At 40.8% G+C, this 144179-nt stretch overlaps 1 protein-coding gene and 1 pseudogene across 1 annotated transcript; both read right to left on the reverse strand.

Annotated features, from left to right (window-relative positions):
• Positions 1–29716: 29716 nt before the first annotated feature.
• Positions 29717–103432, reverse strand: LOC124601935 (dihydrolipoyllysine-residue succinyltransferase component of 2-oxoglutarate dehydrogenase complex, mitochondrial). Its single transcript, XM_047136283.1, has 10 exons — positions 103279–103432; positions 98037–98128; positions 90725–90795; positions 73327–73401; positions 73153–73208; positions 56518–56626; positions 47239–47641; positions 46911–47109; positions 40582–40833; positions 29717–30657 (listed from the first exon to the last, which is right to left on the reverse strand). Exons 1-10 carry the CDS (start codon positions 103366–103368, stop codon positions 30523–30525), a joined length of 1482 nt encoding a protein of 493 aa, XP_046992239.1. The 5' UTR covers positions 103369–103432; the 3' UTR covers positions 29717–30522.
• Positions 103433–138086: 34654 nt separating this feature from the next.
• LOC124557757 lies at positions 138087–138204 on the reverse strand (annotated as a pseudogene).
• Between the last annotated feature and the right edge of the window lie 5975 nt (positions 138205–144179).

The raw sequence follows: 144179 nt of genomic DNA on the forward strand, positions 1-144179 counted from the left end.
CAAACACACACACCCATGCCCGAGGGAGGACTCGAACCTCCGCCGGGACCAGCCGCACAGTCCATGACTGCAGCGCCCTAGACCGCTCGGCTAATCCCGCGCGGCAACATGGAATACTCTCTCTCTCTAATTCTGAAGGTGGCAGGGGTAAAATACAGGGAGCGAAAGGCTATTTACAGTTTATACAGAAACTAGATGGCAGTTATAAGAGTCGAGGGGCATGAAAGGGAAGCAGTGGTTGGGAAGGGAGTGAGACAGGGTTGTAGCCTGTCCCCGATGTTATTCAATCTGTATACTGAGCAAGCAGTAAAGGACACAAAAGAAAAATTCGGAGTATGAATCAAAATCCATGGAGAAGAAATAAAAACTTTGAGGTTCGCCGTTGACATTGTAATTCTGTCAGAGACAGCAAAGGACCTGGAAGAGCAGCTGAACGGAATGGACAGTGTCTTGAAAGGAGGATATAAAATGAACATCAACAAAAGCAAAACGAGGATAATGGAATGTAGTCGAATTAAATCGGGTGATGTTGAGGGTATTAGATTAGGAAATGAGACACTTACAGTAGTAAATGAGTTTTGCTATTTGGGGAGCAAAATAACTGATGATAGTCGAAATAGAGAGTATATAAAATGTAGACTGGCAATTTCAAGGAAAGCGTTTCTGAAGAAGAGAAATTTGTTAACATCGAGTATAGATTTAAGTGTCAGGAAGTCGTTTCTGAAAGTATTTTTATGGAGTGTGGCCATGTATGGAAGTGAAACGTCGACGATAAATAGTTTGGACAAGAAGAGAATAGAAGCTTTCGAAATGTGGTGCTACAGAAGTATGCTGAAGATTAGATGGGTAGATCACATAACTAATGAGGAGGTATTGAGTAAAAATGGGGAGAAGAGAAATTTGTTGCACACCTTGAGTAGAGGAAGGGATCGCTTGGTAGGACATGTTCTGAGGCATCAGGGGATTGAGAAGGTATTGAATAGAACTGGGGAGGAGTTTATGGCACAACTTGACTAGAAGAAGGGATCGGTTGGTAGGACGTGTTCTGAGGCATCAAGCGATCACCAATTTAGTATTGGAGGGCAGCGTGTAGGGTAAAAATCGTAGAGGGAGACCAATAGAAGCATACACTAAATAGATTCAGAAGGATGTAGGTTGCAGTAGGTACTGGGAGATGAAGAAGCTTGCACAGGATGTAGTAGCATGGACAGCTGCATCAAACCAGTCTCTGGGCTGAAGACCACAACAACAAGAACATATAAGTGTTACAATGAAGTTAGAGAAATACATTTTTCTTCATCCAGGAGATTGTTGGGTTGGGATGTGTTCTTTGGGCTAAGAAACGAAACAGCGAGGTCATCGGTCTAATCGGAGTAGGGAAGGACGGGGAAGGAAGTCGGCCGTGCCCATTCAAAGGAACCATCCCGGCATTTGCCTGGAGTGATTTAGGGAAATCACGGAAAACCTAAATCAGGATGATCGGACGCGGGATTGAACCGTCGTCCTCCCGAATGCGAGTCCAGTGAGCTAACCATCGCGCCACCTCGCTCGGTCAGGAGATTCTTCTCCACAATAATGTCAAATACAGATATTGTCAAATTTTGATTGGTTCCCATGAATAATAAATTTTAATTAAAAGAAACAGGGCATCCACAGACTTAAATCATTCCCTATTACAGAAACTGCTCCTTTAATTGCAGTTAGCGTGTAATGTGCACACAAAAGAAAACTGGAAATGGAGAGATCAAAGCGGAAGAAAACATTTGCCACGAAAGAAGAATATAATCTGCTAATGAAAAAAACAAGCCATTGCAGATGTGCAAGCAAGGCCTACAAACCACTTTAAACGTATCATATGGAAAATTCTGGATATGACTGGGGAATAAAAGATTTCAGCACTTATTGTAAATACCAACGGGAAGTGGCCATATGTAGGAGTACTTGCAGAACCGAATGAACCCAAGGACATTTACTACATACGAAGATATACAGAAAACGTGATGACTGGGTGTTGCGTGATGTCCTTAGGTTAGTTAGGTTTAAGTAGTTCTAAGTTCTAGGGGACTGATGACCATAGATGTTAAGTCCCATAGCGCTCAGAGCCATTTGAACCATATACAGAAAATTTATAAAAAAAAAACTCCATTTCCGTTTGGATCTGCTAAAAGAGGATGGCTACATTGTATACAAATGTGTTGGTCTCATAGTTGTACGTCTGGCAACAGAAAAGCCACCTCAGAGTTTAAAACTGATGGCATAACAATACTTCACGACCACTGGTTTGCTAAACTGGTAAACTTTCTGTGCGCACATTTTTCTAGAATATGGTGAAGAACTGATGACGTACACTCAAACGAATGTAGAATGTCTCAACAATATTACTAGGCAGAAAATAAAACGCAAGACTAAAATTCCTGAATGCTCTCAGCTACAAGAAGTCTTGTACGGGGGGTGGGGGGATTGGGGGTGGGGAAAGGGGGGGGGGCTACACGTCCAATACGAGCATTGTGTCAGTCGTTGAGTCGATTCCAGTACTTGAATGGGAGAGAGGGGTCAGTCTCCAATTGGCCTGATCATCAGACTCTGGGAGAAGGTGTATCGGTTACAGCAGAACTAAAACGACTTTCGGACAATACAGACAATTTATGCCTGTCAATAACATTGTGGCACTTGATTTGAGGGTCAATTGTACCCTGCACCAAGCGTGTACAAAGATCTAACAACAGATGTTTGGCGACAAGTGGGGTACAGAGGACAAGCTCTGAGGTACATACTGGTCTGCTATTCTATTTCTAATAGCCGTAAAATACTGGATAATGACTGGGTGATCTAAATATTTGTGTTTTGGCTTAGAATCTCGAAAGATGCTGAAAAATGTGGGTGGGAGAGCAATATGTATAAAGCCGCCATTCCATTCCCACTAACTTGTACTCATTCTTCAATATTTCGACTGCTTCACTGACTTTCTTCTACAAATATTACTTTCTATGGCTAGTACATGTATGTTCTTAAAATTCATAAACTGGGCACATTCTTCTTGGTATTCTGCCACCACTGATTTTACTTTTTGTCTTAAACGTGTTTAGTGTTTGTGCTCTTTTAACACGTTATTTTATTGTCCATACAGTTCCGCTAACACGTTCTTTATCACAACCATACATAATTTCATGCGTTCCTGCAGTATGGAGGCTGTCAGGCAGATCCGTTGTAGGTCTGAAGAAGTCTTTTATGTTTGCTGACTGGAAAATGTAGTCCCCATACCTTTCCTTCCGAAGGATTCTGCCTATGACGTCAGTTACTCTAGTCACAAACGCAACCTTACGGAATGTGCTATAGGTTCTTCGTTTTTCTTGTCTGCATTATCATTACCGCTTCGTTTGAAAGCATTGTTTATGAAAAGGTGATCACAGCCATTGCCCATCAACGTTTCCTTAAGAAAATCGAGCACTGATCACAATGCACACAAAGACAATGTTCAGAGCAGCTTGCTTCTGGCCTCGGTGATGGGGCTAAGTGGCGCCTACGTAATTAGGTTTAGAATACGTGTTCTAGGGTATTATCAGTCAGATCTTCTCTAGATCAACACATCTCAAAACAGAAGACCGACATCACTCTGCATCTCCATGGTGAAGATGGTTTCTAGATGAATGTTGTTCCGAAAATCGTGTAATATATGTAGCTGCTACTCGTTGTTCATCCATATAAAAACATGTATCGACAAAGCGGAGGCAGCAAGATGTTTCTAGTTCTACATTACTTAATGATTTTATTCGGAATGCTCCATACCATTGTCACCTGCTACAGGTGACAAACGCGAGCCTATAGCAACTACATCCCACTGTTCATAACATTCTGCCTTGTGTTTAAAATAACTCGACTGCACCGCAAGCATAATTACACCAGGATACGTATATCTGGAGCAATTTTCCCTCCATGATTTCCATACTATTTACTTATGGGGGTTATAGGAAAGTGTAAGTGGCCACCTCTTTGGAGGGAATCGAGATAGTGTATTAATTTTTTTTAAATTACTTTCTTCGGTTAAGAGTGCTGGTACCTGGGAAACCGCTACGGTTCGGTCACAGCACCAGCCCGCATTGCTGGGTTAGCATCGTTCTCACTTTTGAGGATTACTGGCGAACGGAAATGGACGTGGCTAAAATCGCCCCCAATCCTCGACCAATTGTAGCGTAGGGAATTTCTCACCTGAGCCCCCGGTAGGTGGAAAGAAAGTGCCGGGCCCAGACGAGCACGATCTTTCTGCTGTTGGCTTCCTGAAACTTCCTGGTAGTTTAAAACTGTGTGCCGGACCAAGACTCGAACTCGGGACCTTTGCCTATCGCGGGAAAGTGCTCTACAAGTGCAGAAGTGTAGCTGTGAGGACGTAGAGCACTTGCCCACGAAAGGCAAAGGTCCCGAGTTCGAGTCTCGGTCCGGTCCACAGTTTTAATCTGCCAGGAAGTTTCTTATCAGCGCACACTCCGTTGCAGAGTGGAAATCTCATTCTGGAAACGTCTCTTCCTGCTCTCGTATGAATCACCTGGCACTTTGGCCGTAAAGGCCCCTGCAGACGTTTGGCGTCTTCCCTGGATGCACTCTATCTGTTCCTGACTATGCAGTACACCTGAAAGATTGTTCAACAGATTTTTTTGTTAATTATTAAGAAACTACACTGAACAGCCAAGACACTGGTACACCTGCCTAATATTGTGAATATTGTGTAGGGCCCCCGCGAGCATGCAGAAGTGCTGCAACACGACGTAGCATGGTCTCAACTAATGTCTGAAGGGGAATCGACACGATGAATCCTGCAGGGCTGTCTCTAAATGCGTAAGAGTACGAGGGGGTGGAGATCTCTTCTGAACGGTACGTTGCAAGGCATCCCAGATATGCTCAATAACGTTCATGCCTGGAGAGTTTGGTGGCCAGCGGGAGTGTTTACACTCAGAAGAGTGTTCCTGGAGCCACTCTGTAGTAATTCTGGACGTGTGGGGTGTCGTAATGGCCTGCTGGAATTACCCAAGTCAGTCGTAATGCACAATGGCCATGAATGGATGTAGGTGATCAGTTAGGATGCTTACGTACGTGTCAGCTATCGGACTCGTATCTAGACGTATCAGGGATCCCATATCACTCCATCACTCCAACTTTTGCACACGCCCCACACCATTACAGAGCCTCCATCAGCTTAAACAGTCCCCTTGTGACATGCATGATCCATGGATTCATGAGGTTGTCTCAATACCCGTACACGTCCATCCGCTCGATACAATTTGAAACGAGACTCGTCCGGCCAGGCAACATGTTTCCGGTCATCAACAATACAACGTCGCCCAGGCGAGGCGTAAAGCTTTATGTCGTGCAGTCATCAAGGGTACACGAGTGAGCCTTCGGCTCCGAAAGCCCATATCGATGACGTTTCGGTGAAAGGTTCGCACGTTGACACTTTTTGATGGCCCGGCGTTGAAATTTGCAGCAATTTTCGGAAGGGTTGCACTTCTATCACGTTGAACGACCCTGTTCAGTCGTCGTTGGTCGCGTTCTTTTTCCGGCCGCAGCGATGTCGGAGATCTGATGTTTTACAGAATTTCTGATATTCACGGTACATTCTTGAAATGGTCTCGGGAAAATCCTCATTTCATCGCTACTTCGTAGATGCTGTGCTCCATCGCTCGTGCGCTGACTATGACCACGTTCAAACTCACTTAAATTCCAGCCGGCCAGAGTGGCCGTGTGGTTCTAGGCGCTACAGTCTGGAACCGAGCGACCGCTACGGTCGCAGGTTCGAATCCTGCCTCGGGCGTGGATGTGTGTGATGTCCTTAGGTTAGTTAGGTTTAATTAGTTCTAAGTTCTAGGCGACTGATGACCTCAGAAGTTAAGTCGCATAGTGCTCAGAGCCATTTAAACCATTTCACTTAAATTCCCTAAAATCTTGGTAACCTGCCATTTTAGCAGGAATGACCGATCTAACAACTGCGCCAGACACTTATTGTCTTACACAGGCGTTGCCGACGGCAGCACCGTATTCTGCCTGTTTACATATCCCTGTATTTGAATACGCATGCCTATATCAGTTTCTTTGGCGTTTCAGTGTAGGTTGCAAGTGCTACTCCGAGACGAAGAGACTGGGGTGGGATTCGTGGCTGGCTGCATCAAACCAGTCAGGAGACTGATGACTCAAAAACAAAAAATAAGAAAATACTCACTGTATACCCAGTAACGGGTTTGACCCCTCCCATTCTGCACAGGTAATAAAGATTTGTCATTGAAAACCTGTACTCATATGTCAGTTGCGGATATTTTTACTGTGTGTAATATATATTACAAAAATGTTTTTAATCCTTCACCAAAGAACAAGTTTTTTTCCGACAAGATGCTTTTACTTTTCCGACAAATGACTAGCTAAAAAGTACAATGCGATTTGTCCCATCCACTGTCGGTCTCAGCCGACATCCCTCTTTGTGACCGTACGGTAAACCGTATATTTTAGGTGGGACAGGTGAAAGTGGCATCAGTCTGTTGGAGTCCAATAACAGATTTTTCAGTTTTCTTGATATCTTGTTCGTTGGTTCACATTTGAGCCTACTGTACACCGGCTCCTCCAGTAGTGTCCAGCTCCTTGTGATATTCAAGTGTGACCAAAACAAGAGTTGTCTTTTCTTTACCTACTTTGGCAACCACAATACGTTCATTTTTCTCGAGTACATTAAGAACTTTCCTTTCCTCCGTTGGTATGTTGTTCTCAGCTGGTTTCGCTTTCTGCAGAATTTTCTGTGTGGCCTCTGAATGCTTTTCCTGTTGTTGTTGTGGACGGTTTCCTGTATACAAGGGGATGGTGATATTTATTTGGCCTGGGGATGCAAGGCTATTCTTTCCACAATTCTTCTGAATGGGCTGTGGTCAAGGCCTGGATGTTTTCCCGTACCCACTGAAAACAAATTTACGAAAGATCTAGCAGGCAGTGGCATTTTACAGAACAGCACGATTAGTGGGACCGGCAATGACGGATTGAAATGTCTGATTTCTATTCGTGAGGATGACTGGCTGAAAGGATTAAATGTTAAAAAAATTCATAGAGCGTTTCGGAGCTGTCGAAGTCGAGGTGTGGGCGGGCAGCCGTCGTGCGGTTACGAGAAGTCTTATGCCTTCTGAAGCGGAGTTGGTGTTTCTAAAGCCGACAATTGCTGATCCTTCGTTATCAACAAAGTTCGTCTTCAGATACGGTAAGACTACAAGAATGGGGTATGTGTTGCTGTAACCAGGTGTACCCTTCTGCATAGTCATTTTCAGATCTCTAGGAAAGCTTTGCGTTTTACTGAGAACGCACGGCCTAAGTAGCCAGAAGCCTTATTGGTCTATAGCTAGCTGAAAGTGGTGTTAAATGTACGAAGTAGGCCAAGATGAGATTTAATTAAATCTAATAAATTCTATTTGTTGCCATGGAAATTTTAGTGTAGCGTTTTTGTGAGACTTTTTCCCCTATCAACTTTGACGTGTATTTGTGTTTTATTGCCATCGAGATTGTCAGCGTAAGTTAGTAGGAACCAGCTGGGGGCGATGTATGAACTGTCAGTGGTATGCATATTCCAATCTAGTGGCTTGGTCTCGGAATCTTCCTGAGAATAGTTACAGGACTTTTAATTATTGGCTTTAGAGTAATGAGAAGTTTAACCATGTCTCGCGGGTCAAAGCAAGGCTGGTGATGCCTAAATAAAGTGATTTTACAAGTGTTACAGTGCAGAATATTTATCCGATTCCGCCAATAAACGATTCTCAGTAAATCTATGGAGCTAAGATTGCGCGGATTCTGGCTGCGGTCGCGATGAGATTTCGCGCGACCCCGATGCAGCTCTGACGACGGACGTAAGGAACATTTCACAGGAAGCACTGAGTCACCACACGTTACTGGTCGTTTCATGACTGCGTTTTTAGCAACACTAAACACACTCATTATCTTATCACTATCTCGAACAGGACGCTTGAAATTTTTACACAAACTCTAGATACACTCGAAGTCAGTCCCACAATGTCAATTACTTTAAATCCACATTTAGGTGTACTTTGCAATCATATCCCTCTCCTGCTCCTTTTTCCTATTCTATTCGTGATCGGTACGACGGAAGACTTGACTTTCGGTACTCCACTGTAAAAGCCCGAATTTCTCTAATTCATCTCATTACACGAGATGTATGTCAAATAGAATAGTAATGCTTCTTGACTCATATTGCGAAGAGGACTCTGAATTTCGAGAGTAAAGTTCTGGTGATGCAAAACGCCTTTCTTACGCAGTCTGCCATATGCAACTAAAATGAACTGAATCCGAATTTATTGGCCTTTAGCTTACACCATACAGCTAGCTCATATTACATAAAATATACAAGTATTAACACGAAAGTGTTGTTAAAATGTATGTTTGTTTGTACGCGTGCACACACACACACACACACACACACACATGCGCGCTGTAAACAGAACATACGTAGTTGCAGGCCACTAGTCACAGAAGACCTTTGTGCAGTCCACTGTCAGTGTTGTGTTGGCCTTAGATGCGGATATCTCCAACGACAGTGAATCTGTACATCACGTAGAAAAGTCTGTGATTCTGTGTTAGTAACAGAGACGTCATGCAGACTGGGAACCATTGACCAAGCTGCACATGTTCTTGTGAAATGATTGTAGAACTTCCACGCTGTCTGGGGCACCCAAAGGAAAGGTGATCTGCGTCCTCTCCTTCTCCACCAGAGCAAAATGGTTTCTCTACGAAGTGCAGTCTGTGAAGATCTTTACACAAACATCAATTCTTAAATGTGAATCTGGTTATTAGGGAGACGAGTTGCCTAGGCTTTGTAATTATATGACATTTCGTGGAAAAAGGGATCGATATTGTTGTGTAACTCTCGCCCCTGAGTCTTGTGGTTTCCTCCAGTTCCCGGTGGTGGTCTTCTATCACGCGTCTGTGTTACTCCAGGAGGCTGTATCTCCTGTCACACCATCTACTTTGGCGAATCAGTCGATATCTTCATTTTCAGTTGTCTCACAGTCTGATTTCACCCGAGCGGCCGGCCGGAGTGGCCGTGCGGTTCTAGGCGCTACAGTCTGGAACCGAGCGACCGCCACGGTCGCAGGTTCGAATCCTGCCTCGGGCATGGATGTGTGTGATGTCCTTAGGTTAGTTAGGTTTAATTAGTTCTAAGTTCTAGGCGATTGATGACCTCAGAAGTTAAGTCGCATAGTGCTCAGAGCCATTTGAACCAATCACCCGAGCGAAGTTAACGGTTTCGCCAGTGGTGCTACTGACAAATGACTGCGAGTATACGACGGTTCCCGCTTTCAGTGACTGGCCACCATCCATATCGTACCTGTGATGAGTTAACAGTTCACATTAGGAGATGCACACGCGAGAGACGGCTAACACACTCTTAAGTATATCATCAGAAAACCGAAATAATATCTTAAAATAAGTTGAATCCTGTAGAGTGCATTTCGATTCCGACTTCTGTGGAACGGTCGTTGTTTGGCAACTCGAACTGTAGGAGACTCGAGCATCTCAGTGACGCTCTTGTGCTAACTGTACAAATGCGTGATGAATCGTGCAACTGTCCTACGAATCTTCGACATATTTTCGATTAACCCAACATTATAAGGGTCCTGGGCTAGTAAAAGTACTCAAGAAGTGGTCAAAAGAGGGTTCTGGAAGCGATTTTATACAATAATATTGTAAAATCTTGGAAGAGTGCTGCATCTGTAGATGGTATTTTCAAGCCAGCTGTTAGTTTGCTTGTCATAGCCGACAGCATTTTCTCTTCCAGTACCATTTCTTTCATAACTGTTTCTTGAGCCCGATTTTTTCCTCTCATGAACTATGGCGCACTTCAATTGTTTGTTTGTGTGTGTGTGTGTGTGTGTGTGTGTGTGTGTGTGAAAGCGGATTACAGAAAGCAGCAAACAGCCAGTGTCCAGTCCACCGACGTTTGACTCAGTATTGCCATCGCCATCAGGAAATTTGCTTCTGTAAAAATTCTGAAGCAAATTTCTTGGACAACTTTAGTTGTTACATAGAAGAGTTCTAAAGATAGCCATATAACGCCGAAACTGATTGTGCTAGGTACAGAGAGTATTATGTTAGCGACCACTCTCCCGCCGGAGGTTCGAGTCCTCCCTCGGGCATAGGTGTGCGTATTGTTCTTAGCAGAAGTAGTGTGTAAGTCTAGGGACCGATGACCTAAGCAGTTTGGTCCCTTAGAAATTCATACACATTTGAACCTTTTAGTGATCACTGGAAGAAAATTATATTGTTTACTTACCTTACATTTTGTCAGGCTAAATTTGTTTTCCTTTATTCATTTTAATTAGTCAAGGGCAAGCGTCCATATTGCTTAGTGCGTTCATTAAACAGCAGCAATTTAGTTCGAGCTGCAACAAACTGTAACAGCTGCCTGGAGAAAAAACTATGTTTCAGCCTTGGCACTTCTGTTCGTAGTAGAGAGCCTTATTTCAGTTAAAGACTAGTTCTATAATGATGTCAATGATGTCATCATAAAGTTCACTCATCGCGAAATACGATGACTTTTACAAGCGCGCAGGCTGCAGATGTAAAATGTGACTGACTGGGACATGGTAATATCGGTGAGTGACGTAAGTATATTACTATTCGTGTATATTGCAACTCGTAGAAGGAATGTTCTGAATCATTCCAAAATCTAAGAACGTGTAGAACAGTGGCAAGTTCTTAAGATTGCGGAGAGGTGGCGTGCACGAAGGCAGGCATAGCAGCGTCCTCTTTTATGTGACCAGGCAGGTCGGCGTTACGCCACGCTCAGTCGGAACGATAAAGGCATAACAAGGGCAGATGGAACTACAGACACGCTGTACCTTGCTTTGAAGCCGCGCATCCACGTCAAATGCCCTAGAATATTAGCACTACCGTTTATGATTGCTTCTTGTTCTTAATTTCTGTCCTGCGCACGCAACACTTGTTTTAAATGGTAAATATTGCTGCGCTTTCGTAAATGACATATTGTCAGGAACACAAAAAAATGGTTCAAATGGCTCCAAGCACTATGGGACTTTACGTCGGAGGTCATCAGTCCTCTAGACTTAGAACTACTTAAACCTAACTAACCTAAGGACATCACACACGTCCATGCCCGAGGCAGGATTCGAAACTGCGACCGTAGCAGCAGTGCGGTTCCGGACTGAAGCGCCTAGAACCGCTCGGCCACAGCGGTCGGCTCAGGAATGTATTTCTCCGACGGTTTTAGGTCCAAATGCGTTTTCATCCAGTAATATGGTGCATTTGGCCTCGTTAATCGTATTTTATTATACTTTTAGAATAATCAAGAAGAGAAGTATAAGATGTAAAAAGGTTGCTTTCGTAATCCAGTATTTCCCTTAATATCGAAAAACGGCACTAATGTTCAGTCTATGTCCTCTTCTCGGAAATACTGAGAACTTATTTTGCTACGTTTGGTCGCTTTCCAGTCTTTCCTTCTCATAGATTTCATGCAGAGAGCTTTTCGAGTTGGACTGATAGGAAATCTTAAGCCAAGTTACAGAAATAAAACCATTACAATAAAAAGTGAACAACCAACCAAAATTCGTGCATTTAAACGAAAATATCTCTCGAATGTGTCGTGGTCGTGCGGTAGCGTTCTCGCTTCCCGCGCCCGGGTTCCCGGGTTCGATTCCCAGCGGGGTCAGGGATTTTCTGTGCCTCGTGATGACTGGGTGTTGTGTGATGTCCTTAGGTTAGTTAGGTTTAAGTAGTTCCAAGTTCTAGGGGACTGATGACCATAGATGTTAAGTCCCATAGTGCTCAGGGCCATTTGAACCATTTTTTCTTGAATGTGTCCAGTTCCAAATGAAATCTGATTCCTTTACATGTTAGACTGTTATTGGGACGATTAGTACAATCATAAACGATGAAAGCTGGCGTTATTGATCAAAACGCTTCCACCATAAAAATGGTTCAAATGGCTCTGAGCACTATGGGACTCAACTTCTGAGGTCATCAGTCCCCTAGAACTTAGAACTACTTAAACCTAACTAACCTAAGGACATCACACACATCCATGCCCGAGACAGAATTCGAACCTGCGACAGTAGCGGCCACGCGGTTCCAGACTGAAGCGCCTAGAACCGCACGGCCACGCCGGCCGCCGCTTCCACCATACTGTAATGTTTCTGAGGCATTAAACATGGCGGGCGTCAGCTTGAAGTTTGTGGCGTCAAGACAACTTCCCTTACTATACCTCCACGGTCGACACATAGCCGACAAAGGGCGCAATACCAGCAGCTGAGTGAGTTCGAACGGAGCAGAATAATTGGTCCCTTGTAATCAGTTTTGTCCTTCCATGACATTGCGACTCGTAGAGGGCTCGCTACTTCAAAAGTGATGCGCGTATGGAATCAGTGGATAGAAGAGAACCGTATACATTGACGAGCGTTTAACTGGACCACATATGCAACCACAGTGCGGGATGAGCGCCATCTTGTCCACGTGGTCGGAACCAACAAAATAGCTACGTCCACTGTGTTCCTTCGACGTGGAGCACTGCAACGGGTGCGGACATGTCTGCGTCGACAGTTCATTGCCCTCTGTTGAGTACTGAACTGATGGTACGAATGCTATTTGGTCGATATCCGCAGGTCCTTTACCCCCGTCAATCAATCAATCGGTTTCCACTGACCAGAAACTACTGATGTTTCACTACGTAGTGGGCACGTGGACGGCGTCACAGGCGTGCTGAGTGCCAAAATATAGTGTTTCCGAACGAGTCCTGCTTCAGCTTGTCCTACCTTCACGACCGAGTACGTGTTAGGCACTATCGTGGCGAACGAGGTCGGACAGACTGCATTGTTGAGCGGCGTAGCGGAAAAATGGCAAGAGTGATGCCTTGGGCGCCATTGGCTTCAACAGGCAATCTCGCCTCCAGCGTATTGAGGGCAATCTGCACAGTAACCACTACATCAGCAAGCTTTAAGAGCACGAGGCACTGGCCCTGCTGCAGGCGGCCTCACATTCCATGTTTCAGCAGGACAGTGCTTGGCCACATGTGATGGAGAATGAACACAACTTCTTCGGAGAACAATGGTTACAACGGCTTCCTTGGCTTCCTTGGCCGGCACTTTGTCTGACGTGTCACCCATCGAACATGTCTGAAATGTGGTCATTCAGCAGCTTAGTTCTGGTCCTCCTGCAACCACTTTCGATGGTTTGTGACGCGCCTACAAACCGCGTGCTAGCGTTTTGCCCAGCAAAATACCCAAGCCCTCGTTGGTGCGATAGTAGTCTAGAGGCTGCGATTGTAGTCTAGAGGCTGCGATTGTAGCACGAGGGGGATTCACACCAAACAGAATTCACATAGTCAGAGTGCATGAACATTCTGCGATTCTAATCATTTGTGTAATGTCATATTCCTAATTTGTGGAATAAATTTCATTGTAATCATATGTCTCCGTCCCGATGTTGAAGTTATCACGGACAGTAGTAAAGTTACTTGTTCGTAGCTTGGATATTTTTTTAATTTCTTCTTTGGTTGGTTTTCTCCTTTTTAGGCTTTCTAAACTGTAAATAATGTGCTAAATTACTTACGTATTCAATTCTATAAGTTCCAATACTACGCCTCTCCCATCCTCATTTCTATAGCAACGAACAGTAGGCACAGAGCCATACAGCGCCGTACGCCACAGCGCCATAACGAGAGCTGAATCTGCCGTGAGCTCTTGGACGCCGGCGAAAGACGGGCGCCCCAACTACTGCTGCCGCAGACTTCTTGGAAGCAAGAGTCCCGCGACGCGATATGCGCCGCAGAGGGACGCCGAAAAATCGATGCGACTCCAGTCGGCTGTGGTCTGGTCAGGTCCAGTCCGCGTGCTTAATTACGGCCATGAATTATACATGCAATTAATGTCGGCCGCATTAGCCGCCGGACGGTTACAAAGGCCGCGCTTGTGCGCGCTCGCCGCAACAGACGGGCCGCGTCCGAGGAGGCAGCTTCTTATTTCACCCTCCCCCCTCCATCCCTCCGTCCCACAAGCTGAGACAAACCCGTGAGCCCTCAGCGACACGTTTCCCTCACCATATTGGTTACAGATCTGACCAGCAAACAGCAATAGCGATAGCTGTACGGAGGAGCACAAACACGACAGAGAAATTGAATAACAACATCGATTTCGTCACTTCCATGGCGTCAGAGCTTCGCAGTCGTCCACGGGGAACGACCGTGACTGCCCGGTTTGACGTTCGTATGTAATATGGAGACTTCGGTTGTAAACAATGCTATGGGACAAGTTGTTTGTTTTGAGACATTTAACAGTAAAGTTTCAATAAAACCTCATAAATGAGATATCTCAAGCACATCCAATGTGACTTTTTATTCAGATAAGTTATTGTTTGACGAAGTGATCAGGCAGTGGAGAGCAATAAACGAGGAAACGGGATCCAAAGAGCCATGTGGGGGACAAAAAGGACAACAGGGCTCAATTGGACTGCCTAGCCTTTGCAGATGACATAGCAATAGTAAGTGAGATGGAAGAAGACGCAAAGGCACAACTCGACAACTTAAGTAAGGTAGCCTGAAAGGTGGGACTGAGGATCACCTATAACAAGACAAAGACATTAAATACCACTGCAGACTGGGAAACACCGGAAGGCACTGTGCAAATGGTGGACAAATTTAAATACCTGGGAGAATTTATAAAGGAAGGAACAGGAGCAAGGAGGGAATAACAGAGAGGATAAAGAAGATGAGGTCAGCCTTCTGCGTGACGAGAGAGATATACAATAAAAAGAATAGATCCACAGAGGCAAAGATAAGCCACTACAAGGAATGCAGTATTATATGAACGAAGAGAGAAAACTACGGAGGAAAATACTAGGTCCCAAAAGAGGTGGAGAGAGGTGGATGCGAGGACCTAGGGAAGAATTGTAACGGAACATGAAAACAATATGCGGGGAAATCAGGCTCAAAAGGGCAAGGTTTGCTGGACATGTAGTTAGGATGAGTATGGACAGAATGACGAAGAGAGTATGGGAAACAACAGGGAGGACAAGGGGAAAGACAGGAACCAAGTGGGTTGTTGAACTTCGGAAGGACTGGTTGGAATTGGGGATCAAGGTCGAAGGAAAGGAAAATTGGAGGAACAAATATACACCGACCAATATGCCGGAGATCAATGACAGAGAAGAATACAGGAAAAGATTGGAGTGTCACCAGTGGGGTCGACAGGAGAAATGGAAACTGAAGATCTCGGAAGAAGAGCGGGAGAGAAGAAGAGAAAGAATGAAGAGGTTCTGGGAGAAGAAGAGGAAAATGCAGTCCACGAAGGGGCTACCCGTGGTCCTACAGAGGCCGTAACGCAAGAAGAAGAAGAAGAAGTTATTGTTTTCAAATATTTCTAGAGTAGCACGACATAGTTCTTAAAACTTATATTCTGTTCAGAATTTTATTCTTAACTATACACCAAAGAGCACTTGCAAACTGAGTGCACTTAACGTGGGTTAGCACTGACTTACCAGTGTTTACTTGCTGGGAGAGTTCACGAAACATTGCTGTGAAACCTCTCAAAAATCCAGAATTGTGAAATTCGAACTGTTGCAGTTTATGACGTTGAGATTTTCATTGCTAGTTTTTGCAATAATAAAGTATAACAACCTCAAAAATTAATCTACGATTCAGCAAACACAAAATTAATTTTATGGTCCCCATACTACAGGACATCAACGATGTTAAGGACAGCCCTTAAATTTCTACCTTCACTCTGTCGCGAAAAAAATGGTAAGGGACACAACATTGTTTACTTGCTCAAATAATTGCTCACGTACTCATGATTATCGACTACTTTTGAAGGGCATTTTCGTCCAGGAATGTATCCAGATCTTTGTCTAACTCGTCGTTATCCCCAATATCCTTTTACCACAAATCGTCCCTGAAAAACATTTCCCTGGCCCAAACACCACACGCATTACTACTACTGGCAGCCATGTTTTTGGCACTTACCACTGTTTGCACCGACACATCCTGACAATGTTGCCATTAGTGAAAATCTAATACTAGAGATAGAGCTGTCTCTTCTCGGTTTATCGTGCCACTATCAACTAATACGAGTAAAACCGTCACGTAACATCTTCTCCATGCAACAATTGTTTCTCGTCGACTGTCGCATACCACTGATTACGACCAAGGTCTTCATACACTGGGTTATCCAGAAAGATGTTACCATTCACATAGCACTCCATAATTTCAAATTTTCTTTCGTTGCATATTAGAGAGGGTCACCCGCCTTACTTTGAAAGAGAGAAGGACGGTAACAGCTTGGATGGAAGAGACTGCAACACTCACAACTGTAAGGGGAAAAAAATCGGCAGCGATTTCATAGGGATCGTCCAAGCCGTTTAACTATCCATCGTGTGCGCCGCGTCTGTGACCAATGATTGTAAGCGTTAAGAGTGGACATCCAAAAAGTGTGAGAGCAGACGTCAGCATATTAAATATTCAAGTCACAACTATTAGGAGCCCATGAATGTCAAGTATGAGATTGGCATTGGAAACTGGAAGCGCACGGACGAGTGTCTTACGAATTCTCCACCTCGACCTGGGAATGATACCGTACCACATTCAAACGATACAGACCCTATATGACGCTGACAAAATTGCGCATGTACTAACTGCTTTATTATTATTAGAAATGACGCACATAGATCCTTAAGTTGTGTTCTGTATGTTGGATGAAGCCACATTTCATGTCAGCGACAACAAGAATAAGAACAGTTACCTCATTAGAAGTACAGACAATCCCCATGAACTAAGAGAGCATTCTGGATCCCCTGCAAACTGTATGGTGTGGTGCGGTATGTTTGAAGTACTTAGTCCATTTTTTTTAATGATCAAACTGTAACGGAAAATTCCTACCTAGATATACACTGCATAATTTTATTGGTGATAATCTTCCCCTAAGTATGGCAACGTCAGGTTGCTTCCAGCAAGATGGTGTACTATTCTTTCAAGATTCAACCTTACCTAGATGAAACAGGTGGTAGGCTCTGGACTGGAAGAGGTGGACCTTTGACGAGACCACCAAGGTCACCCAATTTGACTCCATGTGACTTCTAGCTTTGGGAAATAGTGAAAGAATGTGTGTGTGCTACAAGGTCGACTGACATTAATGACCTCAAGGAACGCATAACCCAAGCTGTCCACTGTATACCTACGGAAATCTGTGAACAAGCTATGTCCAGTATAGTGAAAAGACTGTGCACATGCTTGAAAACCTAGGAGTACACTTCAAAGATGTGCACTAGCTTCATGTAGACTTGTGTACAAAGTGTATGATTTTATATTAAAATGAATAAAATAAAATAAGAATAAAATAGTAATAAATAATAACATAAAAACAGTCCCACATAAGAAGTAACATCTTTTTGGACAACCCCATATTACTGTTAATTCAGCGCCATCCTTTTCCATAGTAGTCCAGGAAGAGTCTCGGCGTGGCGGCTGATGGGGACTGAATACATACAAATCAAATGACATCACCAGTACTCATTTACATCTAGTCGCTGTCAACGTTAACTAGCAGACATTATGTTTAACGCAAAAAGCACACAACACCAGAAATGAGACACTGCGGACTTAAAGACCGCTAAACTCTTGTGTGTATTAGTGTTTGAAATCATCTTACAACAGATGTGATCCAAGGGGGTCGTTAGGGAGGAGGGTGGAGATAATGATTGGAGATCAAAGTGGTATGGAAAGGAATTCTAGAATTTACAAACTACGCTTAATACAAGAAGTTTCTCATTTGCTTGCGTGATCTCCTGCCGACTTGAATGGTGTTGCGGCCTATGAGTTATGTTTCAGCCAGGTAAAGGCGCACATAGCCACAGTAACCATATGAACAACACATCTGACACGCTCATGACTCAACAGGTAGAACTGGCCACCGCAGCTGAGTAAGAGGAAACAGAAATGGAAAAGGCCTTCCACTAAGGAAAAAATCGGACAAGTGTTGAGTAGGACTCGCACTCTGAGCATTCCGTACAAACTTTATTATATATATAAATAACAATAATAATTTCGCATGGCTCAATCGTCTGGCACAAGTCTTTCTACTGGATGCCAATTCGACGACTTGCGTGTTCCTAACCTATCCCAGTTATCCAATCGAGGAAATGGGACCAACAGTGCAACGTGGAATCCAAACCACATATTGTTTCCGGCAACTCCTCGTCATTGAGAAATAGTGATCTGACCTTCCCATTCCCAGGATGACAGTTTGCCGCTAGACAACAAGGTCTGACACACACACAGTACAAATCAAAATGGTTCAAATGGCTCTGAGCACTATGGGACTCAACTTCTGAGGTCATTAGACCCTAGAACTTAGAACTAGTTAAACCTAACTAACCTAAGTACATCACACACATCCATGCCCGAGGCAGGATTCGAACCTGCGGCCGTAGCGGTCTATAAAAAAAAGGCAGTTTTTTATTTGATGTAACAAAGACTGAAATTAAATATAAATCAGTTAGTTACGACAATTGGTACTAGATGCCACTTATATTCCTGGAAATTTTATTACACTCCCCCTGATACCTAGCTTGTCTTCCCTCCATTTCGTGTTATCTGTTCACTAAGGAAATTGTATGCATTTTGTGAAGAATTGTGGGAAAAAATAATTAAGTAAGTATCCAGATAGTTTTTATATTTATCTATTATGCTATAATACCATAAATAAACAAAATCTTTGTGTTATCATAGTTAATTGTATAAATATTTGGTGTTACACGTTATGAGAAAGAGAAAAAAAACGTTTCTCCAATGAGGCAAGGAATGATTTTGAGACTCAAAGCTGACAGACTCTCGAACAGAGAAGATGCTAGGAAATTATCAATTGATCATAAAACTGTGGTAAATGTACCGGAGAGACAAGCTGAAACTGTAAAGTCAAGTAAGAAGTATAAATATAGTTAGAAGAAAATCTGCAGTCCCAGATTGCGCAGGGCAATGAAAATTATAGCAAAATAAGACAGAGAACTGTATTGAAGGGAGATTGTTTTTAAGAGTGAGCGAGAGTCTGCAGTCTCAACTCCCCATCAAAAGAAGCCTTCCTGATTTCAACCTTATGAAGAAAAAACCTGCAAAGAAAGCTAACCTAAAAGCCCACCTAACAAAACAGTATGTAGATGGAAGAAAAAGGTTTCTCAGTCTTTATCAACACTGGACATCCATGGACTGAAACGGAGTGATGTTTTCGGGTGAAAAGGAATTTAATGTGTACAGCAATGACAGTGGTTCGAAACTATAAATGGAATCAAGAGAGGAACTGACGAAAGATTGTGTTGTGGAAACAAAGTAGTTCAGTGAAAGTGTAATTCTGTGGGCAGCAATGTGTTCTAAAGGAGGGGGAAGAATCAAGGTTTGCATAGCTTCAATTACAGAGTTAAAATACTGTGATATCCTTACAAATGAAATATTAAGTACTGCAATGAATAATGTCAATGGAGAGAACTTCTGGCCATTCATTTTCCAGAATGACAATGCCAGGGTTCTCCAGGAGTGTTGTACATATTTGGGTATTCAGCACTTATGGTGGCCTCCAAATTCTCCAGGCCTAGGCCCTATTGAGAATTTGTGGGCAATTATCCCTAAACAACTAAATAAATTTTGTTATATCAGTAGAGTTATCTGAGAAAATTGTTCACGTCTGGTACCATGAAAACGTCTGGTACCATGAAATTGAACCTGGTGCATGTGCAAAACTTGTCGAGTCAATGACAGATTGAGAGCAAGCCCTTAAAAAGGTTTGAGGTGGGACCAGTAGCGGATTAAAAAATTTTGAGTCCCTAGGCACACCATATTACATGCGCCCCCCTCCCCCCCAAAAAAACATGTTTTAAATAATAACTATTAACAGAACACTTCATACCTGCCATTCTGAGTGGGAGCGCTGTGAGCTGTTTCCGTACTCTGTTATTCATGGTTTTGAAGGACACGTCAGCGGTCTAGTCGCGCTCAATTAAAATGTAATATGGTTCCTGAACCGTACTTGGTGTACGGCAGCGGATAAAACAAACTTAAAATGCATTGTGTTAACACATTCTTCTGTCGAAAGCTAACAGAAACGAACACAAGGAAAATAACTTTTCTTTTACGGCCTAAAAATTCAGCAGACAACGGATTTTTGTTATACATTCACTTTTAATATGTTCTTTTACATGAAACCGTTGAAAATGAAAATAAAAAAGTTGTGTTATGATCTAAAAATTGAAGCGAACGTATCATACATTATAAATTAATACGTACTTTTACAGAGATGCGTTCAAAATTAAAATTAAACTGTCGTTTTACGATCTAATACTTGAATGTGTAGCAGATAAAAAAAACCACATTCGGTATTAATACGCGAATCTATAGGAAAACGTAAGAAATGAAAATGTAATAGAGATTTCGGTGCACGAGCTAATAACTAAATACAGACGAACAAACACAGAACTGGATTTGCTATTACATAATTTTACAGACTAGTGTGGAAAAACCAAATTCGTTTTATAATCTAATAGTTAAAGTGTAAAGCTTTAGGGTCTGTGTAGCTAGATGCTGCATAATAAGTGTACACAATACCTTTAACCAATGTAAGGGCTGAGCAGTTTTGTACTGCAGCTACTGCTATCGCCATAGCTATTTCTAACAGTATTAGCCAAGCTTTTACGTATTTGTCGACAGAACTGAACTACCGTTATTTTTAACACTTTTTCATCTGAGCGTACCGTCCGATAACGTATATTTCCGCGATAACTATACATTTCAACAGACGCCAAGAATACGCTTCAGCTGTAATATTCTACAGTATCAGCATGACATGGCTGTACAGCAACGAGCGGCCTGGGTCATTCGGGTATTGTTTAGTATCGTCGGGCGCCTTCGGTCACGTCTGCACGTGAACGAGGTTTAGTTCCGCATTCTGCCATCGGCAATTGTAAAATAAACAGGTAATACGTCGTTTGTAAATCCAAAGAATGTGCTCTAAGTTATAACAATAATCACATTATAATCTTAAATATTTGAAACTAATATGAATAAATAAATAAACTCACCAGTCAGCAAAGTTTGCGTCTAGCTTTGACAGCAGCAAACTCGTTGATCGTATCTTCGTAGTTCAGCCGGTTGTCAGTTAGGAGGTAGAAGAATGGACAAGGCGTTCAATCTCTCTTCAGATAACGTAGAACGTAGGTACGATTTCAGTCTTTTAAGAGCCGAAAACGAGCGTTCTACTGAACAATTTGTAACTGCCGTACATAGAAATATTCTAAGAGCAATGTCAACATTCTGAAACACGGACTGTAACCTCTCTTTTCGTTAAATTTTACTCATTTTGACTGGTATATCACTAATCTCAGAAGATTTCAAAATTTCCGCGAAATCTACACATTCACTAGGGAAGGAAAGCTCTAAATCTGTCACACATGACACTTGGAGTTTTAGTGCACGTTCAGTAATATCGTCAGGTGAACTGTTCTTAAGGTTACTGAAAACTGAAGGAGTCCAACAGTGTTCTATAGCTTTCCTTCCTCTTCACTAATTAGGCGTGCAAGTAGTTGAGTTCTAGGATAAATGTTTCGACTCTTAAATTTTTCACTTCCAGTCAGAAAAACTTCTTCAGAGTCCACTTCTTCGTCATCATGAAATTTGCTTTTACGTGATTTTTTTATCGGTGCGTTCATAGTCTATATCAGTCACAATCTCCATGGATTTATTTTCATAACAGTCGAACATGCCACGAATAGATGCAATAAATCCTACAAGTGATTCATATAATTCATGCACTGTTTTAGTATCAACATTTACGCGTTGCAATCTCAGATTTACAATATTAAATCTCCGGAGTATGTCCTTCCAAACTGTCATCATGAATACTGTTTCTAGTTTGCTGAGTTGATTCAATAAATCTGAAGCCTCATTTCGCACAAGTGCTTTTTCAAACGTATTATTGGCATATAGACTAACACACGCTTCTTCTCTTGCTGACAACGTGTTTTTGATAAACTTTTTACCGTTTTGCTTCCTGGTTTCATGAAAGCTAGCGCTGTGTAGAAGCAGAGAAAAAATTATAAAGGTTTTGCACTACACAGAAAAACGAACATGCTTCCCGACAACAGCTTGCAGGACTAGTGCCGACCAAATTCAAACAATGTGCTGCACAAGGCATATAATGCGCTTTCGGATTTCGTTTAATGCGTGCCTGCAAACCAGTGTAGGTTCCTGACATATTGCTCGCATTGTCATATGACTGGCCTCTACAGTCAGTAATACCAATGGAATTTGTGGGCAGGACTTTTAGTACGGCCTCAGCTAAGTTTTCGGTCTTGTGTCCCGGGTTTGGTAAAAACAGAAGAAAACGTTCAACAGGTTCACCATTCTCGTTCACATATCTTAATATGAAAGATAATTGATGAATATGTGAAATGTCTGCAGTAGAATCTACTATTACAAAGAAATATTTGGCTTGTTTTATTTCAGTTATAATAATTTTTTTCATTCTTTCAGAAAGAAGCTCTATTATTTCATCACAGATTGTTGAGGAAAAATAACTTGTATGTCCCTGGCCTGGATTTCCGTATCGTTCAATGTGCTCTGCGAGAAAAGGGTCATACTCGGCTATAAGTTCATGAGACATCATAAATTGACCACTGTGTAATGAATGGAATCTTTCAACGTGTCCACACATGGAAAGTCCACGACTTCTTAGCTTCTTCACTACTGCAAACACCGTTTTCAACACACCGCGCCAGTACATTTTTTCTGTCTCAACATATGACTCGAAATGGTTATCTATTGTTCCAAGTGACTTTTTTCTTGTTAAGAGTGATAACTCAGAATTTTTGCGTTCAAGTGAATTCTCACGATGAGATAAAATATTAGAAATATTTTTCCAATCTGCAATACCATACTAGCAATCGTGGCCTTACCTCCTGACAATGTACATGGTGCACAGAAAACAGCACCGGTGCCACAGGAGTATACTAGAAAATCACGCAAGTTGATTCACCATTTAAAGGTAAGATACATTTCTGTTCAAATATCTGATTTTATCACCTATTGATCTTCTTGAATTAGATAAATCAACGTTACAATTTTGATTAATGCCACGTTGTAAGAGAATGTCGATTGTTGATTCATGACACACCATTCTGCGGGATCATCACTAACGAGGTTATTTCTTTTAGTGATGTCTGACTCGACACTTAGTTTTTCGTGAAACTCGAAATCAGGAACAATTTGCTTTTCTTCATTTTTAACTTTTGTTTCGTCTTTATTCACTTCTTTTACAACAGCTGCGGTGCCAGAAATATCATCCGTACCACTTGAAGTCGAACCAGCAACGTTTTTTGTGACAAAACTTATCTACTCTGCCAAGCGCTCTTAGAACATTTCCTTTATTTAGGTCCTCCGAATAATAGGATTTTCACAGTGTTCGAGTTGGTAGAGCTTGCTAACCCACTATACTAAACAATCTATAACACTCACAGGTTGTCTTGCCTAGCTAATGAGGAGGTTCTTGTGAGCATTCTGACAACAGGGACAATCTACAGAAAATATCCACACTATCTCATTTCCATGTCCTGTCAAACTTTTCCTTCTGAATTCCTGAAACCCCAGAGTCTTCATCTTTCATGTAAGACAATCATAGTATTACAAACTGAGGTATCATCAAAGTTACCTGATGGATACTAACAGTTGCACAGAGTGAACATCTGGATTTGACACTGAGGTCTACCCTCATCGGTTCCCTTACTCTTCATTAAGATGTTATGAGGGACCTTCCCTCAAAATTCTTAACAGAGCCATCCTTTGCAGCTTACATATATTTGTAATTCCTCAAAGGGAGATCTTCAATCCAATATTACATACCATATGTTGTTGTCATTGGTCTTGGTGGTGGTGGTGGTGGTGGTGGTGGTGCTGCTGCTGTGGTCTTTAGTACGAGAACTGATTTGATGCAGCTCTCCATGCTAGTTTGTACTGTGCTTAATTATTGCAGTCTATATCCACTTGAATATTTTTACCACAACCAAGCATTGATTTCCCTCTAGAACTTTTAGCATCCACATCGACTATTCCTTGATGCCTCAGGATGTGACGTATTAACTGACCCATTCTTTTCATCAGTTTGTGCCATAACACTCTTTTCTCCCAGATTTGATTCAGTACCTCTTCATTAGTTATCAATCCACCCAACTAATCTTCAGCATGCTTCTGTAGCATCACATTTAGAAAGTTTCTAGCCTCTTCTTGCCTATACTGCTTGTAACTCACCTTACACTTTCATGTAAGGTTAACCTCCAGACAATTTCAGGAAAGACTCCCTGACACTCGAATTTAAGTTGAATTTTAAAAATTTCTCTGTTTCAGAAGCAATTTTTCTTACTATTGCCAGTTTGAATTTTATAACCTCTTTATTTTGTAGATCTTATTTATCTCTGTGCCAGAATATCAAAACTCATCTAGTACACTGCTCTCATTTCCGAATCTAATTACAGTGTCAACTATGGGAAAGACAGATGACCCTGCAGGAAGATTGAAGAAAAGAAAAGCACCTGCTTGAACATCAAGAGCTCAGATGGCCGGCCAGTAAAGTAAAGAAAGGGCTGAAAGGTGGAGGAAATATATAGAAGGGTTATAGAAAAGAACTTGAAGACAGTATTATGTAAAGGGAAGAGGAAGTAAATGAAGATGAGATGGGAGATGACATGGCATTTATGCCCCACTTTAGGTCATTTTATTTCAGTACAAAGTAACATTCACTGCTGTAGCTATGTGTGTCAGAAGGGCTAGGCATGAAGTGGATCTCGAGTGTGGGAAAGTTTCAATTGGCAGGAGGCTATGTTCTTGAGATAAAGTAGACCACAGAAACTTCTGAACAAAACTGGCAAGAATAGGCATTACTTAATAAACAACTTATTAAAAAGCTAAGTTGATCACATTGGAATCATACTGACCTTTCATATTTGCAACGTATTTATCAAAAAGAACACTCAGAACACATGAACAGAATTAATGTGACAAATGTCAGCAGGAATAGCTGATCTTTGACAAACTGCCTTGTGCAAACAAGTGAGATATGGTTGGAAATACTCAATGAGCAGTTTAGCTTAATGATGTCGACATTTAATCTGTTATTGAATGAAGAAATTATAATCTTGTGATGAAATTGTTTGAAAGTCGATGAGAAAATGTTTCATGCAATACCAAACAAGTAAAGGCACTAATTCAAGTATAACAGATATGGTGCTCAACACCGTGACTAGATGCCATGATTGTAGTGCAGACATAATGATTTTTACTGGTTCTCCTGTGGCTTGACCTTTATCATATTGCCACATATAAATGTTTTCCTTGTTTAACACAAATGAATAAATAAATAAGGTAGCAACCATTGTCTTAAATCCAAATTCCATGATTATTCTTTTAGTGGCAACCAGTATTCCATCACCAAGTCTTTACAAGTGTGTCAAATATTTGATTTTAAGCATGTGAAACATTTATAGTTGGAGACACATACCTTCATTGAGTTGGTTTATTAGTTTTGGATCATTCATTCATAGACTAATGAAAAAAATGCTCTCATTACCAAATAAAGGATGATTATACTCCGTATAATTTGTGCTCCATTTTAAGAAAGTAGAGGTTTTCAGTGGTGTATGTGGATACTGTCTAAAAAATGAGTTAGTGGTAAAGACTTAATAAATTTAAATGTCATCCCTGATGTCTAAGTTCTACTGCATGAACAGTGAAAATGTAGTAAACAAGAATTTTTTTCCTTTCATTATTTTGTCAGATGTATCGACAAGAAAAGCTTTCGAAAAGGTCTGAAAGTATATGTAAAGTTAATTGTTAGTCACAAAGGTCTCTCCGTATCAACAATGGATGAATAAAGTCTGTTTAATTTGCATGCCATGATTTATGCTGCCTGAAAACACACACAGTTTCTACCTTCATTACTTGACTTACTGTGTTAAACCTTCAACTTAAGATTATACTTTGTGCCTCTTAAAGCCATTAGATAGGCAACTTGCAGCTGGAGTAGGCAATCATTTAGTAACATAGATATAATAGTGACCTTTATGACCACTCTCATTTTCACTGTTGAAATTAGCTAAGTCAGAAGTTCAACCTACAGAGAAGAATTCCAGTGAGACATTGGGTAGATCTTTAGAAGACAAGAGGTAAACAGACCTCTGTTCCAACTATCAGTGTCTACCGAGTGCAGGTTTTTAGGATTTAACCAATGTAGCCGTCCATGTGCAACTTTGCAGAGGGAACAACTTATGAAGTTAACAAACACAGATGCAAAAAAATGTCACAGTAGGGAACTTCCTTTTCACAAACAACAGAAAAAGTTGCCTTGTGATATCACAAGAATAATTTGCACAGCACTGAAAGACCAAATCTGAAGAAAGCCTCCTTAATAGACATATTTCTACGAGAATCATCCTTTGCAGAATTAGCCACAACAAAACTATTTCCTCTGGTATGCAAAATATTACAACACTGGCATAATAGCCTCAGATTTAAAACAGAATGTAATATTCCCAATTCCACAGAAGGGAGGTGCTGAGAACTGTGAACAAGTCACTTTTGCACAATACTTATACAAATTATTTATAGAAGAATGAAACAACTGGTGCAAGCTGACCTCAGGGAAGTTCAGTTCGTGGTTTAGAGTACTATAGGAATACACAAGTGACTACTGACCTATGACTTATCTTAGAAGATAGGCAAACCTTTGTTTAGAGCACTTGTACACTGGTGATAAAAGTAATGGGATAGTGATCTGCACATATATAGCTGATGGTGGTATCACATACATAAGGTATAAAAGGGCAGTGCAGTCATTTTTACTTGGGTGATTCATGTGAAAAGGTTTCAGGAATGTTTATGGATGCACTATGGGGATTAATAGCCCATGAACATGGAATAGATGTTCAAGCTACAAGCATGGGCCATTCTATTTCGAAATCATTAAGCAATTCAGTATTCCAAGATCCTGTGTCAAGAGTGTGCCGAGAATACCAAATTTCAGGCAATACCACGCACCACAGAAATCAGCACCAACATTTGTGTAGAGTTGTCAGTGCTAACAGAGAAGCAATACTGCATAAAATAACTGCAGAAATCAATATCCGATGTATGAGGAATGTATCCATTGGGACAGTGCAATGAAATTTAGCATTAATGGGCTATGCTAGCAGACAACTGACACAATTGCCTTTGCTAACAGTAAGACATCACCTGCAGATCTTCTCCCAGGCTCATGACCATTTTATTTTGAGCCTAGAAACCGGAAAACCGCAGCGTTGTCAGAGTTGATGGTAGGGTTAAAGTGTGACGCAGACCCCATTAACCCATTGACCCAGGCTGCCAAAGAGCATTGTGCAAGCTGGTGGTGGCTCCGTAATGGTGTGGGCTGTGTTTACATTGAATGGACTGGGTCCTCTGGTCCAACTGAATCAATCATTGACTTGGAATGACTGTGTTGGCTACTTGGCGATCATTTGCAGCCAAACAACAATGGAATTTTTATGGATGACAAATCTGTTATGTCAGTAAGCCACAACTGGTCGCGATTGATTTAAAGAACATTCTGCACATTTCAAGAGAATGATTTTGCCACCCAGATTGCCAGACATGAATTCCATCAAACATTTATGGGACATAATTGAGAAGTCAGTGTGTGCACAAAATCCTGCACCGGAAACACTTTCACAATTATGGCTGGCTGTAAGGGTGGCATGGCTTGTATTTCTGCAGAGGACTTCCAACAATTTGTCGATTCTGTACCGTGTCGAGCTGCTGCACTATGCCAAGCAAAAGGAGGTCTGACATGATACTGAGAGGGATCCATGACTTTTGTCACCTTAGTGTAGATTTAGAGAAAGCTTTTGACAATGCCTACAGGAAAAAAACTGTTCGAAATTGTGAACATAGCTAGAATAAAATACAAGGAGTGAAATGCGGTATATAATTTGTACAAAAACCAGATTGCAGTTACAAGTCATAAGAAAATGAAAGAGCAGCAGTAACTGTTATTCAGTCTGTACACTGAGCAAGCAGTAAAGGAAACAAAAGAGAACTTTTGAAATGGAATTACAGTTCAGGGAGAAGAAATAAAAGCACTGAGTTTTGCCAGTGACTCTGTAACTCTGTCAGAGACAGCAAATGATTTTGGAGAACAGTTGAATGGAAAGGATAGTGTCTTGCAAAGAGGTTATAAGACAAACATCTACAAAAGAAAAGAATGGCAATGCAATGTAAGTGAATTAAAACAAAAACAGGCACTGAGGGAAGTAGATCAGGAAATAAGGCACTAAAGTAATAGATGGGTTTTGTCATCTGGGCAACATAATTTATGATGGTCACAGTAGATGGTATATGGAATGCAGACTGGCAACAGCAAGAAAAGAATTTCTGTAAAAGAGAAATTTCTTGAAACTGAATATAAATTTAAATGTTAGGAAGTCTTTTCTTGTGGCATTTGTCTGAAGAATTTTTTTTTTTTTTTTTTTTGGAAATGAATTGTGGATGATGAACAGTTCACAAAAGAAGAGAAGAAAAGGTTTCGAAATGCTGAAAATTAGATGAGTAGATCGCATATCTAGCAAGGAAGTACTGCATGGAACCAGGAAGAAAAGAATTGTATAGTAAAACATTGACTAAAATAAGGGATTGGGTTATAACACACACCCTGCAGCACCAAGAGATGATCAGTTTGATAATGGAGGTAAGTGGGGAGGGGGAAGATAAAAATACCACCACCACCACCACCACCACTACAGTGGATGGATGGACGCCTCATTTTTAAAAATATTGTAGGGGCAAACACAGCAGTTGCATTAAGATACCATATGAACACACTATTTGGAACCTGTTACCGTCTATAGTATGTTTTTCAGTACATATGGTCTTAATTTCTTTGTATTGTGTGTACTTATGACAGTTTATGAGTACATCTTTTCTCTTCTACCTTTTTTTTTTTTTTTTTTTTTTTTTGTGTGTGGCAATGATGACTATATTTACAACTGTTAATTTCATTTGGTGTACATACCATGCAGCCAACACCATAATATGTACTTAGCACATCTAATTATTAAAGCAAATTTGTATAAGTACATACACAGTACAGATGTTATATTTGTCAATTTCAATAACCTAAAATAATTGCCCGCTCTGTATGTATTTACACAAATTTGCTTTAATCATGAGATATACTAACTACATAATATGGTGCTGGCTTCATGGTATGTACACCAAATGCCAATTACAACAGTTGTAAATACCTTCATCTGTTCTTGAATTATTTATTGAAATTATTTCAGACTAATGTTAGTACACAGTAACAATTTTCCACAAATGTAGTTAGATTTAGTTCTACACTCAATGCTAAACATCTGGTTACAGTGTGCAACTTGCATGATTTTTTTTTTTTTTTTTTTTTTTTTTTTTTTTTTGGAGGTTTACTAGCATCTTCTACCCCACATAATGATCAGGACTCCTCGTTCAGGTGGTGGAGACAAGTTTCATACTCCCATCTGGTCAACAAACTCAACAGTGTGATATGCCTTCTGCATTCGTAAATGTCTCCTCCTGCATTCGTAAAGGTCTGCTGTTATTTTACCAACTGCACAATAATTACTGAAAAACAAATGCCAGAGCTTTCTCAAAACCAACTTTAATTAAATTTTTATATACAAATAGAGCACAATCTGATGTTTGTAACAGGTTGCTTCCAGAAAATTTGCACTTGCATGTTACATTCCTTCAGTAATGCGAATCATAGTATATCAACTCAGAAAAGGAAAGTATCACAAGAACAGCATATTTTTCATCTTTTGTTTACTGGGTGTACGCTATATAGTCTAAACATGTGACATGGGTAGAAAAGTGCATGTTGAGAGTTAAAAAATTATTTATCTTCCTCAGATACATGTGATGAAACAAAAAAATGTCAAAAAATTTGTAAGTAGATTTTAATTTTGTTGACTTCTTTTATACATGTTTGTCTGCTCTAATTGCTCTCCCAACATCTCTCAACCAACACACACACACACACACACACACACACACACACACACACACACACACACTTGCTTTAATGTACAATAAATACAGATTCATTATTACAAAAGCGTGATTGGCATTTGAAAATAAAGTGCAGTAATACAAAGTAATAAATACAATGGTTCATCTTCACTTTTGCTTGAGTGTCGCAGAGTTGAATAATTCAGCACCACATCAGCACAACAATTATATAAATAATAAAATAGGGATACAGGAATTGTATGTTAGCAAAACAAATTCAGATATAAGTTTTGCTAACAAATGTGAAAAGTCTGCTACACCATTCTAAAACACTAGTTGTGGGGGTACTGGTAGCTGAGCAGACCAAGAGTCACTCTAGGCTTAGCTGCCTATTACTTTTTGTTCAAATATTTATGAACAAAACAGAAAGTGCCACTAATTTACACATTAAGTAACATAATTCTTGGATCTTCAACAGCTGCCTTTATCTTCCGTAGAAACAAAACAGCTTCACGACCATCTATGAGACGATGGTCATATGTCAAAGCAACATACATCATGGGTCGAATAACAACCTAGAATGCAAGAACAAATTGTTTAGTTGGTACAAGATTTCAGGTACAGGAACAGAAAGAAGTTAAATATTTGCACTCCACATCAATAATTTTCGTATTTAAAATGCAAAACTACATTACAGCTAGCTGTAACAAAGGCTATGACACAGATTAGTTGGAAGTAAAACATTTAGCAGTGAAATAAAGAAATGAATTGTCAATGCACTAAGTTTTAATGGCTTCTTCCAGTGCACACACGTCACTGGATGTAACCGATAAGGGAAGGGACAAATGGAGCATGTGTGACAAAACAGGAATGTTTCATTTTGTGGCTAGTGGAATATGAATCCAGGTACTTTCCTTCCAGTCATTTTGGAACAGTTTAGTGAGTTTCTGAACCTAGTAACATGTTGAAAATAGTGCTTGCTATTCCCATGATGTAATGTGTGGCAATTTTATATCATCTCTTCCTTCTCATATTTACATTCTCTTATTTGTCTGTCAATAACTAAAGCTAGGCATTTAATGACCTAACTTTTCCTTGTCCCCCATTTTGATCTTATTTTCTTCTCCCTCTTTTATTTTCATTTTTATCTGCACTTGCATCTCATACTTTTCCTCATTCTCATTATCACTTAATGGCAAGGAACCATTATTCCTTCTCACGTCCACCTAGCTAATTTATAACACAAATGACACATGCTAAGAAGCAGCTTTTTTCCTTCCATCAACATCTTTACTAAACTTTTTTTTTCTTTTGCTGTCTTGTCTGTTTAACACAAATAACAATATCACAAGTTTTTGAGCCTCGAGATTCTCTTGTTGCCAGCTGCTTTATATTTAACCAGACTTGCAAAATGTATAAGGTCTAGGCCAGGGCTGTTACAAATCTACTCCCCTGGGTTACGTGTACCCATGAGCATCCACATCTCACCACACCAGGCCAGCATATGTGGTAGGCTACCTGTCAGAGGGATTTACTGCACTTCACCATGCCCAGTTTGAATGAGTGTGGGAGCCATTTGCTCACCCAACCTGCTGGCACTTGGCGCATCATATGGTGGATGGCAAAAGGTAACTTGTACCACTATTAGTCAAATGGGGAGAGAGAGAAATAACTGTTTATATGCCTCAGTATGCATTCTGAATCCTGTCTCTGTGGTCCCTAACCAAGGTGTGCACTGGCAGCAGTAAAGTCGTTTTGGAATCTGTTGCAAATGTCAGTTCTCTACATTTTCTCAATAGTGTCTTCTTCCCTCCAGGAATTCCCATTTCACGGAGTATTTCTGTAATACTTATGTGTTGATTGAGCATACTGATAATAAATGTACCAGCACACCTCGGAATTGCTTCAATGTCTCCTTTAATGCAACCTGGTATGGAGTCTAAACACTCAAGCAGTACTCAAGAATGGGTCACACAAGTGTTCTACACACTGTTTCCTTTATAGATGGGGTACACTGTCGTAGAATTCACCTAATAAACTGAAGTCAACTAACTGTCTTCCCTACAACTGACCTCATTCCATTTCCCCTGCTCTTTAGTGTTATGCACAGATATTTAACCAATGTGACTGTGTCAAACAGCACGCCACTCATACTATCTATATCCAAACATTGCAGAATAGCTTTTCTTATTCTAGTCCAAGTGTTTTCCACATTTAGAGACAGCTGTCATTCATCACAGGAAACAGAATTTCTACCTAAGTCATCCTGTATCTTCCTACAGTCACTCATTGACAAACTTTACCATAAACTAAGTGTCATCAGCAAATGGTCACAGATTGCTGTTCACCCCTACACATCAGATGGTGTTTATATTTATTTAACCAAGGTACGAGCATACGAAGTAGGCTCTGAGATATGTGAGTGGCTCGCAGACTTAAGACTTCTTAAGTATACTTAAGAAGTGTTAAGTCTTCGAGCCACTCACATATCTCAGAGCCTACTTCGTATGCTCGTACCTTGATTAAAAGTCTGCAGTGTGAGAATGTGTCATATATTATATGGGAATCCAGGAATATGGAATCTGCCTGTTGCCCTTCATCCATTGTTGGCAGGGCAACCTGCTAGAAAAGGGCAAGCTGAGCTTTGCACAAGTGATGCTTTCTAAAACCCTGCTGTCTTGTGGACAGAAGTTTTCCTCCCTCAAGGAAATTTAGTACATCCAAATTTAGAACATGCTCACGAATTTGCAGCACAGGATATTGGTCTATAATTTATGGGTTCATTCTTTTATCCTTCTTTTATGCAGGAATCATCTGCGCCTTTTCCAGTCACTTGGGAATTTGCACTGGGCAAGAGATTCACGAAAAACACAACCTAAATGGCCAGTGCTGAAGAGTACTCTCTGTAAAACCAAATTGGGATTCCATCCAGACATCAAGATTTGTTTGTTTCCAACTCTTTCAGAAGCTTCTCAACACCAGTGCTACCTATTTTTATGTCATTTTGAGATTTATAAAAAGCCAGCCATAAAAATACACAAAGCACAGCAGACTAACTACGTAAGTTTAATGATAAAATACCAGTACAGAAAGTTAAAAGTGGACAACAACAATGCTATACTGAACAAGGAGTCCTCGGTCATTACATGTTATGGAGGGCACTGGTAAACTGCCCAAAACAATTGTGTGATTTTATTTATTTATGTGTTTAGGGTGCTCAACTACTAAGGTCATTAGTGCCCAGTCACAAACGTTAGTGCACTAATAGCGTAGAAAAACGCAAGGGGGCAACATCAGAAAATACTTACAAAGACACAGAGAAACAAAATAAAAGAGTTAGATCTCTTTCGACAAGTCTGTCAGTGTAATAAAACGAAGGACATGAGCAGCTGCTCGAGCGTCATCAGCTAAAAGTTCCTGTAAGGTAGATGGCAGACATAGGACAACACGAGAGAGAATAAAACAGGGACAGGACAATAAAACGTGGCACACCGTCAATGGATGACCACAGGGGCAGTGCGGGGCGGGGTCACCGGACGACAGATAGTGGTGGCTAAAGCGGCAATGCCCAATCCTCAACCTAGCCAAAATGACCTCCTCTCGCCGGGAAGGGTGCGAGGAGGTCGTCCAAGCCGTCAGGATCGGTTTGAGGGCCCTAAGCTTATTTTCATGGAGAGATGACCAAGCCTCATGCCACAATGATGAAACGCGCCGACAAAGAACCCCACTAACATCAGTTGATGGGACACAAAAGGGAGCTGTCCGAGGCAGGAGGCCAGCAGCCTTGGCCGCAGCATCAGCAGCTTCGTTCCCATGCACACCAACATGGCCAGGAACTCGCACAAAAAGGACACGAGCACCGGTATCAGCTAGCAACTGAAGGGACCATTGAATTTGTTGCACGAGAGGGCGGTCTGAATATGGGTCATAGAGACTGTGAATGGCGCTCAAGGAATCAGAGCAGATGGCATAGGGACAATGACGATGGCGGCAGATATACTGAACAGCTTGATAGAGAGCAAAAAGCTCAGCTGTAAAGCTTGAGCACTGGTCAAGGAGCCAGTATTGAAAGGTATCATCTCCAACGACAAAGGCACATCCGACGCCAGCAGTAGTCTTGGAACCATCTGTGTAAATAAGGACGTTATGAGCAAACCTCAAACGAAATTCAACAAACCCCGAGCGGTATATCGAATTCGTGGTCCTCTCCTTTGGGAGCGAGCTGAGTTCAAGGTGAACGCGGACCTGACCCTCTAGCCAAGGTGGCGTCGGGCTCTCACCCACTCGAAAAGTCGTAGGGAGGGTAAAATCTAGTTGCTGAAGCAGGCGATGAAAGCGAACTCCAGGAGGTAACAGGGCAGAGACATACAGCCTGTATTGGTGGTCAAGAGAGTTGTCAAAGAAAAATAAATATGACGGGTGGTCAGGCACTGACATCAGCCAACAGGCGTACCGACAAAGCAACATATCGTGCCAGTAGTTTAGCGGTAATTCGGCAGCTTCGGCATACAGACTCTCAACAGGGCTGGTGTAGGATGCTCCAGTCGCCAGACAGAACCCCCGATCGTGGATAGAGTTTAGACGGCATAAGATGGACGGCCTGGCAGAAGAGTAGACAAAGCTCCCATAATCCAGCTTTGATCGGACAATGGACCAATATAAGCGAAGCAGGACCATTCGATCTGCTCCCCATGACGTACCGCTGAGAACACGGAGGACATTTAGGGAACGGGTACAACAAGCAGCCAAGTAAGACACATGTGGAGACCAGCAAAGTTTCCTTTCAATGTAAGACCTAACAATTTTGTTGTCTCCACAAATGGGAGAGCAACGGAACCGAGATGTAAGGATGGTGGAAGAAACTGTTTGTAACGCCAGAAGTTCATACAGACCGTTTTCTCACCAGAAAAACGGAAACCCTTAGCGACACTCCAGGAATATAGACGGTCTAGACAACGCTGAAGACAGCGCTCCCGGAGACATGTTCTCTGAGCACTGTAGTAGATCGTAAAGTTGTCCACGAAAAGGGAGCCTGAAACGTCAGCTGGAAGGCAATTCATTATTGGATTGATAGCTATTGCAAAAAGGGCCACACTCAAAACGGAGTCCTAGGGCACCCCATTCTCCTGGTGAAAGGCATCTGACAAAACAGGACCTACATGTACCCTGAACATTCGGTCCATTAAAAATGCATTAATAAAAAGAAGGAGGCAACCGTGAAGGCCCCAAGTGTGCATGGTGCGGAGAATGCCCACCCTCCAACAGGTGTCGTAAGCCTTCTCCAAATCTAAGAACACAGCCACCGTCTGGCACTTACGCAAAATGTTGTACATAATGTAGGTCAACAAGGTAACTAGGTGGTCAATTGCAGAGCGGCGCCTACAAAAGCCACATTGTACATTGGTAAGTAGGTATCGAGATTCAAGGAGCCAAACCAATCGAGAATTTACCATGCACTCCATCACCTTGCAGACGCAGCTGGTAAGGGAGATGGGGCGATAACTGGAAGGAAGGTGTTTGTTCTTTCCTGGTTTTGGTATGGGAACAACAATTGCTTCACGCCAGCGTGTGGGAACATGACCTTCAGTCCAGATGCGATTATAGGCGCGAAGAAGAAAGCCTTTACCTGCAGGAGAAAGGTTCTTCAGCACCTGAATATGGATACCATATGGCCCCGGAGCAGAGGATCGGGACTGGGCGAGTGCACTTTCGAGTTCCCACGTGGTGAAGGTGGCATTGTAACTTTCACGATTCAAAGACTGGAAAGAAGGTGGCCGTGCCTCCTCTGCTTGTTTTCGGGGGAGGAAGGCAGGGTGGTAATGGGAAGAGCTCAAGACCTCCGCAAAAAAGCGGCCGAAGGCATTTGATACATCCTCAGGATCCACAAGGACTTCATGCGCTACAGTCAGGGCAGACATCGGGGAGTGGACCTTGGTGCCAGATAGCCAGCGCAGGCCACCCCAGACAACCGAAGAAGGAGTAAAACTGTTGAATAAGCTGGTGAAAGCCACCCAGCAAGCCTTTTTGTTCTTTGATAACACGACGACATTGTGCACAGAGTCGTTTGTAACTGATACAGTTCGCCATCGTAGGGCGGCGTTGGAAGGTGCGTAAAGCACATCGCCGAGCACGAATAGCATCGCTGCACGCCGTAGTCCACCAGGGGACTGGGACTCGACGGGGAGAAGAGGAAGTACGAGGGATGGAATATCAGGGTGTCTATATGGACAAGGAAAAATAATTCCTCCCGGATTTCCCGGTTGAAAATACACTTTTTCCCGGGTGAAAATACACTTTTTTCCTGTTAAGTGACAGTATTCATTTTCTCGGCACTTATCAATCCTTTTATGGTTTATGTTTTTATACACAGGCGTAGAATTTCCTGGCACTTTAGAAAATGAAACTCAGGAGAAAAAAACATGTTTTGGAAAGATCTTTCATGTGCAGCAACATATACACTGCATAGGGCTTTAGGAAGACTGTGCAGTGCTTCTTAACAACAAAGGTATAAATTCGAATTCCACCTAACACCGCATGTTACTTTCCGAAGTATTAAAATAGAGATTGCGACAGGAAAGAGTAACCTCGATGGCTGCTGAGGGCCTGGCTTGGGGAACACTGCTGCTACAATTGATAGGTGGTGAGTCATGGTCCATCAACTCAACAGTTGCATCTGCCACCTTCCTGAGCTAGTCAGGAGGGGCAGCTTCCTCTGCCGGTGAAAGGCCAGATGAACGGCTACCAGCGGTGCGGCCAGGCGAAACTGAAGACGGCCGCGGATGGTAACCGCTGGGTGGCGCAGGAGAAGAAACGCGCCTTGGTGGAGATGGAGAACTCTTTTTACTATGAGCCTCCTTTGAAGAATTACGTTTTGTCGAAAGAACAGTTGATGGCTGTGTGTCGGTTCTTTTTTGAAGGTCCGAGCATCTGATTTAGAGGTTCTCATCTTAGCAGCAGCAGATGATGATGTTTGAGCCTTAGGGTTGGTGGGAGGAAGAGGAGACGTTGATTGGGCGATCTTAGCACTGGCCGATCTGACGAGCGAATCGCTAAATGTTAGAGCGCATGTCTGTGTAGTTACCTCCCTGGTAGGCGGAGGAGAGGCGAGAACGGTACTGTATTTCCCTGCCGGAAGGACAGTGGGTTTTCTGCTATTGAATAACTTGTGAGCAGCCGAGGTCGACACCTTCTCTTTCAATCGAATTTCCTGTATACTTTTCTCATCTTTGTACACAGGGCAGTCACGAGAGGAGGCAGCGTGGTCACCCATGCAGTTGATGCAATGAGGGGACAGAGTTGGACAGTCACCCTCATGGGCGTCCCTTCCACAGGTAACGAATTTAGCCCCACTTGAACAAGACTGCCATGTATGGTTAAACCACTGACACTGGTAACACCTTGTAGGGCTGGGTATATACAGCCGAACAGAAGTGATCTCATAACCCGCTTTAATCCGTGAAGGCAATTGCACATTACTAAATGTCAGGAATATGGTTCGGGTCGGTATGAGGTCCTTGTCGACCCTTTTCATGACCCGATGTACGGCCGTCACTCCCTGATCAGAGAGGAAAGACAGAATCTCCTCATCAGTTAGCCCACCGAGTGACCTGGTATACACCACACCACGCAACGAATTTAACGTGCGGTGGGTCTCCACCCGTACAGGAAATGTGTGTAAGAGAGTGGCTCAAAGTAATTTTTGGGCCTGGAAGACACACTCTGTCTCCAACAGCAAGGTACCGTTGCGCGACCGAGTACAAGATTTCACTGGTACTGCAATCGCATCTACACCCTTCTGAATGACAAAACGGTTGACTGGTGAAAAATCACGACCGTCAGATCTTGTGACAACAAGAAACTACAGTGCTGGTGGTAGAATTTTCGGAACAGGAGTTTCATCTAGCTTTCTTTTTTGGGCAGAAGACAGGGAAGAAGAAGAAGAGGAGAAATCCATTGCGGATGAATCCCCCATGATTGCCAGCGTCTCCAATGGCGCGCTCCTTCCTTGTAGGGGCCCCCTCGAAGGGCACTACCAGCTTAGGTGATTGTCCACACCTCAGGTCACACCTCCCGAGAAACGGATGGAGGGACCAATCGGCACATTCGGAAGGTAACAGATCAGGGAATCACCCCTCCCTGGGCCCGGCCTTTACCAGGGGGTACGTGCGTGCCTTACTTGTCTACCCAGGGCGGGGAATTACGCGTTACCCCGTCACCGGCTATGCGTGCGAACGCATGGGTCAGCCTTCAGACACGCACAGGGAGGATAGAAGAGAGGAAAGAGAGAGAGGGACAGAAGAAAGAATCTCAAACGCCGAAACGGAAAAGAAGACAAGGAGAATGAGGCAGAGATAGAAGTAAGGGCATGAAAGCAAGGAGAAGAGTGAACGTAGGGACAGACCCACAGAGGAAGAAAGTGTGAGAATGGAAAAAAAAAAAAAAAAAAAAAAAAAAAACAAAGGAAACAGGATCCTGGAGTGTTCAGATGTCGGTCTCCGGACGAAGGCTTGATACATTACTCCCGAGAAGAGGGAGCGTGAAGGGGAGGTGGGGGTGTGGGGGAATTGGGGACGAGGAGGGATGGGGAAAGGGGGTAGGGCAGCCCGGAAAGGAAGGAGAACTGCACTAGCTCGGGGCCCCGTACTCACCACAGACGTATCCACAAAAGAGTTGTGGACCCCCTGGGGGGACATTCATGCGAGATTCACACCATAACCAGATGTTTAGTATTGACTGTATGATTAAACCTGTCTGACTATATTTGTTGAAAATTTTTACTGTGTACCAACATTAGTCTGAAATAAGTTTAAGTGATAATTCAAGAACTGATGAACATATTTACTGTAGGTTGGTGAATACTTGGGAATAATGGCTGACCACGCCACTCTGCAACAGTTAAAATCTCACACGCAAAATTTTGTGAAGGAGTCCTAACAAAATACAAAACCTTCTTACGACACACTCAATTAAAATTTGTTATATCGTCTGCTGTGTGTCAATGGGCAATATCCCACTCTAAGCCGTGTAAGGGCTGCTACTTCTTCAGCTCGTTGTGGCAGGAGGTAAGCTTTGGTTGCACTGAATGTTTCGCTGAACACAGCTAATTACCATGCACTTTCACTTAATTAGCCTCTCACCAATACAAGGTCTTCCAGTTCACATATGGTAAGAGCTAGCAGTGGGTTTGAACACTGAGCAGGAGATGGAAGAGAGCAAGGCTCTTTGGTAGTAACATTAGCGAGTTCATTTCCCTGTAACTCTGTGTGTCCTGGAACCCAGCAGAAAATTATTCCCTTTGCACTTTGGAAATCTGAGCAGATGAGGAACTTTTTGCCACAATGTCATGTCATCTGCTTCAGTGCCCTCAGCATAGAAAACAATTCTGCACAGCAGTCCTGGGATATCTGTACTAATCACAAATTCGGGGAACATGACGGAGCAATCGATAAAGTTCACATGCTTAGATCCACCACTGTAAACAATAAAAATATGCAGGTGGTGATTTAAAATCTCATAAAATTTAGTTTTAAAAATGTAATTTGATGTAAAATTATCCCTGTACCCAGTCAGTTGACATCCTTAGTAGCCATGGACATCCACCCCTGGCATTGGATGTTAATGCCCTCTACCTACAATACTCAAGACGCTCACTTACATGGACTCAAATGGCCTCGTTGCCCATGGATGGTTACATAACGGACATTCCAGTCGCAGCTGGGCAACATAGATGGATGCTTGTAATGTGGGAACAGGCAGAACCCTCTATGGTTGGCATCCCATGAGGAGAAGAGACTGAATAGATAGTGGAGACTAACCAGACTCCGCACACAAGCTGGAAACTGGACTAGTCCATAAGTCCAGGAAATTAGTGGAAAGGCTACTGATCACAAATTTCACAACACCAGTTCATCTACTCTTACTAGACAAACACTGGTGATGAAAACTTCATCCACCACCACAATTTGAACCGGCTATCTATGGATTAAGAGCAGCTGCACTAGGGTGCATTAGTGACCTCGGGTATAGATGCAGGTAACAGTTTGTATCAATCTTTAATGGATTTCCACATGAAATGTCAGCTCCATTGGCATGAGATGAAAATACAGTGATCACTGAAGGTTTCAAGTCCTACCTATAAATTAGAGCAATGTTCTGAATGTGTGCAATATAAAAACAGGTCACAGACAATAGTCCAAACAAAGTTTTTATCTTGATTTGTATGTCAACTGATGATGAATCTAAAATACACATGCGACTGCTGTGTAAAATTAACAGTAATCCTTTCAAGAGTTAATGATGTTCATGTTTGACAGTGTACATATTAATTTACTTAACGAATGGATTCAGCTTCATGGAGGCTTCATGAAACTTCAGTTATTGCAACAATTAACAGTAGAGTTACTTGTATTATAAGAGGAATATACTCGCAAAGCTTAGACACAAATTTCATTTACAAGAGTGGAAATGTTTCAGAACCAAACACCCGTAACAACACTTACCTGTCCTTTGATGGCAACAGGTCGTTCCACAATAGCATGCATACCCAAAATAGCAGACTGGGGTGGATTTATAATAGGTGTACCCATCAGAGAACCGAAGATACCTCCATTACTAATAGTGAAGGTCCCCCCATCCATATCCTCCACTGCAAGCGCTCCTTTTCGAGCTTTCTCGCCAAGTGCAGCTATCCCCAGCTCAATGTCAGCATAGCTCATTGATTCAACATTTCGCAGAACTGGTACTACCAGCCCCTGAGAAAAAAGTAAATGTTAATTCCTGAGAGACAATTTGATGAAAACACATCATACACAGTAAACTAAATCCATGAGACAGACATTATCACTCATTACATACTTGTTTGTTTTCTTTTACCAAAACTGAAAAAAAGGAAAGTTTATTCAGGACACACGTAACAAAGCAATATATTGAGCCTGAAACTGAACATATGATCCCATAATAGAAAAAAGGTCATACAGAAGTATAATATGGCAACACAAATTGTTACCCCTGATGTACACAGTTACTAACAGAAAATCTTTGTAGTATTGCCAGTAGGCAGGAGTGTTTTATGCGCATGACACAGCAAAGTAATACGTAAAAAATTACATACTTCATTAGAATAAATGCAGAATAATCAAGATTCCATCACCTGCTGAAAGGAAATCAAGAGATCATTTTTCACAGAACTCCTAGTCCTTCTGACTGCCTTCATTCACTAGCGTAGAATCTACTTTGTAGGAAAGTAAATCTACAGACCAGGGCATCTTAATCACAATTATGCAGTGAGATAAGGGTACAACTATCTCCAAATCAAATACTTTGAATGGATTTTTCCGGCTACCCAAGAGACAGAAATTACTTTGCTCGGAAGGATGATTTAGAATTTGTTCCTACATTTTTTTGGTAGAATGATAATTCACATTGCCATGTTGCAATAAACAGTACCTTTCATAGTTCTTTCAAGAAAGTCATTTCTGAAGTTGGAAGTTTCGGCAGTTGTTGTCATCTCCAGTGAAATGAATCCAGGTATGGAACTGCATTGTCATCATGGTTGAAAAAAAAATTTCGACCACTGTCGCAAATGGCCTTCATCAGGGAGACTTATTTACTCTGGGCCAGTGCTAATTCAGGTTTTACATACTATAATTGCATCCTGTTCATAGTTTGTTTGTCAGGAAATTCGTTGGACTCTTATTTTGGTTGGATGGCAGGAGAAAAAAGGTGGGACTGACAACCTTACTTGATAGTAGCTTTTATTTTAATTCCTGCTGGTTACTATCAGTGAATGAGGGGCAAGCCAGTTGCTCCACAATATCTGCTGGCAGCCAAGGCAAATCATTGTATTTTGTGCCTTTGACTGCTGTGTATACTGCCATGCTTAAAGGGGCAGCCTCACAAATGTTGTTGCATGTAGCTATCTCCTGCCAGCAGCACAGAAAACAGAGGGCTATACCCATTATCACAATTCATGTTGGCAGACTGTTTAATAACCAGTTGTCTCATGTACTGTTCTCTTAAAGGTAACTGGCTGACTAGTTAGCAAAACAGAGAGAGAGGAAAGTCAGAGCTATCAAAATTCGAATTCTTTTCCAAGATTGATTATATCTTTTCTGTGAAGTTTCAAGATAAAAGTTTGATTATTTAGTGAGCTCTATTAATAGTATAACAACATAATTACTTATTTAAGGTTGTATGCCACACTATGTGAATAGCACTGCAATGGATAGTCAACATCAGGTGCTGAATATCACAATATTGTTATCAAAAATATCTGATGGCCATCTGTTTTAATTTTATACAGATAACAAATAGTTACATTTTACAGCACTGATGGAAAAGAAAATGCACACTCATATACACACGTCCACATATTACTATAGTGTTCTTGAAATTTAAATCAAATGATGCTCTTCAGCTTAGCAAACTGATAATGTTTAACTCTAGGCAGGAAGTTATCAATATGGTGTAATTTCTGCAGAGAAGGCTGGCAACAGTGTTTCATTAAATGGAAACTGACATGCACACGCAAGTTGAAGCTACTACAAGGGGTCTTTGAAAAGCCCGTGCAAAGTCCGAGAGATGACACCACCGGTGCATATCAAGGTCATGTTTAGTTAGTAGCATTGATTGTCAAAAAATGGACAAAGAAGAATTTCGTGTGGTGATTAAACATTACTTTACGAAAGACAAAAAGGCTCAGGAGACCAATGAGAAGCTTGTTAAACACTATGGTGATTCTGCATCTTCAATTAGAACAGTTTATAAGTGGTTTCAAAATTTTCGGAGCGGCCATATGGGCATGAGTGATGCTGAACTTTCTGGACACCCTGTGGAGGTTATGACCCCAGAAATCATTGATAAAATCCATGATATGGTAATGGATGACAGAACAGTTAAGGTGTGTGAGATTGCTAGTGCTGTGGACATCTCGAATGAATGAGTACATAATATTTTGCATTAGACTTGGCCACTGTTTCTGTGTTTCGATACAGTGTATCGATACGTGAAACTGTTTCAGTGTTTCGGAACGGCTGTGGTTTACAGTTTCGAAACAGTGGTGTTTCATTCCGCCCCTGTCTCGGATAACCACACCAGATTCGATCTCGATCCAGACACAGAAACTGTATCGTTGTTTCAAAATAAGGCTGTTTCAGTCCACCTGCACTTGGAACGGACTAACTGTATCGAAACAGTGATGTTTCATTCCGCTCTGTGTCGTACGAGATTCGGGCTCGGCACAGATACTGAAACACAACATAACACTTAATGAAACACTTTCAAGAGTGGCGAAATATTTTTGACAAGCAATAGAATGAAGCTTAAGATATCCGAAAACAAAGCTTCGTTTCTAGCTGACTGTCCTATTACGAAATGGCATAACATCTGCTTTATAAACACTAACCAAACAATAAAACAACGCATACTATTAACATTCAAAATAATAAATATGTGAAAATCATTCGATTAAATTACACTTTGTTTTATAACATACGCTTCTCTTTTCATGTACAGTAATCGTATTAAGAAACGCAAGTAAGCCTACAACATTTTGAATAAAAAAAGGCGTAGAGTGACAGTTACTAGACACATACATAAATTTGATCTAGGTATAATTGCAAGCAATCTGTTTGACATATCACTGATAGTGTAGTGGTGAACTGGAGGGGTTGGGAAACATGGTGACTTTATAGTAACGGTTCGAAACACCTTGAAAGACCAAATTTTTTTCTGTTATATTTTGTTATTTATTCGAGTTATTTGACATTATTTGTGAGTCTATAGTCACTGTACCTATTATCCACAATGATTCCCTTTGTGTGCATGGAAATTAGCAGGATGGGTATATTACCCTTACTAACGGAATGTGGGAATCCCAGTAGCATATCCGTTGTTTCTGCAGTTTGCTCCTACCTCCAGTTCCGTTCGTGGTGGTTCTTCTGTCTTCAGCTATGGTTGTCCTCAGCCAATTGAAAAGTGTGTAAGTCACACAACACGAAAGCAGCGCATTTGCTGCAGGAAATACAAAACTGCCAAGACGCCCAAGTGATAGTTTCATACTTTCTGCGAAATGATTAGCGCTCTCGCACCTCATTTGTGTTTATATGGACATACTTATACAGTAGACATTCAAGATAATAAAATGTGCAGGTTTATTAGATTACAAAACACAAACTGTTTCACTGTTTCGAAACAGCGTATCGAAACATTACATTGTACTGTTTCATTTGTTTCGAAACAGTTAAGTGTTTCAGTTTGCCCATCTCTATTTTGCATAAACATTTGGACATGAGGAAACTATCCGCAAGATGGGCTCCACGATTGCTCGCGCTTGACCAAAAATGGAATCGTGTGAAGTGTTGCAAGGATGGTTTGCAGCTGTTCAGGAAGAAACCGCAGGACTTAAATTAAACATGAAGCAAAGGAAACCAAGGAAAATTTGGAAAGGTAACTGAAATTCAGGTAGGAAAACACAAGCATTAAGAATGAATTTTCACTCTGTAGTAGAGGGTGCACTGATATGAAACTTCCTGGCAGATTAAAACTGGGACTTAAAGTCAGCATCTTTGCCTTTTGTCGGCAAATGGTCTACTAACTGAGCCACCCAGGTGCGACTCATTATCTGTCCTGAAAGCTTTACCTCTGCCAGGCTCTCTCTCCGCAACATCCTTTTTTCCAGCAGTACTAGTCCCAAGTTCCACAGAAGAACTGTGAAGCTTGGAACGAAGGAGATGAGGTACAGTGGAAGTAAAGCTGGGAGGACAGTTTGTGAGTCATGCTTGGGTGGCTCAGTTGCTACAGCACTTGCCCCAAAAGGAAAAAGTCCCAGGTTCGAGTCTTGATCCAGCACACAGTTTTAATCTGCCAGGAAGTTCCATAATAAGCTTTCAGGTCTGCAAATTCCACCCAGAGATGGCAAAAGGCTTGCAAGAGAAGTTGAACAGAATGGATAAAGTCTTGAAAAGAAGTTATGAGATGAACATCAACAGAAGTAAAACTAGGTAATGGAATGTACTGAAAGTAGGTGATGCTGAGGGAATGAGACTCTAAAAGTAACAGATGAGTTTTACTATTTGGGAGGCAAAATAACACACAATGGCCAAAGTAGAGAGAGAATACAAAATGCAGACTGGCAACAGCGAGAACAGTGTTCCTAAAAAGAGAAAATTGCTGGCTTCAAATTTAAATTTAAGTGATAGGAAGTCTGTGGCATGGTAAAGAAGTGAAATGTTCAGATAACAAGAGAAAGAAGCTTTTGAAATGAGTTGCTATAGAAGACTGTTTAATATTAGATCAGCATATCAAAAAACTAATGAGGATGTCCTGGATTGAATAGAGGAGAAAAGAAATGTATGGGACAAGTTGACTACATGAAGGGATTGGTTGACAGGACACATCCTGGGGCATCAAGCAATTGTGAATTTCTTAATGGAAGGAAGCATGAGAAGTAAAAATTGTTGTGGGAAAGCAAGGTATGACTACAGCGAGCAGATTCAAATGTACATAGGTTGCAGTTACAACACAGTGATGAAGAGGACTCACAGATGATTGATTAGTGGGGAGAGCTGTATGAAATCAGTCTTTGGATTGAAATCACCATCATCTTCAGTATTTCAAAGGATTCTAGACCAGTCAACATTGTCAAATGCTTTACTAAATCTACAAATGCTATAAAGATAGGGTTGCCTTTCATCGACATATCTTCTATGGTAATATTCTATGGTAAGTGGTCAATATTGCTTCACATGTTCCAATAGTTCTCCTGAACCTCATCTGATTTTTCCCTACGTCGGCTACTCCTAGTTTTTCTTTTTTCTGTAAATAATTCATGCCAGTATTTTGCAACAAAGACTTATTAAACCAATCATTAGATAATACTCACACCTCTCATTTGTGTAGTCTAAATTGAACTTGCAAACACACACAAAAAACCTATTAAATATACATACACTAACTTCCTGGGTACAGCAAGTAATCACCCCATTACATAAAATGTTATTTTTCTAACAACAAGAATCTATGTATTTGATGTGAACTTTCCAGTTTTGACAAAACATGTACTCCATCACTGACTTTGTGGAGCACACGCAAAAATTGAAGAAAACACATCCTTACTGTCAATGAAAAGTTGACATTTTAAGTGACAATAATGGAACACTAACTTGAAGATTCCTAGGATGGAATGGCCTGAAAAATTCTAACACTCATCTTTGCATCATTGCTGACTACTACCTAGGGAAGCCCATTAATATTAAATTTAGTGAACTGACAGGTTACACTTACGAACAACCTTGGCAAATTCACACACCCCTCCCCCTTACCACTTTAATTAAATATCATTAATACTGGCGGAATGCAATGTGGTGGAACACTAACTTTTTAGTACAACATCCTTCAGTATATGTGATGAGAAACATCTGCCAGTGGTAAGGATAAACTCCATTAGCAAAAACTGCAGGTAATTCTGTCTAATTACAGTTCAATAAACTATTGTTTAGTCATAGCATGTGCAGCAAGTGGGAATACATGTTACTTAGAAGTAAATGTGAATTTAACCTGGCAATGTGTTTTCATAAGTAGCAACACAACTTTACAGTTTTTCCTATATTGATGTTGACAGTTCTAGGCTAAGTGCATATATTTACATTCAAGATAGAGCAAGAGGACCGTATGGCTATATTTTCCATCACAGATTTGATGATTTCCTACCATAATTTACATCAAGTGTAGCTGAAAATGGCTTAAAACCGAAATCGTGCAGCTTTCCTGAGAATAAAGCAAGAAGTTGACAGCTGAAGGTGAAAAAAAAAAAAAAAAAGAAAAAACTTACTTTTGGTGTAGCAACAGCAACAGAGATGTCAACATAATCCCTATACACAATCTCATTGCCATCAATCACAGCATTTACCACTGGCTGATCTTGCAAAGCATATGCCGACGCTTTTACAAAAGCAGACATGAAACCAAACTTAATGCCATACTTCTTCTGGAAAGTCTCCATATGTTGCTTCCGGAACTCCATTATATTTCTGTAAAAAAAAAAAAAAGTGCTGTAAATAATTAATAAATGTATTCCCCATGATTGTACACATTAGGTTAATTTGGTAAAAAAGTGTATTTTACAGAAAAACGTAAACAGCAACTTTTTGTTTACCAACCCCATATCAATTTCATTAAATGTTGTTAGCATAGCATTAACATTCTGTGCTTCCTTCAAACGTTGTGCTATGCGTTGCCGCATTCTGTTCATCTTGACTCGTTGTTCTGTTCGTGTTCCCGAGATCTCTGACGTAGGATCAGAAGGAGGAACTTTGACAGTGGCTGCCTCAATGGCCTGTGCATGTCTGATGGCTGCCACAGGAATGGAACTCATTGGTGCCTGTGGTTTTGGTGGTGGAGGTGTGGGAGGAGCACTAGGTGCTGGAGCACTGGGAGCAGCGGAGGGAGGCGGTGGTGGTGGTGGTGGTGGGGGAGGAGGAGCCGCAGCAGCTGCAGCTGGCTGTGGAGCTGCTGATGGAGCCTTGGCTGCCGCCTCTGCCTTCGGCTTTGCAGGAGCAGCACCTGTGAGACATCTTCAGTTACTTACAGTCAACAAAAAACAAAAGGAGAATCTTAAGATGTAAGTATGTGATATCATAATATGTGAGACAGAAGGTGAAAAGAGACTTCCTGTTGGAGAAATAAAATTTTCAGAACAAGAAAAATGTTCGATAATGTCTAAAATAACTATTTTCATTTTTTGTATATTGCAGTAATTTACTTCTTTTGTACAAGCTCATATCAATTTAAAAGATCTTTTAACCCAACAGGAATCATTTATATCCTTAAAAGCAATTGATTTCAGTCTTCTCAAAAAGGACTGGACTGACAAGAGGTCCCCGTTCTAAATCTCGCATCTGTGTGTGCTATCCTTCACAAAAAAGTATCTCCTAAATTTTATAGGCATTTTAAGGAGATCAGCATAGCTTTAGATAAAAGAAAAAGGCCTCATAAACACAAAAATGCCAGTCAACACAAGTGATCAATTTTTACAAGACAGTTATAAATGCCTACAGATGTTACCAATTTGCAGTTGGCAGCCTTAAAATGCCAGCTAACAGCTGACATTACTGTAGCAGCAAAAATCTACAACTACAACACATGTTAACTCTGTTATTGCTGCTAGAAATGAAAAAAAGTTGCAGTTGCTGTGAATAAATATGGCTCTCTTGAAGAACACCAATGCTAACGAAGTATCTGACATAACTAAACATATCCACTTTGAGCTTGTTAGCTTGAAAGATACTGTGCATTGCAAAATGGACACTGATGGAAATGGATTTGTGCACCACATCTTTCCCAAAAAAAGAACCTGCTGGGTTTCCTGGTGCAGTGATTCCAGCAGGGATGACAAAACATTGAAAAGATTGTCTTTTTAGAAGCACCAGGACTGGTTTTCAAGATAAATAAAAAGACATTCTGTGTCCTGAAGTAGAATCAGAATTCGAACCAGAACCTCAAGTCAGTGACAATAAGGATCCGGTGGAATGAACCATATCAGCCAGATATTCCAGAGCCAAATAGGAGGCAAAATGCTGTTTGTGATGGAACTTGAACCCCTTCAGACAAAAGTGTTTTAGAAGTAGAAAATCCAATCATTTGGCCACTACACAATATGAGATTTCAGTAATATATTTTTGGGGGTTTAGTGAATTCAAAATTTTAGACTCTTTTCGGTCCCTTAATGGCTTAAAAAAAGGCTGTGCAGGATAAACTAATTTTTTCTGGCCAATTTATTTGGTATCAAATGTTTGTACGTGCTGTAGATCTGAAGGGGTTAACCTCTTACTAAGTAATATTAACTTTAAAAAGTCTGTATCATTTGACAACGGACATTTTAAGGGTAATACAAATGCAGAATTTGTTTCTTAAATATGTCAAATTAAACTATGCCAATAAATTGAAACTTCAGCATTATCTCAAAACACCCATTGTCCATCACCAATATTAAATTTGTCAAGACTCACTCAAATTTAGAGAGAGTGCTTTTTTCCTTCAAATTATTCAGAATTTAATGTGGAGTGTAAAAATTACAATAGCTCAAAATTCAAAATTTTTGACAAGCAATCTCTTTTTCTTTTTCATTTCACATATCATTTTATAGGCCCCTTACAATACTATGAAAATTACACAGAGTGATGCAACACCTTATACAGGGTGGTCCATTGATCGTGACCGGGCCAAACATCTCACGAAATAAGCGTCAAACGAAGAAACTACAAAGAACGAAACTTGTCTAGCTTGAAGGGGGAAACCAGATGGCGCTATGGTTGGCCCGTTAGATGGCGCTGCCATAGGTCAAACGGATATCAATTGCATTTTTTTAAAAAAAGGAACCCCAATTTTTTATAACATATTCGTGTAGTATGTAAAGAAATATGAATGTTTTAGTTGGACAACTTTTTTCGCTTTGTGATAGATGGTGGCTGTAATGTAGGTAAAGACAGATTGCCACTTACCGTAGAGAAGACATGTCAAGTTGCAGACAGGCACAATTAAGAGACACTCACATACAAGTATTTTTCTTGTATAAGTGTCTTTTAATTGTGCCTCTCTGCAACTTGATGTCTCTTCTTTACAATAAGCAGCAGTCTATCTTTTCCTACATTGCTGATATTCCTACCTAGAGTTTCCATTGTTTGAAATACATTAGTATAACCATATATATATAATTAAAAAAAAAAAATTAGAAATTTCAGGCCTTGAAGACTGTTCATTTGCCAAGCAGTGAGGGAACTCTAGCATCCCATTTTGATAAAGAAGAAATAATATTTAAGGAATGGTTTCGAATGAGTGAAATTGGAATATGGAATGTTTTGTGTTATAAGAGTAGTGAAATATGAGGTACCCCAGAAGAGGGATCCACCAGTACACAATGCAATGCACTAGGTCAAATGTAGGATTTAGGTGAATACTACAATAGCAGTAGAAAAACAATAATAGAATCTTAGTATACCTAGGTTAAAGGTTGCAAGCACTGGGTAAATATGAAAATTCCTCCAAAATATATGGCAAGAAACATGATTAATAAATAAAATAGAACAAATACAAAAGTTTGAAATGTTGGCGGAATCATGCAAGTATACAAGAAAATGAATTAAGAGTCATTTACCGTACAAGACTTAACAGCCAAAAAAAAAAAAGACTTAATTAAGGATATCCACAAGAAGAAATGCATCACATTGATAAGGGCACAATATTTGTATCTATGTGAACATTTAACGAAGATTTAACACTGGTAAGAACTCTAACATTTTTAAATGAAATTCTATAAAACTTTTCAATATAATTCACATTAATATTTAAGACACTTATCATTATCAATAACCAACATCAGGCTTCCATTCCCACAAACATCTGCCAACTGATTTGGGGCGGATGGACAGCCATTTTCCCATCAGCCTTGTTGTCATGGTGCAAGAACAAGTGATAATGGGTGCTTGATCAATGCTATATAGAAGGTAAGCTACATCTACATGCTAACACCTAAATGAATACTTTGCAAATCACACTTAAATATCTCGCAGAGGGTTCATTTAACCACCTCCATAATAATTCTCTATTATTTCAGTCTTGAACAGCACGCAGAAAAAACGAACACCTATATCTCTTCCATGCGAGCTCTGATTTCCCTTATTTTATTATGATGATGGTTTCTCCCTATGTAAGTTGATGTCGACAAAATATTTTCGCATTCAGAGAAAGATGGTGATTGAAATTTTGTGAGAAGAGCCCACTGCAACAAAAGACGCCTTTGTTTTAATGATGTCCAGCCCAAATCCTGTATCAAGTCCATGACTCACTCTCCCCTGCTTTGGGATAATACAAAATGTGCTCCTATTCTTTGAACTTTCTCAATGCACTCTTATTCATTCTATCTGGTAAGAGGATGGACAAGTGTAGTGTAGCCAGTCTCTTAAATAGACCTGTTACATGTTCTAAGTGTTCTGTCAATAAAGTGCAGTCTTTAGTTTGCCTTCCCCTCAAAATTTTCTATATTTTTTCCAATTTAAGTTGTTTGTAATTGTAATTCCTTTTTATTTAGTTGAATTTACAGCCTTCAGATTTGACTGATTTATCATGAAACCGTAGTTTAACAGATTCCTTTTTGTGCTCATATGGATGACCTCACACTTTTCATTTTAGAGTCAATTGCCACTTTTCGCACCATACAGATATCTTTTCTAAATTGTTTCGCAATTTGTTCAGATCTTCTGATGACTTTACCACATGATAAGCACAGCATAAACTGCAAACCAACATAGACGGCTGCTCAGATTGTCTCCTAAATTGTTTATATAAATAAGGAATGGCAGAGGATCTATAACATTACCTTGGGAATACCAGAATCACTGCTGTTTTACTCGATGACTTTCTGTCAGTTACTATGAACTCTTTGACAGGATATCACAAAGCCAATAACATAAGTGAGACGATATACCATAAGCACGCAATTTCACTAATATCCGCTTGTGTGGTACAGTGTCAAAAGCCTTCTGGAAATCCAGAAATATGGAATCAATTTGAAATCCCTTGTCAACAGCACTCAACATCCCGTGTCAGTAAACAGCTAGTGGTGTTTCACAAAAATGATTTTTTCTAGATCCATGTTGATGTGCATTGACAGACCATCCTCTTCGAGGTAATTGTAATGTTGGAACACAATATATGTTCAAAAATCCTGCTCCATATTGATGTCAATGATATGGGCCTGTATGGGGGAGCAATGCATTATTAAGCATGTGGTCATAATCTTTTGGCTCATCAGCATGTATAAAACTGACATAATCAACAAAAATACACTTTTCTAATACAACAACAGGGTCATTCTATGTCAAGTCATCCAGGCCATGACACACATTATTTAGTTGTGAACTGAGATCTTGTGTACTGTTTTTGCGTCTAATATCATGAACTTTTGCCAATTTTTATTGCTGTTTATACATTCTGTTGGTAGCAATTGCTGAAAGTTTGACGCAATGCGTAACTTCAAAGCAAACTGCAAAAATCTGAAAACTGGCTGCAGTTTTTAAACAAAAAATGGTATGCTGACAGTTTATTCCCTGAATATCCTTTCAGACATGTAGTTTCTGAAAACATGCTTGAATTGGCCAATTAAATTTTTGTAAATTAATTTAATTTTACTGTTAAATTAGAAAAAAAAAAAATATTTTGGACAATTGCCCCGCCCCTATGGAAAACACTGAAAAAATTAGAAAGTGATCTATAAATAATAAAGTTTCATCAACAGAAAATCAGAATGAGATATTCACTCTGCAGCGGTGTGTGCTGATATGAAACTTCCTGGCAGATTAAAACTGTGTGCCGGACAAAGACTCAAACTCAGGACTTTTGCCTTTCACAGGCAAGTGCTCTACCATCTGAGCTACCCAAGCATGACTTACACCCCATCCCCAGAGCTTCACTTCTGCCAGTACCTCGTCTCCTATCTTCCAAACTTGACAGAAGCTCTCCTGCAAACCTTGCTGAAAAGATGGTAGAGCACTTGCCCCTGAAAGGCAAAGGATCCTGCAATATATGAAACAAATTATAAAATATGGGGCAACTTGTACATTGTATGACACAAGGACACTTTCTTACCTCTGCCATAACCAAATTAACTAAATGTAAAAATACATAGCATTTGGTTATAATATTTAAGCATTTTGTCAAAAGCCAATATAGTCAACACTGCACAAAATGCTGGTGCTACAATCTGCATTCCAAACATCATTATCAGGCCAACAGAAGGATGGGGATGGTCCATGTGGATGCACGAACCTTCAGTAACTTCTTCTTGTTCTCCACAATTCACCTTCTCAAGAATTCCCAAATACCAAGAAGAGTCATATGCACATGCAACATAGCAGGTGGGCTGCACAGTGCATTCTGGCATTAATGGCAGAAGTGCATCTGAGAAATCATGCAAGATACTGAAGTCTGCATCACAGCTCAGCCTTTTTGCTCCAATCTTGGTTGGTTATACTGGTACAATGTGATGCATAGATCGTGTTCCAGGAATTGTTTTTGCACTTGTGAAGTGCTGAGAAAGATATTGTGTGACTTGTGCCATTTTATCTTTTAAACAAAGAGAACTGAAATACCGTGCAGATTCTTGTGACAAAATTCAAATACCTGTGAAGCTGTAAGTATTTGATCTTTATACACTCTTTGCAAACTTGTTTTTGTGACAAGTCTTTTAACAGTGCCACCAATACCATCACAGGGAGATTTGCCATGGCTGATGGCAAAAAATGACCAGCTGCACTTTATGTTGAAGTCGTGTTCATGCTAGTAGAAATTTCTGAAATTCTTACAGTTTTTATATTGTGCAGCACAACCATCAGTGAAATATTCAACATATGCAAGATGGATTACAGGAAATTCACACTTTAAAAAAATTCAATACAGTCTTCTGAGTCTGGTACACCAAGACAACATTATGTTCTAGATCATCAGAAACAATATAAATACTTTTTGTATGCAACTTTATGTCCTTTTTGTAATGTATATATGGACAGTGTGAAGAGTGCAGCTGTCATTGTTCCAATGGTACCCCTGTACTTCATCTTGAACAACAAAATTGAGATTTTCACTGAAATCCATTAAAATTAACACTAATCCTTCATCAGTGTTTCCTTCTTCATTTTCAGATAATCAGATTGTGACTGAGAAATAAAAGAGTGTGGACAATTTTCTTAATTAGTGTGTCACAGAATTCAGATAGAGGAGTGATTCGAACACTTAAAGTCATTTTCTCAGTTGATACCCATTGCCTGTACTGAACCAGCATATCAGGATCATAGTCTTCTATTTCACTTTCTAAGTGGGTTTGAAGCTAATAATTGGTGGGGCATTTTTCACACAGACGAAGCATACAGTCTCGGTTATTTATATCACATGTTATTATTTTAATTACATCTAGGTATGTTTCTTTAATAGAAATGGAATTTAGAAACAATTTATCGTTTTGGTGGTAAATGCACACACATACGGTATGTGTTTCTGATGACCCTGCAAGTATACACTGTTTTGGTCAAAGAGAAGCAAATTTTGAGACTCCTGCGTTGTCTCTAGGATACTTTTTTTGTAGAGGGCATACAGTTAAGTTAAATTACTTAAAACAAGAAGCTTCTGTTCATATGTACTTTTGCTGGTGCTCACTTTGTCCTTTCCCTAGGCATTATTCTTGCATTTTCGTCATCCAAATAAAAACTCTTTACTTTTTGCACTGTATCATGTGGCAATGTCTTTCCTCTTTTCTGCTCAGCCATCGATAAAATATCCTTCTCCATTAAAAGAGCTCTTGCTTGTTGTACCAAATATTCAGAAACCTGAAAATTGCAACTGACTTTCTGTCAAGACCAAGTTGGTGGCACAAAAGTAACTGAATTTTTTCACAATTATTTGCATATTCAATTTTCTGTTTGATTTTGCCCACGAGTTCATCATAATGTTTTGCCTTTTCTTCCAGTTCTGTTAAATTACTGTCAGGGATAGTGCTTGTATCAGCAGCCAGCTCAACTTGATATGTATGTGAAACTTTAGTTTTCAGAGCCCCAGCTGCAAATTCCAATATTCGCTTGGCTGCTACATACCGACTACGCCAAGCAACTGAATGCATCTTTGCAGGAGATACTCCTAAGCTAGTGAGCTAGTACCGAGCACAGATTTTTCAGGAGTCTGCACCTTCACAATTACTGTCATTTATATAGTCTGGTTATGAGTCGCCACTTGCTTGTTTTTCATTAATAAGTTTGATATAGGCTGGGCACATTTTCTCCCCAGGAATAACACTAAAGCCCTTCATTTTGAAGGTCTTTGCCTTGTCTAAACTAATTTCATGCAATCCAGATGAAACAGATCATTTATGGCACTTGAAGGGATCACAGCAAATTTTCTTATGTAGAGGGAATCTGCACAGGTACCTGTCTTTGTGTTTAAAACACACACATGAAACACTTAAATCACAGTATGAATGTTGCTTCGCCATAATAAAAGTTCTTGTTCTTCGCTGGTCAGTTCATCTGCACAAGTCAGGGCATTATCACATATATCTTGCAGATAGTGTCCAAGAAAACACTCCCTTCTTGTATTTTCCATACTGCTTCAGTCATAAAGGCAATGTTTGTTGTAAATAATTCAAAAGATGATTGGTGTAACCTAAAAAGTAATTAAATAATGAAAAATTGTTCTATCCCATTGTTTCATTACATAAGTATTTCACATTATCATTGTAACATTTGGGGACTTATTTTTGTTTTCGAATGAATAGTTAAAAACTGCAACAATTGAATTTTTAACCGATAATTGACTCTGGGTACAACTCAATACAAGAACTCAGAACTGTATGCTCAGTGAACACGACTCAAAACAAAGGAACTGGATGATGCAATCCATGTAGTGACAATAAAACAACGTTCTCAGATATGATTTGTTCTGACGGAAATCCAGTGTAGCCAACTTCAGCAATTTAGTGGTGACATGGTAGTTATGAATTAGCAACTTCAATATTTCTTTTACAATAACATTGTTTTTCACACTTCCCATTATTTCTACAAACTGATTCTTTTTGTGTGACATAATGGAATATTTATAATAATTTTGGAAATTTTTCAAAGGTATCTATGAGGGGACAATACCTTAAAAAATTGTAATGTCCATGCATGGATTTTGTTCAAAAGAAATTATTTACAATTTTTTCTGAGATGTAGATGATGGATATTCACCACAAGAAGCATGACTATAAAAATATAAACCTTCCTCTTCAATTAAAAAAAAAATTCAAGCTTCCACTGGAAAAACTGTAGGAACTACAGCATTTTTAAATTTTAAAGGAGCTCATCTATGAAAGCCTGAATTCCTGAATCTATACAACTTTTTATCGTAAGTGAAAAAGTAATTGACATGCAACATTTACATTTTGGAAATGTGAATATATCTAGGTAAACTTCCACTAGCCAAAATTTCAAGGATTTGCGTGATGATGGGTGTCATTTCCCAAAATTTCTGGATGTTTTGACGTGGAATGACCCAACAGAACTTGTAATGTTGGTGCAGATTTCAGTAACTCCTACCACTCTTTCCCCAAAAAAAGAGTTATAAGGCTAAAAACACCATAGTTAGGTTTTCACATATTCCTTCATAGTTATAAAATAGAAAAACCATCACTTCAGTATTAGTTCATTCTCTCAATTTTCCGACACTAATGTGAAGTTTCTCACTTTTTTCATAAATAGTTATCACTAGAGATGCATACAAAGTTGCTCAGCCACTATTGTTCACTATGATCACCATGTAAATTTTCCGTCTTTCAATAAAAACGTGAACAACTACAAGGAGCATAATATTTAGCTTCTATAATCTTTTGTCAACTTCTGTAAGTTGCATCTACATACCAGTTACTTTGAGTTTAAACAACTTCTGTCCTGCTTTAACTGTTGCTCCATCTTCCACAAACCGCTCTTCTATCACACCAGCCGCTGGTGAAGGAACAGGCACTGATGTCTGAAATATGGAACATAATACAGAACTAGAGATGATGTGTAGCTAATCAGTTACACACTCTGCTGTTCAATAGCATAACAATGTCAACCAAGACATGGTAGATACTGTTTAACATGTTCATTTTTATATTACATGTGATGAATTTATATAGTAACAAGTGTTTTTTATTGTATTGCATGTTACATTCTGTTTTGGGATCTTCGGCTGACTTTTATTAAAGAAATGTTGGCAAAAGAGCACTAGACAGAAGCCACCAGGTAGTACGTCAACAAGTGGCCATAAAAGCCTTAACCATTTTGAAATACATTTATAGTCCAACAATAGCATAAAGGATGATTCATCTAACCTGTTCCCTTCACATGTTTCAAGGATGTGACGCCTGTGATTTTACGGGTGCACTTTCTCAATGTTCTCATCATTCCATTCCATGTTCTTTTAGTTCCCACATGCCTGTGTTAAAGCAAAACGAGGATAATGGAAAAAATAAACGAGGATAATGGAATGTAGTCGAATTAAGTCGGGTGATGCTGAGGGAATTAGATTAGGAAATGAGACACTTAAAGTAGTAAAGGAGTTTTGCTACTTGGGGAGCAAAATAACTGATGATGGTCGAAGTAGAGAGGATATAAAATGTAGACTGGCAATGGCAAGGAAAGCATTTCTGAAGAAGAGAAATTTGTTAACATTGAGTATATATTTAAGTGTCAGGAAGCCGTTTCTGAAAGTATTTGTATTGAGTGTAGCCATGTATGGAAGCGAAACATGGACGATAAATAGTTTGGACAAGAAGAGACTAGAAGCTTTCAAAATGTGGTGCTACAGAAGAATGCTGAAGAGTAGATGGGTAGATCACATAACTAATGAGGAGGTATTGAATAGAATTGGGGAGAAGAGGAGTTTGTGGTACAACTTGACTAGAAGAAGGGATCGGTTGGTAGGACATGTTTGGAGGCATCAATGGATCACAAATTTAGCACTGGAGGGCAGCGTGGAAGGTAAAAATCATAGAGGGAGACCAAGAGATGAATACACTAAGCAGATTCAGAAGGATGTAGGTTGCAGTAAGTACTGGGAGATCAAGAAGCTTGCACAGGATAGAGTAGCATGGAGAGCTGCATCAAACCAGTCTCAGGACTGAAGAAAACAACAACAACATGCCTGACTTTCTCAGCAGATAGTGTAGTTCAGCTACTGCTCATTCAATGGTGCAGGCATGGTTCTTAGTGGCAGCAAGTTTTTGCTGTGCCAGCTCAATTGCATCCAAATGGTTAGGATGGTTTGCTCGGTGACAAAATTACTCATGAGCTCCCTTGTGATTTAAAGAAAGTGATGTTCATTTTACAAAAGGAAAGCACCTAACAGTAATGCAGTATATCTCAATCCTGCATACAAGTGGAGATCTTGAACTACAACCCAATATAACAGGACTCTCCCGACTATCAACAGGAAACTATTTCTTGAAGCAGATTGAGATAGAAATAGGGAAGAGTTGGAAACAACAACTAGTTATAGTGTGCTCTCAGAGATGCAAGAAACAAAGTGGAAAGGTGTGGTGCACAAAAACAGGCTAAAAAGCAACAGTGTAAATTGTTATGTTTAAAATACACCATACATAATAGAAAACTGTGTCCTAAAAGCTCCAAAATAATGTTATTTTATCCAAGATGAACTGTTTGGTTTGTTATTAAATTATGTACATAAAAGGGTCAAGTTGGTTTTTGGGAAATTTAGGGTGTGTTCTTTTCAAAAACAAGGATATCGGTAAATCTCTTTGTGCATGTTAATGGAAGAGCACAGTATCACACAGCACTTTAAACTAGAAGATGTAGATTTTCCTTAAGATGATTGTTAATTTTATATTAGGAACTTTTCAAGTATTTTGAAATATGGTAAAAACAGGCAGGCTTTTTAGTACAGTTTTACTTGTTATAGCTTAGAAGCCAATGTTTTAAGATATCTTAATTTGGTCTTTAACCTAATTAAATGTAAGAAAGTCAACACCAATGACATACCCGCCCTTGTTGTAGCTATACAAATTACACTTTTATTGAATTCAACCATATGGTACTTACCAAAATTCAATACATAGTTTAAGTTTTAGAATTTAGAAAGTATCTGTTTTATTGTCCTGAAATAAAAATTCACTTGATGACACTATTAAATTATGAGATACAACTGCTAATCAGAAGTTACATGGAGGTGAAATATTTAGTACTGCCAATAAACACACACAAAAGTACACGAGACTAGCCTAGCTTTTGGAACTATTAGTTGCTTCAACAGGGAGGAAAGAGGGACAAGTTGGAGGAGGTTAAAATAGATGGGTAGGTTTCTCAGGCTCTAAGATGAAAGAGAATCTGTGGTGTGAGTGACAGGCTCCAATTTGGTTACTTTTAGTATCAAAGAGAAAGCGATCTGCAATGCAGCAGACAGGAAAGCAGGAGACTCCAGGCCATTCCATGAATAGAAAGCATAGATTCTCTTTATTGAAGCTCCAAAAGCAATTCAAATACAGTGCACCTTGTTTGAACCTGAAATGACTTCACTGTGATAAACATGAATTTATTGATAAATAAATGTTCATTTCACCATGAATTCTTATTACACCTTGCTTGACTGCACCACTATGATTATCATTATATTACTGTTGCTTTCTGGAGAAACAAGATTCATTGTACCGGGGACAAGTGATTGGTGGCAGATTAGAGGGGGGAAAAAAAAAAAAAATTGACAAGACTTGAACACAATACAGATAGACTCCTTCTGCCTTAACCATTTGCACCAACACTGCAGCTTGATGGTTGGTGCTCTCATATTCTATTCAACATGCTTGCAGAACTTTGAACCTCAATTTCTAAAAATGCCTGAGATGTGCAACTGAAGTCAAGCATGTTATATTTTCTGCACTTGAGGATGATAAAAATAATTCAAAGCTCCCATTCAATCATGCTACAAATCCAACTTGGGGTTTTGATCAATGTCATGTGATGAATTTTAATGGCTGCAGTCAATTCCAGGTTTCTGGTCCCAGAATTCACTTATGCCAACTACATACAACGTAAATATTGGTAGGCAAAATATTTCTTCAAAGGGCAATACACTCACAATGTCACAACACTTCAAAGTTCAAATCTGAAAGAGGGGTCCTCGTCAAAGTACAAACCCTGACACGGAAAGCATGTTTATTATGAACAGCAACAATTACAACAACACATAGTCAGAACAGACCTGAACTCCTGGATGGAGAGAGTTGCTCTTTATACAGATATCAAATATTCTGGAATATACCAAAATTACAAACACAAGAAATTTCAAGAACTTTCCAAAAGTAGTAGATACTAAATAGCAAACAATTGCTGGTGGCCAGGTATGAATTGTCAATCCGCAGCATACCAGCCACTGACACTAACTGCTCTACCACAATGCCTGCACCATTGCTTATGGCATTTCTCCCTCTCCTGAAAAACTGCAACCCACTGTTTCATAAGTTCTCACTTGAGCCGATTCATTATCTTGGATCTAGATTTTGTCAATTGTCCTCTGTATGGCAGTACTTCGAGATCCTTGCATTCTGGTTATGTTGTCACATCCTCTTCTCTATGATGAGCATAAAGTTAGCTTCTTTCATCGAAGCTTTGCAATCATCGAGCAGGTCTTCAGTTTCCTTGACTAGTAGACCCCATACCTGATATCTGCCTCATGACTTGTAGAACTTCATACAGAGAACATGGACGGCCTCTCTGCTATTTTGTCTTCTTGATGAAGGGTGAAAATCCTCAACGTTGTATGTGTTGTTGAAAAAGTAGTGCTTTAGTAACTTTTCCGATAGCCCCACTTTCTCCATAGACGTAAAACTTCCATCTCTTGAGTCATTCTCCTGGGTGCCCAAGGTCCAACTGTCTTGCTTCTTTGGTACTGGTAATGATGGGTTTCATGTAGGCATCCTGAGTATTGTCTAGATGAAACAGGAACAGTGCATACATTGTCATCTTGGCCTTGCAACCATAGAGCAGAAAAAACAGCACAAAGCATGAAGTGTCTTGCTTTGCTGTGTTGTATGTGAATGTCACAAAGGACAGTACTCTATTCCAACCTCTTTGTTCGATATCGGCGTACGTTGAGAGCATATCCAGCAATGTCTCATTAAAGTGTTCTGTGAGGCCTCTGGTGGTCATCCTATGAGTGATGTTGCAATGTGAAATTACCACTGTCTCTAGTCTCAAATGAAAACTTTTCTATGATCAGATATCGTCATACTGGGTGCCCTGTGCTCCTGAATGATGTCTTCTACAAATAACCTTGCAATTTCCAGAGCTTCAGCAGACAGCACAGTTTTGGTGACAAAATAGTGACTCCTAACTAGGAGGCTTACTCCCTCTGTAGAAGAGAGAATTGGTGACTATCAGAGTGGCTTTAGAAGAAATAAGTCGACAACTGATCAAATTCACATTACGCATAGTGCTTGAAAAATGTTACGAACATCAAATAAACATACATCAGCTTTATATCGATCTTAAACAAACCTATGATAGCATATCAAAAGTGACATTCTGGAATGTGATGGCAGAGGCATGAATACCTAAGAAGCTCATTAAACTTACTATGACGACCCTCAGTGAAACCAATTGTAAAGTAAAATTATAGGGCAAAATCTCAGAGAAGTGGAAGTGAAGAAGGTACTGAGACAGGGTGATGATATCTCCTCACTGCTATTCAATCTCTACCTAGAAAAAATCATAAATCAGACAGAGATAAATAGAGGGGGAACCATTTTTAATTGTTCACTGCAGTACCTAGCCTACGCACATGATGTGGCGTTGCTCACACGAAACACTGCTGTGCTGGCTGATGCCTATCAACAACTGGAGAGAGGTGCAAGGGATCTTGGTCCGATAGTCAATGTTGAAATGATCAAATATATGGCAATGACCAACCAGCAAAACCTACCAAATCTCAGAATAGCCGACAAGGAGTTTGAAAGAGTGAGAGACTTCAGGTACCTCAGATCGACTATCACGGGGACAAATGACATCAGCAGCAAGGTGAAAGCTAGAATAGTAGCAGGCAACAGATGCTACTTTGCCACATTACCGATGGTTAGGAGCTCATTTCTATCACGAAAATCTAAAACCCTCATTTACAAAACAATTATAAGACCAGTTGTTATATATGGTGCCGAGACATGAACCATGACTGCAAATGAGGAAAATATCCTTAAAATTTGGGAGAGAAAGGTTTTGTGTAAAATACACGACCCAATATACGATCAAGAAGGTTGGCACATCCCTACTAATGCTGAATGAGAACAACTTTTTGAAGAGCCTGACATTATCACTTCCATTAAAATAAGAAGACTGCAATGGGCAGGACACATGGTCAGAATGTAGGAAGACAGAACATGTAAGAAGATTTTTGATGACAAGCCAGGAGGCAGACAATGGAAGGGATGCCCCAGAAAGAGATGGGTGGACGAAATGGAAGAAGACATGAAAAAGCTGGGTGTCAGAAGATGGAGATGAAAAGCCATGGACTGGATAGAATGGCAGGATATTGTGATGCAGGCCAACGCCCTTCAAGGGCTGCAGAGCCGAGTAGTAGTAGTAGTAGTAGTACATGAGGTAGCCAGAACAGACTATTATTCATTGACTCTCAGTTGCCAACTTTGGGAATCTCTCCAAGAGATTGGTTCCAATTCAGTGGAATGGTCTGCTGCAGGCAGAATTGGTACCAGATGTGCCAGAGGCAATTGTGGCACATCCATCCCTACAGTGGCTCACATAGTGTCTTAAGTGGGACTACCTATCCAACGTACATGTATCTGATTCTGTATAGAATCTTCACAAATTCCAGACAACCAGATGTTGAAGCATCACAAAAATACTTCCAGGAAAGCTGGCCACTGTTAAGGTGGGCTGATAAGCAACCATTTCTGCCCCATTAGAATGTAATTCCTCTTGTACAATGTTAATTTATTAACAGAAATTCTCCTTTGGCCAGTTCCCCCTCCTCCTCCATAGCTTCTATGGTTTTTGACAGTGCTAGATCTTCCCTCTGTTCAGCAGCAATGTCATTTAGTGTAATGACAACTGACATTTCATCCATGCCCCTGGGTCTTTCCAAATAATTCCTGGAAAGCTAGTTGATGTCCCTTTGTTTGCATCAGCTCTAGTATACTACTGCCATGTCATACTAATGAAGCTTCAGAGCCCATCTTGCCAGTCGATCAAATGGGTCCTTCAGGCTATTCAGCCAGCATAGAGATTAATGATCCCCCCCACAACGCTGAATAGTTTTCCAAATAAATATGGCCAGAACTCATTGATGGCCCAAGTAACTGCCTGGCACTCTTTCTTGGTTGAAGAGTCGTTCGTCACAGACTTTGAGAGTCCTCTAGAAGCATACGCTATCTCTTTTTCAGCACCTCAATTTGCTCAAGAACTGCATCTATGCCACAACCTCTTAGTGTCAGTGTGAAGTCCTGTCTCATCACCCACTGCTAGGACCAAAGATGTTAATGCCTCCTTAAGGACATGGAAAGATCATTCTTTACTTCATTCCAGGTAAATTTGGTCTCTCACTGCAGTGGATTTGAGCAAGGGCACTACTAATATACCCACATTCCAAGAAAAATTGTCACATTATGAGTGTGTCATGGAATGAAAATCTGTGACTGCTCTTATTTTCTCTGGATCAGGATGGGTTCCATCCCCATGCACTAGGTGTCCACAAAGACTTTTATTTTTTGGGTGATACAATTGCACTGTTGAAACCAGAAATCTACAGATACCAGATGCTTAAGGCTGGTCCCTATTCTGACTGCACATGAGGTTGGATTCCTCCTACACACTGGTCAAGGAGCCTGAAGGAGGCATAGTGAAATGCCAAAACTGATCACATAAATAAATTATATCAAAATATACATGGCTAAAAGTGTTTTTAATTTTACATTTCATACTGAACAGCTGACGTCACTCAGCTGTCTTGTACAAAGATGGTTATACAGGGATATCTGGGTTTCATCCAACCTCATGCAGTAGAAAGCACAATAAAGAACTGCTTTTAATGAATTCCACTTTTAACGAATATTTCCATTGGTTCCAGTGAAACCGTCGTAAGAACATGTCACTGAAACCTGGTTTTAAGGAAGACTGCTTTAAGAGGAGAAACCTTAATACTTGGCAGAAACTGACCATTACAAATGAAGGGCAGATGGGATAAAAGGGATACGTCCATTTTCAAAAAAATTTCAGGAGAACAAAAACAATGATTTGAAACCAAATAACCCTTGTCTTTCATAATTTATTTTTAATTTTTATTAAGTTATTTAGTAGTTTTAAGTATATAAATTTACAATTTGTAGTAAAAAGTATGGTACAAAAAGGCTATTAGGTATTTTTTACTCCAAAAATAGTCTGAAGTACAAGCTTTTGTGGTAAAAAGGTGATTAGTCCATAGGACTTATCCCATTTGTTTCAATAAGAGAAACTATTTATAAAATAATAATACTTCAAACGACATTTATTTTTTTCACATAGTATTACAGTTAAATCAACTTTCAACTGTTACAAGTTAAGTAGTTATACAAACTATGATCAGAGAGTGTTGTCTTCCTGCTTAATTGTGTTGAAGGTTTTCAAAGAAGATCCTAGCTTTAGGTTCACAGAATTTGTCCAAACTCTGTGGTCTTTATATTTTGCTGCACTTATCAGAATGGGCCCTAAAATAAAAAGACAACTGATTAGGAATCTAATTTTTTCTTTAATGAAATTTATAAAAGGGTCCAATGAAAATAACTTATCATCATAGGAAAGGCCTCGTAGAATGAATTCTTCATTTTGTGGTGGCCGATTGTTCCTTTTCACAATGACTGCTCTTTCCCACACACTGTTGTACGTGGTCTGGTAAAGAATGTCTTCAGTGGTGTTGTCGGTCCTTACCTCTCATATTGGCCGAATTGGAAAATTCCTCTTTGCATAGAGTGGAGTTAGGTGTTCTGTCCATTTCCGAAAAGTGTTTTGCCCAACAATCCGATCACTGTTTTGTTCATTTTCTTTTATAAGTTGAACTACAAAGGGTGAAGGTTTTCGCCAAGCTGCTTCAAATTGTTCCTTCCAAGCTTCAGGTGTCTCAAGCCAAGCTTTTGGGTTTAATGAAGCCATTTGTCTGTCACAGTCTAAGTAGCTGTGGCCATGTACTGGATAAGTGAGAGTAATTTTGGTAAAGCGCATCTCATGGTGGACCAAATAATGAGTAAAACATAATATGGTGAAATTCTAATTTTGGCCACCACGCGTGTCACAAAAGAAGTGTATTTCCTTGCCTTCTAGTGGAATGTGATTATAAAAGAAGTCGCGTAGAAGAGAGCACACATCATTGCTTCCTCTTTTTCCCACACTCTCGGTGTATAAGTAGAAATAACTTTTACCTGATGATAAAATGTGATATTGAAAACATGCAAAGACAGCTGTTGTTTATAATAGACATCATTAGTCGACACATTTGGGATTGGTAAATTTCTGCCATAATCAAAGCAAATGGCTTCTTTTGCTACAGAAGTCCGACTATCACGACCTGCTGCACTTTTTCTATTGTAAAAAGTTTGAGCCTTTCTCTTGTGAAGTGTGTTTGATGTCGTTAATCGATGTAATTCATTTTCTATTTCTTTTCTTTTGTCCATATTTGTGCAGTTCTTTCTTTCAGTCTCCAAACCTTTAACTTTCGAATTAAATTCGTCACAAGTAGAACAAGTGTCTATTCGTGGATAACCAAAGCTGATATTGAATTCTGTTAAAAAGATTTTTCTGTAGTAGTGGTAGAGCACCTTCGCTCCTTGATTTTGTTCCTTAAACAATTCAAACATTCTTTTAACATTCAAATCTTGATGCAGGTAAGTTTGTTTGGAATTTTTCAAACCATTATGATTGTTCCTGGAAGGAAATGATTTAATATGGTTTCTGATTAAATTTACAACATCATCCTTAATCTTGTGAGGCCTAACATCATGCTTTCCTTATTTGCTTTTTGCACAAAATCCAGTAGCTGCCAGACCAGTGCAAAAACGTTCTACTCGTTTTTCCCCTATTCCATGAAAAGAACAAAAAGCCTTTTTGCAAACGTCATACTCTACTGCCTGGCCCTCATCATTTTCACCAGGGACTCTGTATTTAAAAGTGGCCAAATTAGTTCTAGCCTCTGCTGCTGGTTTCCGATTACGTCGATGCCGTACAGGAAGAACAGATATCAAGCCGCTAATGTAAGTGTCTTGTTCGTCTTTACTTTCCATGAGATTAAACTGTCGAAGTATCGAATGTTTTACTAAATTTGGTACCACTTCAAAACATCAAAGTCGACATTCACAATTTTGGCCAAGAACATGAGTCATTAGATTGATTTTTTTTCCTTACATCTGACATTCTACCACTCACTCTTCTTTCTTTCATCCCTGAACTTCTTAGAAACTCATCAGCATCATTCTCCACTGTTTGTGAATCCTGCAGACTTGTCAACTGTTTTAGCACTGAACTGTGATGCACTAAAAACAAACTAAGAGCCACAAACTTTGTGCATTAAACTCCACTTGCCTGAATTTAGCAGCACAAACTGCAATGAACACACACTATTGTACACTAACTATCGGAGCTTCTTATTCACTCACGTCTTGTTGCGAGACTGAGGACAATATTGTGGGTTAATCTAGAAACAAGTCAACATGTGCCTATGAGTCATGGTTCACAGCACAAGTGCTGAGACTGATCCCAGTCTTCACACAATTCCCATGAATCTTTGGAATGAACCCTTTTATTGATCAAGCGGAATGGGCTGATCTCCTTTATCCCCGAATAGAGTATTCTTGTTTTTTTTAATTTTAGAAGGACCGGTGCCATTTATCCAACAACCAACAACACCATTCGAAAGCCATTGGTGCAATGTATAGTTGGGCATAAAAAACATTAATTTAAAGAATTGATAGACTTATCCCTTTTATCCTGCCAGCCCTTCAAATGATGTCAAAGACAGTTGGAATTTTCAAATCATCAATATGGAGAAGAAATATGATTTGCTACCGCCTTTTTTGTGCAGTGTCTACTGAAAAACAAGTAAGCAGTCCTGAATGCATGAACTCACAAACCTCCTGCATTCAAAAGGATGAACATTCAAGCTTCATCACTTAAAGCAGCCTATACCGTATTTACTCGAATCTAAGCCGCACCTGAAAAATGAGACTCGAAATCTAGGAAAAAAAATTTTCCCGAATCTAAGCCGCACCAGAAATTTGAGACTCGAAATTCAAGGGGAGAGAAAAGTTATAGGCCGCATCTCCAAATCGAAACAAAGTTGGTCCATTGTAATATGAGACACAATTTAGGTCGAATGAGTGACGATAAAGCTACAGTAGTTTGGTTCGAGTCGTAAGCTTAGCAGTTAAGCTTTACCAGGTAGCCATTGCTATGCGTCAGGCGCTCCGTCCGTATTTATAGGGTAACCCTTCCTTTTCCACGTGCCTCGTCTTGTTTGAATTGATTGCTTATTTTTCTTTGATCTGATAAGCACAGTTTTCTTTGTTATAGGTGTTTACATCACTCTAAGCTGAAAATGCATTACTGTACTGTGTCATGCGTTGTTTGTCGCATTCTGATAGTGCGTGTTTATGACCTGTCGCGGCTCGCGGCACGGCTTGCTTTTGTGCGCGCTACCGCCGCTTCCAATTTTAAAAAAAGGAAAAGAGAGGAATCGTCTCATTAGCGAAACAATGGCAAGAAACTGCTATTTGTTGTTACTTACACTGCGGCTTTCTTTGATAATGCTCAACAAGAACCAAATAATAGACTGCGTATAACAGAAGATGTTCTGAACGAGAGTTTAGCGAAAATTTTTCTCCGTTTGAAAATCTTTGCAGGCGCCTCTTTAGTACATTACATTCTGCGCAGAAATTAGAGTCATCTTAGATTTAAAAATCGAGTCAATTGCCGTGCTTCATTTCTGACTATATCACTATTAAGAATAAGAATAATGTGAATATAAACATGACATGATATGTATATTCTTCCGCGTTTGCTGTTGTCTCACTCTAGTTTCGTAGTTTATTAGGCAGACAGGATTTAAATGAGATAGCAGCAAACATGAAACAATACATGGCAAAACGTTTATATTCGTATTATTCTTATGGCGACGAGAATACTGCATGTGATTCACAATTTATAAAAGTTCCTACTAGCAATCATCTCTTCTCACAGATAGGAAAAAATTCAGAACGTAGAGTTGGCCATATTGACAAACATCCCAAACCGTCTTGCCAGTCGGATTTTCGTAGTACATTGAAATGCTGCTACATTTGAAGGTGAACAATAGGGAATTTGTATTTACTTCATTGGAGAATGTATGAAAATGCAGTGGTCGAAACTCGGGGCGAAGAAAAAAGCTCGTCTTCCACCTTATTTAAAAAAATTTATTTCCTGACGCAGAGGTATTGGCGCCAGTATTTATCTTTGTGCCTACAAAGCATGCCTGTGTAGCGCTACATATATTCGACGGCAGAAGTAAGTTGTGGTGACACCCACCAACATTTTTCAGAACTTCTGCTTGCTTTGCACTCGATTCTAAGCCGCAGGCAGTTTTTTGGATTACAAAACCCGGAAAAAAAGTGTGGCTTAGATTCGAGTAAATACGGTACAACATTAGTTTAACTACAGAGTTATCCATTAGAAGTATCTACAATTACATGAACTGAGGGTGTGTACACTAAACTCAGTTTTCCCCTCAGTTTTTTCAATTCTGGCATTCCATACAGTTCTCATGACAATGGGAGTCAGAAAAATGGGAGCTGCAGTGTGTTTTGAGGTTGCACCTGTGCTGCTTCTTTAATCCTTTCTGAAAAGTAGATCAAAGGTTGTCTATTTTCTTCACAACAATACACCATCGTAAGTCATGACAGGCCACGAAAGTTTCAGTTTCTACATTAAAACATCGTACATTGCTGCCTTCCCCTGAAGCTTGGGACTGAAGGATTCGGTACATCAAATGCCTGGCAGAACTATTTGGTAAAAAAGAAGTATCTCGTAACCTGTCTTACCACCAATTTAGAATATTTTGCCACATCTGATATTGGATACAAGTCTAGCAACACTTTCAATGTTGATGGAATTGTGGTCTTCTACAATTTACTCCCTCTAAAACCAGTGGAAAATATATCGGAGGAAAAAAAAGAAAGAAAGAATGACAGCCCTGTGTGTTAATAGTGACAGCTACGGAAAGTTGCTGTCATTGATAATGGGGAAAATTTTATACTCCCAGGTGATTTACAAACCATAGTGTGCACCTATGATTTTATTAGCAATCCCTGGTTGAATGCTAAAATTTACACACAATTTCTTAGGAGCTTAAACACTGAGATGGTGCCACAGAAAAAAAGATCATTCTTATTACTGGCAGATGCCCTGCACACCAAACGACTCTATCGCACTGGGACACCATAGCAGATCTACTGGCAGTGCTGCAGTCTGTCAGTACAGGACACCAGCAGAGACAGAGAAATTTCTTCAGCCTGTGCTCAGCATCGAAATGAATGTAGAAGAGCTAGTAGCTAAGCTTTCTGTGCAGCACTGAAATAAAGAGAATGGAGGAAATGAAGTAGTTCTGGGTTCATTATGGGCTCATGCTGGCAATATCCTGGAGGAACAACACCAGACTGACAAACACATATCCATTCTTCCTTATGGACGCACCTGATCTTGACTTTACAGATTTCTTGCAATGCAGTTCACAACCAAAAGAACCTCTAAAAGTCTTGCTCCTCTTCTGTAATGAATAATGAATGCATCAGGTATTAAGGTAGCGGGGGATGAACTGTGCTTGCAGTGAGAGAAAGATCTGCTGAGTGTTTTGTTAAATATGATCCCTTAAGTTGCAAAATACTTATGTCCGTGCATAGAACAAATCCTTACTTGAAAAACTCAATGAAATATTTGCACAGTACTTCAAACAGAAGTTATGCCATCACATTTGTTGACTTTAAAAAAAGCATACGACAGTATAGACCAAGAATTCCTTTTTGAAGTGTTAGCAGAATTTCGACTAAATCAAAAGACAATAAACATCGTAAAAGAAACATTCACGGAGACCAAATCCAAAGTAAAATTTATGGGAGATTTGAGCACAGTATTTGAAATAGACACAGGAGTATGACAAGGGAATGGACTGTCCCCAGTGCTCTTCTATTGTGCTCCTGAAAAAGTTGTTCAAGAATGGAGAAAAGCAGGTGCACCAGCGCACAGACTGGGACCAAAATGTAAGGGCCTAGAATTAGACTGTTCAGCATTTGGTGACGACATGGCACTGAACGCACAAGACATTACTGATGCACAGAAACAGCTAGAATTATTACAAGACTAGGCAGCAAAAATAGGATTAGAAATTCCATTTGAAAAAAAAAAAATTTACGACTGACATCAAAGATGCACCTTCTGATCTCAAAATTGGTAATAACTACATCTCTCGAGAAAAAGAATTTAAATATTTAGGTGAATGGATTGCAGAAAATTGTAATGAAAAGAAATCTGTCAGATCAAGAGTCCAAAAATTGGAGATGGCATTTCAGTTAACAAAAAACGTTTACAACAAAAAGAGTCTCTCATGGAACTGCGAAATACAACACTTCACAACAGTAATTAAACCCGAAGCTCTCTACACATCTGAGACACTAAGTCTTCAACACAGAACACTAAAAGGGGAATTAGCAGTGAAAGAACGTAAAATAATGAGGAAAATCCTAGGACCAAGAACTAAAGATGGTGTGCATTATCCAAAACCCAATGCAGAAATATATAAAAATATCTCCAAAATAAGACACAATGCGCATGAGAAGAATCCAATTCATGGAACATTTAGAAAGAATGGACTCAAACAGGTTAACGTAAAAAATCTGTACATTTTTAAAGAACAAAACTACAAGACCAAACTGGTACAAACAGACAGAAGAAGACCTGAGAGAATTAGGGTCTCCAAATCTACATGACAGAAATGAAATCAGAAAAATCAGAAACACACAGGGTTTTGAGGAAGAAGAGAGAAAAACTAACCGTCATACGTGGTCTGTGCAATGAAAACTAGCCCATTAATTGAGTATGAAGGAATACTGGGTGAAAAGGAATGCCAACAAATGTTGATTACGCGTGGTCCTTAGTGATCCATCCGCAGAGAAGAAGGAGAAGTAAAATATAATAGACTGTTTTGAAATATTCATCTCTCTCTCTCTCTCTCTCTCTCTCTCTCTCTCTCTTCTTGCTCCTTCCAAAGTTGATTCTTTTATTCTGGAAATTTCCAGAATTTGTTCCAACACTTTTTTTTTTTAAATTTTGAGGTTTGAATACTACCAAGATGAAACTCTTGTCAGTAGATTATGCTGGCTGGAAAAACCAAATTACCTCTTGATCTCTGTTATTGGGATGTAAAGGATAATATTGAAGGATAAACAATTACTTCTTCATTCTGGATGCTGCCCTTAAATTGAAAGCCCCAATGGTGACTTTACATGTGACTTTAAAATGAATGCCTACCGAGTTAAGGACAAGTGTGCGGCACTTATATATATTTTATTATTTGCTAGTGCCAAGTAATGTGCATTTGTGATATGGCTAAAAAACTCTTATATAGGAAAAAAACCCGTTTAAGGAAATAGGATTTCCATTTCCCGAGTTTCTTTAAAATGTAATGTAATGTGTTGGCAGTGGACCCACTGTGTGCATGGTTCATCTCATTCTTCTGTTGTTAATGCACTGAATTCCAGGTTTTGATGCCTGGCAGAGCACAGGATTTGCTATTGCATATGAGTCGAAGTCTTGGCACCTTCCACGTAGGACAGTCTGAGTTAACTAGAAGAAACCTCAACCACATTTCATGAACACCAAAAATCAGTCAATGGAACTGAAGCTTCAAATGTCAAATATATTCATCAAAAATCTAATGCTCAAACCAGGGACACTACACCAATGGCGCAGTGATTAGGACAGCAGACTGTCCACTACTCCTAAATGAAATATAGGATAGTCATAAATAGAGTTATGCGTCAACTTCTGACGAAGCAAGCTGGGATCTCTTTACTTCCTCTCATTTTGCCACCTGCCTCCTTAAATTCATTTTATATTCATTTTCAACTAATTACCATTAACATACATGAGTATAATCTGCATGTCCATAAAAGAGAAAGTTTGGCCTTCAGTCTTAAAGAATATAGCACCAGATCTAATTTTGTGCTCGGTTTTGTGTATTTAATCAATTTACTAATTTATTTCGACTATTCCTAGTTAATACTTTTGCTATATGGTGAAATCAATAATTGTTTTGTGACTTCTATTCTATTGTTGACTTATAAACAAATATAGATTCTGTACTAATTATAAACATTTGGAAGAATAACAACTAGCATTCGTAAAGTATTTATTTGGCTCTATTCAAAAACATGTTAGCAAAGCCAGCCCTTATTTAATATCAAAGTAATTATGAGGTTTGTCAAAAGTATGGTTTGCGTAAATATATCTGTTAATTTTATTATTTAAACAAATAATTTGGCCTAACCTTTGTGGTAGAAGCAACTGTTTCACAGGAGGAATTTTTCTATATATCAGTTAATTGAATAAGTATTGTTTGAATTGTAATTTCTGTAAATTAAACATTGAACAGTGTATAGTTTCAGAATCTATTATTGTGAAATATATAAAGTCTCGATTTTTGGTCCCGAGACAGTCAGTCCATGGTCGATTTTCAGAGGGGAAATCTGTATCAGTTAGAGCAACAATAATGCAGTTGAATTAGTGTAAGATCAATACGCCTTACGTTAAAACAATGACAGAGTCTGTTCAATAGTGCCACATGTACCGTATTATTCTGCAAGAACTGTGTGGTTAGGTTTTTTACTGCTCATAGGAGTTCAACGGTAAACGATTGTACCAGTGTGCTGCCGTTTGCCTGCAAACTATTAATGAGCCCTATCAAAAGTTAACTAATAATGAACTGGCCATATTAACATTGTAATATTGAGGGGTTGTGAACAGTGAAAGAAAGTAAAGAACTGTGAAACGCAAGTGTACAACTGTCAGCTACATCATTTACAGTAGTCAATGTTGAACTTCCATCCCTCATTTTTAAGCCCGTTAACAATGCAGTATGTCGGCACCAAGGACTATCAACGAAGAAATAAAGCAGGCGAACGTCACAAACTACTACTGCCACTGCTGCTTCTGCTGCTGTTACAGCCAGCACTTACAAAACAGAGTAAGCAAACTGAGATCATCAAACTTTTCAATAGCCAGCACACTGCTAACAGACTAACATAGTTTTCCACGTCTAAGTCTCAGGAACAAGCAAAAATTTTTCAGCCATGGCAATAAGAATTGAGTTGTTATCTGAAAGTTACTTCTGCAGTACACTCTTGGATGTTGTTTCTATGTTTGCATAGCTTTAAACAAGGTAGAAATTAACCTTATGAATATAAAGGTAGCCATTTGTATCCAACCACAAAACATATCACATACCTTATCAGTTTCTATTTCCAAAACTACTTCATCTTCTGAAACAGCATCTCCAACAGCTAGAATTAACAATATAAATTTAGAAGATTTTATATTCTGACAATTTTACTGAAATTTATATGCATGATATTTCTTGTTAATAGATAAATTCACATACAGGAACAGCAAACAAATTACCTTTCTCCCACCTCACATCTCCTTCCGAAACAGATTCTGCAAATGGTGGTACAGTGACGATCTTCACTTCCTCACCTGCAAAAATAAAAATACATATGCTGAAAGATTTAGCACAGCACAGAAAAACTAAATTCTTTCTGAAAAATCAAACAACAGTTGTATATTTTAACGCTTTAAGTCTTCCGATGAAACACTTGTCATAACACACAAAAATTACACAATGGGGTTTCAAAATCAGTTCAAATAGTACTCGCAAACTGACATCCTTCTTGATTTAAAGTACAAAATACAAAATTTGAGCCAAAGCAGTCTGCATTCACTATAAGCAAAAGGGTGTTTGTAGATCACAATGACTTCAGTGCATGCCCACAGAATTAAGACAAACAGGAACTCTACACTATCACAGTATATAAGATAAAGGCAGTTCAAAATACTTTCATTTGACATAACACATGTCAAGAAGCCATTGTGAGCGAACCTCACACAGCTCTCCAATGAGAAGGAGAAGAAAGATTTTAAGCACATGAAGAAGTAATAAAATGATATCTTTCTGCAGTGGGTAATCCAAAACAATGAATAGAGGCTGTATCACATCTAATGGCATAAACACATATAGCTGAAAGTACATGATAATAGAAGCAAAAGAAGTCAGTAAAAATTGGTCTGCAAACGAATAGTTTGCAAGATAATTGTATTTTTGTTTCTACCAGCCACCACAGACTTGATTATGTGTAAACTTCATCCCGGTTGTGAAAAGGTAACAGTACCATACAACATTAAGAAAAGTTATAAGCTATACTTTGGTAGAATTGCTGGTGTTCTGAATGAACACAAATACTTGACAAGCAATGAAAAGTCTCTGCTCCAATTCTTCAAATGTGTTAACCATAGTGACACACACTATACATTTAAGGTGGCCCAAATACAGAAATACATGGAGTTCAGAGCAGGTAATCTTGGAGGTTGCAGTACAGAGCATCCTTGCCCGATTCACCTTCGGCTCATTATGTCATTTCACCATAATTGTAAAATGTGCCAGTGTTTTACTGTTAGCCAACATTAGTGGAACAGCTGCTTGAAGACAATGGATTATATCAATCCATTTTTAGTGTCAAATTGTTCGCCTCGATACCTGAGTGGTCAGCGTGACGGAATGCCATGTAAAGGAGCCCAGGTTCTTTTCCCGACTAGGTCAGAGATTTTCTCCGCTCATGGGCTGGGTATTGTGTTGTCTTCATCATTGTCATCAGTCATCATCAACATCATCATCTCATCCCCATCGACACACAAGTCACCAAAGTGGCGTCAACTAAAAAGACTTGCACCACACAATCGGTCTACCTGACGCGAGGCCCTAGCCACACAACATTACATTTCAGTGGCGAATTCAAACAGGATTGATTTATACACTAACTGAGTACATGGCATTGTCTAGATATGTGCTTAGTCTATCTTCTCTACTTCCACTTCCCCCTCCCCTCCCCTCCCCTCTGTCCGTGTTCCTCCTCCCTCTCTCCGTCCATCTCCTTCTCCCCCTTTTCTCTCTTATTTTCCCCTCCCCTTTTCCTTTTTTTTTTTTTTGTCCATCTCCTCCTCTTCCCCTTCTCTGTCCATTTCCTCCTCCTCGTCTGTCTGTTCAGCATCTCCTCCTTCCCATGCCTGTGCCTCTCTCTTTCTCCCCCTGTCTCTGTTCATTACTTACTCTTTCCTTTCTCTGTCCATCTCCTCCTCTTTCCCTATCCATTTCCCCCTCCCCACTCTTGTCCATCTCCTCCACTATTTGCCTATCTCCTCCTCCTCCCTTATTGTTTGTCCATCTCCTCATCTTCTCTTCTCTCTCCATGTTGTCACACTCACCCCAATAGGAGGCTGGGAGTTTCTACCTCTATGGTACTTCTTTCCAGATTGTTATTAATATGTGTACAAAATTTGACTGAAATCATTCCAAAGTTTCAAGATGACTTTTTTACTTGTGGCTTTGCATGCATACTCACATGTCAAATATATTTCACGCATATTTAGTATACTTCACATGTATTTGTACACATATTTCACCTCTACGTCTAGCAAATTTTGCACTGCATTTTCATTTTTATGCAGTTCAATGTTTATGACACTGTATCTTCTGAACTATGTGCTGTACACTTATGTAACTGAACATGTATATCCAGTGGTATATGTGTGTATTGTCAGTGAAATGTGTTGTGAATTGAATTGATAGTAAAGAAGTAATAAATTAAAACGTCATGCATGATGTGGCAGTTTTCCTCGCATCTCAGTATTTGATGTCATATCTCCTAAACTATGTGTTGTACAATGAAATATTTTTGTAGGTAGATTCAGCAGCATATGTGAATACCGTCTGCAAAAAGTGTTGTGAATATAATTATAGTTCAATTCTTTTATCTTGGCGGCTCACGCAAGCTCACCCAAACACGGCAGATTGCTTCGTTGCCAGTAGCACATGACGCACGCATCAAGAGAAGCAGCGCCATAGTATAGCATAGTTCACAAGCTTACGTCTAGGGGGAGTGTGCAGTTCATGAAGTAAAGCCACCACGGCCGCATTAACCCTTTCGCTGCTACAGAGACGTGCTCGCCGCATTCCGCACTCCGCGCGATTTTGTCACTGCACTACTCGCCTGTGCTGACACATGGTGTTCCGACTGCTTTAACACTCTTATCATTCGATTCCACAAAAACTATTTGGCCCAAAAATTAGATTTTTACACATCTTCTTGACTGATACCTTTTATATGAAATTTAGGTATCTTGTCCACATTTCATTGTCAACATTGTGGCAACTAAAAATCGACCATACGGAAAGTATACCCTATGGACTTTTACCTCTGCAAACTCTTCAAAATGTCATGCAATGGTTTACTACATTTAATGCTGCACAATAACTGGGTTGAACATCGAAACAAAATTAAGTCATTTATGGGGGAAAGGTATCAGTCAAGAAGATGTGTATAAACCTAATTTTTGGGCCAAATAGTTTTTCTGAAATCGAATGATAAGTGTGTCAAAGCAGTGGGAACACCATGTGTCTGCACAGGCGAGCAGTGCAGTGATGACAAAATCGCGCACAGCGCGGAATGCGGGGAGCACGTGTCTACAGCAGCGAAAGGGTTAATGAAGAGACAAAGCACTAGAAATTTCAAAAAATTGCATTCAAACGAATAAAATTCATGAAGCAAGACACTTCGATATTGTTTTTAAATAAAGAAAATATTAAGCACTGCACAAGGTTTGAACCCTTCTCCTTTTGCTTACCACCCCAACGCCTTAACCGTTACGCTAACGTAACTCGTCCTACAATGTAACTCCATGGGACTCTAACAGGTCACGCAAAATACTGACAAACACTGTTGGTATGACTATGAATTACTCACACTTCGTCAAAGTACAATAGGAAATAAACAATTACCGCTGTTCTTTATTGCGAAAAAGCGGTTCGTGAGATTGATACAAACACCTTTCCTTGCTATCGCCTGAATTAGGAGTCTTATTGCCTGTTTGGTTTAATTAATTAATAGAACATGAAGCAATTGGTATAAAGAATGCTTTTTCCAAACTTTCTATAAAAGAAAGTCTGCTATCGAGACATTGCTTTTGTTCTATTACTTTATTTATGACTGAACGTTTCTAAAACTGAAGACACTCGTCCGTGCTCTGCTCTGCAGTCGAGATCTGGCAACGTCTCCAGATATGTGGAGATGTGGAGGTGTTATGTGCTCGCACCTACATAAACACCCCCCCACCCCCCCCACACACAATTATAATTTGAGTGGATACTTTAAGACATTTAAATCTACATATCAAAAGGTGAACAATCTTTTTCCGTGTGATCTATTGTATAGCAATTGGTTGGGGTAGGTAGTTGATTGGTACTATGTGGCCTTTCAATCCTGTCAGGTTATGAAGAAACAATATTGGTAGGAGTACTTTCTTTGAGAAAGTAGTGTTCCATCAACAATACATGTATATGCCATTTTGTTCGGAGTTTGGATTTAACATAAGTGTTTGAGACACGTCTACACTGAAGTGAATTGTTGTAGGTAGGTCTGTTACAGTGAATGTTAAAAATACATCTGGCCTAACATTTATGAATAGGGGTTTGGTTACATTTGTTCCCAATGAAAAGAAAATTGGTTATGAGACACTGCTTTCTACACTTAATGTTGTACATGCTAATTGCCATATTGTTCATTGTTCTCATATACAGCAGGAGGTGGATACCAAATCTATGCCTTATTTCAGATGATGATGATGATGAATGATGGATGATGACGACGACAACAGTGCACCGGTGCCCGAGGAGATGAATTTATTGTAGGTGTCATGCTATTGCTTCAAAACATATATTTGGCCTTCTGTGCAAATGGAGGACAGAATTTAGACAATGAAGGTTTATTTGATATGTACATGAAGAACTTTCCTTTACTCTCCCACTATAACACAGAGCACACGTTAAAGTTTATTGCTAACAAGCATGTTCTTATTAACAAAATTGTAACATATGTTTACATGTACATCTTTGTGCAGAAAGAGTTACTAATGAAAATGCTGTGAAAAAGAAGTTCTTTGAGGAACAAGGACTTATTGAGAAGATAATAATACACACACACATATAAATACATGGAAGTTTAGCACATATTGTAAGCCTTCTACGTCAGCTTATGTTTCTAAGGTAAAGGACTGGCCCATCCTCAAAAATCTTTGTAAAGCAGAAATTAAAATTTTGCAGGCTACTTTTACACATGTGTTCAGGATTCAGTTACAGAACCAAAAAGGATGATATGATGCAATGTGAAGTTACATATTGTACACAACAGAGTTTATATGGCTATTTGTAAATGAAAATAAAAGGAAATATTCTAAATATAGGTTTTGCATTAAAGCATGTGTCTGCAAATGCCTTCTTTTATTCCAACTGGGATCATGGGATAGCCACGACAGATACAAATACAACACCCGTCGCAGTAGGGCAACTTAATATGTTAATTATATATGACTGTAATATCTGTTCTCGAAAGAACAGTTACCGTTGATGACCATGCAGCTTCTCTAGAATGAAATGATAATTAAATGGACACCCTAGCTGCAAACAGGTGTTGATATACTTTACTGGGGACATTTGAAAATGTGTGCCCCGACCGTGACTCGAACCCAGGATCTCCTGCTTACATGGCAGACGCTCTATCCATCTGAACCACTGAGGGCACAGAGGATAGTGCGCCTGCAGGGACTTATTCCTTGCATGCTCCCCGTGAGACCCACATTCCCAACATGTCCACACCACTACATTCATAGTGCGCCTAATAGATGTTTGGCCATCATACTCATTACTCATGGCAGATTAATCTACCAAGTCCTGTACGAGTTAAGGCATAGCGTGTGCGTTCGCACAAGAAGGTCAATGGCCGGGAAGCCATATTTTAACTACATATGACGGTAGTATCTGTTCCCGAAAGAACAGTTACTGTTGATGACCATGCAGCTTTGCTAGAATGAAATGATAATTAAATGGACACCCTAGCTGCAAACAGGCATTGATATATGATGTTAATTAGCTCTGCAGGTGATGAAGACAGGAATCTATCATGAGATAAATGAAATTATTCAGGCTGTTAAAGGGGATGAACATTTAATTATGATGGATTACTGGAATTCAGAAGCAGGAAAAGGAAGAAACAGAAAAATAGGAGAACATAGTTGGGGGGGGGGGGGGGGGGGATGAAGAGGAAGCCACCTGGTAAAATGCAGCACAGAGCATAATTTAATTTTTGCTGATACCCAATCATGAAAGAAAGTTGTACATGTGAAGAAGACCCGGTGACACTGGAATGTTTTGGATTGATTATACAATTGTAAAACAATTTCGAAACCAGATTTTAAACTGACATTTCCAGGGCCTGACGTCAACTGACTATCAGTTATTGGCTATTAATTGACGACTGCAACTGAAGAAACTGTAAAACAGTAGGAAATTAAGTAGATGCAAGCTGAATAAACTGAAGGAGCCAGAGGTTGTTAAGAGGTGCACAGGGAGTATTAGGTAACACTGGACTAAAACAGAAGAAAGGAATACAATAGAAAAAGAATGGGTTTCTTTAACATATTAAATAGTGAGGGCAGCAGATAATCACACAGTTAAAAAGACAAGGCCTAGTACAAACCCTTGTGTACATCAGGAGACATGGAATGTAATTGAAAAAAAGAAGAAAATGCAGCGGAAAGTGAATACAGATGTTTAAAAATTGAGAAAGATAGAAAGTGCAAAATGGCTGTGCAGAAATGAATAGAGGAAAAATGTTAGGCTGTAGAAGCACGCATACCTAAGGAAAAGCTAGGTGCTACCTATAGGAAAATTAAAGAGACCTATGAGAAAAGGGAAGCAACTGTAGGAATATCAAGAGCTCTCATGGTAAACCAGTACTAAGCAAAGACGGGAAATATGAAAGATGGGAAGAATAGTCCATATAAGGGGATCAAACTTGAAGACAATATTATACAAACAGAAGAAGAATTAAGTGAAAATGAACGGAAGATTCCATATAGCATGAAGACTTTGGCAGAGTACTGAAAGACCTAAATGGAAGCAACGCCCCTGGAGCAGACAACATACCCTCAAAATTATTGGGATCCTTGAGAGAGCCAACCATTGCAAAATTATTTCACTTCATGTGCAAGATACATGACACAGGTGAAATACCTTCAGATTTCAGAAAAATGTAAGGATTCCAATTCCAAAGGTGCTGATAGATGTGAATACTATTGAACCATCATTTTAATAAGTCATGTTTGCAAAACTGTGACACAAATTGTTTACAGTAGAATGGAAAAACTGGTAGAAAAACTGGGGAAAACCAGTTTTGGTTCTGGAGAAATGCAGGACGGGTGTGAGATAGGGTTGTAATTTACTTCTGATGTTATTCAATCTGTACATTGAGCGAGTTGTGAAGAAACTAAAGGATAAATTTGGATACTGTTAAATCTTAAAATTTAACACATATATTTCGGACAACACAACAACACATATAAGTCACCAAGTAAGTGGACCTGTGAACAAGTCGGCATTCGATTAAACACTGAGTCTCAGTTTAGCGGCCGCTGCTCGCTGGCCGCTTAGGTGGCGCAGCTGCTGCATGGCTGGCAGACAGCGCCGCACGTAGAGGACGTGCGTAATTGCGCGGCGGCACTTTGAATAATCGGCGAGTCACAACACTTTTCTCCCCTTTGAAATGGTTGCACTGGTCTTGATGGAGGTGTCCTGGAGATGGCTAACGCCCATAGGCGTTGTTTGAATCGCCGTAAAGTCTCGAGGAGGCGGCTTCCCGTACGGACGGAAGTGTCCCTGATGATAACGGGTCGAGATGACAGGAGACGTAGGGGTCGAATCTGTTGGGGCCCCATGCACCAATCCGCCTGTTGCGGCAAGTCCAGTTGATATGACAGGAGACATGGGCGATGTGTCGGCGTCCGTTGGAGGAGGAGGCAAGTAGATGTACTCTGACAAAGGATGGTCCTCCGGTTCCTGCATGGGCACGTCTCCTGGTGGCGTCCGTTCTGGTGCTGGCATCGCGATGACGGTGAGAGGGCTGCGTTGTGAGTATTGAGAGATGCCAAGATCCCGAGCATCAGGTAGAGCCAAAGGTGGTGTGGCGGCATTCGGAACAGGCGTTGCTGGCACCCGAGGCCGAAGCTGGTCCGAATGACGCACTGCAACACCCGTGTCCATCTGGATTTCATACAGGCGTCTGCCACGGTGTCGTAAGATGCGGCCCGGGCTCCATTTTGGCCGCCTGCCATATCCCCGTACCCAGACGAGGTCGTCGGCGGTGAACCGGCCAAGTGAAGGCACCTGCGGCCGTGAGGTGGGAGGCTGCAGAAGATGAAGTAGCGTGCAGGGCTGTCGGCCATGTAAGAGCTCAGCCGAGCTGTGATCGCCCATGGGGGTGAAACGGTAAGACGCCAGGAACTGGAGAAGCGCATCATCAGCAGCAGAAGAAGTCAGAAGTTTCCGCATCTGAGCCTTAAATATGCGGACCAGTCGTTCAGCCTCACCGTTGGATTGTGGATGGAACGGCGGGGCCGTGACATGCGTAACGCCGTGACGAGCACAAAAATCCACAAAGTCAGAAGAGGCAAATTGCGGACCATTATCAGTAACAAGAGTAGAGGGGAGGCCTTCCAAAGAAAAAAATGCGGGCGAGAGCACTGGTGGTTGCCGTGGTGGTAGGTGACGTGCAACGGACAATGAAAGGAAAGTTAGAGTAGGCGTCAATTATGAGGAGCCAATAAGTACCTAAAAAGGGTCCCGCAAAGTCAGCATGAATGCGCTCCCAGGGCTTCTCAGGCGAAGGCCACGGTGACAAAGATGACTTCGGGGCAGCGGCCTGTGACGCACAAGGGCCGCAGGCAGCGACCATGTGTGCGATTTCAAAGTCGATGCCAGGCCAGTACACATGACGGCGTGCCAGAGATTTTGTGCGAGACACACCCCAGTGCCCCTGGTGAAGGAGGCGCAAGACCGAAGCACGCAAAGACGCAGGTACCACAACACGCGGCGAAGCATTGTCAGTGGAGAGGAGGATAACACCATCCCTAGCCGTGAGGCGGTATCGCAAAGTGTAGTAGTTCCGCAACGGATCAGAAGTCTTAGCGGACGGGCGATCTGGCCAACCCTTCTGAATACAGCGTAAAACCCGGGAGAGGGTAGGGTCAGAACCCGTAGCAGCCGCCAGCCTGTCCCCAGTGATGGGGAACCCGTCCACAACCCGCTGCTCGGCAACATCCAGGTGGAAACACAAAAATTCGTCCCTATCGAATGCCTGATCCGGACCCATGGGAAGGCGAGACAAAGCATCAGCATTCGCATGTTGAGCCGTTGCCCGGAAATGAATCTCATAATTGAAACGGGACAAGTAAAGAGCCCAACGCTGGAGGCGGTGTGCAGCCTTGTCGGGAAGTGACATTAATGGATGAAACAAGGAAACAAGAGGTTTGTGATCCGTAACAAGATGAAATTTTGAGCCATAGAGAAAAGCACCAAACTTATGAAGAGCATAAATGATGGCCAAAGCTTCTTTCTCAATTTGAGAATACTTTTGTTGGGCATCCGTGAGCGTTTTGGAGGCATAAGCGATGGGTTGTTCCGAACCGTCAGAAAAACGGTGCGCAAGAACTGCACCGACCCCGTATTGAGAGGCGTCTGTGGCAAGAACAAGATGTTGGCCAGGTCGATGAGAAGCCAGGCACGGGGCCTGTTTCAGCATAGTCTTTAATTTCCGGAAAGCCGCGTCACATGACGCGGACCAGTGAAAAGGCACGTTTTTATGCAACAGACGATGCAACGGCTGAGCCACCGACGCCGCTGATGGTAAAAACTTGTGATAGTATGCTATTTTCCCCAAGAAGGCCTGCAGTTCCTTAACAGATGTAGGGCGAGGAAGGGCATCGATCGCAGCAACAGTGTGTTGAAGCGGACGAATACCATCCCGAGAGAGTTGAAACCCCAAGTACGTGATAGATGCCTGAAAAAATTGTGATTTCTGAAGATTACACTTAAGACCGGCAGTCTGTAAGACATTAAAAAGTGCGCGGAGATGTTGAAGATGTTCTTCAGTGGTGGAGCCAGTGACAACTATATCGTTCATGTAATTGATACACCCCGGGACAGGGAGCAATAATTGTTCCAAGAATCGCTGAAAAATAGCAGGGGCACTAGCAACCCCGAATGGCAAGCGTTGTTATTGATAGAGGCCGAAAGGCATGTTAAGGACCAGAAACTGCCAGGAAGCAGCGTCGAGAGGAAGTTGATGATAAGCTTCCGACAGGTCAATTTTAGAAAAATGCTGTCCTCCAGCGAGTTTAGTGAACAGTGCTTCAGGACGAGGCATAGGGTAAGTGTCGATGAGGCATTGAGCATTTACAGTGGCTTTGAAATCGCCACAGAGACGAATATCACCATTGGGCTTAGCAACTACAACGACAGGAGAGGACCACTCACTGGAAGTGACAGGAAGCAAGACCCCTGAAGCAGTGAGACGATCCAACTCCCGTTTTACCCGATCACAAAGGGCCACAGGAATGGGCCGAGCCCGAAAAAACCTAGGCCGAGCAGTAGGTTTGAGCGTGATATGAGCTTCAAAGTCGTTTGCACGGCCCAACCCAGGAGAAAAAAGGGACGAAAATGTCGTCGACAAGGAATCCAGTTGAGCATAAGGAATAGCGTCAGAGACAATATTGACAGAGTCATCTATGGAAAACCCAAAAACGCGAAAGGCATCGAAACCAAAAAGATTTTCTGCGTTGCTCTGGTCGACCACAAATATGGGAACAGTGTGAACGACAGATTTGTAAGATACCTCAGCATTAAACTGTCCCAAGAGAGAAATCTTCTGTTTATTGTACGTCCGTAATTGCCGAGTGACAGGGGACAGGAGTGGAGAACCCAGCTGAAAATAACTTCCCTGAAAGGGAAGAAGTGCAATTGACAGACAACACAGAATCAGAATCAGCGTCATGTTCATGAACATCGTGTATGCGGTCGGATTTACAAACGGAAGGCACATGACCTTTCTTTTTGCAATTGTGACACACAGCCCAATGTTGGGGACAATCCTCGCGTGAATGTTTCTTAAAACACCATGGACATGAAGGAAGTTGCCGGGGATTTTGCTGCAGTTTCTTAGTGGGTTGTTTACGGCTAGGCCAAGGCTGCGCGTGGGAGCGTACTGCAGCCACGTCGGCCGGCGGGGATGCGCGGCACGCGTCGTCTACAGCGCACGGAGGTTGTATTTCCCCGACGTCACCCCACGCTTCTATTTGCGCCCCAGCGACGCGAGAAATTTCAAAAGACTGCGCAATGGAGAGAACTTCATCTAGAGTCGGATTCGCCAACTGAAGGGCACGTTGCCGAACTTCTTTGTCGGGCGCCGACCGGATAATAGCATCCCGTACCATGGAATCGGCATAGGATTCTTTGTGAACGTCAGTAACAAATTGACACTTTCGACTGAGGCCATGAAGTTCAGCAGCCCAAGCGCGATAGGACTGATTTGGTTGTTTTTGACAACAATAAAAGGCAACACGAGAGGCTACCACATGCATTTGCTTTTGAAAATAGACAGACAGAAGGGAGCACATGTCAGCAAAGGACAAAGACGCAGGATCCTTCAAAGGAGCCAATTGCGACAACAACCGATACATCTGAGGTGAAATCCAGGAAAGGGATAGAGACTTACATGTTTGTTCGTCCGTGACATGAAATGCCAAGAAGTGCTGTCGAAGACGTTTTTCATAATCAGACCAGTCTTCCGCCGTCTCGTCGTAAGGTAGAAAAGGAGGTACAGCCAACGACGAGAAACGCCCCGCATTTGACGCCGCGACAAAATCGCGAATCGCCGCTGTTAGAAGCATTTGCTGTTCAAGGAGATTTTGCAAGAGCTGCTCGACAGTAGCCATGGAACCCTGTGAGGCAACGGTGAAAAGGAAAAATCCACTACCTCGTCGCCAATTGTTAAATCTTCAAATTTAACACATATATTTCGGACAACACAACAACACATATAAGTCACTGAGTAAGTGGACCTGTGAACAAGTCGGCATTCGATTAAACACTGAGCCTCAGTCTAGCGGCCGCTGCTCGCTGGTCGCTTAGGTGGCGCAGCTGCTGCATGGCTGGCAGACAGCGTCGCACGTAGAGGACGTGCGTAATTGCGCGGCGGCACTTTGAATAATCGGCGAGTCACAACAGATATGGCATTAAAGTTCAAAAAGAAGAAATAAAAACTTTTAGGCTTGCTAATGATATTGTAATTGCTCAGAGGTCGCTAAGTAATTGGTAGGGCTGTTGAAGACAATGGATACTGTCTTGAAAACAGATTATAATATGAATATGAACAATAATGAAACATGGGTAACAGAATGTAGTCTAAATAAAACAGGTGTTGCTGAGGGAAGTAGATTAAGAAATGAGAGACTAGAAGTAGTAGATCAATTTTGTTATTTGGGCAGAAAAATATCTGGTAATGACCCAAGTAGGGAAGATATAAAATGCAGATTGACAATAGCAAGGGGAGTATTTCTGAAAAGAGGAATTTCTTAACATCTAATGTAAATTTAAGTGTTAGATCATTTTTGATGCATCCTTCACTTACAACCACAGCTACCCGCATCACTGACATGAATGAGCAGTTGCCTGTGCTGCTAGACTGTATTCAAAACATGCCAGTCTATTTTGAAGTAGAACTTAAGCCAGCACCACAGAAAATGCAGCACTAGCTTCACCATGAGAGGCATCAACCTCAAGACCAGTGGTGCGCACATCCCAGACAACAGCACCACAATCAGGAGCACACAGATATTACTCTGCCAGGAGTGTATTTAGGGGGGTGCCTGGCTACTCTCCATTAGTTCAGATCAATGAGCCACTGCAAGCAGTTCCGATGCAGAGCAACCTCCAAGATCTACACAATGTAGTTCCAGTAACAGCCCAACCTCAAGGATGTGGCACCGCAGCCACTACAAGCAGACGAACATCAGCCAAGGGACTTAGTCTGTTCCAACTTGTGTTCACGTGGGATTAGTTCTCCGAGATTGGTATTCCTTTGTGGAGCTGGAAGGTTAACTGTGCTCTGTGATCACTCTCATTATATGACCAACTGGACTTTGACCCTGAACCAGTAAGAGCAAGTGATAATTGGACTCAGGAATTATCGTCACAAGCGTAACTAGTTCAGAGAGTCTGATCTTTGTGATTCCTTCTAAGGAACATATCAGCTTTCCCAAGCGCATCTGTGTGTGTGTGTGTGTGTGTGTGTGTGTGTGTGTGTGTCTAAACAGACAGAGAATAAATATCCTCCTGGTTTATCAATCATAAATTCACAGTAAACTTAATCTGTACAGAATTTATACCAGTAGTCAAGCACGATAATTTAGTTGTATTTTGAATATTTGTGTACCGCCGCCACCACCACCACCACCACCACCACCACCCACCCCTACCCCCACCCCCCAATATTTTGTCAACTCCAAAGGACACTCCCCCTTCTATGGGACCCAACACGACTTTCAAATATACATTAAACACTTCCTTAAATATTTCAGCACTTTCTACATCAGGTTTCATTCAGTTCCTGGTTGTGTGTATAATTTGACTGTGACAGCTTTGCTGGAGGGTAGTAAATTCAGGGACTTAGTTATGAATAAGTCCGGGGATTTTGTTATGAATGCAATTTAGCTACTCTCACAGCTCCCTTGTTAAATGTCTTCTTAGAGTCAACTGTATAGCATTGCAGGCTGGAAGTCATTTTTGACCTTAGCTCAGAAACTGAACTGTGTTGTGGACTCTACTATATTGTACAACACTTAACTTGGATCCATCAAAAGAGGTTCAGTATGGATAAAAATTAGCAAAAAATGCAGTGGCAGCACAGCTAAAATCAGCTATTGAAATAATTATCATCACACTTCGATTACCAATATTAATTGACCATCATCAAAACAGAGGAAAAGAAAGGCTTGGAAGAAAGTTCTGCGAAACTTGCAGGACTAGTACTATTGGAAGAAAGGATATTGTGGAGACATGGTTTAGCCACAGCCGGGGGGTGTCTCCAGAATGAAATTTTCACTCTGCAGCAGAGTGTACGCTGATTTGAAACTTCCTGGCAGATTAAAACTGTGTGCCGTACCAAGACTTGAACTCGGGATCTTTGTCTTTCGCGGGCAAGAGCTCTACCAACTAAGCTACCCAAGCCCGACTCACGACTCGTCCTCACAATTTTACTTCCACCAGTACCTCGTCTCCTACCTTCCAAACTTCTGTGAAGTTTCAAATCAGTGCACACTCTGCTACAGAGTGAAAATTTCATTCTGATTACATTTTGTCTCCCAGTAATTATATGTGCTGTGTAAAAATGGAGTAAAAACAGTGTCAAAACTTTTTAAGGTTGAAAAACTCAAAGCTGGAAGAGGAAATTTTGTCAGGACTACTGTTATGGAAAATTGGCAGAAGTTAATTGCAGGCCTGAAGTAATAATTTATTCCTGGTGATTTGTATAATTTTAAAAAGCTTAGGTAAGTTTTTTTGAAATGAATTTTCTGTGTAAATGGTAGTTTATAACATTTTTCATTACATTCTTGTTCATTTCTTATTCTAATCCAGATTTCAATAACACTGAAGGTTGCAGTTCACACACATTATCAGTAAATGTGTAGATGACTCTACCTTCAAATGAAAATATTGTTCGGCTCATAGATGTCAAAGGAAATGAAGATGAAGGGCAGAGTGTACATTGAGTTGATAAGAATGGTGGTGCAAGTTAACTGATAGTAATATATCTTGTATTTTGAACTAAAAAGAACCTCTAATTACAGGCAGGAGTGCAACAGGCAAGTCATGATTCTGTTATAGAAACTTCAGTGTCAGAACAGCACTCCAATAACAAAAGAAAAGAAAATGTTCTTGAAGTGTGAACATAAACGTACATTGATGCTTGGGGAACATGAATTAAGAACGATAACAATGAAAGTAGATAGTGAAATTAAAGAAATATAACTAAAAGAAATGGAAAAGAAAATCAGTCTTTCAAAGTGACACTTTGTAAATAAATTCCAATTTTGTAGCTGTTGTAAAATACCATCCTGATTACATTGTAGCTCCTGTTCCCTTAATTTTCAATTGGTACTGGAATTTCTTCATAGACTCTTCTCCTAACAAATAGTCTCACCTGCTTAAAATTCCTTGTCCGATGCACTGACAACTACACTGTGCAAGTCAAATGCTGCAGCTATAACGACTGCCGCACAATTTTGTTTTACTCTGAGTCCTCAACTTAAACAACTTAGCATTTTGGATGTTAACAAACATTGCCAGAAAGTTTCGAGCACGATTGTGGGATCGAACCTATAATCCTCTGGACTGGATTCCAGGACACAACCACTGAGCCACCGCATGACAGTCTTATTCATCAACAAGTGTGTAGTTAGCAGAGCAGTTTAAGGACTTATTTTGCAGTTAAAAATTTAAAGTGATGTCCGGTTACTGATATTCAAACCTACAGAACATTTTTGTAAGAGATATTCAGGCATTACTGGTGACTGTCAAACTACTTGTATTCACTTTTCATTGCAAATACTTTAAATTTCCATTTATTAAACTGCTGCTAAGGGTCTACAAAATACCTTCAAAATAAAAACATTAATTATAAGTCAGCTACAACAATTTTATGAGATCAGTTATTATCTGCCCTGAGTACTTACATAGCCAATAGTTTCTTAACCTAACTTTACAGATCTAAAACATATTTTGAACTTCAGCAGAGTGAGCGTGGTATATACACAAATTTATATCACATTTCGTGTGTTAATGATAACTACTTCATTATTTACTTTTTTACACTTGTATTCATGCAAAAAAGCATTGTTTTGAAATACCACTACACTGTAACAAAGTAACTCTAATTTCTATAAGCACCAAGAAGCAACAACAAAAATGGAAAACACGAGACATGATTTTGTGGAACAAGTATCGTTCCTTATACAGGACTGAGTCATCTACCACCACTAATGCTAAAGAACCTCATTGTGATTCTATATGTAATACAGAATACAGTACTCTACATTACACATTTAAATTATAACTTGATAATATCTTATGCGAATATCATTATAGTATACCCACATACATTTATGGGTCTAAGACGAGAGATAATCTTGGCTGCTCTGTGCTTTGCCCCAATGACATCCTCAAGATCTACACCCTGAATGAATTTTATGTTAATAATGTGGATGTATACATGCCATAGCAAAAATTTTGTAGCAGGCAATATGTATTTGAGCTAAGAAATTCATCGCATGCTCATATTTCTTCAGTATGCTGCAAGTCATCCAATGTGCACACCTGGCAGCAAAACAAGTCCAGTCCATTCAGACCAATCTCTTTCAATTGCACAATCTAAGGAGGGGGCCGATATTGTAGTGGGTAATAAAGTGTACAAAAATTCAAGGCATAAAACAGTCAAGGAGGCCTTTTCGATATCTACAGTAGCAAATTATTAAGTATCCATGCATACATCACCATCACCGTTGAATAACAGTTCATGTGTCAATAGGAGGAGGTGCTGGGAGTGAGGAAAAAACAAGTTGTTGTATGAGATTGACAATCCAGCCATGATGTTACTCCTTCCAGTCACTGAGGGCCTGCTAACTTGCCTCCGGATTGGACATCGCCCGTTGGTACAAAGTTTCCTTCTCCAGAGTAAGAGGAATTGCCAATGGGCAGAGCCTCGATAATCATAATGTGGCCCAAAGATTAGATGGGGACTTCCCTCTATTTTTGGCAGGGATTGCCTAACAGTCACGCATATGTAAAATTTTTGCCTCTGTTAAAGCTCCTCCCAAAGCTGCTAGAAAATAATAGTTTACAATTCAAGCTGTGCTACAGCAGTTGAGATTTAGTTGTCTTCTATTTCCTAGCTGCTCAGTTTTATGTGCTCTTTACATTTTCATAATTTTAATATCAAATTGACTTTGTGGTATCTCTTATCAAAAAGACAAGGAAAAAGATAGATTGCTACTCATCGTAAAGATGACATTCCAGTACGAGCTGTCAGAGATGGGTCATAAAGGTGAGACATGTGCTTGCATGTGTGAATGAATGAGTGTGTACTTTTCTGAAGAAGGCAAAGGCCAAGAGCTAAATCATAAGTCTTTTCATTGTACCTGTCTGCAACTCAACACATCATCTTTACGGTGAGTTGTCATCTTCACAGTGAGTAGCAATCTATCTTTTTCCTTATACTGTTGAGATTCCAACTTGGGAGTTCCCACTGTTTTTACTGTGAGGTTTACTTGTTAAGAACACTAAGTATTTGAGAATGTGGAGTAATGACTCCACTGTCATGCAACCATGTCCCAAACAGCAACAACAACAATAGCTACTGCAGCAGAATCAGCAAAAACAACAGGGTTGGTTAGGTCAGTATTTGATAAAATTTTAAGTAACAACATGCAGGGACCTCTAAAGACAAGCGAGTACCAAGTACCTGACTAAGCTTGCATATCTATTTCAAGAACATGTTTAACTGATACATGTACTCTTTAGCGTGACTAACACAGTTCATGGTAGCAGAGATCAGAAGTTAGCTCAGCACATTTCAGAAAAAAAGTTTGAATCTGTCAGTGTTCGTATTTGAAACATGAAGCAGTTTTACGAAGCAACTAAGGATGCCTCATTAAAAGGCCCAAGGTCTAATCCTGAACTGCCAGACAGTTTCATTCTGTCTGGAAAATCCAGTCTTTGTAACTTTACATGCCAGTCTCTACTTTTTACAAAGTTAAATGCAGAACAGAAATTTTCTAACGCTACTACAAATCATCTCCAACTTACACAGAAATGAAGACGATTTAAAGTCTCTCACAAACACGTTGCACGACCGTAAGTTTTCCATCTTCATAAACCTATAAAATACAAAAAGGAAATTATTCAAATTGATTCCAGTGTTTTTATGAGAAAAACTAAGGTTTTAACAGGTACAAGATACAGATTAAGTATGGGAAATCAAAGTCAACCTCTTTCACGTTCTTTCTGTACTCTAATAGAATGTTTCCAACATAAACATATAAGAAACTATAAACTGAAAAATCTGAACACAGCCAACTTACAGGGGTGAGAACTGAAAAAGACTACTCGCCACAAAGAGCTCTAATGCATGTTTCCAACCAAAAAAGGGGAAAGATGATGACTACCCACATCTTAAGAAAGAGGAATAGATCTTGCTATGCAGAAGAGAAAGGAAGGAAGATTCATTAATAACTTCCTGTTGACAGCAAGATCATTAGATATGGTGTACAAGCTTGGATTGGAAAAGCTACAGAAAGAAAGGTAAAGTACCTTTCTCAAAGGTATATTCCCTTAAGCGATTTCAGAAAACTACAAGAAACTTAGATCTGGATATTAGATGGTAATTTAAATCCTTCTCCACCTAAGTCCAGTATTTTAGGCAATGTGGCAGAGGTGTAATAGGCAAGGAGAGGTAATGACAAAGAAGCAGGCTACAACTACAAGGAAATACACTTGGTATCAAAATTCTGTTCGTTAATGCTTCTTAAAACCAAGTACTTGATTTACATTGCCACAGATATTTAGTGTTAACTTGGATTCTGCTGTGAATATTTAGCAGAGTACTGCTGAACAATATTAGAGTTCAACATAATGGTGCAAAGTTCTTCCGAGAAAAATTAATACTTCATTTACAACAATCTTTACAAGTTCTGTATGTCCATGGGGAATTCCGTGCGACCACACAAGTAGTTTCATAATTTGCAGTAAGCAGAATTTTAAGGAAATCAGTAACAAACTTCTTTATGAAAGTAGAATTTAAATAAAAATGCCTCCTCAATCTGGTGAGTAGTTACCTATTTTTCATATTGTTATTCAATCCTCAATTTTACACTGTTTGATTCTGAACTGCCCTTCATCAGACTCAGACAAAATACACACACATTTTCACACAAACACAACTCTCTCTCCATTGAGAAATGATACCAATAGGTCTCTTGACTGTGTGTGTAGGCCTAATATTTCCAATTCTATTCAATTTCTAAATGACAAACAACCAAATATCAGTTACTGATGACTCCTACAATCTTTTCATGAATTAGTTTGCTATTCTCAAAGAAGATGTTAATCACAACTCGGACAATTTACTAAATCAAGGTTGCAAGATGACTAATTAATCATATACATAATTGTGTCTCACAATAAGATTCACAATTTTTAAAAAAGACTCTACCTTCAGTTTAGGGGTGTAACCAAGAGTGGGACAGGAGAGGGGGGAGAGGCGGAGATGGGGCAGGGCGGGGAGGGCGAGAGATGGGGCAGGGTGGGGGGGGGGGGGGGAGGGCGTGAGATGGGGCAGGGCGGGGGGGGGGCGAGGGCGAGAGATGGGGCAGGGCGGGGGGGGGGGGGGGGGAGGGCGAGAGATGGGGCAGGGCGGGGGGGGGGAGGGCGAGAGATGGGGCAGGGCGGGGGGGGGGAGGGCGAGAGATGGGGCAGGGCGGGGGGGGGGAGGGCGAGAGATGGGGCAGGGGGGGGGGGAGAGAGAGATGGGGCAGGGGGGGGGGGGGGAGAGAGAGATGGGGCAGGGGGGGGAGAGAGAGATGGGGCAGGGGGGGGAGAGAGAGATGGGGCAGGGGGGGGGGAGAGAGAGATGGGGCAGGGGGGGGGGGGAGAGAGAGATGGGGCAGGGGGGGGGGGGAGAGAGAGATGGGGCAGGGGGGGAGGAGAGAGATGGGGCAGGGGGGGAGAGATGAGGCAGGGGGGGGAGAGATGAGGCAGGGGGGGGGAGAGATGAGGCAGGGGGGGAGAGATGAGGCAGGGGGGGGGAGAGATGAGGCAGGGGGGGAGAGATGAGGCAGGGGGGGAGAGATGAGGCAGGGGGGGAGAGATGAGGCAGGGGGGGAGAGATGAGGCAGGGGGGGAGAGATGAGGCAGGGGGGGGAGAGATGAGGCAGGGGGGGAGAGATGAGGCGGGGGGGGGAGATGAGGCAGGGGGAGATGAGGCAGGGGGGGAGATGAGGCAGGGGGGGAGATGAGGCAGGGGGGAGATGAGGCAGGGGGGGAGATGAGGCAGGGGGGGAGATGAGGCAGGGGGGGAGATGAGGCAGGGGGGGAGATGAGGCGGGGGGGGAGATGAGGCGGGGGGGGAGAGATGAGGCGGGGGGGGGAGAGATGAGGCGGGGGGGGAGAGATGAGGCGGGGGGGAGAGATGAGGCGGGGGGGAGAGATGAGGCGGGGGGGGAGAGATGAGGCGGGGGGAGAGATGAGGCGGGGGGGGGGAGAGATGAGGCAGGGGGGGGAGAGATGAGGCAGGGGGGGAGAGATGAGGCAGGGGGGGGAGAGATGAGGCAGGGGGGGAGAGATGAGGCAGGGGGGGAGAGATGAGGCAGGGGGGGAGAGATGAGGCAGGGGGGGGAGATGAGGCAGGGGGGGGAGAGATGAGGCAGGGGGGGAGAGATGAGGCAGGGGGGGGGGAGATGAGGCAGGGGGGGGAGATGAGGCAGGGGGGGGGGAGATGAGGCAGGGGGGGGGGGAGATGAGGCAGGGGGGAGATGAGGCAGGGGGGGAGATGAGGCAGGGGGGGAGATGAGGCAGGGAGATGAGGCAGGGGGGGAGATGAGGCAGGGGGGGGAGATGAGGCAGGGGGGGGAGATGAGGCAGGGGGGGGAGATGAGGCAGGGGGGGAGATGAGGCAGGGGGGGGGAGATGAGGCAGGGGGGGGAGATGAGGCAGGGGGGGAGATGAGGCGGGGGGGAGATGAGGCGGGGGGGAGATGAGGCGGGGGGGAGATGAGGCGGGGGGGGGATGAGGCGGGGGGGGAGAGATGAGGCGGGGGGGGAGAGATGAGGCGGGGGGGGAGAGATGAGGCGGGGGGGGAGAGATGAGGCGGGGGGGGAGAGATGAGGCGGGGGGGAGAGATGAGGCAGGGGGGGGAGAGATGAGGCAGGGGGGGGAGAGATGAGGCAGGGGGGGGAGAGATGAGGCAGGGGGGGAGAGATGAGGCAGGGGGGGAGAGATGAGGCAGGGGGGGAGAGATGAGGCAGGGGGGGAGAGATGAGGCAGGGGGGGAGAGATGAGGCAGGGGGGGAGAGATGAGGCAGGGGGGAGAGAGATGAGGCAGGGGGGGAGAGAGATGAGGCAGGGGGGGGAGAGATGAGGCAGGGGGGGGAGAGATGAGGCAGGGGGGGAGAGATGAGGCAGGGGGTGAGATGAGGCAGGGGGGGGGAGAGATGAGGCAGGGGGGGGAGAGATGAGGCAGGGGGGGGAGAGATGAGGCAGGAGGGGGAGAGATGAGGCAGGGGGGGAGAGATGAGGCAGGGGGGGAGAGATGAGGCAGGGGGGGAGAGATGAGGCAGGGGGGGGGCGAGAGATGAGGCAGGGGGGGGCGAGAGATGAGGCAGGGGGGGGGCGAGAGATGAGGCAGGGGGGGGCGAGAGATGGGGAGAGGTTGGATGGTTGATTTGGAGGAGGGAACCAAACAGCAAGGTCATCACCAGGCCCATCAGTTTAGGGAAATCACGGAAAACCTAAATCAGGATATCAGGCTTCGATTGAACCGCCATCTTGTGGAATGCCACTCGGAACATTGAGAGGGGGGGGGGGGAGAGGGAAGAGATAGGTGGAGAGGTGGAAGAGAGAGGGTGAGAAGGAAGAGGGGCATGCAGCAGGAAAGAAAGGAAGGGAGGGGTGAGAGGGGGGAGGGGTAGTGGGGAGTGAGGAGAAGGGCGAGAGGGGAGATTGGGAGAGGAGTTAGAGTGTGCGAAGGCAAAGGGCAGCACACAATCTGGACAGGGAACAATGACAGAAGACAAATGGGAAAAGGTTAAGTGAGGCAGTGGTAAACAAGTTAGTAGAGGATTAGGCCACGGGAACTGTAGCTTGTGCTGGAGAGAGAATTCCCACCTATAAGAGAAACACACAACATGGGAGTATCCATATTACATGCTTAGTGAAGTCATAGGTGGTGGTGTGTGCAGCATATTTGGCAACTGTCAAGTCTGCAATTTTCTACAGTTTGGTGGTAGCAATCCTGCACCCCATGGGCCATTCCTTTTTGAACAACCTGTCCTAAACACTCACCCACCGATTGCCACTACAGAGTAGTCACAGGCCACCACCAAACTGTGGCAAACCACAAATTTTACCATCCAGTTGCTGACCATGCTACACACTAGAACACAACTGCCTAACAGCTGCTTCAGTATGCATGTCATCTGGATACCCCTTTCCAGCACAAGTTTCTCTGAACTATGCAGGTGGGGATTATCTCTGCAACATATCCTGCATTCTAACAATCCCCCTGACCTAACCCTCCGTTAAATCGTTTATTAATACCTCACCTTACCTTTCCTGTTTTGTCTTTGGTCATTGTCCACACCACTCCTTCCTTGTCAAAATCATGCACTCACTCATTCACTCCCCCCTCACGTCTCCACCACCCTCTCCCCCCCCCCCCTTTCCCTCTATAAATTATAGACTGTACCCCCTCAGAAGTCCAAACCCAAAGTCATCAGATACACACTGGCTGAATGAGGATTTGGAAAGTTGCATTAAACAGAGAACACCTTTTCCAACATAAGTGAGGAGCACCTTAGCACCTTGTTTCGGGCACTATGATTTTCAATTCTTTTCTTATTTGATGTGCTCTAGAGAACATTTTTCTAACCTTTTCACAGAGCAAGAAATGGGAAAAGTAGAATGAAAGACAACAGTCTAAACACCTGCTGAGCTGCCTTCAAGCAGAAGCAGAAGATCGACAGCATTACTTTAGTGGATGGGTATACTCTGTATAGCAAGACTGCAGCAATCATCTTTTTGGACACAGAAGGCATTTTCTTCAGTTAAGAATGCCTCTGTCAAGATATTAATAAACTGATTCTTTTAGTCGTTTTTCAAAGAACAAGTTCAAAATACCAACAGCTGAATATTTTTCTTATTGAGTGTAACACTCATTTGATCAATAGTGTATTGTATGAATGGAACTGCAATTTGCATGAAAATGTTGAGACGAAGTGGCCATTTGGATGCACTTTAATAACTTTTCTTATGTCTTGACCACACTTTGTTTCCAAAAACACCTTACACATTTTGACATTCCATCATTTTCAAAGGCTTTAAAATAAAACACAAAACCGGCATCAGAAGATATGAAAATATACCACTGGTAAGAGACACAGTACAACGACAAGAATATGGCTTTATAACTTAGAAGTGTTATGTCGTTCATGTAAATTTTTTTCATTAGATACATGTACAAAGACAACATTCTCAACCACAAGACCAGTGCAAACTGCTACTACGAGAAAATTTTGGAAACCAAGTGCACTAAACTACTAGGCAGCACTGCATAAATGACACACACTGTTTTTGTCTTGCTTCCAACTACTATTTTCATCATTACGTCGTGTAAAACAATTTTATCAGTAAATATGGAAATGACTTAACAGCATTTTACAAAATGGTATTTCTTTACAAAACGACATATAACAAATCTTTTGAGTGGCCAAAATTAATACATTGTAAGAACGCTGGTTGGGGCTGGTTTTTTTCTTATTTTGACAACTTACAATTTACAAATTACTAGCATCAGTAAAAGTTCATAAATATCATTTTTGTAAGAATTTACGAAGTCGACATATACCAGCTGAGGCATATAACATTCAGTTATGAGCAACAGGTGGCTCTAATGCATTGCTATTTCTGCCAATGAGAAAAATGCTTGTACATACAGGAAATTCAAACAATTTGAGAGGCACAATCTTGGAAACCCATACATCAATTCCATCAATATTATATGGAAACCATCCCATATTGTCTTATGTAATTGAAATGCCTTAACCCTCAGAATCAGTTTCAAGCACCATCAAAAAAAAAAAAAAAAAAAAAAAAATCATGTCAAAACCAGTGCAGTTTTTAATGCTAATGATACACTGGCAATTGTGCTACCTTACGTAACTTGTTGCCTTTTTACTTATGTTACATGTCACAACTTTCTTTTTTATTTCTCCATGAACCAAAGAAAGCTCTTACATAAATAGGTATAACTATGCCACAAAACCATACACTATGATTGCACCTATGACAACTGAAAAATTTAAAAAATTAAAATTATATATATTATGAGAGATGGGGGGAGGGGGAGGGGGGGGGGAAGGGAATTAGTTATAATTGTCACACTTGAAATAACGTACATGCGATCTTCTGTGGTTCTATGAAAAACTGGTTTACAACTACAAAATTAAATGGGCTGAATTATGTCACACCTGGGAGGAGATGTGAAATATCTACAACAAAGTATAAATAAATAATTTAAGACCAAAGCATATAGAATGCATGAATTAAAGGATTCATATAAGCAACAGCTTGCAAAACCAGTAAAACATATTAAAAGTGATGTTTCCCTATCAGAAGCATTTTCGGCTGTACAGATCTATGGCATAATATTATAACTGATGCGAGTACAGAAAGAACATAGTATAGCATAAAATACATCACATGTGTCTGTAAATAGCTGCAAATAATTAGTGTATACACAATGAACAGTGTACTGTTACTTTTCTTGTTATCATGCTAATATGTTCTAAGTATGTGAAAATGTTTCACACTAGGCATAAACTGAATGAGGTTGTTAAGACACAGGGCTCAGACTTGGAAGAATGGATGCTCTGCTGGATAATCCTGATTAAGGTCTTCCTAAATAATTCCAGGAAAAATCCCCAATGGTTCCTTGAAGAACACATGACCAATCAACTATCGCATACTAATTAAACACATCTGTATATCTTTAGATGAGACATTTTTTCCTCATACTAAAGGTGACAAATCCTGTATCACTGTAAAAATAACATGTACAAGTAAATTACCATCCTACTAAATACCTAAAGCAGGACATTCTCAGGGTAATGCAAATTACAATAACCTGCACTTACAAATGCTGTGTGTAGCAGATTATGGTCCAGTATTTGTCTTCTTAATTGATTTCATATATTACAAGGTGCTCACAGAAGAGATCCGCAGAGCACAATTTTTGTTTTGAATTACAATCAGTACTGAAACCTCATCCAACAAGTTTTCTTGTTTTTCTTTGGGGAAATGTCATTAGCTTATAATACATTAATAAAGAGAAAGAAAATAAAACTACCGTTTTACTGCTTGTGCAGATGTAAGTCGTCTTACTAAGGTGTGGCTTGAGCATGATCTGCATCCGTGATATGATCTTGTTTTGAATGTCATCTGAAAAAAAAAGAAAAAGAACAATAGGATCAAGTTTCAAATGTGCTACTTCATACATAATTTAAAGAGAACGATGAGTAACAGGGCAAAGCTGAATCACACGGAAAATAGAAAAAAATAGGGGGACACAGGAGGGATAGGAACAGAGGGACGGGAATCCACGATAATCAGAGAAATAAAATGCAAGTCAACCTTGTGAAATGATAACCTGATAATCCCCGAGATGTCACCCCCTACATAGGTCATAATAAGCCAATTGAAATTCACTACTACAAACATACAGGCTTCCTCTGGTCTTTTACTAACATACCAGTCTTCAATACACAATTCTTTCTGCTCCTGCACACTTTTTCTCTTTTTCCTTTATGTATCCACACCACATTAGATAGTTTTCTGCCCCTTTACATATTACTTGGTAAATAGTAACGAACTTTTTGTGTACATCTACTATCAATTTGCCTGGGTACACGCTTCACTACCTTCATTTAATTTTCCTTAGTCATAATTAAGTCTTTCACTCTAGCCTTTGGCGTGATACATACGTGTGTTTCTTGTCTTTCCTAGCATTTCTCAAAATGCACCTCTATATTGCTCAGTGATGAATACTTAGCTGTCAAATGGTTTGTGAATGAAAAGCGAAGACTCGTTGCCAAAGTCATAATTGGTAATAGACACTGACTGGAAATTTCCATTTCAGCCACAACGGAAACTGAGTGTTGAAAACTCTGTGTAGTTTATTAAAATTATCCCAGACAAATTTTATTCTATTGTTTGTTTATTTTTTGTTTGTTGAGTCATTGCGTTCAAAATGCACTATTAACATTAATTACTACATCTGCAGCGTTCAGCAGCTATGCATCAAATTTATAGTTTTATCAAAGCACTGTAAAATAATATGACATAACAACTAACTTAAACAAATTTAACTTTTTACTGTAGAATCCATTTGTAATCAACACATACTTTATCAGTCAGTTTACAAAGTCTGGAGAAAGTTCAGTAGAGGCATTCACTGACATTAGTGTCTAAAAATTCATGTATCGAGTTTAGTGCGCATAGTTTTAGGTCTCTTATAAATTTGTCCTTATATGGTTAGTTTATATTTTTTTGTTTTGCTGAATGGTCTATGGTTTTCCTTCACATGGATGACACGCAACGATAATAAAGGCAATCTACAGTTATTATTACCAATTTAGGAATAACGGCTTGCACTGTTCCCTTTTACTACTCTATGTGACACTTTTTACTGCCTTCAAAATGTGTCAAACCTTATGGGACTTAACTGCTATGGGCATCAGTCCCTAAGCTGACACACTACTTAACCTAAATTATCCTAAGGATAAACACACACACCCATGCCCGAGGGACCGGCCGCATAGTCCATGACTGCAGCGCCTTAGACCGCTCGGCTAATCCCGCGCGGCTATACTGCCTTCTTTTGTAGTAACATCAAGTTTGTTGTAGACTGAAAATGACTCTATAGGTGTATGGTAGTCCATGGCAATACAGCTGTGGAACGGAGTTTGGTATATTGTTACTGTATATTGGTCAGTAATTACCCTTTTCAATCTCCTGAGGTAGTATATTACAAATGACAATTTCTTGTGTATATACCCAGTGTGTCTGTTCCATAATAGTTTCTGATCTGTTACAACACCCAGCACTTTACTATTTCTAAATGCTTCAAGAATGTGTTGTACTGAGGCTGCATACCATATGCTGAGTTTTTCAGCACTTATTTTTTGTCTTATTTGTGATCAATGTTCCTTCGTTGTTTCAAAAAGCATATGTAATCTGAGGACTGCCTGGATAGAATTGTTTCCTTTGGCAACAAATCTAGTGTCATTGACAAATTTTAGTATGTGACTATCTTTGATTATGTCAGTAACAAAAACTAAAGAGTATGAATGTAATTAGACATGCTCAAGCTCATTCCAAAAGAGGTAAGTAATCACAATCCCGAGGTTCAGTCACCAAACAGAATGAAAAGAATAAATAACCATTAATCAATCAAACCAAGAATAAGAACTAACCCATTTCTTTATTATATGCCCCCTGCCCCAATCAGACACCATATGATTGCTTGTTAGGTACAAATGTATATGAATATAAACTCACACAGATGCAGTAGATTTATAAAATGAAATCAAAACAGGAAAAACAATGGAAGGGATGATTGATACACTCATTCTAAATATTATTTAAACTCTAGTTGGTATTTTCAAAGGAAAAAAATTGCTGTAGAGGAGGATAAGGAAAGTTGCGAAGAGGGAGCACATATTTTGGAAGGAAACAGTACTGAAAAAGTCACTTAAAATTCAGCAGACAGAAACAGTATAGTAAAGGATTTTGAAATAACAGCTGAATGTAAATGTCATTTTTTGTTTTTCACCCAACTGTTCCTTTATTTTCAGATATTTTCCTGTAACTTCAGTCTGTTCTGATCATGAGAATGGCTAAAAATTTCCTTTACATCTGGCTTCTGCAAATTTCTATCTTTCCATTCTCCTGATGAAGGAAATGTGAAAAAATATCTAGCACAGATTCAAATGGGCTTTTGACTTGGGTGCATCAGCTCTGCTGAAGTTGTTCCTACAGTGGAAAAACATACCTTCTCTACAGCAAATATTAATGACAAACAGTTTTGACATTATGTTCGAACTAGGACAATGACACTGTAATAGAACAGTATTAATACATTTAGCAACGGACGAAATGAATTATTCAGCAGTCCTAGAAAAAGAAATAGTTATTACAGAGAAATCTATAAAAGAATCCAGTAAATTACAGACTAAATACTCTAACATCCATCTTTTTAAAATAATAAAGGTCCACAGACAGAAGTAAAGTACAACACAAAATCCAGTATGGTTTAACAAAGAAGGAATGAAGATTAGGATTCAACAACTTATTGACAATTGAGCACAAGTTTGTACAGAGGAAGAAAATCAGCCATACCTTTCAAAAAACAGTCACAAGTTTTGACTTAAATCTGGATGGCTTGTACTGCCACCTCCCTAATATGGGTCCGATGTCTTATCACAAAAACAAGTTCAACAAAGATCAAATCATTTGGAGCAACAATAAAAACAAAAACATTGTTGAAAAGAGGCTTTGTCTGTATAAAAATTCAGAGTTGATGGTGCATATATTTATGGTATCCACTGATTTTCAACACATAAAATTTGCTTTAACGGAGGGATGGATAAATGACAGGGTCAGTACTCTCAAGTTATTCACAACTGCTGTTACAAGACCAAGGACCAAGAAGTTGGCTAGAGTGTTATATTGACACCCCCCCCCCCCCTGAAAAAAAAATCTTCATTGTGGAGACACATTAACCTGTAGGATAGTCCAAGGTCTGGGTAAGATTGGAAGGCAATAATTTGGTTGCGAGTTGCAAAGTCAGTGACTGCAAATGCCAAATAAAAGCTGGGGTAGCAGACTGATCTGTAACATAGCCTAAGGTTTGTGTTCACACCATACTTAACACTTGTTTTCCATATTTAACACACTTTTCACCATAAAATCTAAAACTGCAAGGTGAATACAGAAACCTTATATCAGATAATGGATGTGTGATTTGATACATATTATGTACGTACATCACAAAATAGGGAGGAGGGACAGACGTCCACCGTGTAACTGTAACCAAAAAATTATGTTTGCAGATCAAATAACAATTTTCATACAAAAGACATTAAGCAGAACAGAAAAAGAAGATGAAAAATAGAAGTGAAAATTTTGCGGTTTATGGAAAAGTCTTGCAAATACAAAAGTGGTAATAACAAACAGGGTAGACCTTCACTCAAATGTATACACTCATTCATATTTAAGTCTGCATATGTCTCACTTATCATTCATGTCTTAGTGAATAATCCCCACATATAAAATTAGATGAATGATGTGTAGTCCATTTTTTAAGGGCACAAATGAGTAAAAATTTTTAAGTTGTTATCTTAGGCTCCATCACGCTTCTAATCAGAGAACAGTACAAATGGACATTAATAAGAATGTACTGAGGGCTTATCTACATTACCCTCAAACTCAGTATTGTGGCACAAATATGCAAATACATAGATTAGCACAACTAAAAACGGGAGCTGTATGATATATCATCGTCAGAGCATCATGGAGACAGTACTGTTAACATAGATCTGAGATGCATAAGACCACAAAAATAATTAGTACCGTATTAATAACAAATGTTTAAACCCAACTGATATTGAGCCCCCTCCCAACAGTCAAATGTACTAAATGCATATTTTATCAGAGCTATGAATTAAGTATTTGACTTAAAATCTGTTTTTTTTTTTTTTTTTTTGGAATCTTTGATTATTCGTGTAGTTTATGAAACTTTTTGATGGTTACCAAAACAGCTACACATGTACAGGCAACAGTGGTGTTCAAAGGTAATTTCTCAGGAGGGGAAAGCAAGAAAGATGGGGACACCTATCGAAAGCAACAAAAAAGTTAATCCTACAAAATGATTTCTCCCAAATAAGAAGAAAGAGTACAATCTATTCAATTCTCAGTGATATGGTAGCTACATCAAAAATATTCAGCCAGTGTAACAGAACACTGCTTGTTAAAATGTCCATTGAACAGCTAACATATATGGTCAATTTCAAATGATTTTGCTCTCGATGTTCTAGTAAAATTATTTTGCCATGCATCCATGCTTTACTGTTTACAAATTGCAATTAATGTACCAGGTGGGTATCTCGACTTACAAATTCCGCTTTTTAAGAGTATCACTTTCAAAAAAATTAAAAATATAAATGCATTCATATTTTGTTGATTATGAATTAAATTGCTGTTGGATCGTGACATTCATTTATTTATGTAGCTTTTGCAAGTAGGGCATTCGTCGGCGTCCTTCAAGTGAGCTGGATGAGAACATGCGAACTTTCATCCATAAGCGAGATGTATACTCTAAAGCCATTTATTATGTTATCTTTCTCACGGATTTTCACAAATTCTGAGACCTGTGCTTTCCTACTCACATGTGATTACTTAACGAAAATAAAAGAGAAAAATGGGAGAGTTGTAACCGTAATGGTCTGCACTGTGAATCTAATTTTAAGTAGCACCAGAAAACTTACACATGTTACGGCACCAACAATCTATAAATAAATTGAAATAATCACCTGAGACCATTCATTCTCCAAAACTTTTTGTGTCAATCTGCTAACGCTTCGCGGTAAATTCCGCGATGTGAAAAATAACATCCCTGCCATCACCAACACGCTTCTCCCTCGGTAGTCGGCCACTGAGTGCAGTCGCTCTTTTATCTTTGTCTAGCGGTAATGCCACACCTCAAAAGCAATATTCGCTGGTACACTTGTACGAGAGTATTTTGCAATTTATATCGGTGTGGAGACGATGGGGGGGAGAAGCTGTTCAAATCATATGCCACTTCCTTCAACAGAATCGGTATTAATTGATTTCACTAACTCTCCCAGAATGAACAGTACAGTTCAGAATGAACAAGATACAAGAATATGCACCTTATAGAAACCTGAAGAATTAATTAATAAACGAATTATTTTTGACAATCTGCAATGCGAATTGACATGCTGATCCAATAATGTATGAACATGGCAGTGAGGCATATTTGTTGACGTTGATGGTAAATGTGTGCCCAGTGTCAACTGCTACCGAATGAAATATTAAGAATGTTGGTTGTAGGAAATCTGAAATTAATCTTCAAATTGTATCATGGGTGGAGCTGTATTTGGGCGAAAATTGTGTTTCGCGTGCTACACGAACGTATAGCAAACGAAAACAGTGACAATTGGAATGTTAATCTGTACTAAGGTAAATGGAATACAGTATTGCCCATTACAAAAATTCAGTATTGCCCATTACACTTTCGCCCAACCAGTATAAGAGCCAAACAGAGAATTGAACAAAACCAATAGCATTTCAGAATGGTACTAGTGTGGTACGGGTAATTTTAATAAGCGTCCCTTATTCGCTAAAGTTAAAAGCGTAGCAACTATCGTACAACTTATATAACATGTTTATCGCAGTGTGGCTGCGAAATCACAGCAAATATTAGATTGTGGATTAAATCGCTATTCCTCGCTGGCGTTCAAAGTACGGAAAGATGTGTATGCTGAACAGCTACACGAGAAGTTTGTCATGTTTGTAATTCGTAAGGAATAGTGCTTCCTGCGATTCGATTTCGCGGTTTAAACTCCCACCGCGATCGTGACACACTGCAATGTAGTAGTTCAAGGTTCCACAATGACGTAACTTAGCGATGACGCATTCTTCAGAGGTAGGGCACCCACCGCGATACATCCGGCTCCTGTCCGTACATACTGTATATGGACTAGCACATTGTACTCATATCTGAGGTCCTTTCGTATTTCGTCTTAAATGTCAGAAAAAATCAAAGGAAAGAAAAGCTTTAAAACCCAGAATAGTCTTCTCTTCAAACGAGAACATGGAAATGAAAAGTAGCCTACCGCATGAAAGATTATTTTCTTTGTACCGGGCTGTCAAAATGTCAATGGCTTATGGGTAATTAAGCATGTTTTAAAAAGAAAAAGATTTTCACAGAAGCCCAAACAAAGCAATAATAGTAAAAGAGCTGTACAGTATCTGTTAATCCAATGAAACCCATTTACACAATAAATATGCAAAGCTATAATGTATAATATGCATCAGTAGGGCCTACTAATGAAATATTCAATTCTTAAACAAGAATTGGTGTGTTATATGTTTAAATGCTGAACTTGGTTAAATCTTCACAGTTTGGTATACAAATAGCGTAAAAAGTCAGTAAAAATTTCATCAGCCATAGCCTGGTATGATTAAAAAATACAGATGAGCCCCTATAGTCAAACATTATTCAGTACTCAGAAGAAATGTGAAGTAAAATTAGCAGAATGGTAAAGTGTATGCAATATAGCAGCAGTTGTGACATGATTTCACAGAAAGGCCATCAGTACCTATGTCCTAATTACATATTTAGCTTTAATATCACTGTTTCAAAGCCCTAATTTTTGCAGCATCTCCCCCAGAAAATGGTTAGACCCCTGTCTTTCTCCATTTTGTCTGGTATTGATCTTATTATCAGTTCTCTGTCCTGTCTATAGGATTGCTCGTCTCTCTCTTTAAGTACATTTAAATAAATGCAGTCTTGACTGAAGTGTGTGAAAATTACCCCCTTTTTTTTTTTTTTTTTGTCCGCCCCAGTAGCTGAGTGGTCAGCGTGACGGATTGCCGTCCTCTGGGCCCGGGTTCGATTCCCGGTTGGGTCGGAGATTTTCTCCGCTCAGGGACTGGGTGTTGTGTTGTGTTCATCATCATTTCATCCCCATCCGGCGTGCAGGTCGCCCAATGTGGCGCCGAATGTAATAAGACCTGCGATATGGCTGCCGGACCTGCCCCGCGAGGGGCCTCCCGGCCAATGACGCCAAACGCTCATCATCATCACCCCCTTTTTTTATTTTATTTTTTTATTTATTTTTAGTTTCATTTATATCTCATTCTCTCTCAGTCTCTGACATACCACATACAGAGTGGGCAAAATAAAACCAGCCTCAAAAAGATTTCTAAAACATGCAGAATTGACCTTTGTTAATGAAGGAGAACTACTCATCACAGAAAATTTTGGAAATTGTGATTTCAATGTGTTGCGATCTGCCAATGATTTGCAAGTGAAGTAAAATTAGGACTTTTGAACCCTCAGGTTTTTGTTTCTTCAGATGAGGCCTAGTTGAGCATATCAGGGCATGTGAACTCAGAACATGCACCATTACACATCAGGAAGAAGCACAGCATAATCTCAAGACAAGTTTTTGGAGCACAATGCCTGTTGTACACATTGTAATATGATTCTTTTACTGAACTGTTAATGCTGAGTGGAATGCCCAGAAACTATTTAATCCATATGCTGATAAACTCATGGAAGATGAATGACTGCATGGAGATTTTCGACAAGATGGAGCAACAGCACATACCATCTTGGCAATCTTGCCATGAGAGTGTGAGAAGTTCTTTGAGGAGAGAAAAGTCAGCAGAGGCAGTACAATCTCCTGTGCTCTTTGATCACATGATCTCTCTGCGATTTTGACCTGTGGGGTAAACTGAAGGATGAGGTGTACTCAAATAATCCTCACAAACTACAACAGAACACTGAAAATGCTGTTGCTAGTATCTATGTCAAAGTGGGACAAGCAGATGTGGTCACAGACCACTTCCTAGTCATAGCCAAATTATGGTTACAGCTGTGCTACAAAATGAAAAAGAACAACGTGGCCAAGAGACAGTTTGATATTGAGAAGCTTAAGGATCCAGAGATATGCCAGCAGTATAACATTCATAAAAAGTCTGAAGTATTGGCATCAGACCACACTGATGAAATAAATGTTAAAAGGCAATGGGAAGAACTAAGGACCTCTGTAACTGAAGCAGCTCAAGAAATTCTAGGAGAGAAAAAGCTAACAATGAAGAAGAAATGGGTCAATGAGACATGTGAACAAGCTGTGAAGGCCAGGAAGAGAGCAAGGGACAGACAGTGTGTGGTACAACAGGTAGCACTCAAGACTGTAAGAAGAGAAACAACTAGGATTCCGAGAACAGAAAAAAGAAAGTTGATGAACAATATGATCGTTGAAATAGAAAAGGGAAATATGATATCAGACAGCAGGAAAATGTTTCAGATGTTGAAACTTGTGAGGAATGGTCACAGAAACGAAGTTTTAGTTATTAATGATAAGGATGGAAATATGTTAACAGACAAGAAAAACATTCTGAATAGGTGGAGAGAATATTTTGAAGCGCTATTAAATGCTGAAGATGCAGAGAGTGTCTTTCCACTTGAGAATAAAACAGAGGGTGAAGGAGAAGCCGCATACATTCAACTGACTCAAAAAGATGTAGAAAGAGCAATGAGGAAACCAAAGAATAAAAGGCACCAGGAGAGGATAGGATAATGGCAGAGATGTCGAAGGCAGGAGGAGAAACACTTCAGGAAGAACTATACAATCTCATAAAAGAAATATGGGAAAAAGAGGAAATCCCAGAAGAGTGAAAATTGGCTGTCATCACCCCACTGCAAAAAAGGAACAGTAATAAGAATTGAAATGTCCTGGAAGATTAAAACTGTACATCGGACTGAGACTCGAACTCGGGGCATTTGCCTTTCGCGGGCAAGTGCTCTACCTACTGAGTTACCCAAGCACGACTCACGACCCGTCCTCACAGCTTCAATTCTGCCTGTACCTCATCTCCTACCTTCCAAACTCATTCTGGCATTAATAGGAATTGTAACAACTTCAGAGGCATTTCTCTCTTAAGTGTACCTTATAAAGTTCTATCTTCAATAATACCTGAAAAAATTGAGCCATTTGCAAAAGATATTGTAGGAGAGTACCAGGCAGGCTTCCAGGAAGAACTATTGACCATTGATCAAATTTTCACGATGTGGCAAATATGGGAAAAGTGCTGTGAATTCAACCATTGGTTTCTGGTGACATTCATGGACTCCCCAAATGCTTATGACAGTATCCACAGATTAAGTATATACAACATCCTGAGAGAGTTTGGTATACCAATGAAGTTAATAAATATGGTCAAGATGTGCACAGTGGAGACAATAGCCAAAGTCAAATACCAAGGGGAGCTGTCCGAGGAATTCCATACTAGAATGGGTGTGAAACAAGGTGATGTTATTTCACCACTGTTATTTAATCTGGTCCTAGAGAAAGCAATCCGAGAAATGAAAAGAGAAAACAAAGGGGTGATGCTAAATGGTAGGACAGATTTATTGGGTTATGCAGACGATATCGCAGTTCTAGCAGAATCAGAGGAAAAGATGGCAGAAACTGTAGAGGATCTAGCCCAAAATCCAAGTAAAGTTGGGTTACGGATTAATGCGGGAAAGACTGAGGTAATGGAGGTATCAAGAGAAGCCCCTAGTGACATCCCATTACAGGTAGGGATATGGAAATTTGCTAAAGTGGAAAATTGTAATTACATCGGTACATGGTTCAACAGGCAAAACAATTTAAAATGGGAAATAAACCAACATATTGCGAACAGGTCTAAAACTTACTTTAGTCTAAAGCAGATAATGTCATCCAAGAATCTGTCAATGAAGACCAAACTTAAAGCATACAATGCTGTGATAGTGCCAGTATTGTTGTATGGGACAGAAACCCTAAGCACAACAAAGAAGGATGAAGAAGACTTGTTGGTCTTCAAAAGAAAAATTATAAGAAGGTTCTTTGGACCTGTCCAGGAAGGGAGCTTGTTGAGATGTAGAAAAAGCCAAGAATTGTATGTGCTGATGAGGCAACCAAACATCGTTCAGAAACTGAAAGTGTGGAGAATAAGTTTGGCAGGCCACGTTGCTAAGAGACCAGACACCTCTCGGGCAATAGTCATACTTATGGGAAGATCTGATGATACCCGTCCAATTGGAAGACCCAGGAAGCGATGGGAGGAGGAGCTACAGAAAGACCTTTGCCAGCTAGGAGTCCATGACAACTGGATCCCAAGTGCACAAGATCGCCATCTATGGAGGAGCATTGTGAGGTCGGCACATGATCTACAGGGTCCTTGATCGCCGGTTTGATGATGATGATGATGATCATAACTTATCTATAAAATGCATCCATTTCAGGTAAGTATCATGTGTTCTATGTCTAACATGTATATCCAACTTCTTTATACACTCAAGTCATTCCAGCCATGGACACAGTATGTTTCACTTTCTATGTTAGAAAACATGCACAGTTATTGGCAGATTGTGATAATATCTGTGCAATGAGAATACTACTGGAAGGGTGGCCTGTGCAGAAAAAATAGCCATGTGATTGAGCAGTATCTCTAACTCTTGTCTGTAAGTAGCTACTTCCTTTGTAAAAACTAATTTCTTTTTGTTTTACTGCCTAATTAGATGCAATTAAATTACAGAGAAGTTCACCTTACAACTATTCAATTGGTCTTCTCCTCAAACAAATGCTTTTGGCACAGGTATGCTCATTTTGTTTGTCAGACCAAGGGTTGTGAGAATAGTAATGAGGTAGGTCTATATATCCTTCACAATTAGCTCCTAACTTTGTTCAGATGATCTGTGGCGTAGCTGCAATTTGGAAGGTCCTGTGATGTTCCCATGACTGATCATCTTTCTTTATGGTGTGATTCTATCCTTTTACGTATATACTCATGTAATAAGCACTATACACCTATATACCACCCTAGCCCTATCACTACAGTACTCAGTTCATCTTAGCAAGATCCAACATTTAACTCAGGTTTGATTTTGCATTTTAGCACTTGTCATCATGAAGCTACTAGTTTTCTGACTTCAGCTCTTTGAGTAACAATGCATTTACACAGACAGTTAATACTATAACTCAGTATTCTGGTGTGAGAAGGTAAGCTGTCTTGCTTCACCTCTTGATATATTTGTAAAATTTCTCTGGCAATCATAGCTTTAGAATTTCAGAAGTGGGAACTTGTCTCCAGCATAGATATGCCTCCTGGCACATCCTGCCTCTCTGTATTGTAACTACAGATAATTTTACTTACATCTTTATGTCTCTTACTTCTCTTAATGTATTGATGCTCTTTTGGAAAAAATGCACGAGAAGTAAATGACTGAAAGTTATAGCTAAGAATATTGCATACAAAAGACAATATTCCACATTTCAGTCCTCGTCCAGCACACAATTTTAATCAGTGAGGAAGTTTCAGCTATGGTAAGATTATCCTTAAGTAAAATAAAGAGATGAAAGACAGAACCAGTGGACAAAGACCCAGAAATTATTAGTAACAACATTCAAATTCACAGGCATAATACTAGACACAAAAGAGATTTTCATATGATTAGCAGAAGATGGACATGGAAATGAAATGATCTTTATCTTAAAGATATGAAGTTTCACACTTCCCTACTAACTGAACTGAAATGAAATGATCTTTATGTTAAATATGTGAAGTTTCACAACTCCCTACTAACGAAACAGAAAATACTGACTGGAAAAACATTTAAAGAACAATATAACTAATGAAACAGTGAAAACTCCAGATAAGAATATCAGCAATGTAGGGAAAGGTAAAATGCTTCTTAACACAAAAATAACATGCTCTTAGCCTCAGCCTTCAAAGAGAAACATACACCATTCATTCACACAAGCAAGCACATCTCACGGATGCATGACCACCAACTCTGGCAGCACTGAGAAGAGTAATGCTATAGACAATAGTAACAAAGGAAAACATGATAGTATTGTAGGATGGAAGAAAAATCATTCGACAGAATCAAACAGTGGAAACTCCAGACAGGAATTTCAATGATGTGGTAAAAGATAGATTGCTAGTTACCACAAAGATAATAGGCTAAGTTGTCAGAGCTGGCAATCATATGAAGGTAACTAATAGTTTTTTCAGAAATAGCACAATATCTTGGAACTGGCATGAACATAAATTAAAGCAGTAATTTGTTTTAGCCGTACATGCCAATTGATGTGACACAATGACTCACATTTGGAAGAAGCTTGAGTCAAATCGCCTTCCAGTCATTCAGACTTGATGTTTTTCCATTGTTTCCTTAAATCATTTGAGACAACTGCTGGGATGATTCCTTGGAAGAGGATATGGCTAATTTCCTTCTCCATCCTTCATTCATCCATTCATTCATTAATATTGCATAGCTCCCATGATGGAGAACTTCCAGGGACGTGGCATGAGGCAAGGTAGAATATACGAACAAATGACAAGCAAATCACAGAAACTTAATCTATACACTACATTAACAGCAGACTATTGCTGTACTGCTTAATGCTATTCACACTTACACCAGCAAAATTACAACAAGTAAATTAAAAAAAGGTGATATTCTGATAAAAGTTACATTAAACAGCTGCTGTTCATCTCCTTTTGGTAGCTTGATTTGATTTAACCAGAGAGACAAAACAGCAGTGGTTGTAGCCCCTTGTTGCCCACACCATAACTAAGTTTATTGTGCAGCGTCTCTTCCCATCATCTTCCAAAGACAACCAGCACACTTAAGGAATAATAGGTCCGTGTTAACCAGAGTTTCTTCAGGAATTAGTGACCCAAATATTTCATGTCTTTTAGTCTTCAGAGCTTTGATTTAAAAGATTACATGTGGCACAGTTTCATCCCCTGTACCGCACAGTCAGTACATAGGGACATCTTTCTCTATTATCATTGTGCGCAGATGTTTCTTGAAGTTCCCATGGTCGGTTATTAAACTTTCCATTAGTTTACTCTGCCTTTCGTTCAAGCCCAGGTTTACAGAACTTTGTTTAAACATGGTTCTGACATCATTAGCTTACCATGTTTTTGCTTTTGGTTTTAGTCTAATGTTGTATGTGCTGCCTCCTGATACACTATATATGAGGAACATTTCACAAATAATGCATACTAATTTTTTATTTACATGTTTATTTTATTTTTTCAGTATCTCTTGAGAGTCTTTCAGTATCATCTCCCTGCTTCTCTATGGTTGAATTCCAACATCTCTGAAGCTCTATTATTCCAACCAGGAGACCATTTCTGTCAAATGACTCAGGTAACGATGGTGGAAAGTTCTTTCAGAGGAGGATAATGGTGTCCATACATATGTTTTTTCATCTTTGGGAGTAACTCAAAGTCTGGTGGACTCATGTGTGGGCTGTAGAGAGGATACAGCAACACTTCCAATCCATATTTGCACAGCTTTTGGGCTACAGCATTGCCAGTGGCTCTGAGCACTATGGGACTTAATTGCTGAGGTCATCAGTCCATTGCCAATATCTGGACGGACATTGTTGTGGAGAATGAGTGGCCCAGCCTCAAGCACATGAGGCATTTTTCTGTACAGGTTTAGCATAAAGTTACCATAATACGCTGTGGTGACACTTTTTTGAAATGGAAGTCTATGTGTCATGATGATTCTCTGGTGATCACAAGCAAAAATCATAATTTACATGTGCTTTGATTGAGCATGCCAAAATTTTTTTGGATGTGGAGAATATGAAGCTTTCCATTCACTGGACTGTGATTTCAACTCCGGTCAAAGTCTCTGAGTCATGTTTCATCAATAGCGACAATTCAACATAAGAATCTTTGACCTTCACTGTCAAATCATTGTTTGAGCAAGGCTGCAGTGTCCAAGAATTTCTGCTTCTCTTCAGCAGTCAAACAGTATGAGACCCACTTACAGAAATTTTTCTCTTCTTCAAATCATCTGTCAGAATATGGAACAATGATGGTGGGAGATTTCCCTGGCTTCAGAGAGTTCCTCACAAGTTGTACTGTGATCTTGAAGAGCCTCTGCCACAAGTTTCACACTTCATTCATCCGTTGACATTTTTGGCCTTCCAGGTCTTCGATTATTGTCTATGCTCATACGACCAGTATGAAAATGATTAATACAATGTGAAACTGTTTTACACTCCACTCTAAACTCACCATAGAATTCACTTAATGCATTGTGGATTTCTGTCAGGTTTTCGCTACATAAGATTTCGATCTTGAAGTACAACTTGTGGCCTTCAACAGTGACAGTACCCGAGACCCCTGCACGACCTTTTCTAAAACTCACCAATTTTATGTTAGGGTACACAGCAAAAAAACAAAAACACATGCTTCTTCCTTGAGCTCCCAACAACATCTGACATAATTTTCATTGTTGTTGCATCAAACAATCCACAGTAATACCAACCTGTGCATAGTTTATGAAATATCTCTTGTAGTTTAGATTTCACTGTTGCCGTAGTGATAGGACAGGTTCTGATTCAACAAATGGATTCATTAGCCCTGCCCTGGCTAGCTTATCAGTTTGTTTGTTACCACTAATACCTAAGTGACTAGGGATCTATAGCAGGTTTCCGTTGTTGCTTTTCCTAGCCTCACAATAGTTCCATGGCACTCAACAAAGATCTTTGATCATATTGCAGGGACTGATAGAGATTTCAGAGATGCTTGGCTGTATAAATGAGTGAACAACTATGCAGATTCTCCTCTGTGAATACTCTAATACCAAATATCTATGCCTGGAATACTGTAGCGAGCTTCTGTAGAGAGACTGCGCTCCCTGTGCTATACTGTACCCTATACACCACAGCTCCAGCACCTTTGTGTGCTTTCAATCCATAAGTAAACCACACTATATCCCCTGAATAATATTGTGGTTCTTTCTTACGCTGCACCCAACTTCCTACTGTCACTTTGAAAGGTTTATTGCAGTAGCTGGAAGTTACTGTTTGGTCAGCCAGCTTTTTCCTGGCCATTACTGTTTTTACAACATTCATTATATTAGTAATGGATTCAGGATATCCTAAAGATATCCAGTTTTTAACCTCTGTGCCCTGCCAGTGCCTCCACTGTAACCCAAAGATGTAATGGGGGCATGACCAGCATGGTCTCCATCCCAGCAGTGGGTGTGCTACTAATTCCCCCTGCTATGGATAAGCAGACCGATCTCTGCACCTTCCAGGGCTCCTTAGCAACCATCTTCTGTTGTTTCTTATTCCAGCATACCATAGCCCCATATATTGTCATAGGTCTTATTACAGAGATCTACATCACGTGCATGCCCTTGGGACTAAGGCCCTAGGTTTTTCCACAGGTCCTCCTAATGCACTTAAATCCACCTTCTGCTTTATGTGAGGGGTCCATATTAGTTTCACATCCATGGGTAACCCCAGGTACTTCACTACCCTTTCTACTTGTAGTGTTTCGTCAGAACGCTTAAGGGCCCAGTACATGTCCTCGATCTGTTTCTTTGTGAATGGCACTACAACAGTTTTCCTGGTACTAATTCTTAGATTCTGTTTTTCACATCAGTTTTGCATGATGTTTGGAGCACACTGTTCCAATGTTCTAATGGTACTGTGGGAAATGTGTTCCATACTAATCTTGCACACATAAGCTGCTGTGGTGCACTAGTTACATATGGGCCTTTGTAGGAAAAATGAACAGGACACAGAGAATGCTTTCTATTTTTCAGTTTCTTTATTGGAACAGAACACAATTACATAAAAATTAATGAGCAAAACACTAGCTCAATACAATTACATAACAATGAGAATGAATACAGGGGAAATAATTCCTACAGAGCAAAGAACTGTTACTAAGAATTCCATGACACAGAGGTAGCCTACTGACCCCATGAAACTGCCAGGGGCGGCATGAAAACATAAATATCAAATTGGTCCTTATAAACAAAATTTTACCACTCTGCCACTAGCACTCAGTAAGGTTTGCAGAAGCCAGCAATCATTGTTCAGATGAAACATGAGGTGCAGACTCACTGGCATCATCTTCTCTGCACCTGTGCATGTCCAGAATACCATTACTGCATCTTGTGGCAATTCAAATCTTCAATTTCATATAGCACAATACACTCACTATAAAACACTTCCTTGCTTGGGTGAGCAAGCCAATCATTCGACATCAGTGCAGGAAGCGCTGGTCAGGAAGCTTTTGCTGATGCATGTTTCTCTCTGGAAAAACTCAGAGCTGCAGCAAGGCCATGCACAGCACATGGGGGATGAGATTCCACTATTTGAGCCCACTTTGCTCGCAGCTGGTCCTCATGTCGTTTTCTGTAGTCATCTACTGAAGCAGATGGGTGGCGGGGGCATGCATGCACCATAGTGCATCACCACATAGCTTCCCCCCTATGAGAAGAGGACAATGGGGTGGGTAGATGCCGACAACAGCAGAAGTGGCGGCATTGTTGGCTGCGGCTCCTATGCTGGGCAGTGGTGTGGTGCTGGTGGGGGTGGCAGTGTTGACTTCGGTGGCAAAGGCAGAAGCAGCGATTACACGCATTGTGGTCCCCATGGCAGGCTGCAGTGTAGCATCAGTGAGGCTCGCGTATGTCATGGCAGTAGTCAAGTCAACAGCATGCATATTGATCAAACTTCAGTTTGCTGGCATGGTGGGGTATGGCATGGTGTTGGGGGAGATTCAAATGGCCTTGAGCACTATAGCACTTAACATCTGAGGTCATCAGTCCCCTAGACTCAGAACTACTTAAACCTAACTAACCTGAGGACATCACACACATCCATGCCCGATGCAGGATTCGAACCTGCGACCATAGCAGCAGTGCGGTTCCGGACTGAAGCGCCTAGAACTGGTTGGAGCAGAGTGTGGGAAGAGAAGCAGTAGTGTGCTGGCACATGGGCAGGTGATAGGTGACACGTGATGCACAGTGTGCCCTGCACAGCCGGTATACTGCATGCTGCCCTTTGTTGGTGCTGTGGGCATCCACTGTGGGCGCCCTGTGCTTGTAGGCCATGCCATGCATAGTTGCAGGGTCATACGCCGATCTTGTGATGGTGGTGATGGGCCCTCTGTGCTGGGGGTGCCAGGTCCAAAGGAGGGGGGGGGGAGACTGATATCATCAGTGGCTCTGTCAGGTTGGTCAGCAGGGCAAATGTCAAAGCAGCCTGTGCCGTTGGGTCCCAAGTGTTGCCACTCGGATCAGCAGTGTTGGATGAGGCACCGTCATCTTTGCTTAGTCCACCTTGATCTCGATGGCCGACTTACACACTCAAGTGGGAGCAATTCAGTCAAAGGTCACAACTGTGGGAAATGCTTTCCTCACTAACCTTGCACACATAAGGTGCCTATGGTACACTAGTACATATGGGCATTAGTGGGAAAGAAATAAACAGCGTATGGAATGTGCTTTTGACTTTTTGGTTAGTGTATTGGAACAGAACACAATTACATGAAAATTAACCAGGGGAACATTATCACTTTAAAATTTTGTAGCAATAAGAATAGACACACAGAAAATAATTCCTACAGAGTGCAGTAGCCTTACTGAACTGAAGGTTTCAGTGAGCAGACAGTAACAAATCATAAACATCAAAAATTATACACAATGATTTATACCCAAGCAAATACGAGGAAAACACAACTTGCGAGCAGGCATGTGGTATTCTATGGTAATCAGGCAACATGCGGTGCACCTGCCCATGTCCAGAATATCATTACTGCACCACATGGCAAGTCCCTTCTTCAAGTTTACACAGTACAATACACTCACTATAAAACGCTACCTTGCTTGGGTGAGCATGTCAGTCGTTCAACATCAGTGCAGGAAGTGCTGGTCAGGGAGCCCTTTCCAATGCATGTTTCTCTCCATGGAAACCCCAAAGCTGAAGCAAATCAGTGCATGCTGGAGAGAGATTCCACCTCTAAGGCCCACTTTGCTTGTGGCCAATGTGCATGTCATCTGCTGTTGTCGTTTTCTGAAGCAGATGGGTGGGGGTATGCATGTGCTGTAGTGCATCACCACAGTTCTCACAATTAATTTTCCAAGTATTATTATGACTAAATTACCTCTATGTCCTTGGTAAAAGTAACCTTTAGCATATACCTCCTAATTTAGCTGAATCATCAATTCTCTGCCTCAGCAGGATCAACCTCCCCCCCTCCCCCCCCCCCCCCCCCCCCACCCCACACACATACACCATTGCAGACACCCTGCAGTGGTGCTGATTGCTATTTTCACATCTTTCATCTGTTCAGTGTAGACATCATCTGCCTACATACACTCCTGGAAATTGAAATAAGAACACCGTGAATTCATTGTCCCAGGAAGGGGAAACTTTATTGACACATTCCTGGGGTCAGATACATCACATGATCACACTGACAGAACCACAGGCACATAGACACAGGCAACAGAGCATGCACAATGTCGGCACTAGTACAGTGTATATCCACCTTTCGCAGCAATGCAGGCTGCTATTCTCCCATGGAGACGATCGTAGAGATGCTGGATGTAGTCCTGTGGAACGGCTTGCCATGCCATTTCCACATGGCGCCTCAGTTGGACCAGCGTTCGTGCTGGACGTGCAGACCGCGTGAGACGACGCTTCATCCAGTCCCAAACATGCTCAATGGGGGACAGATCCGGAGATCTTGCTGGCCAGGGTTGTTGACTTACACCTTCTAGAGCACGTTGGGTGGCACGGGACACATGCGGACGTGCATTGTCCTGTTGGAACAGCAAGTTCCCTTGCCGGTCTAGGAATGGTAGAACGATGGGTTCGATGACGGTTTGGATGTACCGTGCACTATTCAGTGTCCCCTCGACGATCACCAGTGGTGTACGGCCAGTGTAGGAGATCGCTCCCCACACCATGATGCTGGGTGTTGGCCCTGTGTGCCTCGGTCGTATGCAGTCCTGATTGTGGCGCTCACCTGCACGGCGCCAAACACGCATACGACCATCATTGGCACCAAGGCAGAAGCGACTCTCATCGCTGAAGACGACACGTCTCCATTCGTCCCTCCATTCACGCCTGTCGCGACACCACTGGAGGTGGGCTGCACGATGTTGGGGCGTGAGCGGAAGACGGTCTAGCGGTGTGCGGGACCGTAGCCCAGCTTCATGGAGACGGTTGCGAATGGTCCTCGCCGATACCCCAGGAGCAACAGTGTCCCTAATTTGCTGGGAAGTGGCGGTGCGGTCCCCTACGGCACTGCGTAGGATCCTACGGTCTTGGCGTGCATCCGTGCATCGCTGCGGTCCGGTCCCAGGTCGACGGGCACGTGCACCTTCCGACGACCACTGGCGACAACATCGATGTACTGTGGAGACCTCACGCCCCACGTGTTGAGCAATTCGGCGGTACGTCCACCCGGCCTCCCGCATGCCCACTATACGCCCTCGCTCAAAGTCCGTCAACTGCACATACGGTTCACGTCCACGCTGTCGCGGCATGCTACCAGTGTTAAAGACTGCGATGGAGCTCCGTATGCCACGGCAAACTGGCTGACACTGACGGCGGCGGTGCACAAATGCTGCGCAGCTAGCGCCATTCGACGGCCAACACCGCGGTTCCTGGTGTGTCCGCTGTGCCGTGCGTGTGATCATTGCTTGTACAGCCCTCTCGCAGTGTCCGGAGCAAGTATGGTGGGTCTGACACACCGGTGTCAATGTGTTCTTTTTTCCATTTCCAGGAGTGTATAATGGTCTTAAAACCCCTTGCAGACAGTGCAATGGTGCTGATCGCTATTTTCACATCTTTCATCTGCTCAGCTTGGGCTTAATCTGCCTACATATAATGGCCTTAATGCCACGCTCTTCTGCAATTCTAATAATGGATTCAAACCCCCCAGTGTCCTGGAAGTTGCAGAAAGCAGTTTTCTGAAAGCATAGTGCTTTTACTACATTCCCCAGAAGTTGCTGAAGTGGTGTTTTTGTGGTTGATATGCTTGATGGTTTTCATGTAGAGGGACCTCAGTTAACCTCATTTCCCTACCATGCACATCAACTAGATTTTTGTAATTTCTTTAGAAGACAGATGGGCAAACTAGCTGGTCATGATCAATTTGCCATGGCTTCAAAATGAAAACAAACTTCACAGTCTTCCAAGCATTAGTAATGACTCCTGCATGTCTCTAAACAGTCTGATGGGCATCTGATTAATACCTCTCCTGCTAATTGCAGCAAAGCTAGAAATATTCCATTTGGACCTCGTGACTTGAACAGTTGAAACTGCCCACAAGAATTTCTTGAAATCAACACATCCTTTATCAGATTCACAGTTCTCCCTGTGGTTACCTATAAACCAATATCTCACAGGGGCTGAATCTTGATCTGAACCACCTGCCAGGGTGCATTTGGGGGAAATGAGTAATGAGGAGCACATTCAGTGTTTTATGCTCTGACTTAGTATACTCATCATCCTTCTTCCTTAATGTCCCTTCTGCATTTGTTGGTGTTCTTTTGAAGATTTTCTGAAGTCTATCTGTGGTGTCTGTACCTTCTACCTCCTCACAGAATACCTTCCAGGATGATTGTTTCTTTTGCCATACAACAAGACTGTATTTAGCAAGGGCCTCACAAAATGTTGCCCATTCTCCTTTACTTCTTGCAGCGTTAAAGTCTTCTCACCTGCTTTCTTTGCAATTCATGATTGTTATTCTGCCAAGGTACATTCCTGTTTATGCACTTCTTGGTGACTGTACAGTTTTCTAAGTGTGAGGTCATGATGGCGGATGTTATTTCATCTGCCATTTCCTCTAAGTCTGCTGGATTTCTAGTCAGAGTTTTAACATCAGATAAGTATGAATTTAGATCTCTGCTGCATGTATTTCAGTCTGCTCTTTTAGGAGTCCTATAGCCTATGGTCTGTTTAACATCCATTTCTACCCCAATATTAATATACATGTGGTTAGGTAAGGCTGGTTCCATTGCACATGCCACTGTTTGACAAAACTATCCATTAAGATGGACCCAAAGATTATATCAATTATTCTTCCCTTCTTATATTCATGAAGGCAGGTTCCTTACCGTTTTTCAAGATCTCTAGGTTGCTCTCTAACAGGTACTGAAGCAGAAACACATCTCTGCTGTTGGTGTAGCTGCTTCACCTCACCAGGTTATGGGAAATGGCATCATAGCCAACCATCAGTTGTTCATTCAGCTGCAAGCAGCTGTTTTCCAGTTTCCTCACTTCCTGGGATGAAAGAGCACCATCCTTGTAAGGAACATGTGCTGAGGCCAATAGAAATTCCCTCATGTTCCCTTTCTAAACTAAATACCTGGAACAGAAGTTCATCATCAGCATTAATGAAAATCCATTCTTAATATAAATGCATTTTCTGTGGGTTTTAGATTCCTGGCATAAATCAACTTATGTTTAGTTTCTCTGAGGCCTAATGTGCTCCTTTAATCAGGGTCATGTCCAGAAGATGATGTGCTACAGGTTTATCTGCAACACTTCCAACAGCCAACTTGCCACCAATGTTGCCTCTGATGTTCTTTAGCAGCCTGACAGTAACCTACAAGAACCCTAAATACAGCTTTAGATCTTGCTCTTGCATTGCCTTCAAGAATTTTTCTCTGACTGCCACCACAAGGCTTTGGTCATCAGTTCCAACCTTCCAGTTAATGATCCTCCAGTCCTCTGTTGAGGTTTTCTGGTTTGGAACCTGTCCTTTTTTTAACAGAGTCTTGGAAGGAACATCCTTGAGTAGCTTTGGTACCTTGAATAGTTCCACTGGTATCTTAACCAGCAGCTTCGCATTATCCCATAGAGATTTCCTGGCAACCATCTCCTTCAGCCAATCCACTGCTCCCATCCACCCGCATACAAAGATTAAAGCACCATTGTCCAGAGAGTCCATCTTGAAATTGGGGCCCTGACTTGCATCCTCCCTAAATTTTTGAAAGGGATCTTTGTTGGATTGCTGCCATCCTAAACACTGAGACTGTCATACTGTAGGTCTATTCCCATTTCCTGCCTCGGCTTTTCCCTCATTCTTCTAGTCCCTGTCTTAGAAGTAGAAGGGATTTGTTCACCCCTTCACTTTGAGCTAGTCTTCTTGGAGGTCCTAGGTTCAATGCCTTTTAACTTCCTCTGCTTGTTCCTAGGAAGCCACTGTTTGAGTGTTTGTGGTATCTTGTACCTCAACTCCCTCAGTGTTTTCCATTTTTATTCCCATGAACATTGGAAATATAGTGGTCCACACTAGAGGAACTCTATATTGGTTTGAGGCTAATTACTAAGGGAGGTCACCTGATAGCCCTGAGACTCTGTTCACAATACATCATCCCATGTGCCACACACCCATCAGCATGAATTGTGTTGCACTTTGAGCTGGGCCAGTGCTTTTATTTCATCCTCCTTATTCCATCCAATGCGCATTTTCATGTACTTATCATTTTCGTCTGTGAGAGGATCTATTTTTGCTTAATAAGTATTTGATTGCATTAGCATTTTTCAAAAAAAAATAATTACCACATTAGCAAATAGAGAGCCCTATTTACAATACATGAAGTTTACAATGAACACTGCTGCTTGCCATATAGTTAACAGAACTTTTCAATTTTTAAATCTAGATAGTCGGATAATTTGTAGAAAGAGTGGCAGATGATGTATGTTTTTAACTGTCTTTTGATCTGCTTTGGATTCCCACTTCCTTGCTGTATGTTGGATGGGAGCTTGTTCACTACCATTAAACCATAGCACATAACTACATACTGAACTCTAGACAAGGAGGTAAAGTCCACATGAAAATTATTTTTGTGTCTTGTACTGTGATTGTGTGGATCAAGTTCAGTTGAAACTGATATTTATTGTCAGCAACAAAAGCCATTAAGGATTAAATGTACACAGAAGTATGTGAAACTTTCAAGATCTTTAAAAAGGCCTCTTTAAGATGTGCTGTTATCTGCTGTACACAACATCCTTAATGCTCAGTTCTGTTAATGAGTATTTTATTTACTTTAGGTGCATAACCCAAGAAGATAGTTCTGTAAGATGCAGGGAATGAATGAAAGGTGCTCCTAAGGGCAAAACATGATGAAATGAGCTTTTGATAGTTTATCTGTGTGTTGACTCAATATCAACTTGTTATCCAGCTGGATCCCCAAAAAATTTTACACACATTGTTATTACTATGTGCAATCATTAATGTCTACTTCTGATGCTAGCAGGTCATTTTCTCCTTGTTTACGATCACATAATATGAGTCTTTGTGTCAGTGGGACATAAATTGTTTGCTGCAAACCATTTGTAGGCCTGATAAGCTGAGCACTGTCAGGTGAGCTTGAGTTTGGACCTTTGATTAGTACAGTTTAGTCTGCGGCAAACATTACACTTTTTTCTTGTCTATTGCAACTGGTATATCTCTACGATCTGATTGTTGGCAAAACATTAAACACTCATTTTCCATATTTTTAACCATAAATGTGGTGATAAATGTCATCTAAAATAACACAGCTTGTATGTTGATTTGATATGCTGCACTATGCACTGAAATATTTGGGGTGCACATAACACTGCATATGCTTTAACATTGTCCACGCACATAAAATAACTTGTTGGAGTACAAGAAAAGATATACTTATGAGATAAGTGTAGATTAACATAACACCAAACATTGGCAGATTCACTTTAGGTTATGGACTTTGTTCTTCTCTTGTCAGGCAAAATATGGCGAGAATGTGAGTTTACGAGGTTAGTGCCTGAAAGTCATGCAGAATGCCATACAAAATGACAAAAGCGGGACAAAATGAATCACGTACTCCTTTGTGGGAATCTAGAGGTTTTATGATAGGAGAGAGTATTCCGCGTATTGAATCATAAACTGGAGTCGCTGTTTGTGTATTGTTTAGCATGATTTCTTCCAAGTTCTTTACCTTCCTGTTCTATGGAGCTCAATGCCATTTCCAGAAATTATGTATTTTGTAAAGGTGAGTTACACACAAGCAGATTAATTTACAACAAGAGTTATATACAGGATGCTCCTTGTAAAACAGTCCAAGCTAGTGAAGACCATATTGCAAAGCAAAGCCCAGTCCATGCTGTACCAAAATTCTGCCTATGACAAACAGATTTCATAATGTTAGCATCTGAGCCAAACTGGTTGTACACTCACTATTCACTCTGCAAATTTCATCACAATTGACTCTGACCACCCATGGGCTCACTTATATATTGCATTCTGGTGCGGCCCCATCAGAAGGCATCTGGGTAGTGGCACCACAGTTGCTGACAGTAACGTTGTGCCACTTATTTGACTTCCATGGTGACACTAGGTGGCACCACTAAATCCTTCCCACCCACCTTCTCTACAGTAGCCACTGAGGAAGAAGATGCATGGTCTGTAAAAGAGCTGCTGCTGGGAAGGGCAGCAGGTTGACATACACAGAGATCACTGCAGAAGGCCAAGGCAAGAGGCTTCATGGTAGATGAATGAGCCATCACAGGACTGGAGGGTCTTCTGGGGGAGGAGAAGTAGATGACTGCTGACCAGGATGATGGAAGCGAAGTTGATTTCAGTGGTGTCACAGAAGTCCATTGGGGAAGCCATGGTATACATCATGGACCCATGCTGGACCGAGTTCATCCTGCAGATCCAGGTTGGGTGAATCCCAAACTGCTGGGGCCATACTGGGATACAAACCAGAAAGGAGAGACCTCATCAATGACATACAGCGGTGATGGGCACTGCATACCTAAGAAGGTACAGTAGGATGGCCAATAGTTGCTTCGCCGGACTGTAGCCCACCATGGTGGCCCTGTAAGTTGCTATAAAACTACAGACGGCATTAGGTGTGGTGTTAGCCACCATTTCCTTGTGAAGATGGGTTTTAAAGATGTGGATAAAACATTCCATTCAACTGTTGGGGGCCAGGTGAAAAATCACAGTGTGAATGTGTCTCCAGAACAGTGGGAGTGGGTTGAGGTGTGAGCATCTGCAACAGTAGGCTGTTTAGAAATAATAACCAGGAAAATTAAGAGAAAAATCCTGGAGGACTTTTATTTATGATAACAGATTACAACTGGGCACCTTAGGAAACAACCAGATGCTTAGAATGTGGCCAATATGGCCAAAGTTCCAAGAATAGCATGGGAGTGCAGGAGAGGACTGTGTTAGCAGATCCAAAGCCACCATCCAAAAGAGGGAAGTGTTGGTGCCTTGCCCCTAGTTGCACAGGTCTGATGCACCACATGATCCTGTCTCTTATCCTTATCCAAAGCTATGCATTTACAACTGTATCTATACTCTGGATGCCACCTTATGGTGTATGTCACTTCCCTCTTTTCCTGTTCCAGCCACATATGGTTCACAGGAAGAACAACTGCTGGTAAGCCTTGTGTGAGTTTGAACCTCTCCAGTTTTATCTTCACAGTCTTTTCCCAAGTTATATTTAGAAGGAACCAGTATATGGTTGACTCTTCTAGGAATATACACTTTTGGAACCTTAACAGAAGACCATAGTGTGATACAGAACACCTCTCTTGCAGCATCTGCCACTGGAGTTGGTAGAGCATCTCCCTGATGCTTTCAAGCTCATTAAATGAACCTCTAACAAAATGTGCCACTCTTCTTTGGATCTCCCATGTTATTGGCCAGGTATTGTGAGCAAAATCCACCCAAAACATCCATCAACCAGCAATCCTGATTGTGTGAACAGCAACAGGTCAGCATCACATGCTGGTACTGTGGACAGCTGTGAGTGAATTCCACAGCACCTCAACTCAAGTCATGGAAACAAAAGTTTTAAGTAAAATATTTAAAATATCCCAGCCCTACCTCCTCCAAGCAGATGGTTCCCAAACAACCCTTTCCTTCCCCTTCCACAGGAGTCAGTTGTTGACTAAAAAGGGTAATTACTTGTTAAAGGACACCTTTGGCAGGTGGTGTAATAAGGCCCTTAGGAACTAATGGAGGGCTGTTTTTGTCATGTGACAGTATCTGTGGTTGGGACAATTTTATAAATTTTGTTTAAGTGTATTGAGTAATGTCAAAAATAGCAGCATTTACAAAATTTAGGGTCTTGACACATTGTGATTTACTCTGAATCATGGTTGACCTGGGCAATGACAGACAGATGCAATGAGTCCTGATGGTAAAATATGTGGCATGTGGTGTGGGGCCATTAGGTAGCTTATGGTGGGGCATGCACAGAGCATGCCTATACGTGTGGCTGAAGAGCAGAGCAACACATCAGTGGTGTATACACAAATGGCATTTACTGAGTGAGCCTTGCCCATGAATGATCTCCAAACCTGCAACACTCCATCTGATCGGTATTGGTACAGAATTCAGTGGAAGCATGGGACATTCAGCTACAAAGAGGTATTTCACATTATTGATTGTGGTGGCCAACAATAATAGCAAGAAGTTGAGAATGTGTATAACTAAAACTTATTTCACACATTGTGTTCACAGGCTGCAGCAATGTGGTCGAAGGCCATTTAAGCTAGGAACTGCCCCAACAGATTTGTCAGTTGTATATGACTACTTATAATTTCCTTCCTTAGTTACCCCTTACATAATCTTTTCACTGGTGATGTCTTCCAGGACATTAACTGATATTTAAACTCTTTAAACATGTAATAATTAATCCTGAGTATAACAAAAGTAAAGCTAAAACTATGTCTGTTGCACTAGGTACAAGATGGCTAGGCAGGAGTTATCAGTCCAGCAGAGAGGAGTTTACATTAGTTTACATAGTCTGGGATATGCAATTTTAATATTTGAAATGGTTGCATTCATAGATTAAACATCACTAATACATTCTGCATGGCCTATGCTTGAAATGGTGAGTCACTCGAGTAATCTTATAGCTAGCAATAAAGATCTAAAGGAGGGTCCTTGCACCATTAATTATTGTAGTTGCATGGTGGCTGACACTTAGGCACAACTTGCTGGGGTGACTTGCAGTCATTTATAATAACTGTTCTGGTGCAGGAGCCATGTAACAACACCAAGCAAAGCTAGAACTGAAGAAGTGTAAATGGTGCTAGGCAGTGCTATGGTTAACATGTACTTTCATTGGTGCCAGCCCTAAGTATGAGCAGCAGCATGATTCATACTGATCTGTCTTTGTCCTTGGGTGATTAGCGTATCCATCGATTGCAGCAACTGTTTATCTGTAAAGCTGAATGGCAGTGACCATTTGTCATGAGGGTGCACCTCCAAGGGTAAGTTAGGTAGATACCCCAAAAATGGCTTCAGACTTACACTGAAATGGTATTCCAGTTGCACAGACAGCTTAAAGTATGGAGTGAAGATATTGCATTGGGGGCTATTGAACAGTAACCCACCATCAGTTAAAGCAACATGGTAGGTCTGGGAAACAAGTGCATAGTCATAGCAGATTAAAATGACAGTTGACAGTGTAGGCATAGAGTACAGTTTACTATTATCAACAACGATAAACATAGACAACCGTAATGCAGCCACAAATTGTGGGCATGGAGATTTAGTAAATTCTGCCAACATAAGGGCTATCTCAGTCAATGCCCAAGTAATCCATCATTGCAAAGCAGCAAGTGATATGGCAGAATGTGTCTGCTGAACTCTGCTAACAGCCAGGAATGTGTGGGTCTGCAAAGTAATGTGCTTCTGCATGGTTTTCCATGTAACAGGAAAGGTGTATAGCCAGTAGAACTCAAATCCACAAGTGGTACAAGTACTGTCTGTACAGCAAGACTGTCACAAAACCTAGTTATTTCCACACGGGCAGCGAAATAATAGTAAGGCAAGTAGGATATTGTAATGGGATGAATAATATGTGATAGTGCCATTATGTCAACAGTGATATTAGTTATAAGATGAATGGACAGATTGGCAGGTAGGAGGACAGGGCTGTTTGTTTGTGCTAGAACCCTAACTAGATAGTATTACATGCACTGTTCATATGTATCTGGCCTGCAAGTGCATCATAAAGAAGGATCTGTATAACTCAGGTTATTTCTGAGAGTGGCTGTGAAGCTGCATATATTCTCATGTTTTGAAAGTAAATCCTGAGCTAAAGTTGTTTTAAACTTTTCAAATTGTTGCATTAGTCTTATGGGAACTGTTTGTATTTTCTGTGTATTGGCAAGTAAAATATCTTCTAAATGCATTAGCCACACATGTTGGCAGGAAATAACATCTTGTTATTACTAGCAAGGGAGGTGACATGATGAACAGCTGTATTTCATCTGTTGGTGTCTGTGTGATCAGGCATTCTGACTGTCATTTTAAGAATAGAATCTCCACCATTGAACCAGGGCCTCTTTACTCAATGTGGTGGAATGGCATCACTGATATTGCATAGTTGTTTATAGATATTAGTGATCATCTCAATTAGATCTCATATGGATTAGAGGCCTTCATGCTTTTTAGTAGTTGCTTTGATGGATTCACACACTACCAGTATTTCAGTCAAATGTTGCAGACTAAGTTCCTTGTTGTAAAAAAGTAATACTTGAGTTTGGCAGAAATTATTGCATAGTTAGGTGTCTGCAGTAAGTTGTTTACTTGTGCAAAGAATACTCCCAAACTGGAGTGATGGATTTTGAATGTTGGTATTCCAATATAATGGTGGTTAGAAAAATGAGTAGAGTATAACACCTCATTCCAGTGTGCTAGTGCAAAATGTGAAAATACATATCATGGTCAGTGGAAATGCAACAATTGGTTTAGCAAACAGGCCCACAAGCAGGATGTACATAGCTATCTGGAAAACCAAAACTTCCAACACTAAGGTGGAGTGAATAATGAATGTCATCTATCCTGAAGATGAGAGAAGGTGTAAGTAATTACCAATGCATGCTGGTAGGTTGGTATCAGCTGTTGGTGAGTATAGAGATGACAATGTGGACTCTTAGATTATCATTGACTAAGTCAGTAAGTCCCTCGGAATGTTTATCAACAGAGTTTTGGCCCAGAGAGGATAGTTGGAGAGGGGGTATTGTCAGCTTGAAGTTGCTGATGAGTGCTAGCTCACAGTTTTTCCTGTCAAGTGCTAGTTGTAATGCAAAATTTGATTTTAGTGAGATCTGAATAGTGTGTCAGCAATAAATTCCAGTTCTGTTGAGAACTGAGAACAGCTGCATGTAATCTGAGATACTTACAGGCCAGAGCTCAATTTTTAGCATTACTGGCTGGTATGAAAAGAAATGAAATACAAAACTAGTGTTTGCAGCAGTTAATCCTGACTGGGTTGGTGTTGGACTTAGAGCAAAGTAAGTCATGAAGCTGCGAATTTACATGTGGAGGATTTTATGGACAAGTGGAGGGAATATTATCTTTTCCATTGTTTGAATGGGATTGGGGCAAGTAATTTTCCATCCAACCCATAGCTTCCCAGTCAATCCACACATTGTGCACTGCATGAGATTACTGACTTAGTACTGGATTTGAAATAGGAATCTGCAAGGGAGGAATGGATCGAAACTAGGTGGCTGGGTACTTTTGTGTAAGATTCAGGTGGATAATAAGTCAGATGTTATGGTTAATCAAGGGGTAACAGTGTCTACAGAGTACAAATGACTGATGTCTGTAGTTGGCTTTTCAGTAGAGTAATATCATCCATATATAAGGTTTGCAAAATGTTAACACAGGAGAGAATGTATACAAGCACCCAGTGCATGGAATTAAATCTAAAATAACTTCATGGCTTTCCTTTACAAGAGTGACAACAAAAGAGAGAGAGAGAGAGATGATCTTGATAATAATGTCAACCAGCCAGTAATACAAACAGCAGTCCGTAGATGATCTCCATGATAATAAGGGAAATGACACAACCAAAACACATACACTGTCTGGTATAACTTTAGTATATGCAAGCACCTTCCATGGCATTCAAGGGTTTAATCACATGAACATCTTGTGATAATCACTCAGCAGTAGCAAGCCAATGTAACACAACCTTGATGTTCACAAAGAATTTGAATGCAGAATAGGCATGGTTATTAGTAGCAGTAGCTGTGTAATGGGCAGACACACTCAGAGAAAGTTCACTCTCTATGACAGAGTCTGGGGAGAGGAAGACTTATCAATGCAGTAGAATGGAGGTGCAATGCCTCAGTGTTTTTTGCTGGAGAAGTTAAGATAACAAACTGGTACTGCTTGGAGAGTATAGCCAAAATTACTCTCATTCAGCAGAAGAAGAAAAATGCATAGCATAGGTGGCCCAACAGGAGAGTAAGAATTAGATAGGGGTGAAAAAAACAATAACCAGATAGCATCTAACAGCAGCTACCCACTGGCTGTGGTCATGCCTTCTGCCACCTGAAATATGTCAGAACTAGTTTCCATCTGTCATAGGTGCAATACAGTTCCTCTAACTGCTTATTCATTAAACAAGTAATACTAAAACTGGCAGAGTGATTCCGCAGCTCTTCATGGTAGGGGTCATAGTGCCATGTGGGACAATAGTCAAGGAATGGTGTACAAAGTGAACTTTTATGTACCTGTGATATGTATGCAACGCAGGTATCAACTTGGTAGTGTGTGGGTCATATCAGGCTGTCATTCATCTGAGTGTGTTAGTTGTGTAGGGTGCATAAATGACTCTGATGACCCCTCAGGGTTTGTATGGGTAGTAGGTAAGTAGCACAGGCTCAGAACCAACAACAAGGATTTTAAAACTCCCAGAAAAGAGTCTGGGCAATGAGGCAATTAATGACATTCATTTGTGTGTACTGCTGATATGGGTAATGGAGCCCGCAGCCAGAACAAAAACAGAACTCACAACAGGAAAACAGAATTAAAACAGGAACCATCCTCAAGTAAACATCATCACTGTCTTTGGAGGAGCTTACACGAAATAAACCAGCAACATGATGGTGTATTGTTTGGCCTCTATAACTTGACAGTTTCACTAGTGCTGCCAGAAGCAGAGAAAACTGGCACTACTTGAAAGATATTCATTTGTCTCCAAGTGCTGTCAATGCCAAGCTGCTTCTAGATGTTAAGTATTATAAACGGCTTGTGTCTGCTAGCAAATAACTTCTGTAAATACGTGCTGAAATGTTTGTGTTAGAACAAAAACTTACTCAAGTTTACTTCTTGAAATCACTGGGTTAGTTTATTTCATGATCTTGCTGCAAGTACTTGTTGCAGAAGTGTAGTTATTCTTAAAAATCAAAGCAGTTGCAACTGTTGTTGCATTATTATTAATGAATAAAAATCATGACAAAAACAATGTTCAATTAACTAAAACCAGAGGAATTCACTTAGATTAAAAACTTTGAGGATGTCATATGCAAATTTCAAACATGTCTTATCTATTGTGTAATCAAAAAACAAAGATGATGTAACTTACCAAACCAAAGCGTTGGTATATTGATAGACACACAAACAAACACAAACACACACACAAAATTCAAGCTTTCGCAACCCATGGTTGCTTCATCAGGAAAGAGGGAAGGAGAGGGAAAGACGAAAGGATGTGGGTTTTAAGGGAGAGGGTAAGGAGTCATTCCAATCCCGGGAGCGGAAAGACTTACCTTAGCAGGAAAAAAGGACAGGTATACACTCTCTCTCCCACACACACACACACACACACACACACACACACACACACACACACACACACACACACACACACACACATCCATCCGCACATATACAGACATGTACGGATGGATGTGTGTACATGTGAGAGTGTATACCTGTCCTTTTTTCCCCCTAAGGTAAGTCTTTCCACTCCCAGGATTGGAATGACTCCTTACCCTCTCCCTTAAAACCCACATCCTTATGTCTTTCCCTCTCCTTCCCTCTTTCCTGATGAAGCAACCGTGGGTTGCAAAAGCTTGAATTTTGTGTGTGTGTTTGTGTTTGTTTGTGTGTCTATCAACATACCAACACTTTTGTTTGGTAAGTTACATCATCTTTGTTTTTAGATATATTTTTCCCACGTGGAATGTTTCCCTCTATTATATTCATATCACCTATTGTATAGTCAAATATTCAACAGCAGGAAACAAAAATGTGGCATGTTATCTCACCAAGAGATTGCCTTTTAATTATTTTTTTAATTTTTGCCAGCAGTATTTGCTACTTTTATCATAAAAGTATTGCATTAATGTTTACGGCAACATTAAAAAATCAGCTAAAATTTAAAGACATCTATATTGTCATTCTAGTTTCCCTTCTGGTGAAGCAAATTGACTGGTAAACTCATTTCGCAGTTTTTTGACTGTTGGTGCCAATTATGCATGTTTATGGGTTCCAACTCTTGTGTCTCAGTGCCATTCTTCTTTTTGACATTGAAATTTTCACATTGGTACTTACTTCTGAAGGTTTGAAACTAACTTCCATGAAATGACAAATTCAGCAAGTACTTGGATCAAGATGCAAGGAACTAGAATGAATTCTCACCTTGCAACAGAGTGTGTTTTAATCTGAAATTTCCTGACAAATTAAAATTGTGTGCTGGATCAGGACCTGAACCTAGGAACCCAGTCCGGCACACAGCTTTAATTTGTCAGGAAGTTTCATGCAAAAAACTGTTTCCACTAACTTGTGAACTTTTTGAAGTCAATGAAACTAGCAGACATTAATGGAAGGGGAGGAGAGGGTCAAGATATACAGAAATGGTGGTTCCTAATATTCCACCCAATTCTGTGATTGTATGGATAACATGCCATACCACAGCAGGAAGTTCCACAGAACTTGTAATAAACGTGATTTCAGGCTTATGAAGTTAGAGTGGTTGTGAATCAGGGGAATACACTGTAATGACTCAATGAGGAACGCTGAACTGTTATCCAAAATAAAGGAAAACAAACCAGCTGTGAAAGTGTATGTCACAGAAAAAAAGCTGAGAGCAGAGACACAAAGTGGTCCATTTATTGCCCTACAACTGTGATCTGAATCTGATAGAATTGGCATGGGCCAAAATAAAACACAATTTCAGGGAGAAAAATGTCACCAGTGACATGTGAAAGAAAGAGTGCAGAATCTTGTTGATGTTGCTTTCCTTTCAGTTACTCCATGAGAATGGCAGTTTACTGCAGGAAAATGTAGCAGTTGAAGCGAGAGTGTTGAACACGAGACAGAATAATGGAAATGGCCATTGATGAACTTATCATTAGTACGACACCCTCAAGTGATGATGATGGGGGTGATAATGATTGTCATCATCATCATCATCATCGTCATCATCAGGGGCAGTGGCAAGGGGGAGGAGTTATGGGGGCTATAGCCCCCCCTCCCCTAATGGAGTATCATATTACACTGGATAAAATGACTTCAGAAATCAGCGAATATATTACTTCAACAGATTCAATCATTTTTTTATAATTATGTAGCAATATAGGTTGCAATTTGTTTCAAACACATTTTAACAAAAGAATAAGAGTGGCAAATAGCTTACTGTCTAAACCAATAAATATCATTTAACTTAAAATGGGAATCTTATTATTTATTAATATACATTGGATCTATATTAATGTAAGAGTACCACTTTATAATCAAGAAAGCTAAATATGCCGGGTATGCCTACCCCAGACAAAAACTTTGAAATCGCCGGACATCTGGGTCAAATCATATTATCTTCCTGGGCACACATATTCTGTAGACATGTTTTTATCCTGAACTCCAAAACAGTTGCCAAAAACTACTTTAAGCAACACCAGATTTTACCAATTTGTCAGTGGAGGACCCAAAATTTCCTTTTTTTAAGCGATATTCCATTCCCCCTCAACCCCCCCCCCCCCCCCCCCCCCCCCGCCCCTCCCATGACATTAGCCACCCCTTGACCGACTTCTAGAATCACCCCTGATCATCATCTTGAATCAAATACATATGACAGTGGAATTTAGTAACATCATTTTGACAGTTCTTTCAGGCACAGTTAATTACACTTTGCAAACATTACTGCTTTAAGTGTTTAATAAATGCAGTGTGCAAACAGAGTCCAAAATTCAGTTTCTGACTTTCGATTCATAGTGTCATAAGTTGTACAGTCATCTACTTTCATTTTTCAATATTTTTGACAAATAAGTGGTACATAAATTGTAGGTAAAACTCTTGAGCATGAATATGTCAATAAGTTAGGTGATTTTTGATCCAATGGAAGTGTCACTTAACCAGGCAATATTTCCGCAAGTGTCACCTCTGATTTTGTGTTAAACACAAAAAGAGGGTAGTGATGCCAGCACTGCTACAAGCAGCTGATGCTGCCTTCCCCTCACTGCTCCTTTCCACTTAGAAGCCATAATGCAGGGGCACAGACATTTCTGACAGCCAACCACACCAATCGTCAACTTATTGTGGACAAACAGTAATGTGCCAGAATAACACTGCTGGGGCGGGGAAGTGTCCTCATCAGGCATTTGCACTACGAAATCCTGTGCCAATCTGTCAGGATTGTCTGAACAACTTGGTGTTAGCTTAGTGACAAACATGGGTGTATACATTGTAGGTGGTGATCCAGTGTGAGTTGGGCATTAAAGATCTTTGACTTTTGCACGAAGATACTCAGCTCATTGGAAGAAAGATAGTGGTTTTCTGTGAGTTAGAGGTAAGAGGAGCTACTTGGTGTATTTTAATGGAGGATATGAATTCTGTTGGAAAAACAATGGCTATGACTGTGATTTTGACTTAACCAAAAGTATCTTATTGAGCAAGTGTAGACAGATCACATGCTGTTTCAGGGGAGATCTTTTTGTTCAAGTATGGTTCAAGTTGATGTCAGTGTAGCTGGATGCTCTACTCATCTTGATTACTTAGCCATTTGCTTGAGAGACATAAATATTTGAAACACGTCATTAATTCTTTTAATAGAGAAATTGCATGGAACTGGCAGTATCTGAGGATGAAGATACAATAACGACCGGCAACACAGGGCACCTAAAGCATTCAGGAAGCTGTTGATGGCACAGCGATACATCAACATCACAAATAATGAAAGATTATACAATACATACAGAAATATAAGGAGTGATGAAAAAGTTTCCATTTGAGGGCATTGCTACAGCATATAAGCAACATAGTGCAACTCCAATGTGGGTATATTAACACTGCCATATAGGCAAGGACTTAGTGTGGTGTCTGTATCTTCCTGAAATGCGTCCAGTGAATGTGAAAATGTGAACTATGGTGAAGTTATTACCAAATGCATCCAAACAGGATCAATGTGCTGTTATTTTTTTCTTGGTTGCCAAAGGAGAAACACTGGTAGACATGACACCAACTAGAGAATGAAGAATGTGTATGGGACAGCGTGTCTGAGCACCACTACCGAATGATGTGCCAAGTTCCGTGCTGGTCATGATTTGACACAAGATGTCAGTCAATCTGGGAGACCTGCCTCATCCATTATGCTAGTTCAAGCAGGAGAGATTCAGATACCTGTCCTATGGTTCTGATCTTCCCCAAGTGATTATCATGCCTACAATCTCTTAAAAAGGCCTTGAAGGGTTGACAATTCCTGTTGAAAGAGGATGTGCAGCACCCATTATGGACTTCTCGATGCAGCAGGACACAATGTTTTACTAAATGGGTATCTCCAACCTAATGTGTTGGTGGGATGGTTGGCTCAGTGCTCATGGTGATTTTGCACAATTAGCATACCAATTATGGACTGTACAACCTTTGAATAGAAACTTTTTGTTCACCTGTTATAAGAACACACTAAATATTAATCATATATGACATAATAAACATCACAATTAACAAGGCTTCAGCCAGTACAGCATTGGAGGAAGTTTGAGCAGAGATCCCATTGCTATTGTAGTGGTTAGTAGACTTGTCCCAGCATGTTCCTAGTAGAGATTCAAGGTCTGGTAACTCTTTAACCTTTTTGCAGTGATCATCTAGTACCTTTGTCTTATTGTTTTTCTATGGGAAATGGTCATCCATATCCAGCAAGCAATTCTTCAGAATTACCTAAGAGCTAACAACAAAAGAGTTAAGAAAAATCGACTGTTGACCACTTATGGAACTCAGACTGTGAAGATTCACAGATGGGCATGCAGTGTCACTGAGCAAAGAGACTGCAAAATGGGGTTAGACTAATACAGGTGATAAACAGCAACATAACAGACGACTTAAGACAGTGTATAACTAAGTCCTGATCCTATTAGTGACAAACAGAGTTCAAACAGATCCTAATTGTTGCAATTAATGATGTGTCAATAGTACAGTTGGTACACTGGTGCAGTGTAGGTTTAGCAGCGTGGCAACAAGTGGTAGTAAGTATGTTTATAGAACCCATTTTACATCTTATTTATTCAGGGACTTCATATACCTCATTCTACTTCTGCTTGTTGTTTATCAAATGGTACTGAAAATCCAAGGTCTTATAAAATTAGAACATTGTAGGTGGTCCAAAGAAAGTAGTGATAAAATGTTTACAAGAAATGCTGCAAGAAAAATTTTAGCATCAAAATATGTGAAAGACAAAATTCTCCAAACAGTGCATACAGAAAGTGTATGAAACAGCTCTTGCCAACTAGGCAACAGCATCAATCATTGTCATGAAGGGATGACACATGAGGCTATGGTGGTTGTGGGAGAAGGGGGGGGGGATGTGGAAAACCAAAACAAGATTGTCTATGTACTAGCAAATAAAATGACAAGCTTGTGCAAAATATATGAGGGTGAGTGCACATAAGCAATAACACCACTATAAACAGGGAGCTGAAAAGACCAATTTGAGAATGACTGCTACACCATATGTTACTGTGGGTAGTTGTAAGCAACAAAAGGTCTCAGTTGCACATGAGTTCATCCTCCCTGATTGGCATGCTGAGGCTGTGGTGGCATTCTGTAAATATCCAGCATATATAAGAGTATAAGTCCAGATGTAAAATTGTATATCATCATGCAACTGTGTTAGGTGTAATTGTATCACTGTGCATTAAACAACGCCACAAACTTTCCCAGCCGGAGCTCCCCTGAGTTTACTCCTCTGCTTATAAGCAGACTGTGCACAATCAGGCACATTTTATATGTAAACTGAAGATGGAAGGGGGAGAAAGGAAAGGGACGGGATTACTGATGTCAGCTGCATTGGGACATTATGTGGAATCAGTGCCGATGAGTGAAAATGTGTCCCAGACTGGGATGTAAACCCGGGATCTCCTGCTTACTAGGTAGGTGCATTAATGACTGTACCATCAAGGACACAGTGTTATCACAACTGCAAGGACTATCTCAGCATGCTTCATGGCTGACTCACATTCCCACCAAGTAACACCTATCTGCAGTTCCTGTCCATTTCCCTCATGCTCACTACTCTGAGATTCCTGCAGGAGGTTGGACATACCCATGCATCTGCACTGAAGAATGTGGATCCATTCACCACCAAGGTGAATCAAATATGTGAATTGTGGTGTCTGTTCTTTCAGACATGTCTGAAAGAACGGACACCACACATTCATAAAGGCACATTTTAAGCAGCTAACACAATTAATATGAGTTTGTTGCCAATATAGTCCCAATTTAGATACATCCAAGCTGTTAGAACCCGACTGTGGAAGCCTGATATGAACTTTTGATTTGTGGCCACATGTAAAGAATATGGGTCTAACCCAGCGTCAATGCTACTGTCAAGACAGCAGCCAGCTGTGCACGATATCAGCACAGCAAGGTGTCGTTAATCACTAGTGGGCATTAGAGGCAACAACAATAGGGGAAGTTCCACATTGTGGTCAGGTGTGGTGGGAACGTGAGAGGAGAGCAAGCTCCAACTCTTTCTTTGTGGTGACTTTTATTTCGATGACACCTAAGGGTGAAGATGGTATGCAGATCAGTGTGGGGCAGCATGACTAATATGAAGATATTGGTTTCTAGAGAAGAAACAAAGATTTGAAAGCACATTGAAGAAACTATACAGAACAAGCTGATTGAATACATAAATAAGTCAATCTGTAAAAGGTGCATGCTGGAACTGGTAAGCCTCTCCCATTTATTCCCAATTGGGACATAATTTTATACCTTCATTGTGGACAAAGAAACAAACATTTTAGACAAGTCATAAAGCGCTATTGATGTGAAGCTAGTGTACTGCAAAGGTGACATTTTTAAGAACATTTTCTTGGTTTTCATGCTTTGTTCACTGTGCTGAGTGACATGTTTCAGAATTATAATACGAAGAACAAAGTGGTGGCCCAAACCTATGATGGTGCTTCTGTTGTGGCACAAGAATTTAAATGGCCTGCAAGCTAAAGCCTGTGAAATTGGCCCCCTCTCCCCAAACTCTTTTTACTCACTCTTTTGCACCTTGTTTAAATTTAGTTTAGCAGCACAGCACCTCTTGTGTAAAAGTAGCTAGAATTTTTTTCTCCATGCTTTGAGGTATTCTTGCTTTCTTCCATTGGCCTTCCAAATACACAGCAATTCTTGATAGTATTGTTGGCAAACACATTTCTTCAGACAGTGAAATACCATGGTCAACTGAGGTTTTAAATGAAATAATTGACATTTCAGACTCTAGTGCAATGACTACAGGAAAAGCTCATGGTTTCAGTTGTAGCCTCCTGTACTTTGTTTCTTTTTTCTCTCTGTTTGTCAAAGCCTGCTTTCCAACATTCTCAAGAAAAAGCCAATGATGCATAGTTTTGAAACAATACTATCTCATAATAGCTTACACAAAAAACTTAGGAGATGTAGATAACATGATTGACTTTTTAAATTCTGTGAAATGCTTAATTTCTTTTGTGGCTTCCATGAAATGTTGGATGAATACAAAGAATAAATTTGCAACCCATTGCTGTCAAAAAACAAACAGGTATACTTTGAGGTATTGGATAATATTGCAACACAACTGGAAACAAGAGTTCTGTATTGTGATGAACTGCTCTTCCTCAACCTCTTAATGCCTGAATAAATTTCTAGATCAAAGATTTTATCAAAAATCGTGCTGCTTTAGAGGTGCCCAAAACACATAGGAGAATGCAACACTTGTCAGAAGCATTGGAGCTTCTACTGACTCAGCACTTACTGGCATTGGGGCTCAAATCTAATCAGTTTGCCACTTATGTCCAGCATTTCCCTGTAGATGGTGTGTATCATTATTAACAACTTATGATGTTTTCTTCAGCCACTCAGAGTTGCATGTAAAACTGAAGAACATATTGTCTTCCCAGCATAAAGAAGCATTTCACTCTGTCAGTTTGGGAGACATAATAGAAAGTATGACTGGTAATGAAATGGATCAAATTCTTCCAGGGGCTTTCAAACTATTTTGTCTAGTTGCTAACATAACTGCAACAAGTGCTTAAGTTGAAAAGAGTTTTTCTTGTCTTAAATGCATAAAAACATATTTGAGGAACAATATTGTCCAGCACTGGTTATCAGATCTTGCCTACATCTCAACTGAAGAACCAACACTTCAAATACTTGAAAACTAAGACACATGGTATGATGATAACACTGAAGGATTTGGAAAGCAGGATTGTATAGTTAACTAGTTTCGCAAATAACAATGCTCAAACACCCAACCTCCTAGTTTGTTTGTAAGTAAAAGTGTCATCACCATTGTTATTAGCAATAGTAATAGTAGTACACACACTCCGTCATCAGGCCACAAGTGACCCATCGGGACCATCCGACCACCATGTCATCCTCAGCTGAGGATGCGGATAGGATGGGCATGTGGTCAGCACACCGCTCTCCCGGTCGTTACGATAGTTTTCTTTGACCGGAGCCACTACTATTCGGTCGAGTAGCTCCTCAATTGGCATCATGAGGCTGAGTGCACCCCGAAAAATGGCAACAGCACATGGCGGCCCGGACGGTCACCCATCCAAGTGCCGGCCACGCCCGACAGCACTTAACTTCAGTGATCTGACGGGAACCGGTGTATCCACTGTGGCAAGGCCGTTGCCAATAGTAATAGTAGTGGTATTCGTCAATGTAGTAGTAGGAGTAGGAGTAGGAGGAGGAGGAGGAGGAGGAGGAGGAGGACGTGGAGCAATGGTAGCAGTGGTTGTGGTGGTGATGGTGCTGGTGGTCATTAGGAACACTAGGTACACAAACATTAAAAGCAAAGGAAAGGCAGTTTGTATTTGTATTTATTTATTTATCCTGTGGATCATATATTGTACAAAGTACACACGATATAGGACAAGTCATTTTTCTTAACAAATGTCATTTTAAAAAAATGTACACAAAATTGTTCATTGATGAATATAGTAACTTCACATACAGAGAATACAAACAATTTACATGGGGAACTAAGAAACATGTAGGCAATGTAGTGATACTTTAAATTTACACAATAATCACTGAGATTACAGAATAGTGAAAATGTCAACTGGAAACACAACAGAAGGACAATGTCATTTAAAAACTACATTAAACATGAAATTAACATTGAGATTTCACAGACAATTAAGTTTTAATACTAATAGAATGTGTACTTGTACATTCAAAAAGCGAGCTGAAAAATTTTGGGAAGTGAAACTGAAACATAGTTGTGTATAGTAGAAATTAGGTTATTATTTTGCCTACAGAATGTTTTACTCTAATCACAGTATTTTACAAAGGAAATTTATAATTTTTCATTTCCAGGAATTCTTGTACTGAATAGAAACAGTGCTTTGTCAGAAATGCCTTTAGTTTATTTTTAAATATTGGATCTGGAGCAGTTTTTATTTGTTCTGGAATTTTATTGTGTAATACGACACCCAGATGAGTTATATATTTTTGGTATGATGATGTCCTTGAAAAAATTTGATGGATATTAGATTGCCTTCTGGTATAATGAGCGTGTCTATCATTGTTTTGGATTAATTTGCCTGTTCTTGAGAGGTATTCCCTGGTGAATAGGATTGTTTCTTGAATGAATAGGGATGGGATGCTTAGAACATTAAGTTTTATAAATTGACATTTACAGGATTCCAGCTTTTTGAGGCCACAGATTATCCTCAGTGCTCTTTTTTGTAGTTTAAATATATATGTGCTGTGAGTTGAATTTCCCCAAAAGATGATTCCATAGCGGAGCAATGAGTGGAACTGCCCATGGTATGCTTGCATTAGTGTGGATTTACTTGTAGTAGATTTTAGTATTCTTAGTCCATAGCACAATGATGAGAGTTTCTTTGATAAGTTGTTTATATGTGTGTCCCATTTTAAATTTTGTTGGACCCATAGACCCAAAAATTTTGTTGCATTTACATTTTCAATTTTATCATTATTTAACTTTACTTGGATAGTTTTTTGACTGGATGTGGGAATTAGATGGAAGTTGATACATACAGTTTTCCCACTATTAACAATTAGGCCATTTTTGTTAAACCACTCGGAAAGTTTTTTCATAGAGTTATCAGATATTGTCTGTAGGGATTCAGGGTTAGATCCAGTCAACACTATGCTTGTATCATCAGCAAACAGGATAGTTTTTTGTGGGCTCATACGTTCAACAAGATCATCTATGTAAATGAGGAAAAGTAATGGCCCTAGAACAGAACCCTGGGGAACACCATATCTTATTGTTCTTTCCTCCGAGAGGAAAACTGTGTTTTTATTTTATTCTGTACATTAATATCGTACTGAAGTGATACCTTCTGTCTGCGGTTTTGTAGGTAAGCGCATAGCCAGTTGTGAGCCACACCTCTTATTCCTCTTCTTTCCAATTTAGCAAGCAGTATTTTATGATCTAGTACGTCAAAGGCTTTAGAGAGATCTAAGAAGATACCTGCAGCTATATTATGTTGGTCAATTGATTTCAGTATGTGATCCAACAGTTCAAAAATTGCTGTCTGGGTGGATAAAGATTTACTAAAACCATGTTGTTGAATGCTGATTGGTGCGTGGTTTTTTATGAAATTTATAAGCCTGTCATAAAAAAGTTTTTCCAGGATTTTTGAAAAGATGCTTAATATGGATAATGGTCTATAATTGGATACTAAATCAGGGGAACCTTTCTTTAGTAATGGTGAGACTTTAGCTATTTTGAGAGCATCTGGAAAAATGCCAGTTTTTAATGATTGGTTGTAGATGGTTGATAATGGCTTTACTATATGGGGAGCACACACCTTTAATATGAGGTCAGGTACTTCATCATAGCCACTAGAGATTTTATTGCGTAACAATTTTATTATGTTCATAATTTCATCAGAGTTTGTTTCATAAACAAACATTGTAGCATTAGTGCTGTTTGACGTTTTGGTGGAATTGAAGAACGATAACCGATGATGGTCGAAGTAGAGAGGATATAAAATGTAGACTGGCAATGGCAAGGAAAGCGTTTCTCAAGAAGAGAAATTTGTTAACATCGAGTGTCAGGAAGTCATTTCTGAAAGTATTTGTATGGAGTGTAGCCATGTATGGAAGTGAAACATGGACGATAACTAGTTTGGACAAGAAGAGAATAGAAGCTTTCGAAATGTGGTGCTACAGAAGAATGCTGAAGATAAGGTGGGCAGATCACATAACTAATGAGGAAGTATTGAATAGGATGAGGGAGAAGAGAAGTTTGTGGCACAACTTGACTAGAAGAAGGGATCGGTTGGTAGGACATGTTTTGAGGCATCGAGGGATCACAAATTTAGCATTGGAGGGCAGCGTGGAGGGTAAAAATCGTAGAGGGAGACCAAGAGATGAATACACTAAGCAGATTCAGAAGGATGTAGGTTGCAGTAGGTACTGGGAGATGAAGAAGCTTGCACAGGATAGAGTAGCATGGAGAGCTGCATCAAACCAGTCTCAGGACTGAAGACCACAACAACAACAACCTTGCAGTTTGCCTGAATGAGATCTTCTGCTAGTGAGGTGAAATATTCATTGAACTTGTTTACAACTGTGTATGGATCTGTGACCTTAGAGTCATTAAGTGTAGTGTTGACAGATTGCCAACACTACGCACATTATTTAAGGGAGGCGGCCATTAAGCAAGCAGGCGGACTTGATGGTCTGAAACAGGATACTTATGAATGCTATAAAGAAAAGTACGTAGCTGCTGGAATACTTAACTTTAATCCACCATTTGTATACAGCGTTCTTGATGAGACATTTCATACGATAACTATCAAACTATCAATTGCTATGTAAGGCTAATGATGCCTTGCTAGGTCGTAGCGATGGACTTAGCTGAAGGCTATTCTAACTATCTGCTCGGCTAATGAGCGATGCTTCATCAGTGTAGTCGCTAGCAATGTCGTCCGTACAACTGGGGCGAGTGCTAGTCTGTATCTCGAGACCTGCCTTGTGGTGGCGCTCGGTCTGTGATCACACAGTGGTGACATGTGGGTCCGACATGTACTAATGGACCGCAGCCGATTTAAAGCTACCACCTAGCAAGTGTGGTGTCTGGCGGTGACACCACATTCCTCCCCCGCAAATCGGTGAACGGTCGTGTGATAAGGCTTCCGCCTGCCGTGGGGAGGACCCCATGTTGACGTATGCGATGAGGTGGGGAGCCTAACAACAGGCGAGGCTGTGCCACCCGCACCCGGCCATTCGGTCCGAGGGGAGCTAGGAAACGCCTGGAAACCTAGTCCAGGGTGCACGTCAACATGCGGTGTATGCGCCCGTAAAGAGACAGGAAGGGCCGAAGGGTCGACCTCCATTGCGTCGGGGTATCCGATGCGCGAAGACGCCATGTGGTCCGGAGCGGGCAAGAGTTCCATGGCGGAGGACAGCTGGTCATGGGAAGCGATCGGCGGCGCGTGACCCAGGGAGGCGCTTGGCGGCTGCAGCGAAGCGTCGAATGCGGGCGGCGCCGGCAGGAGAACAGGCGGCGGCGGCGGCGGCTGCGGTGGCGCGCCGCCATGGGGCAAAATGGAAGGCATCGTCGGTAACACCTGGGGATGAGGCGAGCCAGTAGATGGGTCCCCAGGGCGCTGACCGGACGGCACCGTCGCTGAAAGCAGACGGGGAGTGGCAGAACCCATGCGATGACAGAGGTGCAGCTGATTGAGATGCCGACGCACCTCACCAGAGGCCCCCAAAACCAAATACATCGCGCAGCCGAGGCAGCAAAGAATGCGCCCTGCGAGCCAACGCCGTGAACCTCGATAGTTGCGATAGAATACAACGTCGCCTGGAGCAAAAGCAGACAAAATTTCCTCGTAGGACAGAGTTGCTACATCGCGTCGGGGAAATAATTTCACTATCACATGGTACGTTTGCACCCCTACACACGACAATAAATGAGGCTGCCGCTCGTTACCTTGAATTCTGCAGGCGGCGAGATGAAATCCAAACTGGCGAGACCACTCCGTCCATGTTTCCTGGGTTGGGTCGTAGGGCCTAAAAGGTGGTGCAACTGCGAGTTGTGGCTGCGGTAGCGGTGAATCGGCGGCTGCCGCATCGGTTTGCCGTGCACGTTGACCCTGGACGAGCTGTCCAAGGGCATCCAATAACGCCTGTGTCTGTTGATTCTGCAAGTGATAAAATTCGGACAGTACATCGAGAGATTGTGGCGAAGCCATGACACAAGTAAATCAATCAAAGAGAAAGGAGGCGGTTTGTAATGTCGGCGCTATAAATTAGAGCAATACGAACGCGAAATCGTCTTTGAATCCTCGTTGCCATCTGTAGTGTTGACAGATTGCCAACACTACGCACATTATTTAAGGGAGGCGGCCATTAAGCAAGCAGGCGGACTTGATGGTCTGAAACAGGATACTTATGAATGCTATAAGGAAAAGTACGTAGCTGCTGGAATAGTTAACTTTAATCCACCATTTGTATACAGCGTTCTTGATGAGACATTTCATACGATAACTATCAAACTATCAATTGCTATGTAAGGCTAATGATGCCTTGCTAGGTCGTAGCCATGGACTTAGCTGAAGGCTATTCTAACTATCTGCTCGGCTAATGAGCGATGCTTCGTCAGTGTAGTCGCTAGCAATGTCGTCCATACAACTGGGGTGAGTGCTAGTCCGTATCTCGAGACCTGCCTTCTGGTGGCGCTCGGTCTGCGATCACACAGTGGCGACACGCGGGTCCGACATGTACTAATGGACCGCGGCCGATTTAAAGCTACCACCTAGCAAGTGTGGTGTCTGGCGGTGACACCACATTAAGTGTTAGAGAAATGTTTTCCTTTTTAGGTGTTGAACTACAAGTTTCTTTTTTAATAACTTTCCATATAGCTTTCATTTTGTTTGAAGACTTTCTTATGAAATTGTCATTCCATAAAAGTTTTGCGTGTCTAATCACTCTAAGATAAGTTTTTTGTAGGCTTTACAATAGTCAGAAAATTCTTCAGTGACTATGTATTTTTTGGAGCAATATTGGAGAAATTTGTTTCTCTCACTAGAACTTTTGATTCCTTTTGTTACCCACGGCTTTCTATTTTGATTGCTTGAAGTTTTTGTTTCAAAAGGAAATGCTGTATTAAAGTAATAAAGGAAGGTGTTATGGAAGCTTAAGAACATATTATCAACAGTTGTTTGCATGTAATCACTGTCCCATTATTCCTTAGCTAATAGGAAGTTAAAAATCCTAATATTGCCATCTGAAAAGTTTCTTCTTTGAAATACTTTTTTGGGGCTAATTTTACTATTTTCCATGTCACCGCTCAGTAGCTGAGCATCATGGTCACTGTATCCCATGCTCAGTACTTCACCAGTGAATTTGTAACAAGTATCAGTTATGAAGATTTGATCAATTATTGAATCAGTATGCTCTGTTGATCTTGTTGGAGAGTGTATTGTGGTGATCATATTAAAGGATGTGGTCATGTTTAACAAATCAAGTTTCGCATTACTGTTTTTTGATAAATCAATGTTAAAATCGCCACAAAGTACTATTCTCATATTTAATGAGCTGACGCTATTCAGCAGAACTTCTAATTTGGTCATAAAATTTGGAATATTACTACTTGGTGCTCTGTATACATTTATAATTA

This window comes from Schistocerca americana, chromosome 1, assembly GCF_021461395.2.
Source record: "Schistocerca americana isolate TAMUIC-IGC-003095 chromosome 1, iqSchAmer2.1, whole genome shotgun sequence".
Lineage (NCBI taxonomy): Eukaryota > Metazoa > Arthropoda > Insecta > Orthoptera > Acrididae > Schistocerca > Schistocerca americana.

What these genes read in the sequence shown, in the direction of transcription:
- LOC124601935 (XM_047136283.1), bottom strand. Translation starts at nt 103,368, where the DNA reads ATGGCAGGGATGTTATTTTTCACATCGCGGAATTTACCGCGAAGCGTT. An exon ending in TAAATCGTCTTCATTTCTGT is followed by an intron (nt 73,402 to 90,724) that starts GTAAGTTGGAGA and finishes TTATTTTTGCAG; the next exon opens with GTGAGGAAGTGAAGATCGTC. An exon ending in AGATGTGAGGTGGGAGAAAG is followed by an intron (nt 73,209 to 73,326) that starts GTAATTTGTTTG and finishes TGTTAATTCTAG; the next exon opens with CTGTTGGAGATGCTGTTTCA.